This window comes from Ranitomeya variabilis, chromosome 5 (assembly GCF_051348905.1).
Source record: "Ranitomeya variabilis isolate aRanVar5 chromosome 5, aRanVar5.hap1, whole genome shotgun sequence".
In the NCBI taxonomy this organism is placed as follows: Eukaryota; Metazoa; Chordata; class Amphibia; order Anura; family Dendrobatidae; genus Ranitomeya; species Ranitomeya variabilis.
In genome coordinates, this window is record NC_135236.1 from 662,269,259 (window position 1) to 662,413,437 (window position 144,179).

General features: G+C 45.2%; 3 protein-coding genes across 4 annotated transcripts; 1 reads left to right on the forward strand and 2 right to left on the reverse strand.

Moving 5' to 3' along the window:
- Positions 1-21,436: 21,436 nt before the first annotated feature.
- Positions 21,437-33,419, reverse strand: LOC143776800 (patatin-like phospholipase domain-containing protein 2). Its single transcript, XM_077266553.1, has 9 exons — positions 33,123-33,419; positions 27,714-27,946; positions 27,264-27,329; positions 26,479-26,688; positions 25,405-25,465; positions 24,177-24,377; positions 23,954-24,086; positions 23,749-23,862; positions 21,437-23,001 (listed from the first exon to the last, which is right to left on the reverse strand). Exons 1-9 carry the CDS (start codon positions 33,403-33,405, stop codon positions 22,731-22,733), a joined length of 1,572 nt encoding a protein of 523 aa, XP_077122668.1. The 5' UTR covers positions 33,406-33,419; the 3' UTR covers positions 21,437-22,730.
- Positions 33,420-47,007: 13,588 nt separating this feature from the next.
- On the forward strand, positions 47,008-99,356 carry SULT4A1 (sulfotransferase family 4A member 1). Of its 2 annotated transcripts, none has more exons than XM_077266559.1 (7): positions 47,008-47,302; positions 91,424-91,554; positions 92,674-92,754; positions 93,299-93,425; positions 95,688-95,782; positions 95,865-96,003; positions 96,846-98,067. In XM_077266559.1, the coding sequence occupies exons 1-7, from the start codon at positions 47,134-47,136 to the stop codon at positions 96,866-96,868; spliced, it is 765 nt and encodes a 254-aa protein (XP_077122674.1). In that variant the 5' UTR covers positions 47,008-47,133; the 3' UTR covers positions 96,869-98,067. The 2 variants fall into 2 exon arrangements, with proteins under 2 accessions (XP_077122674.1, XP_077122673.1); XM_077266558.1 differs by lacking the exon at positions 96,846-98,067 and adding an exon at positions 98,288-99,356 and having other exon boundaries at positions 47,009-47,302.
- LOC143776802 (E3 ubiquitin/ISG15 ligase TRIM25-like) lies at positions 53,143-55,875 on the reverse strand. The gene has a single exon (XM_077266554.1). The coding sequence runs from the start codon at positions 55,620-55,622 to the stop codon at positions 54,024-54,026; it is 1,599 nt and encodes a 532-aa protein (XP_077122669.1). The 5' UTR covers positions 55,623-55,875; the 3' UTR covers positions 53,143-54,023.
- Positions 99,357-144,179: the final 44,823 nt, after the last annotated feature.

Below are 144,179 nucleotides of genomic sequence, written 5' to 3' on the forward strand. Positions count from 1 at the left end.
TTGCTGTCCGTTTCTCAGCTACTCCTCTATACAAAGCCTCCCCACCGCACAGGGGTCCTCTGTTCTTGTGATTGGTGGGGGCTTCAGCCAAAATATCTAATATTTGTGTTCATGCCCCAGATTTTGCTCCGAATAGAAAAGTTTGGGGTGCTTTTTTCTGTTTTTTTGTGAGTTTCTCACATATTTAGTACTAGATCAGGGGTCCAAACTTTTACAAAATACAGATTTATGACCACAGCGCATTGTGAAACTTAACCTTTTAGTCAACATTTCGTATAACTATGTACTGTGGTAAGAAAAAGGATATGAGCGGAGACCCCACAAGCCCAGTTGTAGAAAGAGCAAAGAGAACTGGTCTTGCTGTCTTTACTACAGTGACACGACAACGTCACCGGGGAGCGAGAAGAAGACAATGAAGACCTCTGCAGCCGGCTGTCTCTACTTCTTCCATCTTGTGGGTGAGTAACTAAACCTCGGGATTTGTGTCCATCAGTCGATTAATCTACGCTCCTCAGCACATTACTACCTTAATATTTTTACCTTATATGAAAAATTATGTTGTATGGGCATGGATACAGGAGGTCGGAGTTGCTCACTTTTTCCGTGTTTTCCATCTGGCCCTGACCTGCATGGCGACTTCTCCCAATCACGACTTCTACCTGCTTAGTTTGCAACGGAGACACATTTGACTCCTCAAATTTTTAGCACTATCTGCACCAATTACCAACCTATAGAAACTTCCCATGCTGCTGCTAATAACTGTAGAATATGCTAATATATTTTAGAACATAATAATGACTTGTGTGCATCCTAAAAAATAAGTGCCCACTGTTGCCTCGTAGACTGTAATAATGTTCCCTGTATGTAACTTACAAAGTAATAAGGCGTCTTGAGCGCTTTTAAAAAGTAATAATGCACCAGAGTGCCGAGTGTTTCCCCTTAACAGATACTAATGCCCAGGGTGTCTACAGTTCCCCTTGATGATTGATAATGCCCAGGGTGTCTACAGTTCCCCTCAATGAGTATTAGTATCCAGGGTGTCTACAGTTCCCCTTGATGATTGATAATGCCCAGGGTGTCTACAGTTCCCCCTAATGAGTATTAGTATCCAGGGTGTCTACAGTTCCCCTTCATGATTGATAATGCCCAGGGTGTCTACAGTTCCCCTTCATGAGTATTACCATGTGCACACGTTCAGGATTGTTAGCGTTTTTTTCGCGTTTTTTTCGCTATAAAAACGTGATAAAAACGCGAAAAAAACGCTAACATATGCCTCCTATTATTTACAAGGTATTCCGCATTTTTTGTGCAAATGTTGCGATTTTTTCCGCGAAAAAATCGCATAGCGGAAAAAAAAGCAACATGTTCATTAAAAATGCGGAATTGCGGGGATTCCGCACACCTAGGGGTCCATTGATCTGCTTACTTCCCGCACGGGGCTGTGCCCACGATGCGGGAAGTAAGCAGATTATGTGCGGTTGGTACCCAGGGTGGAGGAGAGGAAACTCTCCTCCACGCACTGGGCACCATATAATTGGTAAAAAAATAAGAAATAAAATAAAAAACAGTCCTATACTCACCCTCGATGTCCGGCGCTGTGTTCCCGCCTCTGTGCTGCACGCTGGCTGGTTCCTGTAGCTGGTGTGCGCTGAAGGACCTCGCCGAATGACGTCACTGTCCTGTGATTGGTCGTGAGCGGTCATGTGACCGCTCACGTGACCGGACCGTGACGTCACGGAAGGTCCTGTGCGCACACGCCAGCTAGAGAAAGAGGAACGGACGCCGCTGAGGAGATGTCTGGGTGAGTATAAGCATTTTTTTATTTTTTTTATTATTTTTAACATTCTATCTTTTACTATAGATGCTGCATAAGCTGCATCTATAGTAAAAAGTTGGTCACACTTGTCAAACGCTATGTTTGACAAGTGTGACCAACCTGTCAGTCAGTTTTCCAAGCGATGCTACAGATCGCTTGGAAAACTTTAGCATTCTGCAAGCTAATTACGCTTGCAGAATGCTAAAAAAACGCGAAAAAAACGGAAAAAAAACGCAAAAAAAAAAATGCGGATTTCTTGCAGAAAATTTCAGGTTTTCTTCAGGAATTTTCTGCAAGAAATCCGCAACGTGTGCACATACCCTTAACGTCCAGGGGGTCTACAGTTCCCCTTAATGAGTGCTAATGCCTTTGTCTCGAAAGGCAAAGAATGTTGGTGGAGCAGGGAGCACCAACCAGCTAGCTAAACACACACACACACAAAAGACTCCTCTATCAATACCAGTAGGTGGCTAAATTGCTCATTCATGAAGAAGCTGCAGCACCTGAACCCCTTAAAAACAAAAAAGAAGAAGCAGCGGAGGTTATTTGGCACCAGTATTATAAATGGAAAATGGATGGATATTTCCTTGGTGTCCGTGTTCCTCATGTTACAACACTGAGGGGGGACACAAAGACCTAAAGGATTACAATCTATACCCAAATCCATACTCTGAATCAGATTTTTGGGGCCATAGTCTCTGGCTACAGAAGTCTGATGTCCACAGGCGAACAGGTGGATCCCGCAAGTGGGCTGCTGTTCAGGAATTGACCCTTCACCATCCCATAAGAGCAGTAATGTCACCACTCTTTTTGTCAGGTCACCTGGGGCCATTGGCTCCTTCCCTGTCCCTGATGCTAGGAGCAACTCTAGCTATCTCTGCTCCCCGGATTACTTCTGATGGTGAAGACACCGAGGCAACGAACCTTGCTGAACTCCTGGTCCCATCCTATATCCGTCCGCCCCCCCACCCAGGGAAGTGGGGAGTTATGGTGTATATATATATATATATATATATATATATATATATATATATACACAAACCAGAAAAACAAGGGAAGATGTGCAGGGATAAACGAAAATACCAGACAAATATGCACTCACAGACTACAGAGAGGAACATCGGGGAGAAAAAGTTGGTAAGCAAAATAGGAGAGGACGAGGGATTGCACACAGCAAAAACTCTAAGCAACAGTCGCAACTTCTCCAGATGCCTCTACCAACAACTGACTCCTCCACTCCACACCAGGCAGTATAAGACTAACACTGGCAATCCAGATTGCCAGAGACGAATATATATAGGAGAGGGGAGAGGCCATCACTGAACAGTTGAGATCATCCATGCAGGAAGCTTCAGAGACTCTGATCTGAACAGTTTAACCCCTGCACTGCTAACAAAAACCTGCACCATCTAATATGAAGGAGAAATGCTTCTAATCAGTGCAGGAACAGTTGAAAACAGACGCTGCGGTCTTCTGGCTCCTTTCTGTAGTGGTAAACCTGTGACAAGTACTTTGCACAATACCCTTCATTCACTATGTACAGACAGAAGCAGCATCTGCTCTTTCATTTAACAAGCTTCACAATGTATCATTACATACATTTGTGAATTAGGGTAATTAAATATTTGCATGTAGATGTAGTTGAACAATGGGCCCCCAAAGTTGATGCTACAGATGGGCCATTGGCTTTCAAGCCTGACACTCTTTTTATGGATGTTTCACTGTTTTGGCGACCAGAATTAAATGATCCCAAATAAAGTGGTACTTAATATAAAAAATAATTTTTATTAATAAAATAGTTTAAAAAAACATACAATATGAAAAGTGCTAGATCCAATTAGAGAGGGACCTATGTGATATGGGATATTCCAAAACAGTAGCCATACATAGAGCAAACAAGTATGAAAAAGTGCAATAATAATTGGTTTCAAAACATATATTTACAAAAATTGTACTAATAAACAATGTAAAGGAAACATTCCTAAGTATACCCCATTTGTTTTTACAGAATATCAGCTGCATTAGCATACTTATCCATGTTGGGGAAATAGTCTATAAGGAATCATCCCTATCCCAAATCCTATGCCGACACCATATACCTATGTAGGTCTATATAGGTTTTGTGATGCTGCAAAAACCATTGGATATGTAAATGGCAATTTACCTAGTGTTGGCCACGTGGAGATCCCTGGCGTCACTGCCTCGATGCGCGTTTTGCAAAGCTTCTTCGGGAGGCGCCTTTACGAAACACACGTTGAGGGAGAGGGTTGCTACTGTTTTGGAGTATTTCATGGCACATAGGTCCCTCTCTAATTAGATCTAGCACCTTTTTCATATTGTATGCTTTTTAACCCCTTAATCCCATTTGACGTACGTCATAGTCAATCGGCCATGCTCACGGGGGGAGCACGGCCGATCGCCGCCGGGTGTCAGCTGATTATTACAGCTGAAATCCTGCATTATGTGCCAGGAGCAGTCACGGACCGCTCCCCGCACATTAACCCCCAGAACACTGCGATCAAACATGATCGCAGCGTTCCAGCGGCATAGGGAATCATCACGCAGGGAGGGGGCTCCCTGCGTGCTTCCCTGAGACCCTCGGAACAACGTAATCACGTACAGAGGGTCTCCTACCTCCTCCTCCCTGCAGGCCCCGAATCCAAAATGGCTGCGGGGCTCCTGCCGGGTCCTGCAGGGAGGTGGCTTGCAAGCGCCTGCTCAGAGCAGGCGCCAGCAAGTCTCCTGCAGTGCCTGTCAGATCGCTGATCTGACACAGTGCACTGCAAAGTGTCAGATCAGCGATCTGATAATATATAGTGATGTCCCACCCTGGGACAATGTACAAAAGTAAAAAAAAATATATATATATTTACATGTGTAAAAAAAAAAATCCTAAACAAAGAAAAAAAATATTGTTCCAATAAATACATTTCTTTATCTAAATTTTAAAAAAACAAAACAATAAAAGTACACATATTTAGTATCGCCGCTTCCGTAACGACCGTGTCCGCCAAACAAAAAGTGGAATAACGCGCGATCAAAAAGACGGATATAAATAAACATGGTACCACTGAAAACCTCATCTTGTCCTGCAAAAAACGAGCCGCCATACAGCATCATCAGCGAAAAAATAAAAAAAGTTATAGTCCTCAGAATAAAGCGGTGCAAAAATAATTATTTTTTATATAAAAGTTTATCGTATAAAAGCGCCAAAACATAAAAAAAATATAAATGAGGTATCGCTGTAATTGTACTGACCCGAAGAATAAAACTTCTTTATCAATTTTACCAAACGTGGAGCGGTATAAACGCCCCCCCCCCAAGAAAGAAACTCATGAATAGCTGGTTTTTGGTCATTCTGCCTCACAAAAATCAGAATAGAAAGTGGTTAAAAAATGTCACGTGCCCAAAAATGGTACCAATAAAAACGTCAACTCGTCCCGCAAAAATCAAGACCTCACATAACTCTGTGGACCAAAATATGGAATAATTATAGCTCTCAAAATGTGGAGATGCAAAAACAATTTTTTGCAATAAAAAGTGTCTTTTAGTGTGTGACGGCTGTCAATCATAAAAATCTGCTAAAAACCCCACTATAAAAGTAAATCATGTATTTATTCCAATTTTCCCATTAGAGTTAAGGTTAGGGTTGGGGCTAAAGTTAGGGTTAGGGCTACAGTTAGGGTTGGGGCTACAGCTTTTGTTGGGGTTACAGTTAGGGTTAGGGTTGGGGCTAAAGTTAGGGTTGGGGCTAAAGTTAGGGTTGGGGCTAGAGATAGGGTTGGGGCTACAGTTAGGGTTAGGGCTACAGTTAGGGTTAGGGCTACAGTTAGGGTTGGGGCTACAGCTAGGGTTGGGGTTACAGTTAGGGTTGGGGCTAAAGTTAGGGTTGGGGCTAAAGTTAGGGTTAGGGTTGGGGCTACAGTTAGGGTTGGAGATACAGTTAGGGTTAGGGTTGGGGCTAAAGTTAGGGTTGGGGCTAAAGTTAGGTTTAGGGTTGGGGCTAAAGTTAGGGTTTGGATTACATTTACGGTTTGGATTGGGGTTGGGATTAGGGTTGTGTCAGGGTTAGGTGTGTGGTTAGGGTTATGGTTGGGATTAGGGTTAGGGGTGTGTTGGAGTTAGAGGTGTGTTGGGGTTAGGGGTGTGTTGGGGTTAGGGGTGTGGTTGGGATTAGGGTTAGGGGCATGTTCAGGCTAGGGGTGTGGTTAGAGTTATGGTTAGGGTTGGGATTAGGGTTAGGGGTGTGTTTGGGTTAGGGTTTCAGTTAGAATTGGGGGTTTCCACTGTTTAGGCACATCAGGGGCTCTCCAAACGCGACATGGCGTCCCATCTCAATTCCAGCCAATTCTGCGTTGAAAAAGTAAAACAGTGCTCCATGAGCCCAAATGGTGGTTCCCCCCCACATATGGGGTATCAGCGTACTCAGGACAAATTGTACAACAACTTTTGGGGTCCAATTTCTCCTGTTGCCCTTGGAAAAATACAAACCTGGGGGCTAAAAAATAATTTTTGTGGAAAAAAAGAATTTTTAGTTTCACGGCTCTGCGTTATAAACTGTAGTAAAACACTTGGAGGTTCAAAGTTCTCGCAACACATCTAGATAAGTTCCTTAGGGGTCTTCTTTCCAAAATGGTGTCACTTGTGGAGGGTTTCAATGTTTAGGCACATCAGGGGCTCTCCAAACGCGACATGATGTCCTATCTCAATTCCAGTCAATTTTGCATTGAAAAGTCAAACGGCACTCCTTCCCTTCCGAGCTCTGCCATGCGCCCAAACAGTGGTTTACCCCCACATATGGAATATCAGCGTACTCAGGGCAAATTGCACAGCAACTTTTGGGGTCCAATTTCTCCTGTTACCCTTGGGAAAATACAAAACTGGGGGCTAAAAAATAATTTTTATGGGAAAAAAATAATTTTTATTTTCACGGCTCTGCGTTATAAACTGTAGTGAAACACTTGAGGGTTTAAAGCTCTCACAACACATCTAGATAAGTTCCTTAGGGGGTCTACTTTCCAAAATGGTGTCACTCGTGGGGGGTTTCAATGTTTAGGCACATCAGTGGCTCTCCAAACGCAACATGGCATCCCATCTCAATTCCTGTCAATTTTGCATTGAAAAGTCAAACAGCGCTCCTTCTCTTCCGAGCTCTGCCATGCGCCCAAACACTGGTTTACTACCACATATGGGGTATCAGCGTACTTGGGACAAATTGCACAACAACTTTTGGGGTCCAATTTCTTCTGTTACTCTTGGAAAAATAAAAAATTGGGGGCGAAATATCATTTTTGTGAAAAAATATGATTTTTTATTTTTACGGCTCTGCATTATAAACTCCTGTGAAGCACTCGGTCGGTCAAAGTGCTCACCACACATCTAGATAAGTTCCTTAGGGGGTCTACTTTCCAAAAAGTTGTCACTTGTGGGGGGTTTCAATGTTTAGGCACATCAGGGGCTCTCCAAACGCGACATGGCGTCCCATCTCAATTCCAGTCAATTTTGCATTGAAAAGTCAAATGGTGCTCCTTTCCTTCCGAGCTCTGCCATGTGCCCAAACAGTGGTTTACCCCCACATATTGGGTATCAGCGTACTCAGGAAAAATTGTACAACAACTTCTGGGGTCCAATTTCTCCTGTTACCCTTGGTAAAATAAAACAAATTGGAGCTGAAGTAAATTTTTTGTGAAAAAAAGTTAAATGTTCATTTTATTTTTAACATTCCAAAAATTCCTGTGAAACACCTGAAGGGTTAATAATCTTCTTGAATGTGGTTTTGAGCACCTTGAGGGGTGCAGTTTTCAGAATGGTGTCACACTTGGGTATTTTCTATCATATAGACCCCTCAAAATGACTTCAAATGAGATGTGGTCCCTATAAAAAATGGTGTTGTAAAAATGAGAAATTGCTGGTCAAATTTTAACCCTTATAACTCCCTAGCAAAAAAAAATTTGGTTTCAAAATTGTGCTGATGTAAAGTAGACATGTGGGAAATGTTACTTATCAAGTATTTTGTGTGACATATCTCTGTGATTTAAGGGCATGAAAATTCAAAGTTGGAAAATTGCAAAATTTTCAAAATTTTCGCCAAATTTCTGTTTTTTTTCACAAATAAACGCAGGTAATATAAAAGAAATTTTACCAGTATCATGAATACAATATGTCTCGAGAAAACATTGTCAGAATCGTCAGGATCCATTGAAGTGTTCCAGAGTTATAACCTCATAAAGGGACAATGGTCAGAATTGTAAAAATTGGCCCGGTCATTAATGTGCAAATCACCCTTGGGGGTTAAGGGGTTAAACTAAATTGTTAATAAAAAAATTTTTTTTAGAATAAGTACCACTTTATTTGGGATCTTTTAATTCTGGTCGCCAAAGCAGTGAAACATATATCTATTTAGTGGTACACTACCTGATCGATGTAGGGGTATTGATACTTGGGGGCAACTTTTTGTGAATTAATTGGTTTTATGGATGCAGAAATTGGCTCAGAGAAAATGACTTATCAACGGCCATTATTTTGCTTTAACAAACAAAATGTTCTGTGTTGCGTAGTTTTAAAATAAAACTTTTTCCCCGCAGTTGTGGCCGTATCGGGAGAAGTTGTCACAGGATCCGTGAATGATATACTAACCTTACCCTGTACTTACATGGTTTATATATTTCAACACCCCGTGTGCTGGGGACGAGGTGAATGTCCAGTTTCCAGTTGTGATGATGAGATCATCAGGACTGATGGTCTAATAGTGACCAGGATGAAATCTGACCGATATCAGTTACTGGGGAACATTAGTCGGGGGGACGTGTCCCTGACCATCAGCGGGGTCACTAAAGAAGATGAAGGAACCTACTGCTGCCGTGTGTAGATCTCTGGACTATTCAATGACAAGAAGACAGATGTAGAAGTGACGATACGAGAAGGTGAGAACTAGGAAAAATGCCAAATTAGACTGTGTCAAAGAAATAAGAACCTTTGGGTGAGGGCACAGTCCCAAGTAAGGCTACTTTCACACATCCGTCTTTCGCCTTCAGGCATAATCCGGTGGCACGACGGATCAGTTTTTCTGCCGGATCCAACTAGCTGCTCTGGCCAGTCAGACGAGCTAAGTTTCGTGTGAGAGAAAGCAGAATGGAAAATAGAAATTCTGGGCACGTGCAGTTTAAAAACTGGAATCTGTCGCCGGAATCCGTCACTGACGGATTCCGGCGCCATAGGCTTCCATTACAGGGAAAGCCAGATTGCGCCAGATCAGGCGCTGTCCGGTTTTTTGCCAGATACAAAAAACGTTCCTCTGTCCGTTTTGTCCGGCCGCAGGACTGGCAATTTTTGCCAGATCTGGCGAAAAACTGATGAAACGTAAGGCAATCCGGTGCTAATACAAGTCTCTGGGGAAAAAAACAGAACCGGCGGCGTCATTCGCTGGAACCGTTTTTTTTCAAAATTTGCGGGATTGCGCCTGATGGCGAAAAACGGATGAGTGAAAGTAGCCTAAGAGGTCAATGAATGATAAAAGATGAATAGTCACTCAGAATCTATGTATCGGCAGCCTATGGAGCATATCTGTACACATGGTATTTAACAACCAATCAAGAACGACTCTCATAGCCAGTATAAAAGCAGAAGCAATGAATGCAGGAGTCATTTTGGGGTGAATCCACTAAGACCACATCTGAGCTCACCCATAGAAATAGGGAGAGAGAGACATAAAACACTGAAGAAACTCTACAGATAGTGTGCAGTAAAGAAGGGTTGAACGATTACTCGATTAATAATTTATGTGATACAATTGATGTAAAGTTTCATCAAGGTCGGATATTGTGTGGTACCTCACCTCTATCATCGCGGGTTGTTGCTGTACCCCTTACAGTCACACACGCTGAACAACCCAAAGGCCAGTTATGCTGATAACTAAAAACTGGAAATATGTACAGTATAGTAGTGATTATAGGGGTACTTGATGCCCTATCCTTAGGAGTCTTGCGGAGTTGGCCTTCTTCCATGGGTAAATGTCCCATAATCTGTGTGACTGTAGTTTACACAGCCTCCTAGTCAAACACAGTAAGCAAATGACAGAAGAGGGAGAGGAGGGGGATGCTGCTGCATTACTTATTACTTTTTGGATGGCACAGCAGGACGAGGCCGCCCACCCCACATGCAGCAACTCAAATGCTTCATTTGTCTCCAGCAGAGTCTACATACATTATAAATTATTTTCTCTTTTCAGTGGACAGCGCAGCAACGATTGGAGTTAAAAATCCCGAACCAGGATCCATAACCACAAGGACGGCCATGTATAACACGTGTAAATATAGCGGACGCGTCTGTTTCGTTAGATCTCGGCCAAGTAAAATATAGCGTGTAATGGAAGGGGGCACAACATTTTTTTAATTTTTTTGTAGATTTCACATCTTCTATTTTTCCTTGACAGATAATTTATCTACCAATCTTGTATCTTTCACGACTCGGGGAACTTCTGATGCCTCAAAGGTGAGAGGTTTCTACTCTCAATACTTTATAGACCTAATGCACAAAACTATGGAAAATTCTGAGAAAATGACTACCACTAAAAAAGTAGAAACCTGACAATGAAGGCATAAAGGGGTATTCCCAGCTCCAAGATCTTATCCCAATATGTAGTAATAATAATATTAGCAAATAGCTTCAATTAGAAATGTAGTATAGTTCTTCTGATTAGCCATGTCCCTTACCCCATGTGCAGGGCATTGCAGTAGCAGACATCCATGGTTACAAACACTAAAAACTAGCTAACTAACTGTATATGAGTGGTCACAACCATGGATAACTAAGCTATGCAATGCCCTGAACATGGGGTAAGAAGAACTATACTACATTTATAATTGGAGGTATTTGCTAATATTATTACTACAGCCAACCCTTAAATTAATCAGAAGCAGCTTCCATAAAGGAAATTTGTATAGGAGTCTGGGAAGATCTATAGGTGCTTTTATCTTTACTTTTCATTGGTTTCTAGGTGACCGCATCAACGGAAAAACCATCATCCATCACTACTGCTGTGATCACGGGCATTTGTGGAGCAATTTTCCTGGTCGCTTTGATGGGAGTCATGATATACATATGTAAGTACAGATAATACGGGGCGCCATATAGAAATGCCTGGCTGGAAAATGTGACTCATTAAGCTGAGAATTTTCATATAGTAATTAAAAGTGAACGGAGCTGCAATACCAGGAGCAGCCAGTGGATGGCAGTGTATCCATCATGAATCAAATTGAGAGCTGCGGGGATGGTAGACACAACTGCAGACCCCCTGCTATAGATTTGTTTTACGCAATACCCTATTATCAGCTTTCTATCACTAAAGTATTTGGAACCCCATTTTTGTTTCTCCAGGTAAATATCGAAATGGGAAAACCACAGAAAAAGAAAGGTAAATTTCAGTTTTGCTGGGTGTGTATACTTTAGAAAGCATTTTTTATTACTTTAATGAATCAAATAAAAAAAATTCTTAAAAACTTCCTTTAGTTTTGTTTCTACCTTGCATCTGTGCTCTCCATTTCTTGCACTTATCTTTTAGACCATAATTACATTATCAGGCTCCGGCAAATTACAACGGCGCCAATCCCCATCATAAATTAGTATCTGCTTTGGATTTCTGCTGCAGATTAAAAAAAAAAAAAAAAAAAAAAAATCAGTTTCAGAATTGTGTTCCTAACTTAAAATTCTTGCTGCCTGTAGTGACCACTAGGGGGAGCTTAGTATGCACTGAGTATACATTGCACTCCATGAGCTCCCTCTAGTGGCGATTGAAGGCAGCAGGATTTTTACCCTATAACTCTAGCCTTGTGTAGTGGATATGGAGCTCGTTTCAGAAAAATTTAACTCTTTACTGGCATTTTTTCTGCATCAACCCTTCCATAGGTAGCAGCGCGTTACATGTATCCTGTGCTGCTGCCGTGATGTCCAGTGTTGCTATTAGTCACCTACTTGTGGTTAGGCTGCGTCTAAACCACAGCTCGTCACCAAACTTCTGCACTGCAAAAGTTGGTCACATGTACAAATTGTCAGAGTTCTCCTAGATGCTAGTTAGGCAAGTCTGTCAAATGCCATTAATCTGCAATTATGGGGTTAATCTACAAATTTCTGAAGCCGTGTGGCCACCGTACTGCGACCCCGCAGCCTTGGGCTTTCAGTCAGATGTTGCTTCAATCACTGCTCAGTACATAGTGAGCGGCGGGTATAATCACGCCCTCGGCACTGACTAACAGCTGTCCGTCAGTACAGACCCAGATGTCAGTCAGTGCTGGGGACGTGGTTACAGCCACTGCTCACTGTGCACTTAATGGCGACTAAAGCCACCCCTCTACGACTGAAAGCCGGCGGCTGCTGGGAGAAATAAAGTTCATTTTCTCCCTGCAATGAGACAACCAGTGCAGGTTTAAGAATGCCAATAACATGCAGATTAACCCCATATCTACATACAAATAGCGTTTTTTGACATACCAGGTTCCCTTTAAGGTTGCCAGAGTGTGTAATACTGTGCTTTTGAGTATTATAGCATGTTGGACTATTAAGCCCAATGTCGGAAAGGGGTTAACAGTATGCCCATGTCGGACTACCCCTGTTCGGTGCGGGCTCCAGCGGTGAGCCCGCACCTTTCCGGGAACATGGCAGCTGATCTATACAGCTGACATGTGCCCACAACAGCCGTGGGTGGAATCGCGATCCACCCGCGGCTGTTAACTAGTTAAATGTTGCTGTCAATCTCTGACAGCGGCATTTAACTCGCGATTACCAGAAGCGCGTCACTAATTCTGCCCATCAGTGACCCTGTCACATGATAGTGAGTAATCAATGGGTCGGCCTGCCAACCAGAGGTCTGTAGCAGACCTCTATGGTTGTCATTACCAGATTGCTATGAACGCTGTCCTATGGGTAGGTAGGGAGAAGCACGGACAGTCCGTGCACTGAGATCCGATGATCACGGACATCTGAAACAGCCCCAAAGAGTATGGGGATGTTTGGCAAAAGTGATGAAGTAAAAGGCGTTGCCAACAAATCCTGTACAGACAATTTGTGGCTTAGAGAAGTGGTCATAAAGGCAGGGCGAGAAGGAAAAGAAAGAGAAAAAAAAAAAAAAAAAAAAAGAAGATTCCACCTGTCTGTTACAGGAATTAACCAGAATTCATCACTGGGAATGTACAGGGAATAAAAGAGCCTGTAAAAGGCAAATGGCGCAGAAAATAGAATTATTCTTACCGTTAATTCGGTTTCTTGGAGCCTTCCACGACAGCCACCAGGAGGTTGTCTCCACACCCTAATGGGGGACAGGAAGCACGAGAGGTTAAAAACCCCTCCCACCTCCCATTAACCAGTGACTTACAACTGAACCCATAGCACCGGTTACCTTTTAGGTTCTCAGAAAAAAATTATCCAAGAACATCGGGAGGGAATTAATGCTGTCGTGGAAGGCTCCTAGAAACCGAATTAACGGTAAGAATAATTCTATTTTCTCTAGTAGCCTTCCACGACAGCCACCAGGAGCCAACCAATTCTGTATCTAGGGAGGGACCACAGCCTGAAGAACCTTTCGGCCAAAGGCAAGATCCCATTTGGACCAGAAGTCCAATCTATAATGCTTAGTAAAAGTGTGCAAGGAAGACCATGTTGCTGCCCTGCAAATCTGCTCTGTTGAAGCACCAGCCCTTTCAGCCCAAGAGACAGAAGTAGATCTGGTGGAATGGGCTTTTAGGCCCGCAGGAACAGCTATATTCTGAGTTAGGTATGCTTCAGCAATGGCCTTCTTTATCCAGTTGGCAATGGTACTCTTCGCTACCTTCTTGCCCTTGTTTCTGCCAGAAAGATGAACGAAGATATTTTTGTCTATTCTGAACGATTTAGTATGTTCTAAATAGTACAATACTATACGACGTACATCCAAAGTATGAAATCTGTGTTCTTCCGGATTTGAAGGATTGTGACAGAACGATGGGAGGACTATATCCTGTGATCGATGAAATTCCGACACTACCTTTGGAAGAAAACATGGATCTTGTCGGAACACGATGGAGTCATCTCTTATGGTAAGATAAGGCTCTCTAGTTGAAAGGGCCTGTATTTCCCCCACTCGTCTTGCAGTAGAAATTGCAACCAAGAAAGCCGTTTTGCAGGACAGAAGTTGCGAGGAACAGGATGATAAAGGCTCAAACGGAGGAGCCGTAAGGCCCTTTAGAACTATGTTTAAGTCCCATGATGGTACAAAAATTTGTTTTCTTGGACAATGCTTAGATGCTGCGACCATAAATCTCTTTATCCAACGATGACCTGCAAGGTCCTGAACGAAGACAGAGCTCAAGGCTGACACCTGAACTTTCAAGGTACTTGGTTTCAGCTCCAACTCCAACCCTTTTTGTAAGAAATCTAAAATCTGTGAGATATTAGGATGGAAAGGGTCAGGATTATGAGGATGACACCACAAGGAAAATCTATTCCAAATTTTGCCATATATGGCACTGGTGATAGGTTTTCTAGACTTCTGCAGGGTAGAGATTACTGACTCTGAAAGACCTTTAGCTCTTAGTACCTGGGCTTCAATAGCCAGGCTGCCAGATTGAACCTTTGTGGTTCCGGATGATAAAAGGGGCCTTGGCAGAGAAGATCTTCTGATGCTTGAAGAAAAACTGGACCATCCACCTTCAGTTCTTTTATGAGGTGGTACCAGCTTCTTTTCGGCCATGCCGGAGCTACTAGGATAGTCTGGAATTGATCGTCCCGGATCTTCCGGAGGGTCTTCGCAAGTAACGGTATTGGAGGGAACACGTATGCTAGATGAAACCTCCATGCATGAGCGAAGGCGTCTACTCCTCGAGACCTGTCTCTGGGGTTTAGGGAGAAGAAGTTCTCGACCTGTGCATTCTGGCCTGACGCTAGAAGGTCTATATCGGGAAGTCCCCATCTGTCCGTCAACATTCTGAAAATGTCTGCCTTCAGGCTCCATTCTCCTGGATGCAAGTCGTGACGACTTAGGAGATCCGCATGAATGTTCACTGATCCCCTGAGGTGTATTGCTGAAAGTGAGAGATGTTTCTCTGCCCAGCAAACTATTCTGTTTGATATTGCTCTCAACTGGTTGAACTTCGGACTTCCCTGGTGTTTTAGATGCGCAACAGTCGTCATATTGTCCGAGTAAATTCTGACATGTTGACCAATAATGAGACTGCTGGCCGCCAGAAGGGCCCTCTCCACTGCCATCAATTCTCTGGAGTTGGAGGAACTGGAGCTTTCTCTCTGATTCCAGTGACCCTGGAATGGGATCTGCGAGACCACTGCTCCCCAACCTGTTTGACTGGCATCCGTTGTCACGGTGATCAGTGGATCTTGTACCCAGTCTACTCCTTTTAGCAGGTTTGATTGGATCGTCCACCAGGTTAACGAGACCTTTACCTTCCCAGGAGTGTACACTCTCCTGTTCAGGGAATTTGGATTCCCATTCCAGTTCCCTAAGATGTGTGCCTGCAGTACTCTTGAGTGGCTCTGAGCCCACTGGACTGATTGTATACAGGCCGTCATCGACCCCAGGAGAGACATTGCGGCCCGTAGAGTCGGAGAACGTTGTTTTTTGAAGTCTGAGACCTTGGAAATTAGATTTATTCGGCGTTCCTCTGGTAGGAAAGATTTCTGATTTTCTGAATCCAAGAGGACCCCGAGGAATTTCCTCACCTTTGATGGTGATAGCTGAGACTTTTTTAGATTTGGTATCCAACCCAAAAGTTGTAAGATGTTCAGAGTTTTGGAAATTCTCTGATTGAGAATTTCGGCGGAAGGACCAATTATTAGAAGGTCGTCCAAGTACGGCACTATAGCGATGTCTTGGCTCCTGATATGGGCTACCGTTTCCGGCATGACTCTGGAACACACCCTTGGGGCTGAGGAGATCCCGAAGGGGAGAACATTGTATTGGAAATGCAAGATTTTTTGATTGATTTGGACCGCAAATCTTAGGTATTTCCTGTGACGAGGATGCATTGGAATATGGAAATAGGCATCCTTGAGGTCTATTGTTGCCATATATGAATGAGGAGTGATTAGAGGGATGGCTGTTTTTACTGACTCTATCTTGAACTTGCGGTAAGTTATATATTTGTTGAGAGCTTTCAGATTTATTATAATCAGAGATTGCCCGGAAGGCTTTTTTATCATGAAGATACGGGAATAGTGCCCTTTCCCTTGCTCGTTCACCGGGACCATGGAGATGGCTCTCGAGTCTAGCAAGTCCTGAATTCCAGCCATCATCAACTTTTGAGTCTCCCGAGATGACGGGGAGGTGACTCTTACGATCCTGGGGGGAGGTGCATCGAACTCTATCAGAAGCCCCTGTTGTATAACACTGACCACCCAGGGGCTGTTGGAGATATTCTGCCAACTGTGAACGAAGTTCGAAAGCCTCCCCCCCACTGGATCGGAGTCATTGTTTTTCTTGTTGAGTTTGCTGGGGAATAAGGATGTTTTTAGGCTTCCCCTTAGCATAACTCCACCTCCCGGTTTTTCCTTTCTCCTTACCCTGGGAGGGCTGGGACTGGGAGGCTCGAAAAAAACGCTTCCTGGGAGGTCTCTGTTCAAGAAGAGTTTTCTTTATGTCTGTGGCTTTCTCTAAGATGTCATCTAATGAGGGCCCAAACACATAGTCACCCTTAAAGGGAATGGAACATAGTTTTATTTTGGAGGTGACATCTCCGCTCCACATTTTTAACCAGAGAGCTTTCCTGGCTGAATTTGTCTGGACCAAGGATCTGGCTGCCACCCGGATAGATTCCAGTGAGGGGTCTGCGAGGAACCCAGTTGCTCTATGCAGAATAGGCAGGGAGTCCAGAACTTCCTCTCTCGGAGTACCCTGAGAGATGTGGTTTTCTAGCTCTTCTATCCAGCGGAAGAGAGAGCGGGCCACGCAGGTGGATGCAATATTGAATCTTAGGGCTGAGGTAGACGTTTCCCAGGATTTTTTGAGAAGGCTCTCAATCGTCCTATCTAAGGGGTCTTTCAACTGGGAGGAATCCTCGAACGGCAGAGCTGTTTTTTTAGCCACCTGAACATCAATTTTTGGGATGTTCCATTTTATTGAGTCCTCATCAAGAGGAAACCGATGTTTAAAGTCTGGAGGAGTTGTTAGACGCTTCTCAGGCAATTCCCATTCATTATTAATCATATCTATTATGCTTTTATGGACGGGAAAACCAGGCTGTTTTTCAGTATGTATACCGAATAATTCGTCTTGTATAGACTGAGGAACCGATTCCTCTTTTAGCCCCATGGTGCTCCTCACTGCAGACACCAATTCCTCAATGTATTCAGAGGAAAAAAGATATTTCCTAATTTCCGCAGATTTATGGGGTAACACATCCTCCCCTTTGACTGAAGAAGACGTATAAGATCCCTCAGACTCAGAATACTCCTGGATTTTCCTCTTTTTGGGGAGAGATGGACCAGGTGAGGATGGTGGTGGAGGCGGGGCGAGCGTGGCCAGAGAGGTTTGAACCTCCTGCCTAACCAAAGAGCGGATTTCCTCAATCAATGAAGGGTGTTCCGCCCGGACAATTTTATCGGTACAAGGTTGGCACAACTTTTTCTCCTAATCTAGTGGCATTTTCACATTACAGGTAGCACATTTACGTTTGGTAATGTTTTTAGGGCCAGACTTGACTCCCTGCAAAGAGAGAGGAAGCGGAGTAAGAAGGTATACATAAAACTACCTTTAAATGGGACCCATCTCTGCCACACTTACTAGGGTTTGAGGAGCGCTGGGCTCTGCAGCTGCAGGGCAAGACGAATCCATGCTTACAGCAGGCTTACCTGAGACGTCTTCGCAGCTTATATAGAAAATAAGCCTGCACCAGCGCGAGGCAATTCGCCACCCGTCCCAGGCAGGCGTGCGAGGATGCAGCGTGCCTCACACGCCGTTCGGTGATCCATAGCGCTGGACTGCTGTCGCTCCTGTACAGGAGCGCCGACCCGGAAGTGGAGTATCACCTGACTTCCGGGTCGCCGAACAGCGTGCGCAGGAGGGGGAGACGCCGGAGAGCTCAGGGAGGCCTCCGGGATGGGCTCACCGGCCAGCTTTGTCCCCAAAGGAGGACCGGGAACGCGGTCCCAGAATCCGGAGGAGACAGGAGGCACAGCGCAGGAGGAAGCCCCGAGGGACCCGACCATTAGTGCCCGGCGGAAGAAAATAGAAACACCAGGTACACTGCTAGAGCCGCCGCTGCAGCGCACCAGTAACCTCTCCATGCCCCATGGGGGACAGGAAAGACACTGGTTAATGGGAGGTGGGAGGGGTTTTTAACCTCTTGTGCTTCCTGTCCCCCATTAGGGTGTGGAGACAACCTCCTGGTGGCTGTCGTGGAAGGCTACTAGAGAAATTTTAAACAAAACCCAATTGCAAAAATGATTTTTAATCCTAAATACATGCATTTAAGAAATAATAAAAATAATGTATTTTATATATTTTTACGTAGCACTTCGCCTGTCAAACATAGAGGCTCTGGAAGTGACAAGGAATGAAGCCACAGAAAATATCTATACGTCATAGAACTACACGCATGCTAAGAGGAGGAGAAAAAAAAAAAGGCAGCGCACCCTTCCTGAGATCACCTGAATTCTGCTCCGGAGACTGAGGACATCGTGTATCAATCATATACTATATAATACACGGCCTATATTACGTGTGCTCTGTGCTGGGGAAGGGGAGGGGGGGGATTCAACAATGTTCTTCATGTTTAGTGGCAGATCTGGTGGTGGCACCATACATACAAAGCTGGTGTTAAGGGGTCGCAACATGGGCAAGGCTACATTTCCTAAGAAGCCCCTAAAGATGGGGGGGAAACACTCGGGAAGGAAGGGAAAAAAGGGAAGGAAGGAAGGAAAGAAAGAGGAAAAAGGAAGGAAAAAAGGAAAGAAGAGAAAAAAGGAAGGAAGGAACTTCCAATCCATTAAACATCAGTGTGCACCTATATGATAACAGCACTAACGAGTTTCAAGCCCATAGTCTGATAGCCATAGCCCTTGATGTTTTTGGGCATCTGACTGAAGATATTTCAGGACAACATGAGGGATGAGAAGATTTTTATTTTTTTGGCTTCACAAAATATACTTTAGCCCCCACTCACCCTCACCACAAGGAGTAATTATGTATGCCTGAAATTTTTGCAACATTTTACACTTTAGCACAAAAGAAAAAAAAAAATTAAAAAATAAAGTGTTAGACTAAAGACAAAAATTCCTGAATTGAGATTTTGACAAATTATAGATTTTTGAGGGTATTTACATTTTTGTAGGTAGTCAGATAATCGCCCTTTAATTGTAAGTCTCCACCATTGTGCAGTCGATGGCCCACCATGGGCTGGCGGAGACCAAAGCAACATGCAGCCATGCCCCTCTCTTCTATACACGTCATGTCCTCCAAGATGGGAGAAACCTCACACATTCATTTGCACTGTGGTATTTATTTTATTTTTAATCATAACGGTCATTTAATTAAAAAAATACATACATATCTACCATTTGTCAATTAATACAAAACACAACATTGAAACTAAAAACACAATAACAGAAGGAGACAAACCATAGGAGATGGCACAAGCCACGACGCCAGCAACATGGTTTAAACAAGTCATATTAATCAGGAGGTATAAATAAAATGGACTTAAGGGATATTCCCATCTCGAGGATCATATCCCAATATAAAAGTAGGTGCAATACTAATATTAGCAAATACTTCCAATTAGAAATGTGGTATAGTTCTTCTGATACACTGTTACGTCTTACCCCATGTGCAGGGCTTTGCAATACCCAGGAATCCATGGTTACAAGTGACAGTTAGCTTTAAGTTGTCATAACCATGGATACTGCAATGCCCTGCACATGGGGTAATCAGAAGAACTATACATTTCTAATTGAAGGGATTTTCTAATATTACACCTACTACATATTTGGATATGATCTTTCAGATGGGAATACTCTTTTAAGTGTTACGTTACACAGAAGTCCAGTAATCAAGAATGGTAAAGTATGTAGAGCGGGAGATGTACCGGAAGCTTCCCCTGCACCATGGAGGCCGACAATGGCCGAGTGAGGTACTTTGTGCATATGCGAGGTACATTGTAAACTGGAAGACTGCCCGCAAAACGCTGGCAACTTGTGTGCTTAAAGTAAGCGTTCAGCACCTGTCGGGTCAGATGTAAAGCAGCAGTAATAAAAAAACAAAAAAAACAAACACATCTTAAAGGGTTTTTTTAGCAAAAAAAAGGGCTGACTTTCTAGAATTGACACCAGCGGGCCATGTGTGGTACTGAAACTCAGCCTCAAAGTGAAGCTTCGCTACAATACCGACGCATCCCATGGGAGGAGAGTGGAGCCATTACTGCATAAAGGCAGCCATATTTGTGTGTGGTCATACAATGCCTTCAACCAGGCCCAATACACAATGTGACTTGTGAGGCAGCCAACGCCTTCATTCAAAAGTCAAAATGGAGGCACACAGTGACCAAAAGAAAGGCTGGACTAGCGAGAATATCACCACCGAACAATATGGCGGCCGCCGCTGTGTGTGACTGGCAGGCGGCCATTTCAGATTTACAAGCTCTTCCCAAATTTGTCCCTTTTTTTTTTTTTAACCAATTTGAGACATGTTCGTCCAAAAGGGTTCGTTTTTGGTCCACTCCACCATGTCCCCCCACTTTATTTTTCTTACATTTACAACCTATTATGGGACAGATTTATCAAAACTGTAGACAGCCTTGTTGCCCATAGCAACGGTCATTTCTAAAGAAGCTTTGAAAAAAAAATTAAAGCTGTGCCATGATTGGTTGCTATTGGCAACAAAGGCAGTCTTACAGTTAGCTCATGGAGATGCCAACAGTAAGTCTGTCCTTGATGCCTATAGTAACCAATCACATGAAAGCTTTCATCTTTTCAAACCAGTTTTACAAACGAAAGCTGCACTGTGATTGGTTGCTACGGGCAACAAGGACAGTCTTACCATGGGCGAGCTGTAGGCCTCTGGTTCATCATGTATTAGGCCGGTGTCACATGGACTATGCTCATATGGGAATATCCAGCCTGACGGCCGCCGGGTTTCCTCACGGCAGCGGTGGTCAGGCTGGGTATTCCCATACAAGCATGGTCCATTTGAAACCAACCTAATGGATTAGACTAAACACGGTGGCTTTCTACCCGAAATAGCGCCACACCAGTCCATAGGTGGCGCCTGGTATTGCAGCTCCGTACACTTACAATAGGGTCGAGTTATACTACCACCTACAACCTTTTAAAAAGGGGTTAATCTAAGGGCGTCCTGTAAAATGTATCCCCAACAGGACACTTTCATCCTCACTAGAATGAAGAAACAGGTCAGACCCCCGACCACCGCTCCATTCATTCTCTATGGGGCGGCCAGAAATAGACGGGAGCATCTCTTAGCAATGAATGGATCAGTGGTCAATCAGGCGCACTGCCACTCCCTTCTAATGAGGATGCTGATCAACGAGGGCCCCCACCAATTAAGTTTTCACCAGACAACCCCTTTAAACCCATGGGCTACCCGTGTCAAAGCTCATTTCAGGTTTTAGTACATCATGAGGGTCAGAGTTTTGTTTTTTTTTAAAGGGGTTTTCCCAGAGGAAAGGGGGGAGGGTGAGGGAGGCATTCTGAATAAATGTTATACCTTTAAATGGAAAATCTCCTAATCACATAGTAACAAAAACCAGCCCTAGGATAGGAATAGGATGGGCTCTTATGAGCATGTGTGGTAGGAAGCGCCGCAGCAAAAAAACGCTCGCAGCTACTCATCCAATTAATATTCTGGGACAGGTATAACAAGATGGAAGCCATTGTAATTTACTATGGTCGTTACCTTGCTAGCCTAAACGAGCGTGATATGCTAATTAAAGATATTTAATATATTCATGATGACTTTCACTAGTCCCAGATAACCCCTTTAAAAACAGATGCTACAGGTTCTCCATTGACTTTTCCCCCATAATTAATACCCTTCACAGGACGCACATTGCAGGAACGCTGGAGGCATATACAAAAAAAAAAGGGCTAAAAATATAAAGTACAAAAAAGGGATTTTTTTTGTCTTTGATCATTAAAATACAAAAATTCAGCTTTTTTTTAACACCAATTTTACCATTATTACAGAGGCAGCTTGTGAAAGTGTATGGAACCTATCAATATGTTCCCCAAAACGACTCCTATGTAAACGTCTACCCTTGTTATTGTACAAAAATATTCAAGACATTGCCCTAAGAGTAGAAAAATATATTTTTCTATAAGAAATAGCGCCACCCTGGTCCTTAGGTTGTGTGTGGTATTGCAGTCCAGTTCTATTCACAGCAGTGGGGCTGCAAATCCTGACAACCTATGCATATGTGCTGCAGTTTTTAATCCCAGACAGGACGTCTTTACACTGCACATCCATATAGCCAAGGAGGACAACTGTAGATAGTGTGCGTTCTTCAGGGTCCAGCAAAGATCAAAAATAGTCACAACTTATTAACGGTAGGAAGAATCACATCAGGCTGTGCGACCAAGAAAAGGGCACAGTTTCGAAAACTGACTGCTTTTTACCAAAATAGCGCCGCCCCTGTCCACAGGTTGTGTTTGGTATTGCAACTCCCGTCACCCACGCATCAATACCGCACAAAACCTGGCACTGTTTTTTGGAAGTTTTATAATAGTAATTAGCCCTTTAATGTGAAAACGTAAGGTGAAGTCACCAAGTGTCGTTCAAAACAGAGGACGGGGTCTTGCACCATAGTAGATGGATCACAGGTCAGTGGCCGGAGAGCGTCCTCCTCCCTAGACATGGGTAGAGAAGGGTTTTTTCCCCTCTGGAGATCCCAGCACCATGCGAGATAAATCTTATTTCCAGTAAAACCTAGAAACTGAGTTCTGAAGAATTATCTACATCTTCAACGGAGAGAACAGAGAGGCTCATCTCCACTCCCGAGTCATCAGCAATGAAGGAAGGAAAGCCACATTTTGCCGTGTGGACAACGGAGTCCTCCGAATTCATAGGGCAGGAGAAATCAAACACCCAGCTCTCGAGGTCCATGGAAGAGTAGTTATTGGGGAACAGATTAGACGACGTCTGGTGGAATGGAGCCGGTAGGCTCAGACACTTCCTCAAGGTGCTCCGAACTGGTGGTCTGTAGGACAGAAGAAAAATGAATGCTTTTTAGTGGTACCATGATGGGGGTCTATATACAATGTGTTAATATCTTTTTATTTAGTTTTTTGATGAGTTGCTGTGATCGAAAAGCTATTTTTCTCAAATGCTGAACACCTCCTTTATGAGCATGTCTACAATCAGTGGGGCATACATGGAGGAGTCACACACAGAACCTTGCACACTGTTCTACTGGTTTGCTATAGGGGGTTCATCTTGGAAGACCACCATCTAAAAGACTCAAAAAATGTACTCACAGGACATCTGTAAAGACAACATTTTTTGATGCCATAGGGGACTACCCTCTGTGGACCCAAGATGTCATCATTGGAGATATGTCTGGCTAGAGGAGTTCCTTATCAGAAAGCCTACAGGGACATCTTAGAAAGCCAAGGAAAGGCCTTCACCCAATATGGATTCAAGATGTCCTTCTAGATCTTCTGGTAAAGCGGGTCATCTAACCAGACATGACGTATGAGGACATCTTGAATCCATAATAGGTGGTCCCCTGTTCAAGGCCTCCTTCAACCCTTTAAAAGAGCAAAACGCTTTTAAGGATCTGGACTATCAATGGTTTCAATGGACTACCTCTCCCCATATCAGCAGACTATAGTGGTCCAAGAAATGAAACCCAATTCCAAAACTGGACAGTTGTTGGAGATTAAAGGTTTTCACCAATCTGGACATCCCCTCTAAGCTCATGGAACATCAGGCCACGTCCACCTACCTTGCTGGTAGCAGCCTCTTCCTCGCTTGGCGGTAGACCGTTCCAGCAACAGAACGCACAGTCTTCTGCATCCAACGAACATCATCTGGGATATCAGGGAACCAGTCCACTAACCTACACACAGGTGCGGTGTATAGACGCAAAATTAGTGTGATCACCACGACTGGGTCTTTACACCCACAGTATGGCGCTCCCTAGTGCTCACCTTAGAGCCATCGAATAGGCAGATTCCAGAGGCAGAGTACAAGGCAGAGCCATATAGGAGGCCACCCGCATGGGCAAGAGGCTGGTGATCTGATTGTAGAGGCCTTCATTCTCCTTGCAGGCTTCTTGTAAAGCTAAATAAAATTAAAAATAAGTAGCGATTTTATAATCTGGTGGATAAAGAATGTAATTAATGATGGGGGGTGTGGGGGGGGCGCCATTACCGCTGTATAGAGTAGGAGGCAGTTTTTCCATTATTCTCCTATCTAGCGGCCAGCGCGCTTTTTTCACCGCCGTTTTGTCACTTTCCTTCTTCGCCTCCTTAGGGCGGGGGGCTACGGTACACTCTGGGCTGTTGCAGACAGACCCCAAACCTTCCTGCTTTAGCTGAACATCCAAATGGGGAGATGGGGCTTTTAAAAGATCTATAAAAAAAAATATTTAATAAATAATAAAAAAAAATTAAATAAAAAAAGGAAAAAAAAATCAATTTTTGCTCCTTCCTACTTCTGGGTTTATTAGGAAGAATATATGGCAGAGGACTCTACTTGGCATCTTCCCAGGTGTTCAGAAACTACAACTCCTAGCATATTGAGTAGTAGTTTTGTATCAGCCGCTGTACCGAAGGTTATTCAGTATTTTATTCATGCCGTTTCGCACGGGATTCAGACATGAGCCCTAACGGAGCCACTGAACAAGTGCCTGAACACAATGTGAAAGCCCCACCAACAGTGGATGGACTTCATAGGATCACCAAGATGGTGACTATGGTCGGCCCTTCAACAGGCCTCCTGCTGCCATAGCAACCCATCAGCTACCGGTGACCATGTTATGGTAGGCCTTACTGTGATCGTGCCATTGACAGCAGTATTAGGAGTTAATCAGCAGTGATCGGAGCGCGTGCTAGTCGCTGCTGATCGAGGCAGATCACATACTAGAATATAAATGACACAGATGGCACCTACTTAGTATGTAGCGGTGATTGGTTGCTATGGGCAACAATATTTATCTTTGATTGTTTTTAATAAATCTGTCCCCCAGTGACTTATCAGGAGCTATATATAGTGATCCTATATAGATTCACCATTCACTGTGGCACAATAAGAAAATGCTTAATACCGCCACAGTGCACAGAAATAATACCAACATACAGTGACTAAACAGCAGCATTACAATGAGTAACCAATACAGCTATAGATTGATTATTGATAAACTGTCACACCGACCTCAGTGGCGCCCCCTTGAGTAGCAAGGAGGGTGCAGCTCAAAGAAGCATATACAGGGCCAGCTGTAGTCAATGCATCGCAATATGAAAACGTATATTACGGTTTTCTATCCAAGAGCATTACATCAATAAAAGCCACAAAGCAAATACGGGATCCTGCGGTATGGGTGGAGTCAGGATAATTATAAAAAAAAAAAAAAAAAAAAAAAAAAAGTAATAACACGTACTGTTGTCTTTTAGGAATCTGAGTGCGTCATTGTAGCCCTGTTGACACATCTCTAACAGAACCTGTGAAAACAAATTAGGACCATGAAATATGGTGAACAAATATGTGCCGACAACTCAAATTCAATTAAAAAAAAAAAAAAAATTAAAAAAATTTGTCAAGTCATGGCTAAGAGGTGGTAGATCATGAAACTTTACATCCTACTAAATGAGACACTGCCCCCGCAGGAGAAGTGCAGTATTACAAGGCACAGCTTCAAAACAAATGGGTGACCAACCTACAACCTGACCAAGAGCAAAGTCATTTGATTGTATTTTTCATTTACTTGGGTAGTCAACTTTAGAAAACCCATTTCCCTATTAGATTACAAGGAGGAGGTGGTCAGATTTTCCTTCCCTGTTCACCATGTAACATTTTACTCAGTAAAAATATCACTTAAAAAGGTTTCACCAATTGTAGGGGAAGGGGGTGGGTGAGTGTCTCGTTAGGAAGTCCACAAGATCCTGAAAAATAGGTTGTGCTCATAAAAGAGGTTATTAGCAGTCACATTGGCATGTCTATGATTGGAGGTAGTCACTGGTCATATTACTCAACACAACAGGCCTGAAGCATAATTTTCATACTGGCCATTGGGACTATTTTAGACTGATACCTTCTGAAACTTTTCTGGAAATCTCATAATCAGAGGCAGGTTTAGATAACTGATCGCACAGGATCCAAAAGTCACAACTCCCCTATTCTTCATCCTTTCATAATCACCTTTGCACACGCTCATTAGATGCTTAACACAAACGATAGGGGGAGGAGTCTGCTCATTGCAGCTAATGTTCATGTGCATTTCCTGTACTAACAAGAAGTAGGAGTCTAAAATTGTCTCAATTGCAATTTTTTTTTTTTAAATGAATAAAAATGGATTTAATGTAACCTGATTTAAACAAGTAATTTGCTCATGAAACATTCCTAATAAAAAGATGTCACAGATTCTAGCGAAACGCCATTAATGTTATGATGGTAAGCGTCCGAAGCCTTTGCAATAAAAAGAAATTGTGTAAGACAAGACGATTTTGTTCCTTACTTTAGGTTCAGGTGGAAAGAGGGCGCGGGTCAATCGGTAAAGATTCTCCAGGCTGAACTGGATGCTGGTGTTGGTCACTCGAAGCTCGTGGAAATTGGTCGAGTTGTCTCTCGGGCAAATATCAGATTCCCCAGAGAACGGAGAGACCGTGATTGTGTTCTTCAACTCGTATTCAGGCAAATTATTGCTAATTCCACCGTCGACATAACGCTGCAGAGGAAAAGCGAAATTAAGGAAAAAATAAAAAAAGTTATAATATAATTAAAAATAGTATTTTACCAATTTATATACTATATCAATAATTATTATTAATTTTAATTAGGTTTAGTATTTTATTTATAAAAAAAAAATACACAAATTAATGAAAATAAAAATAAAATAATAATAATAGTAATAAAATAAAATAATAATAAAATATAATAAAATAAATAAAAATAAAATAATAATATTTTATTATTATTTTAATAAGAATAGTAAATATGTATTTATTTCTTTTTAGTTATTTTTTTTAGTTTGTGGCACTTATCACTAAAGTCCCATCTGAATGCTCCCTGATGATCATTTAACTCACAAACATCTGACGGGCCATTCATGTAATCTGCCATAGGAGGACGAGTCTTTATTTTGAGATTGGCCGGGATCATAGTTCTTGAAGGCAATTTTCAGGATTGTTTAACCAGGGCTTTAAATCTATAGATCTGCTTTCTGCACAATATTTGGCTTCATTCCGTTAAGGGTTTATTACGCCTAATTTAGCCGAGTCCTTCTCAGATAAGAACACTTACCACTCCTCTGAATGTCGGCGGGATGATCCCACAGTAAATGGGGACAAAAGCGCTGCATACTAAGGCCTATGGGAAAAGGGTAAAGGAGTCAGGAGGATATATTTGATTTTCTTTATCAGTTTAACACTCACGGTCACGTACACAAACACCACAGATTACATAAAAGATCAATAGGGTTTCCAATCTCTGAAAAGATGCTAAGCAATTGGACTATCAGGTAGATGTAGGAATTAAGCTCTTACTCCTCCTCACCTTTAATCTAAAATCTTTTAATAGACAAAATGATGAATATATAGAAAATTGTACCATTTCTCCATTCAGAGATCACCAACTGTCTGCAGCAGGAGCCTCTCCCCACAGGAAATAAAAAATAGAACACTAAGCCCCACCCCCTCTCAGCCATCAGGAAGAGTCCAGTAAGAATTCAGCTCCCCATGTCGTCAGCCATACCTGGATTAGCTCCTCTTTAGAGCCGAAATCAGACACCAGCACGTTCTCCCCGTCCGAGACCCGGGTGAGCGATATGCAGAGTTTCCCCGACGCCAACTCGTGGGCATTTTCAGGGAGGTTTCTGTACAGCCCGTTCTTTAGGATCTTGACCAAGTTAAAAGAAGGATGTAGCGGCCCCAGATTCCTCTTCCTGGCTTCCTTCGCCACTTCCATCACATCTGAACAACAGTCGGCTACAAAGACAAAAAAATAACGGTCGAGTTTTAAAAATCTGAAAATCTAAAATAAATTAAAAAATACAAATTTAGGATTTTATTATAATAATAAAATTATATAAATATATATATATATATATATATATATATATATATATATATATATATATATATATATATATATATATATATATATATATATATATATATATATATTTTAGTATGATCTTTTATTATTTTTAAGATATAAATCGGCAGAATATAAAAATCATGAATATAATATAACAATCATAATAAAAATAACTCCCAATATAAAATATATTTTATAATATTTTTTATTATTTTATTAGTATATTATATTTTTAGGATTTTGCTTTATAAAAATCATTTAAAAAAATCGTAATAAAAAATCCTAATAAAAAATCCTAATAATAAAAAAATAAAAAAAATCATTCCACGTTTAATTGTTTATTTTTCTTGGGCAACACCCATGTTGCCCAGTTTGTTTTTTCCTCTTCATAGACTCATTGTGTCAAGACGCACATCACTCAAAAACAGACCAAAAAAAACAAGATAAAATAAATAAAAACAGACATTCTATTCTTGAAAAACACAGATAGAACTCGTCCCCGAGTCACGAATGTCTGAATAAGCGGCTCAGAGATTATCCACTGTTCTCACGCATGTTTGTGACCTGCAGTGACCTCCGGTAGTGAACTTGAGGTCGGCTCATAGATAACAGGGTCCCACAGTCAGAGGTCACCGATATTTATATCTGCACTTTGTGGGGTCAAACATTCAAGATTTTTGGATGGTCAGAGAATGAGAGCGAGAGCAGTTTCCTCAATTTCATAAAATTGCCAAATAAATATTAACCATTGTGCATATCAGGACGGGGGTCCCTGCTCATCTCGTCCGATACTATAACTGTGCCCATCTGCTCACTTTGGACCCCTTTTATTACAATAGTCCCCTAAGGTTTTAGGGACTCCAAGCAATCAGCTACCATCTACTTTTCCTGCAGCGCCACCACAGGTGAAATGAAGTATTACACTGGTGTGAGCCTATAAATACCTAATTTTTTCTCTATGTAATCTGAGAGCAGCAACACATAGGGGCAGAGACCCTGATTCCAGTGATGTGCCAATTGTTGGGCTGCTTGCTGTCATCCTGAAACAATCAGTTTCTTTCTGCTGCAGATTTAGCAGCTGTATATAATCCCCCCCCCCCCCCCCCCAAACACACACACACCTCCAATTGGCAGCTTTCACAGAAAGAAGCCACTCAGTGCTCGGGGTGTGGTTGGACTAGGAGGCAGCAGACATCTAGTCTTGTAGTTATAATCTCCTGCTGATAAAACACTGATTTTATGGAAACAGCAGCATACAGCCTAGTAGGTGATACATCACTGTCTGCCCCTACACTATGCTACTCTCAGATTACCCATTAAAAAACTGCTGACGGATTATTTAGAGCACAGACATGTCGGGTCCCGCAGAGCACGACTTCTGGTGACTATACACTTTAATACAGTGATGTGTCCCAGAGGACGGGGTTGTTTGTCCTCGCATCAGGCCACTATCCTTATTTCACCGGCGTTCTCTCTCAGCGACAGCAAAATGTTGGATGATCTCTGAAACCAAGTTCAGATTTGGAAATCTGTGCAAAACGCCAAGTAAACAGGCGCAGCGTTATCATAAAGCCGCTATCATAAAGCCGACCAGCCGGCATGATCTGGGGGCAAAGATAAGAAAGTGCTCAAACAGCAGGAGGCCAAATTCCAGACTCAATCACCAGAGGAGTTAGAGGAGATTTTCTTACTTCCCTATTATAACATAAGATAAAGTCACTGTCAAGTCTCTGGCAGGCCATTTTTTTTTTTTTTTTTTTTAAAGTGGGGGAGGGAATTAAAAAAAATAATAATTGTATTTTATTTGCAAACACAGCGCCACTCTTGTCCATGATTTGCATCTGTTACTGAAGCTTTTCCACATTTAAGAAACTGAATTGCAGTACCAGGTACAACCAGCAGATTAGAGTGGCGCTGTTGCAAGAGAAAACACACCTTTCCTTCCAATTCAGAACAACCCCTTTTTGTTTTTGACACAAGGCATTGGAATATATATATATATATATATATATATATATATATATATATATATATATATATATATATATATATATATATATATATATATATATATATATATATATATATATATATATACTGGGATAGATGTTGATCGTGAGAATATATATAATCTATCTAATATCCATCCATCTACCCATCATCCATCTACCCATCATCCATCTACCCATCATCCATCTACCCATCATCCATCTACCCTTCATCCATCTACCCTTCATCCATCTACCCTTCATCCATCTACCCTTCATCCATCTACCCTTCATCCATCTACCCTTCATCCATCTACCCTTCATCCATCTACCCTTCATCCATCTACCCTTCATCCACAGTGAACCTTGTATTGTTCATTGCTTACATAAAAAAAAAGGCTCGTTGGAGGGTTCTATACAATTTTGGCATAATTTTTTATTTTATGTACTTGTGCATAAAATATCTTGTGTACTTTTTACATATTTTAGAACATTAAAAAAAAGGAAAAGCATATAGAAAATATAAAAAAAAACAAAAAAAAAAAAACAGTACATCATGAACAATAAAGTGTAAGACGTAAATATTTGTCACAAAGTCCATATAATGTAGCTGTGACCTCTGCACCCAGGTCACCTGTGCAGGTAACTATCATTCAAGTCTATATGTATACAGCATATATCTGCATGAACTGGAGTTACCCCGGACCTTTGCTCTAACGAATGCCTTATTGCCTATAGATTCAGGATGGTGCTGGGAGCTGACCAGCAGTAACCCCTCTCACAGCTGGGGCAGGGGCGAGGGTCCACCCACTAGTCAGCTCACCTCCACCAGCCAATCACAGTCCGGTCCCAACACACTACACATTCCTGGAGGTCAGACTGAGTAGATCAGCAGTTCCTGGAGAAGTGACTCCGACTCTGAAGAAATCAATGGTCACCCAATGCATGTATGGTTAGAAAAAAATAAATAAAAATTTAATATATTATATAATATTTTATCACTACAATTCTATACATTACTTTTGTTTATTAAAAATAATCACAATTTTAAGAACAAAAAATTAGATCTTAAAAAATAAAATATTGAATTAAATTCTGTAATAGATAAATTGTATAAATATACATATAATAAATGTTTTAAATAAAAATATATATCTCGCAGGACATTACACTTAAACCTCGCCCTCCCACATCCAAGTAATATATATAAGAAAAAACAAAAAATAAAAATCTATAATATAATAGAATATATAATATATAGATACATATACACATACTGTAACTGTAGATATGTGTAATGCTACATGGAGAAAATTACTGATTATGGTTATCAATTTCTATACCAGGCTCTGCTCACATCGGCTTCATGGACTCTGCTCTTATCTCTGTTCCACTGGATGTGTGGTAGTGGTGGGACCCAGATCTGTGTTCAGATTAGGGTCCCGTGAAGGGCTATCAGCTACCACTATCAGCCACCTTTCCACGGCAGGTCCCACGTCTATCAGACCCGTCATAATAGTCTGTAACAAAGAGGTTTTAGCCCTTTACCAAGAAGATGATAATGTGTGCAAACTGTAAAGCGCTGCAGAATATGTTAGCGCTATAGAAAAAAAAAAAAAAAAAAAAAGCATTATTATTTCTTTAAGTGTAGAATGTAAGCCCGCGAGGGCAGGGTCCTCGCCCCTCTGTATCAGTCATTGTTAGTTTGTTTACTGTAAGTGATATCTGTAACTTGTATGTAACCCCTTCTCATGTACAGCACCATGGAATCAATGGTGCTATAGAAATAATAATAATAATAATAATAATAATAATAATAATAAATAATAATAATGTGTTCCAGTGAGTAATAAGGTAAGAAGCCAAACGAAGCCATGGACGAGGGGGCGCTGTACCTGTGTTATGAGGGGTCTACTGTATAGATGTCTCATATGTAAAGCATTTCCTATGTATGTGCTCTATGTGGTATGAGGGTCTCAGTTTTAGGTGTAAGGAGAGTCTATACAGGCTAAGGGGGTCCTCCTATTCATATAGAAAGGTGGAAAAAGGATGTCCGCCACCGTCAATGGAGGGCTGGAAGAAGGGAGTTCACCGCCATTGATAGAAAGGGAAGAAGGGGGTCCTCCACCATCAATAGAAGGTGGAGACGTAGTAGGGGGGACCCTCACCATCAATAGAGGAGTGGAAGCAGGGGGGTCCTCCACCTTTAATAGAAGCGTGTAAGAGGAAGAAGGGGATCCTCCTCCATCAATAGAGGGGCAAAAGAAGAGGTCCTCCGCTCTGGGTGCTTGGTGATATGTATATGTGGGGGCTCCTCTGCTGTATATATGGGGGGGTCTATGACCAGTTACAGATATGGGGGTCCTCCGCTCTGGGTGATATGTATATGTGGGGGCTCCTCTGCAGTATATATGGGGGGCCCTGTATTACACATGACTGCTCTGAGTGTTGGGGGTCTCCATTAGACATATGGGTGGGGGGGTCTATGACGAGTTACAGATATGGGGGTCCTCCGCTCTGGGTGATATGTGTATGTGGGGGCTCCTCTGCTGTATATATGGGGGGCCCTGTATTACACATGACTGCTCTGAGTGTCGGGGGTCTCCATTAGACATATGGGTGGGGGTGTCTATGACCAGTTACAGATATGGGGGTCCTCCGCTCTGGGTGACATGTATATGTGGGGGCTCCTCTGCTGTGTATATGGGGGGGGGGTCTATGACCAGTTACAGATATGGGGGTCTTCCGCTCTGGGTGATATGTATATGTGGGGGCTCCTCTGCAGTATATATGGGGGCCCGGTATTACACATGACTGCTCTGAGTGTTGGGGGTCTCCATTAGACATATGGGTGGGGGGGTCTATGACGAGTTACAGATATGGGGGTCCTCCGCTCTGGGTGATATGTGTATGTGGGGGCTCCTCTGCTGTATATATGGGGGGCCCTGTATTACACATGACTGCTCTGAGTGTTGGGGGGGGGGGGGGGTCTCCATTAGACATATGGGTGGGATGTATGACCAGCTACAGGTATGGGGGTCCTCTGTATCGGGGAGGGGTGATGAGCAGCACTCACCCAGGCAGCAGCCACACACCAGCGCCGCCGCGTTCAGGGCTCCGGCAGACGCTCCGTAGATCCTGGCGGCCTCAGTGATCAGATGCGGCGCTCTCTCCTGCAGACAGCTGGACACCCCGACATGATAGACGCCGAGGAAGCCGCAGCCGGCGAAGGACACGTTCCAGCCGCGCTCCCGGTCAAACATAGCAGCAGTGTGTGAGGACGGAGCCGGAGAAGCCGCCGGAGGAGCCGAGCTCAGCACAGCAATGACTGGAGAGCCGCGGCGCCGCTGTGCTATCATTAAAGGATACGATAACCCCGCCCCCTCCTGGCTGCGAAAGCCAATCAGAGCGTGAGTAGCGAGACCTGCCTTTGCCCTGCGCACATGGGATTCCCTGCTAGTGACGTCACGGGGACTAGCCTGACTGCTGTCAGTCACATGACCAGTGTTGCACCACGTGGTGTGTGGTCATTCTGCTCCCACTGGTATTTGTGGTTGCTCCATAGAATAACTCTGTCCATCAGTTGCAGACCGGTGACCTGTGTGTCCATCCTGGGATTTCCAGAATTTATCAATATTGCTGATGACATTTCAATGTTGAGGAATGTAAATATATTATTTTTGTATTATTATTGATTTGGGGAGGGTGTTAATTGCACCATAACATATAATATGTTGCAGAATAGACATGTGAATGGTGGAGCCGCTGTGTCCTGGGCTCACCCAGGAGGAGCGTGGCTAAGGGGCTACATGGTGCGCACTAAAGCTCCTAATGGTGGAGTCAGGCTTGTCATGCAGGAAGCGGCCAGGTGCCCCTCCTGGGCAGTCCCTGTTACTGCAGCTGCCGACCCCAGGGGTCAGGATTAGGGTTGAGCGACTTTAGCTTTTTTAGGGTCGAGTTGGGTTTTGTGAAACCCGACCTTCTCGAAAGTCGGATCGCGTGAAATCGGCCAATTCTGCTGTAAAGTCGGGTTCCGGACCGGAACACGAGACCCAATGCAAGTCAATGTGGATTATTTATTCTCTCTTCTCTTCTCTCTCTCTCTCTCCCCTCCGTGCACAGCATATGTTGTGTTTGACTGCGGAAATCACTGCAGCCCAAACGGTAATATGGCTCTATGACATCGCAGAAACCAGGCCGGAACCTATGTCATCACGCTGCCCACACTCATTAATTGGCTGAAAAAATGGCGGGGAAGGCGTCATACGAAACGCGACTTTGGCGCCAAGATCGCCGACCACGTGGCCGATCCCACGCTGGAGTCGGGTCGGGTTTCACGAAACCCGACTTTGCCAAAAGTCGGCGACTTTTGAAAATGAACGATATGTTTCACTCAACCCTAGTCAGGATCACAGACACAGGCTCTGGGTCACTACCGGACAAGACTCGGATACTGGAATACAAGCCAGGAAGACAGAACCAGCTTCAGATACTGCCGAAGCGGCCTCAGGTTCAGGTACCACCAGAGTGTCTTCAGGCTCAGGAACCGTCGGTGCGGCTTCAGGCTCAGGTACCGCCGGTGCAGCTTCAGGTTCAGGTACCACCGATGCGGCTTCAGGCTCAGGTACCGTCGGTGCGGCTTCAGGCTCAGGTACCGCCGGTGCAGCTTCAAGTTCAGGTGCCACCAGAGTGTCTTCAGGCTCAGGAGTGACTTCAGGTTCAGGTACTGCCAGAGCAGCTCAGGTTCCAGCATCGCTGGAGCAGCTTCAGGTTCAGGTTCCAGCATCGCTGGAGCAGCTTCAGGATATCACCAGCTCGGCATTAGGCTCACATACCGTCGGAGTGGCCTCATGTTCAGGTACTGCCAGAGCAGCTTCAGGCTCAGGTGCCGCTGGTGCAGCTTCAGAGTTCAAGCGCCACCTCCGAAGCAGCTTCAGGTGCCACCAGAATGTCTTTAGGCAGCATCAAGCTCAGTTACCACCAGAGCAATTTCAGATTCAGGATTAAACTTCAGGGGTTATGGAAACCAGTACTAATTCAGACAATACAGGGGACCTGACACCTGACTAATTGCACAACACTAACCAAAGCGGGAGCGTTGCTCAGGCGCCCCCTTACAGGGCAGCGTGCTTTATACACCCGATGCCACCCAGCTATTGGCTGGGGTAATTTCCAAAGTGCACATTCTGACAGCTTAAGAATCATGTACTAGACCTGCATGATGTGCACAGGCTCAGTAGACCAGGAAGCTTTAGCAGGGAACGGAGACACCGCTGCGCGCCCGGAGCAGTATGTCGGCATCCCTGCCGGGAGGATGGAGAGGGGCCATGCAGGGATGCCGACATTGGCGTTACACAATGACTCTTGAGTAATAATGCACTGCAATACTTCTGTATTGCAGTTTTTATTTTACTCACTTATATAGCGCCATTAATTCCACAGCACTTTCCAGACATTATCATCACTGTCCCCATTGGGACTCACAATCTAATTTCTTATCAGTATATTTTTGGAGTGTGGAAGGAAACCGGAGAACTGGGAGGAAACTCACACAAACACGGGGAGAACGTACAAATTCCTTGAAGATGTTGTCCTTGTTGGGATTTGAACCCAGGACTCCAGCGCTGCAAGGCTGCAGTGCTAACCACTGAGCCACCAATAGCTAAATTAGTTTTTCTTCCATTTGACACGGATCCGTTTTTTTTTTAGCTTATGTTTCAAATGGAAGATTACTGGACATATGAACTTAGCCTTAGGAATCGAGGAGATCCAGCTACAGGGGTATGTTAAAATAACAAATCTTTATTTGTAATCCATTAAGAAAAGGTGAAGCTATACATACTTTTCGAGAAGTCCATACACCAGGACTAAGAACGTTATAGCGTTCGAAACATGTTGGTTTTATGGAAGGTCTTCAGCCCAACTTTTTGCAAAGTACGTATACCTTCTTTTTTTTAATAGATTACAAACACAGATTTGATATTTTAGTAAACTTTGATTGCTGAATTGCCTCCTATTCCCTAAATAAGAATATTATTATTAATAAATAATAATAATCTGAACGCCTTGCAGTGGTGTGCTCTCTGGGCTTCCCCACTGATTGCATTGACTTTGCGAAAGTTGAGCTTCGACTGTTGCTAATGTAATAGTATGCAGGTACTGAGTATGTCACCACAGAACAGACAGACCAACAGTTGAGGGGTTTAATAACAGGAACCAGGTTCTCCTCGCAGGGAGGAAGCAATGGAAAATAACTAGCAATAAAACAGTGCAAAAATATGGGAGTCAAACAGTGTAACATAAGTAAGCTAGATTTCTTGAGAAAAGAACACTTATCAGTCTGATGAGGAATTGCTCGAAGGGTCGTCTTCTCCAACGTAGGCACAGAGAAACAGCGGCACTTGTCGTCTCTCTGTTATCCGTGGGCTGAGTAGTCTCTAGGAGCCTGCTGCCTGGGGTTTCGGGAGTTAATGTGATATGCACAGGCTCTGAGTCTTTAGCTTTTACAGCACAGCCTATCCCAGGAAAACGATGGTCAGTCTATTATTAAGTCTCTCACCAGGAATCAGGGGCCCTGCACTGATACCGTGGGTACCAGGGGTCACAGTCTCTGTATTGATACCGTGGGTACCAGGGGGTCACAGTCTCTGCACGAGCTAATGTCACTGCATGGGTCTCAAAGCGCCCCTCTCCAGTCACAGCAGAGTCCGCTTTCATGTACTCACAAGATGCAGTCTTTCTGGGCAATCTCCCTGTATTTGTCCTCTGACCGAGAGCTCTCTCTCCCAGAGCGCAGCTGCACCCTGCTCTGACCACTGCTCACGCTGCTCTGTACCTTGCACGCATGCCTTTCCCGCTCTCTGCCCGGCATCCTTCCTGTCCCAGTCTCTAAGTCTGCACCCTGCGGAACCTGTAGCACAGCTCAATGGTTCCAGGCACAGAGCTGAGAAGGTAACCGCCCTCAGACTCTTCTTTTGCTTCACCTCCTTACGCTTATTTGAAACTTGGCCTTATCCTGATATAGCTGTTGTCACTTGTAGCTAAACAATGGTTCGGCTGGCAGCTATGTTTTCCAACTTACCCATACACAAGAGTGTGTACTGTGCTGAATTCTCTCACGTGCTCTAAAAGAGAGCCCCTGCCAGACATCTCTTGTGGCAGCTTGTCTCTTAGACATCGAAAAGATCGGCAGCTCGAAATCGGACATGCCAAATCCTTATTTCACCCAACGATCTTCTGTCAGCGCCCAGAGGCTATCGGCTGAACCCCTCAATACCATGTGTGTATGGAGGTCTTTCCTGCCGGGAGAGAGTTCAGAGATGAGATGCAGAATGATCTCTCGGATCGGGGAGTGGACTAGGACAGTAGAGGTCTTCAGAGCCAGTGGTTGAAGTTCAGTGAAGGATTAGTGATATAAAGTCCTGCAAAAAAAAGTGAGTACAGCTAAAGTGTGAAGCTGGGATATAAAGAAAGACCCCAAGTGAAGCATTAGAAGGAGCATTGGTGGAGCTGGAGTCCTGAGAATGTTGTAGGCCACAGTGTTGACCTGTAACAGTGGTTGACTGTTGGTTGCCAGTCTAGCTTGGAAGTTAGAAAAATAATTCAAAATTTTGCCTCATGGGAAGATCTGGGAAATTAACTGTGGGTGTCCAGTGGAGTAACTAGAGTCCGGTGGGTCCTAGTGCAAAATTTGGATCTGGTCCTGCACCTGCATGTTGGTCAGATGTATGGGCCCTTGTAGCATGCATTCTAGATCCTATAAAGACATTGGAGACACTAGAGATAAGCGAACATCGTCGGCTCCCTCCTTCTTCGGCAAGATATAGTGCTTACCGAAGAAGCTGCAACGGGAACCCGGATACCTGGATCATTCCCGATAATCAGGTGTCCGGCGCCGCAGCTGCATGTGTCGTGGCTGTGTGACAGTTACAACACTCAGGCTCTCCATACATATATTTTGACCGTCACACAGGCATGACACATGTAGCTGTGGTGCTAGACACCTGATTATCGGGAATGATCCAGGTATCCGGGTTCCCGCTGCAGTTTCTTCGGTAAGAGCTATAACTTTTCGAATAAGGAGGGAGCCGACGATGTTCACTCATCTCTCATGTTTGCCCCTATGTAATAATGTCTCTCATCCTGGCTCCTTCCTGTAATAATCTCCCCACATCTTGGGCCCATTCCAGGAATAATGTCCCCCATCCTGGGCCGCTTCCTAATATAATGATGCCCAACATGTTATAATGTCCCTTGTCCTGGGCCTTTTATTTAAGTCACGCATCCCGGGCCCCTTCCTATAATAATATTCTCCATCCTGGACAACTTCCAGTAATCTTGTCCGATCCTGGCCCCTTCCAGTAATAATATTACTAACTACAATGACCTCTCCCGCTTTATTGTTTGTATCCTTCATGACAACACTCTTCAGTTGGCTGCCATCGGCCCGCAAGGAAGCCATAGAGGGTGAGGTTAGGTAGGAGCTGACAACTTGACACGTTTATCACTGGTGTTGAGGTTCAAGACATCAATCAAGAGAATGAGATCTTACAGACTTTGAAATTTTAATCATTTATGAATCTGAGAAAACCCTTTTAATCCAGACTTTGTTCTCAAGAGTCGTGCTCTTCCTTTACTAGACCCAAATCTCAAGAGCACTGTTCCACTTTACCCAGGCTCTTCTTTTCTAGAGCTCCTAACAATCCCTTTCTGGAGGAAACTTCATTCAGCCTGTCTCACTTCACCACTGAACTACCCACCCCACTCCTCAGGTCTCCAGGTAATCAGGCGTCCTATGCAACCTTTTTTCTAATCCCCAACTGAACTGGCTGCTAAGAAGAATGATCAATTTCTCTTATAGTATTAAAAAGTGAACAAAAGCCAGAAGAAATAGAGATAGGATTAATACTAGAATACTAGCTGTAATATAAATATATAATAATAGTCATAGTTTAAAACAGGTTTTAATGATGCAATTAAGCGAAAACAGTTGTCTTATCACTGAGATATGAGTTATCGCTCTTACTGTAACACAGTAGTGCAAAGTGCAGTGATAACCAGATATATATGTATTTATGATGTGGAGGAGAAAATAATAACAGACATGACACAGCTAAGATAGAGTGCAAAGAACTTACCTCATCACGAGCAAAGTCTACTCCATAGGTCAGCCAAGGACAACACTCTTTTAACAAATGATCACCGCACCATAATTTCATCCTATCAGGTTACTGATGATTTAAAGGTGGCTCTGACACTAAGCTAATATCATTGACAGGACTTTGCTACTAGCTAGATTTCATTCTGACTTTCAGACCTTTTGATTGTTAATTTCTAAGCCAGCATCTTGATAATCTTTCATATAGTCTGTCAGTGTTTCTTAAAACGTAACGCATGTCACTAACACAGGGATTTTAAAATTGGGTTCCAGGGTACCGCCATGGGGTCTCAAGAGTTCCCTAAACATTAAAATGAACACAATGGTTGTATTTTAACCTGTCTAAATGATTGTGTTACATAGGAAGACTAATCTCTTTAGGCAACCAAAGGTCTCCATAGACATTAGATTATAGTTATGCCAGGAAGGGGTGGTCATCTATTGTTTACAGGGGCCTGTCTTCTCTGACAGATGATGTCAGAGGATATAAGGATCTGGTGGTTTGAATTTAAACTTCACAAATTTTTTGGTTTTCCACTTAGGTAAGCTGCCATTAGAATAGTCTGACAGTGGCTTGCTCCACTCGCCTAATAGAGAACACATGAACACTGAGTCAAGAGGAGTAATCATGGTACCAGAAATTAGACAAATACTTGTTACTAGCTACTTTTTACTCTTTGTTTCATATCTAGCTTGCTGTTTGGTTACCTTTTCACTTTGTCTCTTTGCGATTCACAGAAATGCAATTCTGTGATACAGTGTTTCTTACATTGGGATCACAGGTACCACCATTGGGTCTCAAAGGTTACCCAAACATTAACATAGGAACAAGAGTGGAATTTCATCATCATAATGGGTACTATGCTTCATACTGAAGAGTGATTACTGCAAGCAGCCAATATCCTACAAAATAATTTACTACTTATGAAAAATTACATGCTAAAGGTCTCAAGAAAACCACCTGGAATCTATGGCATTACCATAAACCCAAAATATGTGCACAGTAAAGTACTGATGATGTGTCGTTAATTCAGGATATTGTACTAGCTGTGCCAACTTAGATTTGGAATCTTCCACAAAAAGGGATTCGCTGAACTTTTGAACCAGTAGTTCAGTTTCCTGCAATACCATGTCCACAACGGAGAGACGTAAAGAGGTGGCACTTGAGGTCCAACCTCTGGCACCCACACCGATCATGAGAACAGAGGTCCCATTCCCTATTTTCCTCGTTTGTATGGAATGGTGGTCACACATTCTTATTTTTGGCTCTCCTTGTCTGTCTTGAAGGCAATGAATGTAGAGTAGTGAACGTGTGACCATCGCGCTTGAGATGATACCCGAGTTATCGTGATTGGTGGGGATCCCAGCAATGGGCATTTCAGTGTTGATCTGTAGACCCCCTCAAATGACAAAGCCTAGCTTTTGTAAGAATGGCTCTAATTCTAACTTAGATGTTTCAGGGATTCGGTTTACAGCCAGTAAGAACAAAGAAAGACACACAACCATGTGATTTCCAGTGCTCTCCAAAGACTTCTGGAGTACTCGTTTATTTATATCCTTTATGAATAAAGGCATACCATGCATAAAAATAGGTGTTTTTTTACATGACTGTCCCCTTATATACAGGGGGGCATTCATGTAACATAGCCTCTATACAGTATGAGTCCTCACATAGCCTGCCTATATTTAGTATGATCCCCACAGAGCAACCATCCATATATAGTATAAGTCCCCACATAGCCCTCTATATGTAGTATGAGCCCTCACATAGCCCCCTATATAGAGTATGAACCCTCACATAGCATCCTATATACAGTATGAGCTCTCAAATAGCCCCTTATATTTAGTATGAGCCCCCACACAGCCCCAATATACAGTATGAGCCCTAATATAGCTCCCTATATGCAGAATGAGCCCTCACTTTGCCCCCTGTATACAGCATGAGTCCACACATAGCCCCCTATATACAGTATGAGCCCCCACATCACCCCTGATACATAGTCACTCATTGTGTCCACCCAGATTAATCACACGCCTCAACATGTCTTTGTTTCAGTGTGTTGTCCTGAGAATTGGCACACATTATAATATTTGGCAGGCCTGACCTTCCTTACTAAACACTTTAGCGATTATCTTAATGAAACTTTATCGGGAACTATTGCCAAAGATTTTATACTGGATAATACAAAATATCTAGAGAGAGCAGAGCTGAGCCATGGATAAGTTTGGCACCGTTAATGTAAGAAAGCCGCCATGTTTTTCTAACCTTATGCAATCACTTTAAAAGGAAAAATACAATAAATGTAGAATGTTCATGGTAGGAGACAGAGAGAAAATATTGGAGCTCTTTTCCCAGGGTTGTTTCTCATTATGAGTGGGTGGGGGGGGATCATTCATGGCCTTCATCTGTAACTAAGAGCTGCTGTAAAGAACGTCTCTCACGCTGGAGGACCCAGTATCCATTATGTGGTCAGTTGATTTCAATGAGAACCATGTAATTACAAATTTCCCCTAAGGTTGGTGCTGCAGAAAAATTCTTCAGTAGGACATTAATTTATAATTGATGGACCCTTTTAACACCTAGGAATGATTCAAAGCGACCACTTGTGTAAGGAAGTATTCCCACTTTGTAAAGTACAGACATATCGCTAGGACATGCCATCACTTTATGATCAGTGATGGTCCAACTTCTGGGAGCCAAACTGGCCCTTCCCCACTCCTGGTAGAAAACCATGGCTGGCCTTCTTCACCTAAAGGGGAATTGTCATTTGGCATAAATATTAGTTTTTTTACTTGCTTTAAATGCTGTTGTTCTCCTGAATCCGCTGATGTTTTTCTTTTTTTCCTGCGCCTCTCCATTCCTGAGATACGGCCCTCTATTCCCTGTATGTAAATCTAGCCTTTTTAGCCAGCTGCATGTAGTCATAAAAACACCCACAGAGAACAGTTGAGGTACATGCCCAGTTGGCTAACAAAGCTATATTTATATACAGAGGGTCATATCTCAGGAACGGAGAGGCGTAGGAAGAAAAGAAAAACATCGCCGGATTCAGGAGAACAGCGGCGTTTACACCAGGTAAAAATAATCTATATATTTAAGTGACTGGTCCTCTTTAAAGGGATTGTCCACTTCTAAAGACAATTCTTTCTTTTGGGGGTAAAAATAATTTTTTCTTTATAGTTTCATGGTTTGACAATACAAGATCTTTGTTTGCCACTACATTCACATTTGATTTGGTCTGTGGTCACGTATATCAAATGAGAGGAGCTTAGAAAAAGAAGGATAAGAGAGTCAGAACGAGTTCACTGACAGATTCTCAGTTAACTCATTCTGCAGCCAGCTAACAATAGACAGTAAAGCACAGAGACTGTAGAAGGCAAACAGAGCACTTTTTTTAATGAACCCAATTACAAAAATTACACACATTCAGGTAAGAATAAAGAAAAATCCCCCCAAAGGTGGACAACCCTTTTAAATGGGGCTGCAATATAGATGAGTGGGTGAGTGCGCTGCTCTGAAAAAATAAATGGAGCTGTGTCCTCTTATATATCAGAATCGGTGTGTGGGTGGTGGTCCCGGGGGAAGGGGGGGAAGTCCTTGAGGTCGGACATCATTGGGGGGTCCCTGAGGTCGGACCTGGGTGCCAATGATGAATCCTTATAGATATTTTGTGACCGCCTGGCTCCTCACCTATATCCCTCCCTGCGTGAAGCTTTCACTTTCTGACCCGTATTGTTGTTGAAACTCCAACCTAGAATAATTTATTACAGGTTTATCAGTTATATAATTGTATAATTACCGCCCCGAGGTGCAAAGTCCCCGATAATCTGATTATATAATAGTCTGATTATGTAGAATCTGAATGGAGTCACAGTATGGAAATATTTCTTAAAGGGCCGGAACATACAAACACCGATGAATCTCACATACAGTGCCTGTGAACGTTTCCACATTTTTTTCACGTTACACACACAAACTTTTATTTTAAAAATATAACTGAAAATTGTGACGTCAATTTGTAATTCTGACCACTGTCACTTTATATGGTTGTAACTCTGGAACGCTTCAACGGATTCCGCTGATTCTGATATTGTTTTTTCGTGACATATTGTACTTCATGATACTGGTAAAAATTGTTCATTATCACTTGCGATTATTTGTGAAAAAATCGTAAATTTGGCAAAAATTTAGAAAATTTAGCAATTTTCAAACTTTTATTTTTTATGCCCTTAAAGGGCCACTGTCACCCCCTCCAGCCGTTATAAACTAAAAGAGCCACCTTGTGCAGCAGTAATGCTGCATTCTAACAAGGTGGCTCTTTTAGTTTTAGGTTCAAGCATACCCCAAATAAAACGTTTTTATACTTAGCCACAATTCCTGTCTCTAGCCACGTAGGCAGGTCCTCACTCCCCAGCTTGGCCAGCTCCTCTGCCGTCATTCACATCTTCCTGCGCTTTCGGCGCCGCCCCCTCAGCGCTGTTATCGTCTCAAATCCGGCGCCTGCGCTGTGTACTGGTGTCCTGCGCAGACGCAGTAAGCTCTGGCCGTCTGATGTAATGGCTGATACCAGAGAACAAAAGACATCCACAGAACACCAGGATGGATCTGCTGCACAGCAAATAGCTGTAGGACCTGCGATGACGTCACTGCCATGTGATTAGGGCAATCACATGGCAGTGACGTCATCGCAGGTGAAATATCACAAAATAACATTTCCCACATGTCTATTTTACATCAGCACAATTTTGGAAACATAATTTTTTTGGTTAGGGAGTTATAAGGGTTAAACGCTGTCTAGCGATTTCTCATTTTTCCAACAGATGGATCCATTCACTATAATGAGGCAGCAGAGTTACTGGCCTCTGTTCAGCGCTGTCCTTTTTTTCAGAGGTATACAAACCTGTGGCCTATGGCGCTTTTATGCTCGCCTAAAAAGACAGACACTGACGGATCATAGGACAGACGGCGTCCATAGCGTCTCCACCTCATCATCAGGAATCCTCTGCCAAGGGTTCTGTCTGTATCATGTATTTCAGAGATTTACTCGGTGTAAGTGCTCAGCGTAGCGCGCAGGATAAATGGGCGCCGAGCCTTACTGTGATCTTTGGGAGGAAGAATGAACAAATCAACAGCAGGTGAAGAATTGGTATTATTTATTTTTTACACCGTTCGTTGTGCGGTATAAGCGATTAAACGACTTTATTCTTCGGATCGGTGCGATTACAGCAATACCAGATTTATATCAGGTTTTTTTGTAAGGCTGCTGTCACACATTAAAAGATGCTTTTTATTGCGCTACGCCATATTTAGACAGCTATAATTTTTCCATATCTCGTCTGACAAGGTCATGTGATGGCTTGTTTTTTTGCGGGACGAGTTTTATAGGTTGGGTCGTTCCGGAAGTGGCGATACCAAATATGTGTACTTTTTTGTTACATAAATAAGTGCATTTATTGGATTAATATTTTTTGTGATTTTTAAAAAATTTGTATTAACTTTTTTTCACTTTTATTTACATTGTAAAGTAACCATATTTAAGGGGAATCTGTCAGCAGGTAACCTATAGACAGTGTCAGGTCGGTGCCATTATACTGATTAAAATGATACCAGGGTTGATAAAATCTGTCTTGTGGTTGTTAATTTTTATTTGTAGTTTTGAGATAATGAGATTCTTGTGCTCCGGGGTGGGACTGTGGGCGGGGTTGTGGGCGGAGCTAAGGGTGGGGCTTTATGTGGTGCTCTGCTTAGGTATTCATACTGATGGCTTATGACAGGTCACTGATCCCTCAGTGACCTGCCCCCTATTTTACATACTCAGCCCCGCCCACATGCCAGCCCCGGAGCACGAGCATATCATTAACTGAAAATAAAGATTAAACAACAACCACAAGACGGATTTCATCAACCAAGGTGTCATTTTAATCAGTATAACGGTGCCGGCCTGATGACACTTTCTGTAGTTTACTGAGCACAATCCTGCTGGTAGGTTCCCTTTAGTTTCCCAGAGAAGTATGCATGGCCTACAAATCTCCTCACTCTGACATGCCGGGCCTCTACACAAGGAGAAACTTTACCCCTTTCTCCAGAAAAACTTACCAAAGAGTAGGGAATGTTAAAGAATAAGGAAATATCAACCCTCGGAACTCCAGGGCCGGCGCTACAGTGGTCTCCATCAATCCATGTAGTCCATCCTTCCATCCTTCATGTGACCCCTGCAACTAATCAATGGTCTCAAACCGTTCATTAAAATGTCGCAGCTGAAGAAGTGATTGGCTGCAGCGGTCATGTGAATGATGGAGATCTAAGATCGGAGTTGAAGCAGCGGATGAGAGAAGAATTCTTTGGGTAAGTAACGGATATTTCTATAAGTGACACACATTTATGATTTTGGCTCAGACTTCACCCAGTGTTGATGCCTCAGGAGAGAACGATTCATGCCCCCTGGATTATGTGATCGGAAATGCACATTTTTATATTTTGTGACGTCACATCTGTGATTATAACCAAAAGCAGAAATAAAAAGCCAACAACAAAGGACGGTGTAATCCCGGCCTAATCCCAGAAAATCCCATAATCCGCCATATCCTGGCACAGTCGTCCATAGTCAGGTCAGGAGAGCGAGAGTCTGCGAGATTATACAAGAGGAAGTCAGAGAAGATCGTGAGGACGGATAATCCAGAGTGATGTCAGGCCTATATCTATCATCTATCATTCCATTTCAGAAGAGGTTCTTCAGCAGCTTCAGTGTATGTTATACAGTCTGCACTTCAGCTGCTGCAGAACCTCATAATACAGCTCAGCTGCTGCAGAACCTCATAATACACCTCAGCTGCTGCAGAACCTCATAATACACCTCAGCTGCTGCAGAACCTCATAATTCACCTGAGCTGCTGCAGAACCTCATAATACACCTCAGCTGCTGCAGAACCTGATAATACACCTCAGCTGTTGCAGAACCTCATAATACACATCAGCTGCTGAAGAACCTGATAATACACCTCAGCTGCTGCAGAACTTCATAGTACATCTCAGCTGCTGCAAAACCTCATAATACACACCACAGCTGCTGCAGAACCTCACAATACACCCCATCTGCTGAAGGACCTCATAACACACCTCAGCTGCTGTAGAACCTCATAATACATCTCAGCTGCTGCAGAACCTCATAATACAGCTCAGCTGCTGAAGGACATCATAATACATCTCAGCTGCTGAAGAACATCATAATACATCTCAGCTGCTGCAGAACCTCATAATACACCTCAACTGCTGCAGAACCTCATAATACACCTCAGCTGCTGCAGAACCTCATAATACATCTCAGCTGCTGTAGAACCTCATAATGTACCTGAGCTGCTGCAGGACCTCATCAAAGATCTCAGCTGCTGCAGAACCTGATAATACACCTCAGCTGCTGCAGAACTTCATAATACACACCTCAGCTGCTGCAGAACCTCACAATACACCTCAGCTGCTGCAGAACATCATTGGTAAATGTGGTGGCTGCAGCCAGTGACATTGCATCCAGACATTGAGCATTTTCCATCCCTACTTCCTTTTTAGAGATGGATAAATCTTGCAGGACCCCCTCTTATCAGGAATGAAGCCCCCCCAGTAATACACTCCACCTTGCCTCCTGTTATGGTCAGGTATATGTTGCTCACAGACTGCTGCTATTACAGAATTATGGATCTTGTGTTTCCTCCATTCACCTCCAGCCTCCGACAATTCTCTAAAGACCCCTATAATTGAGCAGGGAGTGCTGCGCATGCGCCTGAGCCGAGTTTTCTTTGCACTGGCGCCCAGTGGCCAGCAGATGGAGCCGGAGAGGTGGATTGCTGCAGCCTCAGCATTACATCATCGCTCCTCCGAGCATCCTGCATCCCCCGCATCCACACTGGCCCCCCATCACCTGCTGCACCCCTGAGCATGGCCGAGAGTGAGGCAGAGACCCCCAGCACTCCGGTGGAGTTTGAGAGCAAGTACTTTGAATACAATGGGATCAGGTTACCCCCATTCTGCAGAGGGAAGATGGAGGAGATTGCAGACTTCCCTGTAAGAGAGAATGACATCTGGATTGTTACCTATCCTAAATCAGGTAAGTGCCAGCACAGAAGAAGCCTCTGAGGGGTTAATATTCCTGTGCACCCTGCGTGGCCTGCATTGGGTGGGCATGGGAGGGGGTGAGCCTGGCATGAGTCAGCTGGTGAGGAGGGCGTCTGCGGGAGGAGACGGGAAACTTTCATTGTATGTGATGCGATAACACCTGGGGTCGGCATCCATAGGGGGCGCCGCAAGAATGTGCCCCCAGGACGGGCATCTTGGACTGCCCACTGTTAATTCTCTCCTTCCTGTTTACTCCCCGGCTTCTTAGGGTCAATATTTGGTCCCTGAGCGAATATTCCCTAATTTGGACCTTAAGCGAATCCTCCCTAATTTGGGCCCTGAGCGAATCCTCCCATATTTGGGCCCTGGGTGAATCCTTCCAAATTTGGGTCCCTGAGCGAATCTTCCCAAATTTGGGCCCTGAGCGAACCCTCCCTAATTTGGCCCCTGAGCGAATCCTCCCAAATTTGGGCCCTGAGCGAATCTTCCCAAATTTGGGCCCTGAGCGAACCCTCCCAAATTTGGGCCCTGAGCGAACCCTCCCAAATTTGGGCCCTGAGCGAACCCTCCCAAATTTGGGCCCTGAGCGAATCTTCCCATATGTGGGCCCTGGGTGAATCCTCCCAAATTTGATCCCTGAGCGAATCTTCTCAAATTTGGGTCCTGAGCAAACCCTCCCATATTTGGGCCCTGAGCGAATCTTCCCACACTTGGACCCTAATTATTATTTTAACCTCTTTCTGGGCATCAAAAGATTTCAAATGGAATCCCCCCAAAATGTCAGATTTGCTAAAATCCCCAAATTTGAGAGAAATGTGTAACCTCTTATTAATTGCCCTTTCTGTGCTGCCATATTTGCTGCCATTTTTGGGGGGGATTCCATTCGCACAAATCCAGCAGAAAATATTTGAATGGAATCTTTTGTTTGATGGCCAGGAAGAGGTTAAAATAACAATAAAAAAAAACCTACATTCCCCTCACCAGTCTCCTTACCCTTCCTTCACGCAAATCTTCAATGAACTAATGTCAATGACGTTGCATCGCCCCCTTCTCTCAGTGTTCGGACCCCCACCGATAAGGTCCTGTGGATCGGTGATAACATTCAATGTTGTGATCTCAGGAAACCCCTTTAAAGAAGACTTGTCATCAGGTCAAATGTGCCAAATTCTTGCTCTTATTTTATTCCTGCTGTTCCCCTGAGTGTTATGTTTTTTGGTTTTTTTCGAATCCGCCATATGGTTCCAGAGATATCGGCTATTTTTCATGGTCTTTACTAAGTGGGCGTGGCTCACTGGGTAATTATGCAGAGCAGCCTAAAGACACGCCCCTGAGGATCCTGTCAGTCACACACACTTTTGAAAAAATGTTTAAAAGATTCAGGACCCAAATATTGACCTAAGAAGCTGGGAGTAAATGGGGAAAAGAGGATTCCAGCCAGGAGAGCATGGGTTAACAGTGGGCAACCATAGATGACAGTGTGGAGGGAAACATTCCTGCGGTGCCTTCCATGCCCCTCAGCATTAGGACAGGGATAGGAATGAAAGTTGCAACTTTAAGAATACGATTAGAAAAACTTTTCTAAAAACAGCGCCACGCCTGCCGACAGGTCATGTGTGGTAATGCATCCCCAAAAGAGCTGAACTGTGTTACTAGGCACAACCCAGAAGTGCTGGTTTTGTAACATGGCAGCCATGTTTTTTTGCATCCTGGACTACCCCTTTAATTTGTGTAATTGGCATGCACCCGGTGACTCTTATGTAAGTGGATATGAATAAATGATGAGAGATGAAGCGTTGCCGAACGCCAAGGAGGGAGCGCGCTTCTTATATAGTGGCTGTTGTGGCTCGAGAGAAGTATTTTCAGCAGAAACTAAAGGGATTTTCCAAGACTTTGCTTAGTATAAATCATCATTAAAAGGTTGGTGGTGGGCCGACACCCAGTAACCCCACTAATCAGCTGTTTACAGGTCCACAGCTCAGTACACGGTGTAGTGGCCACTCCCCGGTACTGCAGCCCAGATCACTACAATAAGAAGTTAGCTGCAGTACCCGAGAACGGCCACTACATAGTGTGTGGAGCTGTGCCGTTTCGGGTCTGTACATTTGGCTGTAGCGGGGGTGTTAACAGCTGATTAGTGGGGGTGTCGGGTGTCAGTCTCCAATGATCTGAAATGTATCTGGATAAGATATCCAGAATATTGAGAATATTGGTCATTAAAATCAAAGTCCTGACAGACCCCCTTAAAGAGGACCCAACACAAATGTCCAGTTTTTGCTCTTATTTTGTTCCCACTGTTCCACTGATTATTCCTGTTTTTTTTCTATAAAATCCGCCATAAGGTACCTGACAATGGGCCTTTCTATTTACTCCTACTTTTTATGGTCTTTACAAAGTGGGCGTGCCTCACAGGCTAGATGTGCAGAGCAGACTATAGACACGCCCCCGAGGATCCTGTGAGCAAAACTCTCTTAGGCCGGTTTCACACGTCAGTGGCTCCGGTACGTGAGGTGACAGTTTCCTCCCGTACCGGAGACACTGACACACGTAGACCCATAAAAATCAATGCATCTGTTCAGATGTCATTGATTTTGTGCGGACCGTGTGCGGACCGTGTCTCCGTGTGCCAAACACGGAGACATGTCAGTGTTCGTGGGAGCGCACGGATTACACGGACCCAATAGAGTCAATGGGTCCGTGTAAAACACGCACCTCACACGGACATTCTCCGTCTGGGGTCCGTGTGGCGTGCCGGAGACAGCGCTACAGTAAGCGCTGTCCCCCCCACATGGTGCTGAAGCCGCCATTCATATGTTCCCTGTAGCACCGTTTGCTATAGAGAAAATATGAATGATAGTGTTTAAACTAAAGATCCATGTGTCCGCCGCCCCCCCACCCCCTGTGCGCCCCCCCCGCTGGTCAGAAAATACTTATCCGGGTCCCCCGTCGGCTGTCGCTCCTTCCTGGTCTGGCCGTGCCTCCTACTGTATGCGGCCGATTACACTCATGAATATGTGGCTCCACCTCCAATAGGGGCGGAGCCGCCTATTCATGAGTGTAAATGAGCGGCCCCACGTGACCGCATACAGTAAGCCGCGGCCAGACCAGGAAGGAGCGACTGCCGACGGGGGATCCGGGTGAGTATTTTCTGACCAGCGGGGGGGGCGCACAGGGGGTGGGGGGGCGGCGGACACATGGATCTTTATTTTAAACACTATTCTTCATATTTTCCCTGCAGCAAACGTTGCTGCAGGGATGATATGAATCGCAGCTTCAGCACCATGCAGAGTGGGTACCACACGCTCCGTGTGGTACCCACTCGCCATACGGGCGGCACACGTGTGCCGCAGGTATGGCCTCCGTGAGTTCCCAGGCACACGGACACGGATAACTCCGGTACCGATTTATTCCGGTACCGGAATTATCTGGACGTGTGGGACAGCCCTTAGTAAAGACCATGAATAATTAGTACTAAATAAAAAAAATAGTTTTGAATGTCACTGTTCACTTTACCAAATAATGTGCTGAAAATAGAAAAAAAGTGCAGTAAAATGGGGGGAAAAAAGACAATTCCACAGTTGTTTTTTGGGTTGTGTTTTTACAGTACATATAGGGCACCAAACATGTATATTTTTTTTCGTTTGCTTTACAGTATTTTTTTTGTTAAGTGCTGAAACTAAATTCTGATGCCATTTTCTGAGACCAGTACCTTATGGGAGTCGAGTGAGAAACAATGTTATTATAGGCACCGTTTGATATTTAATTGATCGCCTTTTCATGCATTTTTTTTTTTTTTTTTCTCATCCGAGTGTCATCTTAGTGTGATCTGATTCTCTTGGATGAAAGAATCGGAGCACATTGAGAAGCCAGAGACCTTAACTTCTCCATTGAGGCCGTGGATGACAGACTGCACTCAGATGACAGCTGAGTGCAGTCCGATGTTTCACATGCAACCATAGACTTAAGTGGGTGCGTGTCATCCGAATTTCATAGTCACTCAAGTCACAACATACTGCAGACTATTTTTCTACAGACCAGTTCGGTCTGTGGAAAAAAATCACGACCTGTTCCTGGCCTCCTGAATAAAGAAAACCTTTAGGAATTGCCAGTTTCTGGGAAGATTCAGGCAAGATCGGAGGCGGTTGGGATTTGCTGACTCTTCCATGAGTCCGGATCGTCTCTTCTTCTTCTTCTGGCCCTGGTGTGATGGCTGCCCGTGAGCCCCCTACAGCTGCGCCTCCAGCCCCCACTATATCACAAGGAGACACGTGACAGTAGTAATATTACAGGAGGAGAGGACAGTTTATTATACCGAGCGGTTACATTAGATATAATACAGTGCGAGGATTACAAGGAAAAACACAATCTCCAAAATGATAGAAAACCAGAAATATCACAGAAGTGACCAACACGGGACATAACGACAACCCTTGTCCTGCGAGATAGAAAGGTGGAATAAGGTTGTCACACAGATTATTGTATGAGGAGCAGTTATACATTCTCCTATCTACTAGATGGAGGCCCGATGTTATCGCATCGGGAGGGCGGTAATGTCACGATGGGGGCAGGCATGCGGCGCTGTTGTTGTCGTCTAATGGCATCCTGTGATAATCTAATGACTTTTGCATCAGGGGACTCATGTGCTTGATGCCTACGCTTATATGCATTGTTTTTGTCCCAGCGATGCTGTTGCTCTTCAAGAGTCTCATTTGCCCTTTGATGTCTTCGATGTTGTGCCTTTGCTGCTTTATTTTCATTGTCATTGGCGTACTTTTTAGGCAGAGCCATATTGGCAATGATATTTGCTTTTTAAAGGGTTTTTCCCACAAACAAAAGTTCATTTTAAAAATTGCCTGTGTCTGACCATGTACCGAACATACCACAGCTCCTGGGCAGGGGAGGAAGCAAAAGACAATACTGACATTACAGCAGAAGATCACAGAGGATACATTTTGTGAGGTAAAATATTTTTTAAAACCAGTCAGTGAAATATTTTACCTCACAAAATGAATCCACTGTGATCCCCTGCTGTAATGTCAGTATTGTCTTTTGCTTCCTCCCCTGCCCAGGAGATGTGGCATGCTCTGTACACGGTCAGACACAGTCAATTTTTAAAATGAACTTTCGTTCGTGGGAAAACCCCATTAATGTGACCGGCTTCCTCTGCCTGTAGACACGTCGTGCATCTGCCGGGATCAGCCGAATGATTCACTGCACCTGCGCGTAGTTCGCTCAGGCGCAGTAAATCAGACCGCCGCCATCTTTGTGCACACAGATATCGGCGGTCACATCAAAATTGTGCATGCGCTCCTCCTGTATAAAGATGGCGGCAGTCAGTGAATCATTCGGCTGATCCCGGCGGCGGCGTGTTTGCGACGGTGTTCCTCGCAAGAGGCTGAGTGAGTGTGAGCGTGAATGTGTGTGTGAGAGCTTGAGTGTGAGGGTATGTTTCCACGGTCAGGAAACGCTGCTTTTTTGACGCTGCGCAGAGCTGCAGCGTCAAAAAAGCAGCGTCCAGATGTTCCAGCATAGTGGAGGGGATTTTATGAAATCCCGTCTCCACTATGCGTGGAAACCCGCACGCGGCGGCCCTGCGACTCCGGACATGCTGCGCGTCTTTTCAGATCGCAGCATGTCCGTACACCTTGCGGGGACGCAGCGTCCCCGCAAGGCATATCACAGGGCGCTATGGGAGAGAGCGATGATCCCGGATGTGAAGAGTTAACACATCCGGCATGATCGCGTCCCAGAAAGGGGGCGGGGCTTAGCGCCGAGCGGCTTCGCCGCTGCGGCGATACCGCCGGCCATCCTGAACATGGAGTCATACCCTGAGAGTGTGTGTGGTGCATACCGGGTATACAGTGTGTGTGTGTGTGTGTGGTGTGATGGTATTCCGCTGGTGGTACCGCGCAATAGGTTGGTACCAGCAGCAGTTTCCATATTGAGACATCCATCACTTGGGTGTCCCAATATGGCGGTCGGTGAACTTCCTCCGCTTGGAATTCTGGGATACGGTGACATCTGGGCAGAAGAGGAAATAAAAACATTACAAGGCAATTATATAAATGGATTCCTCACTATGTATAATATGTATAGGCCGCGTCTCTGCCCCCTCCGTCCTATTGTAAGGCCCAGATTGTGACTGAGCTTCATAGGAAACTGCCAGTGACTGTATACAGCGATCCTGAGATTATACAGTATATAGTACAAGCGAGCAAACGACTGCAACACTGAAAAAGAAGGATAAACTAAATAAAAGCTGTAAAAAATAGGAACAAAAAAACAATTAAAATATTGTACCTTCCCGACAATGACAATTTAAAACATAAAATATTTCGTATTGCCGCGTCCACAAATATCCAACCTGCTGAAAATATAAAATTATTTCACCGTATGGTCAACATCATGAAGGAAAAAAGGAAAGAAATCAAAACTCCAGAACTGTAAATGGTTAATAGCTGCTGTAAAAAAACTAATGGTACACGGAGGACAAGTGAGTATACGGTCGTCCCACTTTTCTGGATTAAACTCTGAATGATTTTTATTCGGTTTTGTGAACCTCCCCTAAAACTAATAACAGTAATGATCCTGGGGGGTCGTCCATAATGGGGTCCACAGATCACATGACCTGTTATATTAAATGTTCTGCCGATCAGATTCCCCTCCCTGTGATGTCACCGGTCTCTGGGCAAATTTCTTACAACAATTATTATTGTTCAGCTGCAAATTCTAATCCAGTCATCACCACAACAAAATAATGGGGGAATTACACATAATACAGCATGAAGGGGCTTGGAGAAGGTGGCAGTGAAGGTGTGTAAGTGTCTGATGGGGTCACACAGCTCATAAAAGGACAACTGCCCGACCTCATAATCCAGACATATCCTGACTCTATCACTGCAGATCTTGTCAGGTAACCGGATCACTTCCCTGTCATGTCTCACTGAATACTGATTATTAGATCTCTCCAAACTCCAGGACTTGTTATTATATCCAATCAGTGACTGATCTCCCCTCCTGTCTATACTGGGATAACACATCCCCACCCTCCAATCCCCTGATTTCCTGCTCTCCACATCCCAGTAATGTCGTCCTGAGGTAAATCCCCTCCTGCTCATCACCTGATTATAACCCTGGAATCTCTCTGCTGTTTCTGGACGTTTCTGTTCCTCTCCTGTCTCGGTTGCAGTTTTCAGGTCGTCTGATATAAGGAGATAATTATCAGCTGTGGTTACATCCAGTAATATGTCTGCAGGACCCTCCACATAGATCCCGCTCCTTATACCTGATATTACGTCACATAATGTGTGTAATGTGTGTGAGATCACAGCCACATCCAGGTCATCTCCATCATGGGGCTGTTTATCATGTCCCCCTGTGTCCTCATCACCTCCCTCCTCCTCAGGATCACACAAGTCACCGGTGTCTGGTTCCTGTAAGACAGTCAGTGGATCCGTCATGTTACACAGCTCCTCAATGTGTCTCATCTTCCTGGACAGCTCGTCCTTCTTTATTTCCAGCTGATGGATCAGAGCAGACAGTGGCAGTGACTCTTCCTTTTCCTGCCTGGAGATCTCACTCAGGACCTTCTTCTCCAGGTCGTCCACCCGTCTCCTGATGTCTGTACACAGGGCAGTGACTCTCTCGGCTTCTCCAGCTGCTTTTTCTTGAGCTTTTCTCCTGCGCTCCTCCAGACTCCGGACTTTTTCCTCAGTCTCCTTTCTCTTTGTGGTCAGTTTCTGGAGAACATTTCTCAGTTTGTTCTTCTTCTTTGAGGCCTCATCCAGCAGCTCCACCTGATGTCCCCGATGTTCTCCGGCCAAACTGCAGGACACACAGGTACAAGCAGCGTCCTCAGTGCAGTAATATTCCAGGATCTTCTTATGGACAGAACATTTCCTTTTCTCCAGAGAAGTGCTGGGATCAGATAAGACGTGTTCTGGTGATTTGCTGTGAGATCTCAGGTGTTTATCACACATAGAAGCCTCACAGAGTAGACAGGATCTAACAGCAGGTACCGGAGAGTCCACACAGTAAGTGCAGCAGATCCCGGTGATCTCCTCTTGTTCTGGCTGAGTAATCAGGAAACGTTCTGCGACATTATGGAGATATAAGTTCCTCATCAGTGCCGGCCGCTGCTGAAACTCTTCTCTGCAGACAGGACAGGAATAAACTCCAGACCCGTCCTGTGTATCCAGCACACGACCAATACAGACCCGGCAGAAGTTGTGTCCACATCTCAGCATTACAGGGTCCTTAAATGTAGATAAACAGATGGAGCAGAGCAGCTCATCTCTCAGATCAGCAGACGCCATGGCTGACGGAAGAAGGAGGAAACGAAACTGAAAGTGTCTAATGCTGAACAAAGGGCAAAGTTGTAGTTACACCCAGTCACTTCCCCCTTCATTACTTCTTTCTTAAAGCGATAACTTTTTAATTCTTCAATCAGTACAGCCATATGAAGGTTTGGTTTAGTAAGAAGAATATATGCGATAAATACACAATTTTGCTGCACGTATATTGTATTGACTGATTATTCTTTGTTGGGGGTGGTGCGTCATTAAATGAAAGAGCAGCAATTCTATCTTTTTTTTTCTATTTCCAAGAATTGTTTTAGAATATTCATCTCCGGGGCCCGCATCAGCATCCCGCGCACCCAGGCAAGTGTCGGGACCCTGAGCAGGAGAGGGGTTCACTTGCCTTCGGGGACACCGGCGCACTATGGGGGCTCGAAGCCTGTGCCAGTATCGGCACCCATGAGTGTCCCCCCGCTTGCTCAGGGCCCCATCACTTGTGATACTCACCTCTCCCTGTTCCACCACTGTGATGTCTTCCGCATCTTCTGACTGACAGTGCAGCACCCCAGAGTCCTGGTTGTGCAGTATTGTCGCTCTGCCACTAAGGGGAGTAATGGTACGTCCGATTGTACTAAAAGAGTTCACCTGACCAGGTATCACAGTCACACATTACACTTCACACTCCGGCCACCAGGGGGAGCAAAAGGCTCTATCTATTAGGCCACTCTTCACACACGGGTAAAACTGGGGGTTGGATAGGAAGTTAGTCAGAAAGCAGCCTGGGAGAGTTCCAGGGAGGACCTGTCAGGTGTGGGATCCTGACAGCGGCCTAGCATAGAAAGATTGTTACGGAGCTGCGCCTGCACTGCATAGCGGCAGTCTCTTAAGAAAGGATAAGAAGCGGAGTATATTGTGGAGAAGTGAGAAACGAGATCACAGCACTAAGGAGATAATACCGGGAGGAGTCGTGTACTAAGATCGTGGCAGCATCCTTCTGAGGCGCGTAGCCGGTGGCCGGAACACCGAGGGAGTACTGACTACACGCATTGCTCCAGATAGCGGCAGGGGCAGCTAATTCTAAGTTGGCTGTCCACCCTTTACACCTACGAAGACAACGGAGGCAAGTTGTGGGAGAGGGGCATCTCTAGGGTCCCTATAAAATAGCTCCAGGCCTACCCCATCTGTTGTGAATTCCGTTCTTGGGCTCCCTCTGGTGGTTGTAAATGCACTTTTGTGAATTCTGCCCTTGGGCTCCCTCTGGTGGTTTCAAGTGGAACTGCTGCTCCTTGGGTTTAACATTAGCAGCTGTTTCCACTTATCTTCTCCTGGCTTTGCTATTTAACCTGGCTCTGGTCTTCAGTCCGTGCCAGCTGTCAATGTTTCTGGGTTGGATTCAGATCTCTCCTTGGATTTCTCTTATGGCCTGTCCATTTCAGCAAAAGATAAGTTCTTGCTAGTTCTTTGTTGTCCATTTGCTGTGGACTTAATCGCTCAGCTCATGTTATGTCTCTTTTTGTCCAGCTTGTCAGTATGATTTATTCAGTCTAGCTGGAAGCTCTGGGGAAGCAGATTTGCCCTCCACACCGTGAGTCGGTGTGGAGATTATTTTTGTAAACTCTGCGTGGACTTTTAGTTTTTAATACTGACCGCACAGTATCCTTTTCTATTCTGTCTATCTAGATTAGTAGTGGCCTCCTTTGCTAAAATCTGTTTTCATTTCTGTGTATGTCATTTCCCTCTCCACTCACAGTCAATATTTGTGGGGGGCTATCTTTCCTTTTGGGGGTTTTCTCTGAGGCAAGATAGCTTTCTGTTTCCATCTTTAGGGGTAGTTAGTTCTCAGGCTGTGACGAGGTGTCTAGGGAGTGACAGGAACATCCCACGGCTACTGCTAGTGTTGGTGTTAGGATTAGGAACTGCGGTCAGTACAGATACCACCTCCTCAGAGCTCGTCCCATGTTGCTCCTTAACCACCAGGTCATAACTGTACAGCTGGCCGGCAATGTGTTGAATGCATCTCAAAAGAGGGGAAAAAAAAGTTCTGAGTCATTTTTTTCTTTCTTTGCAGTTTGGTCTTTTTTTTCCCCCTTAATCTCTGGGTGGTTCAGGATTCTGGTGCTGACATGGATGTTCAGGGTTTGTTCTCTCGTGTGGATCAACTCGCTGCAAGGGTACAGAGTATCCAAGATTATGTTGCTCAGACTCCGGTTTTAGAGCCTAGAATTCCTACTCCTGATTTATTTTTTGGGGATAGATCCAAATTTTTGAATTTTAAAAATAACTGCAGATTGTTTTTTGCTTTGAGACCCCGTTCCTCTGGTGACCCCATTCAGCAGGTGAAGATTGTTATTTCTCTGCTGCGTGGAGACCCGCAGGACTGGGCATTCTCCCTTGAGTCAGGGAATCCTGCATTGCTCAATGTAGATGCATTTTTTCAAGCGCTTGGATTGCTCTATGACGAACCTAATTCTGTGGACCAGGCGGAAAGAACCTTGCTGGCTCTGTGTCAGGGTCGGGAAGCGGCAGAGGTATACTGCCAGAAATTTAGAAAGTGGTCTGTGCTCACAAAATGGAATGAGTATGCCCTTGCAGCAATTTTCAGAAAGGGTCTTTCTGAAGCCCTTAAAGATGTTATGGTGGGGTTCCCCACTCCTGCTGGTTTGAACGAATCAATGTCTTTGGCCATTCAGATTGATCGGCGCCTGCGCGAGCACAAGGTGGTGCACCATATGACGTTGTCCTCTGAGCAGAGTCCTGAGCCTATGCAATGTGATAGGATTTTGACTAGAGCAGAACGGCAGGAATTCAGACGTCAGAATAGGCTGTGTTTTTACTGTGGTGATTCTGCTCATGCTATTTCTGATTGCCCTAAGCGTACTAAGAGGGTCGCTAGGTCTGTTACCATTAGTACTGTACAGCCTAAATTTCTCTTGTCTGTTACCCTGATTTGCTCATTGTCGTCCTTTTCTGTTATGGCATTTGTGGATTCAGGCGCTGCCCCGAACTTAATGGACTTAGAGTTCGCCAGACGCTGTGGTTTTTCCTTGCACCCTTTGCAGAGCCCTATTCCCTTAAGGGGGATTGATGCTACCCCATTGGCCGAGAATAAACCTCAGTACTGGACACAGTTGACCATGTACATGGCTCCAGCACATCAGGAAGATTGTCGTTTTTTGGTGTTGCATAATTTGCATGATGTTGTTGTGCTGGGTTTTCCATGGTTACAGGTACATAATCCAGTGCTGGATTGGAAATCTATGTCTGTGACTAGTTGGGGTTGTCAAGGGATACATAGTGATGTTCCTTTGATGTCAATTTCCTCTTCCCCCTCTTCTGAGGTTCCTGAGTTTTTGTCGGATTTCCAGGATATATTTGAGGAGCCCAAGTCCAGCTCCCTCATAGGGACTGCGATTGTGCTATTAACTTGATTCCTGGCTGTAAGTTCCCTAAGGGCCGACTTTTCAATCTGTCTGTGCCAGAGCATGCCGCCATGCGGACTTATGTTAAGGAGCCTTTGGAGAAGGGGCATATTCGCCCGTCTTCGTCACTGTTGGGAGCGATTCTTTTTTGTTGCCAAGAAGGATGGCTCCTTGAGACCCTGTATAGATTATCGCCTTCTCAATAAGATCACGGTCAAATTCCAATACCCTTTACTTTTGCTTTCTGATTTGTTTGCTCGGATTAAGGGGGCTAGTTGGTTTACTAAGATTGACCTTTGAGGGGCGTATAATCTAGTTCGTATTAAACAGGGTGACGAATGGAAAACAGCATTTAATACGCCCGAAGGCCATTTTGAATACCTTGTGATGCCATTCGGGCTCTCTAATGCTCCATCTGTGTTTCAGTCCTTTATGCATGATATCTTCCGGAATTATCTTGATAAATTCATGATTGTATATTTGGATGATATTTTGTTTTTTTCCGATGATTGGGAGTCTCATGTGAAACAGGTCAGGATGGTATTTCAGATCCTTCGTGCTAATGCGTTATTTGTGAAAGGGTCTAAGTGCCTTTTTGGAGTTCAGAAGGTTTCTTTTTTGGGTTTCATTTTTTCTCCCTCGGCTATTGAAATGGATCCTGTTAAGGTCCAGGCCATTCATGATTGGATTCAACCCACATCTGTGAAGAGCCGTCAGAAATTTTTGGGCTTTGCTAATTTTTATCGCCGTTTCATTGCTAACTTTTCCAGTGTGGTTAAGCCCCTGACCGATTTGAAGAAGAAGGGCGCTGATGTGATGAATTGGTCCTCTGCGGCTGCTGAGGCCTTTCAGGAGCTTAAAAGTCGTTTTACTTCTGCCCCTGTGTTGCGTCAGCCGGATGTTTCTCTCCCTTTTCAGGTTGAGGTTGACGCTTCTGAGATTGGAGCAGGGGCCGTTTTGTCTCAGAGAAGTTCTGATGGCTCTTTGATGAAACCGTGTGCCTTCTCCAGAAAGTTTTCGCCTGCTGAGCGTAATTATGATGTCGGTAATCGGGAGTTGTTGGCTATGAAGTGGGCTTTCGAGGAGTGGCGACATTGGCTTGAGGGAGCCAAGCATCGCGTTGTGGTCTTGACCAATCATAAGAATCTGATTTACCTTGAGTCTGCCAAGCGGTTGAATCCTAGACAAGCTTGATGGTCCCTGTTTTTCTCCCGTTTTGATTTTGTGGTCTCGTATCTTCCGGGATCTAAGAATGTGAAGGCTGATGCCCTTTCTAGGAGTTTTTTGCTTGATTCTCCGGGAGTCCTTGAGCCTTTTGGTATTCTCAAAGAGGGGGTGATTCTTTCTGCCATCTCCCCTGATTTACGGCGGGTGCTTCGGGAGTTTCAGGCTGATAAGCCTGACCGCTGTCCAGTGGGGAAACTTTGTTCCTGATAGATGGACTAGTAAGGTAATTTCTGAGGTTCATTGTTCAGTGTTGGCTGGTCATCCTGGGATTTTTGGTACCAGAGATTTGGTTGCTAGGTCCTTTTGGTGGCCGTCCTTGTCGCGGGATGTGTGTTCTTTTGTGCAGTCCTGTGGGACTTGTGCCCGGGCCAAGCCTTGCTGTTCCCGTGCTAGTGGGTTGCTTTTGCCTTTGCCGGTCCCTGAGAGGCCCTGGACGCATATTTCCATGGATTTTATTTCGGATCTTCCTGTTTCCCAGAAGATGTCTGTCATCTGGGTGGTTTGTGACCGATTTTCTAAGATGGTCCATTTGGTACCTTTGCCTAAGTTGCCTTCCTCCTCTGATTTGGTTCCATTATTTTTTCAGCATGTGGTTCGTTTGCATGGCATTCCGGAGAATATTGTGTCTGACAGAGGTTCCCAGTTTGTTTCTAGGTTTTGGCGGTCCTTTTGTGCTAGAATGGGCATTGATTTGTCTTTTTCTTCAGCATTTCATCCTCAGACAAATGGCCAAACGGAGCGAACTAATCAGACCATGGAAACCTATTTAAGATGCTTTGTGTCTGCTGATCAGGATGATTGGGTGACCTTCTTGCCGTTGGCCGAGTTTGCCCTTAATAATCGGGCTAGTTCGGCTACCTTGGTTTCGCCTTTTTTTTGTAATTTTGGTTTTCATCCTCGTTTTTCTTCAGGGCAGGTTGAGCCTTCTGACTGTCCTGGTGTGGATTCTGTGGTGGACAGGTTACAGCAGATTTGGACTCATGTGGTGGACAATTTGACGTTGTCTCAGGAAAAGGCTCAACGTTTTGCTAACCGTCGTCGGTGTGTTGGTCCCCGGCTTCGTGTTGGGGATTTAGTCTGGTTATCTTCTCGTCATGTTCCTATGAAGGTTTCTTCCCCTAAGTTCAAGCCTCGCTTTATTGGTCCTTATAAGATTTCTGAAATTATCAATCTGGTGTCTTTTCGTTTGGCCCTTCCAGCTTCTTTTTCCATCCATAATGTTTTCCACAGATCTTTGTTGCGGAGATATGTGGTGCCCGTGGTTCCCTCTGTTGATCCTCCTGCTCTGGTGTTGGTTGAGGGGGAGTTGGAATATGTGGTGGAGAAGATTTTGGATTCTCGTTTTTCGAGGCGGAAGCTTCAGTATCTGGTCAAGTGGAAGGGTTATGGCCAGGAGGATAATTCTTGGGTTGTTGCCTCCGATGTCCATGCTGCCGATTTGGTTCGTGCTTTTCACTTGGCTCGTCCTGATCGGCCTGGGGGCTCTGGTGAGGGTTCGGTGACCCCTCCTCAAGGGGGGGTACTGTTGTGAATTCCGTTCTTGGGCTCCCTCTGGTGGTTGTAAATGCACTTTTGTGAATTCTGCCCTTGGGCTCCCTCTGGTGGTTTCAAGTGGAACTGCTGCTCCTTGGGTTTAACATTAGCAGCTGTTTCCACTTATCTTCTCTCCTGGCTTTGCTATTTAACCTGGCTCTGGTCTTCAGTCCATGCCAGCTGTCAATGTTTCTGGGTTGGATTCAGATCTCTCCTTGGATTTCTCTTATGGCCTGTCCATTTCAGCAAAAGATAAGTTCTTGCTAGTTCTTTGTTGTCCATTTGCTGTGGACTTAATCGCTCAGCTCATGTTATGTCTCTTTTTGTCCAGCTTGTCAGTATGATTTATTCAGTTTAGCTGGAAGCTCTGGGGAAGCAGATTTGCCCTCCACACCGTGAGTCGGTGTGGAGATTATTTTTGTAAACTCTGCGTGGACTTTTAGTTTTTAATACTGACCGCACAGTATCCTTTTCTATTCTGTCTATCTAGATTAGTAGTGGCCTCCTTTGCTAAAATCTGTTTTCATTTCTGTGTATGTCATTTCCCTCTCCACTCACAGTCAATATTTGTGGGGGGCTATCTTTCCTTTTGGGGTTTTTCTCTGAGGCAAGATAGCTTTCTGTTTCTATCTTTAGGGGTAGTTAGTTCTCAGGCTGTGACGAGGTGTCTAGGGAGTGACAGGAACATCCCACGGCTACTGCTAGTGTTGGTGTTAGGATTAGGAACTGCGGTCAGTACAGATACCACCTCCTCAGAGCTCGTCCCATGTTGCTCTTTAACCACCAGGTCATAACACCCATCATACGGGTGCGTCCTTTCCATATCATCTGGGGGACGGAGAGAGAACATCAGAAACAGATACAAGAGTTGTGAGGACTATCCCGTGGTGCTCAGCAGGGAGGGACTACAACACACAGGCGCTGGTAGGAAGGCTACTGATTTCCACCTGCAAAGGGAACTCTGGTTGTGCCTTCGGACCGGCCGGTCTCAGCCGGCCCTATTAGCAGTGCTCTGGATTGTGGATGCCGAAGTCTACAGTAAAAGGTAAAGAGACTGCAACCCTGTGTCCTCGTTATTTACTGCGACTTACCCCATCTCCATCTACACTCCAAGGGAAGCCCTGGGGACATACTTCACCTGTGGGAAGATACACCATCTAGCTGCCATTCCATCACCCCAGCGAACCACTAGCAGCGTCGGTCACCCTGACCGGACACCACGGGTGGCATCACGAACACTTGACAAACTTTCACCTACACCTTTAATTGGACGTCCCTTAGCAGGGCCACGGACTGGGTCGGGCCACCGTGACATCCCCAGAACCGAGACAGAGAGACCCCGCGGCCCTGCGTCTGGGGGCGCTCCAAACTTGGCATCACGAACAGGATCTACTTAAGCCTGATAATCAGGTCATGTGTGCCTTTGAACTGTGTCTGAATTGTGCTTGAACTGTGTATTGCCATTTGCCGCCAAAATCCGCCATTGCCGCGCCGTGTGGAGCGCGAGGGGAGGAGCCATAGCTTCGTGGGCGGAGCCGGCCGAAAAGAGCGCGAAGCGGGAGGACAGGTGCCATGCTGCTGCCTGGAAAGCCGGAAGTGGAGACACGGTGAAGTGCTGACCTCAAGGGGACCCCCAACTTCCACCAGGTTAGCAGAAGGGAGGAGCGACCATGTCCGACCCGGGAGGGGAGGTAGCGGTGGTCGCAGCCGCAGATGCAGAAGCCCCTCTGGGTCCCACAGTAGGCGCAGCCGCGGGCCTGGTACAGCCATCGGGTCCTGCAGAGCTTGCTGCTCCCATCAGCCAGCCGGACACTGCCGCAGCTACGGCGGCCATAATGCCCTTCTCCATGCCATACATACCTGGAGCAGCTTGGCTCCCGCGATACTCGGGAGAATAGCATACATTAACTGACTTTAAAGAAGGGATCTGCAGCCTGCTTGAGTTTTATCCCCTGACAGAGCCTCAGAAAATTCACATGATAACGGGCCAACTATTCGGAGCGGCCCTGAGGGAAGTGAAGTCCTGGCCAGCTGCGGATAAGAGAACTACGCAGCAGGTCTTTGCAAAGCTTAAAGCCACCTTTGACACCCGCACCGCCACAGAAATTAAATTGACGTTCTATAGGTGCAAGCAGAGGCCGCAGGATAGCTTACCGGACTATGCCCTTAATCTCCAGGACGCATTGCGGGCCATCAAGCAGAATGACCCAAACAGCATGCAAGATGACGAGCGGTTCATCGAAGGGCTCCTGTGCAGTCACCAAAGGGCCCAATTGCACCTCATGGCCATGCAGAATCCTGACCTGACCTTCGTGCAGTTTAAAGACAATGCCATCCAGATGCTCCAGGAGCGACAGCCCAGCCGTGCAGTACTTCCCAGGCGCCAAGCTCTCACGTACCACCAGGAGGTGGCACCAGATGCTCCAGTTTCTGCCGAGGTCGATGCCCAGATCCTCAAAGACGATTCCCCCTGCAGGACTATGCCTCCAGATGCAGGAGCTGACAAAGAGCGTTGCTGCCTTAGCCCGGACCGTCCAGTCCCTACAGGAGTCCCCCAAGGAGAAGATCCAGCTGGCTTCTGCACCGGAGGATGTTCCCTGGTGACAACCGAGGAGGATTCCGCCGACCAGAGGCGATCGCTTTCATCAGGACGGACGACCCTTCTGCCGCTGCAACCAGGTGGGCCATGTTGCAGGGTACTGTCATTTAAACGAGCAACCCCTGGGGCAGAGGGCCAACCCCCAGGAGTAGGATGACCAGACCCGCAAAATTGGAGAGCCAAATACATTGGAGGACGACCAGTTCTCCCCATTGTGATCGACGGTATTCCCATGAACGCTTTGTTGGACGCCGGTTCTCAGGTGACAACTATGCTTTACATCCTTTATAAACGTAATTGGGAGGACACCGACATCACTCGTGGCCCCAATGATGATTTCACCATAATAGCCAGTAATGGTCAGCCATTGCCACAAGTGGGGTACAAAGAGGTCACCATTAAAGTGGGGCGGGTAGAATTGAAGGCCCAAGGGATTGTGATTGTTGATATTGACCGGCGTGAATGTAACCCCATGATGACCATTGGTACTAATGTCATAGAAAATTGTCTTGCAGAAGTTATTGTCTTGTTACAGCAGGTGGCAGAAACAGCTGGTTACAGTGAGCAACGTGCACTGCAGAAGGAAATCCGGGCTCTGATGCAGAAACAACAGGTAGAGCTGACTGGTGGTGAAATTGGTCGAGTCGCCGTGAGTGATTCAATCCCCATTGCAATACCCCCCAGTAGTGAAATGCTAATATGGTGCCGAGCAGCGATAGGTCTCAAGGGTAAAGACTACCATGCCCTGGTATAACCTGTATATTCAGATAGTAGGCCTACCCTCCTGACCGCCAGGGGAATGGTTGAAGTCCGCAAGGGAGGGTGCCAGTACGTGTCCTTAACTGTGGAGAGGAAGAGGTCCATCTAACCAAATATGCCGCACTTGCCAAACTGTTTACTGTTGGTAATAATGCGGTACAGGTACCAGAACCCTTGGTCCCGTCCAACCAGGCTGAGGACAATGGCTCTGCGGGGCAAACGGTAAATTGGTGTCGGGAATTGCACATGGGCACTGACGCTGCCCCATCACACCAGAAACGGGGCCTACAGGGTGGTTCATGAGTACGAGCGGGTATTCAGCAAGCACCCCCTAGATTTTGGGCAGGTGAAAGGGATCCAACATCATATCCCCACAGGAGATCATCCACCCGTAAAAGAGAGATACCGTCCTGTACCCCCAGCTCATTATCAGTGCGCCAAAGACATGTTGCGAGAGATGAAGGAGGCTGGGGTAATGAGAGACAGTTGTAGCCCCTGGGCAGCTCCATTAGTCCTCGTCAGGAAGAAGGATGGCACAATGAGGATGTGTGTTGATTATAGGCAGCTAAATCGCATTACACATAAGGATGCATACCCATTGCCCAGGATAGAGGAGTCCTTGGCCGCTTTAAAATCTGCTAACTACTTCACTTCTCTACCTTGGATCTCACCAGTGGGTACTGGCAGGTTCCCGTGGCAGAGGCGGACAAGGAAAAGACGGCCTTCACGACGCCGATGGGTCTCTGTGAATTCAACTACATGCGCTTCGGACTGTGCAACGCCCCGGGAACGTTCCAGAGGATGATGGAATGCTGTCTGGGACACAAGAACTTTGAAACCGTGTTGCTATATCTGGACGATGTCATTGTCTTCTCCAAGACCTATGAAGACCATCTGAAGCACCTGGCCGAGGTGTTTGAAGCCCTGTCCAACTTTGGCTTAAAGGTAAAACCGTCTAAATGCCATCTGCTAAAACCCAAAGTGCAGTACCTGGGCTATGTGGTGAGTGCCGAAGGAGTGGCCCCTGTCATGATCTCAATGGCAAGAGATCATAGCATCAGCATTTATAGGAACTAGCTCTTGGAACTGTCATGATCTCAATGGCAAGAGATCATAGCATCAGCATATATAGGAACTAGCTCTTGGAAGATGGAAACTGAGCTGACCATGAACTAAACCTAACGCACAACTAGCAGTGGCCGGGTAGCATGCCTACGTTGATTCTAGATGCCCAGCACCAGCCGGAGGACTAAATAAAGCTAGCAGAGGAAAAAATTAGTCCTAGCTCACCTCTAGAGAAATACCCCGAAAGGAGACAGAGGCCCCCCACATGTATTGGCGGTGAATCAAGATGAAATAACAAACGTAGTATGAAAATAGGTTTAGCAAATTTGAGGTCCACTTACTACATAGCAGAAGACAGAAAGGACACTTTCATGGTCAGCTAAAAACCCTATCAAAACACCATCCAGAAATTACTTTAGAACTCTGGCATTAACTCATAACACCAGAGTGGCAATTCCTGTTCACAAGAGCTTTCCAGACACAGTAACGAAACTACAGCTGTGAACTGGAACAAAAATGCAAAAACAAACATGGACAAGAGTCCAACTTATCTAGTAGTTGTCTAGGAGCAGGAACAAGCACAGAGAGGCTTCTGATAACATTGTTGACCGGCAAGCAACTAACAGAGCAGCAAGGTTATATAGCGACTCCCACATCTTGATGGGAACAGGTGAACAGAGAAGATGAAGACACAGTTCAATTCCACCAGTAGCCACCGGGGGAGCCCAGAATCCAAATTCACAACAGTACCCCCCCCTCAAGGAGGGGGCACCGAACCCTCACCAGAACCACCAGGGCGATCAGGATGGGCCCTATGAAAGGCACGAACCAGATCAGAGGCATGAACATCAGATGCATTCACCCAAGAATTATCCTCCTGGCCGTATCCCTTCCACTTGACCAGATACTGGAGTCTCCGTCTGGAAACACGAGAGTCCAAGATTTTCTCCACAACGTACTCCAACTCACCCTCAACCAACACCGGAGCAGGAGGCTCAACGGAAGGCACAACCGGTACCTCATACCTGCGCAATAATGACCGATGAAAAACGTTATGAATAGAAAAGGATGCAGGGAGGTCCAAACGGAAGGAAACAGGGTTAAGAATCTCCAATATCTTATACGGGCCGATGAACCGAGGCTTAAACTTAGGAGAAGAGACCCTCATAGGGACAAAACGAGAAGACAACCACACCAAGTCCCCAACACGAAGACGAGGACCAACACGACGACGGCGGTTAGCAAAAAGCTGAGTCTTCTCCTGGGACAACCTCAAATTGTCCACCACCTGCCCCCAGATCTGATGCAATCTCTCCACCACAGCATCCACTCCAGGACAATCCGAAGATTCCACCTGACCAGAGGAAAATCGAGGATGAAACCCCGAATTACAGAAAAACGGGGACACCAAAGTGGCAGAGCTGGCCCGATTATTGAGAGCGAACTCCGCCAATGGCAAAAAAGCAACCCAATCATCCTGGTCAGCAGACACAAAACACCTCAGATATGTCTCCAGGGTCTGATTAATCCGCTCAGTCTGGCCATTCGTCTGAGGATGGAAAGCGGACGAAAAAGATAAATCCATGCCCATCCTAGCACAGAATGCCCGCCAAAATCTAGACACGAATTGGGTCCCTCTGTCAGAAACGATATTCTCAGGAATACCATGCAAACGAACAACATTTTGAAAAAACAGAGGAACCAACTCGGAAGAAGAAGGCAACTTGGGCAGAGGAACCAAATGGACCATCTTAGAGAAACGGTCACACACCACCCAGATGACAGACATCTTCTGAGAAACAGGCAGATCTGAAATAAAATCCATCGAGATGTGCGTCCAAGGCCTCTTAGGAATAGGCAAGGGCAACAACAATCCACTAGCCCGAGAACAACAAGGCTTGGCCCGAGCACAAACGTCACAAGACTGCACAAAGCCTCGCACATCTCGTGACAGGGAAGGCCACCAGAAGGACCTTGCCACCAAATCCCTGGTACCAAAAATGCCAGGATGACCTGCCAACGCAGAAGAATGAACCTCAGAGATGACTCTACTGGTCCAATCATCAGGAACAAACAGTTTATCAGGTGGGCAACGATCAGGTCTATCCGCCTGAAACTCCTGCAAGGCCCGCCGCAGGTCTGGAGAAACGGCTGACAATACCACTCCATCCTTAAGGATACCTGTGGGCTCAGAGTTACCAGGCGAGTCAGGCTCAAAACTCCTAGAAAGGGCATCCGCCTTAACATTCTTAGAACCCGGTAGGTATGACACCACAAAATTAAACCGAGAGAAAAATAATGACCAGCGCGCCTGTCTAGGATTCAGGCGCCTGGCGGTCTCAAGATAAACCAAATTTTTGTGGTCAGTCAATACCACCACCTGATGTCTGGCCCCCTCAAGCCAATGGCGCCACTCCTCAAAAGCCCACTTCATGGCCAAAAGCTCCCGATTCCCAACATCATAATTCCGCTCAGCGGGCGAAAATTTACGGGAAAAGAAGGCACAAGGCCTCATCACGGAGCAGTCAGAACTTTTCTGCGACAACACTGCCCCAGCTCCGATCTCAGAAGCGTCGACCTCAACCTGAAAAGGTAGAGCAACATCAGGCTGACGCAACACAGGGGCAGAGGAAAAACGGCGCTTAAGCTCCCGAAAGGCCTCCACAGCATCAGGGGACCAATCAGCAACATCAGCACCCTTCTTAGTCAAATCGGTCAATGGCTTAGCAATATCCGAAAAACCAGCAATAAATCGACGATAAAAGTTAGCAAAGCCCAAAAATTTCTGAAGACTCTTAAGAGAAGAGGGCTGCGTCCAATCACAAATAGCTTGAACCTTGACAGGATCCATTTCAATGGAAGAGGGGGAAAAAATATATCCCAAAAAGGAAATCCTCTGTACCCCAAAAACACACTTAGAACCCTTCACACACAAAGAATTAGACCGCAAAACCTGAAAAACCCTCCTGACTTGCTGGACATGAGAGTCCCAGTCATCCGAAAAAATCAGAATATCATCCAGATACACAATCATAAATTTATCCAAATAATCGCGAAAAATATCATGCATAAAGGACTGGAAAACTGACGGAGCATTTGAAAGACCAAAAGGCATCACTAAATACTCAAAGTGGCCCTCGGGCGTATTAAATGCGGTTTTCCACTCATCCCCCTGCCTGATTCGCACCAAATTATACGCCCCACGAAGGTCAATCTTAGAGAACCACTTGGCCCCCTTTATGCGAGCAAACAAATCAGTCAGCAACGGCAATGGGTATTGATATTTAACAGTGATTTTATTCAAAAGCCGATAATCAATACATGGTCTCAAAGAGCCGTCTTTTTTTGACACAAAGAAAAAACCGGCTCCTAAGGGAGATGACGATGGACGAATATGTCCCTTTTCCAAGGACTCCTTTATATATTCACGCATAGCAGCATGTTCAGGCACAGACAGATTAAATAAACGACCCTTTGGGTATTTACTACCCGGGATTAAATCTATGGCACAATCGCACTCTCGGTGCGGAGGTAACGAACCAAGCTTGGATTCTTCAAAGACGTCACGATAGTCAGACAGGAACTCAGGAATTTCAGAGGGAATAGATGATGAAATGGAAACCACAGGTACATCCCCATGAGCCCCCTTACATCCCCAGCTCAACACAGACATAGCTTTCCAGTCGAGGACTGGGTTGTGAGATTGCAGCCAAGGCAATCCTAGCACCAAATCATCATGTAGATTATACAGCACCAGAAAGCGAATAATCTCCTGGTGATCCGGATTAATACGCATAGTTACTTGTGTCCAGTATTGTGGTTTATTATTAGCCAATGGGGTGGAGTCAATCCCCTTCAGAGGAATGGGAGTCTCCAAAGGCTCTAAATCATACCCACAGCGTTTGGCAAAGGACCAATCCATAAGACTCAAAGCGGCGCCAGAGTCGACATAGGCGTCCGTGGTAATAGATGACAAAGAGCAAATCAGGGTCACAGATAGAATAAACTTAGACGGTAGGGTGCAAATGGAAACAGATTTACCAAGCTTTTTAGTGCGCTTAGAGCATGCTGATATAACATGAGTAGAATCACCACAATAGAAACACAACCCATTTTTCCGTCTAAAATTCTGCCGCTCGCTTCGGGACAGAATTCTATCACACTGCATACTCTCTGGCGATTTCTCAGTGGACACCGCCAGATGGTGCACTGGTTTGCGCTCCCGCAAACGCCTATCGATCTGAATAGCCATTGTCATGGACTCATTCAGACCCGCAGGCACAGGGAACCCCACCATAACGTCCTTAATGGCATCAGAGAGACCCTCTCTGAAAGTCGCCGCCAGGGCGCACTCATTCCACTGAGTAAGCACAGACCATTTACGGAATCTTTGGCAGTAAATTTCCGCTTCATCTTGCCCCTGAGATAGGGACATCAAAGTTTTTTCTGCCTGAAGCTCCAAATGAGGTTCGTCATAAAGCAACCCCAAGGCCAGAAAAAACGCATCCACATTGAGCAACGCAGGATCCCCTGGTGTCAATGAAAAAGCCCAGTCTTGAGGGTCGCCCCGGAGCAAGGAAATCACAATCCTGACCTGCTGTGCAGGATCTCCGGCAGAGCGAGATTTCAGGGACAAAAATAATTTGCAATTATTTCGAAAATTCTGAAACCCAGATCTATTCCCCGAGAAAAATTCCGGCAAAGGAATTCTCGGCTCAGATACAGGTGCATGACAAACAAAATCTTGCAAATTTTGTACCTTCGTGGCGAGATTATTCAAACCTGCAGTTACACTCTGAAGATCCATTGCAAACAGGTGAACACAGAGCCATTCAAAGGAGAGAAAAAAAAAAAAAAAAAAAAAAAAATTTCAGCAGACTACTTATTTCTCTCCTTTCTCAGCCAAGGATTTTAACCCTTTAGTTGGCCGGTCAAACTGTCATGATCTCAATGGCAAGAGATCATAGCATCAGCATTTATAGGAACTAGCTCTTGGAACTGTCATGATCTCAATGGCAAGAGATCATAGCATCAGCATATATAGGAACTAGCTCTTGGAAGATGGAAACTGAGCTGACCATGAACTAAACCTAACGCACAACTAGCAGTGGCCGGGTAGCATGCCTACGTTGATTCTAGATGCCCAGCACCAGCCGGAGGACTAAATAAAGCTAGCAGAGGAAAAAATTAGTCCTAGCTCACCTCTAGAGAAATACCCCGAAAGGAGACAGAGGCCCCCCACATGTATTGGCGGTGAATCAAGATGAAATAACAAACGTAGTATGAAAATAGGTTTAGCAAATTTGAGGTCCACTTACTACATAGCAGAAGACAGAAAGGACACTTTCATGGTCAGCTAAAAACCCTATCAAAACACCATCCAGAAATTACTTTAGAACTCTGGCATTAACTCATAACACCAGAGTGGCAATTCCTGTTCACAAGAGCTTTCCAGACACAGTAACGAAACTACAGCTGTGAACTGGAACAAAAATGCAAAAACAAACATGGACAAGAGTCCAACTTATCTAGTAGTTGTCTAGGAGCAGGAACAAGCACAGAGAGGCTTCTGATAACATTGTTGACCGGCAAGCAACTAACAGAGCAGCAAGGTTATATAGCGACTCCCACATCTTGATGGGAACAGGTGAACAGAGAAGATGAAGACACAGTTCAATTCCACCAGTAGCCACCGGGGGAGCCCAGAATCCAAATTCACAACAGGCCCCAGACCCCGACAAGGTCACTGTGATCAAGGACTGGCCGAAGCCCAGCAACCTCCATGAAGTCCGGCAGTTCCTCGGGTTGGTAGGCTACTACAGGAGATTTATCAAGGACTTTACCAAGAAAGCCGCGCCATTGCAAGACCTGTTGGTGGGCCAGTCCAAGAAAACCAAGTGTAAGAATGCCCCATTTGACTGGAACGATGGATTGGAGGGATCCTTCACTTGTTTAAAGTCGGCGCTAACGGGAGAAGAGGTACTGGCCTACCCCGAATATGACCAACCGTTTGTGCTGTATACGGATGCCAGCAACGTGGCATTGGGAGCCGTGCTGTCCCAGGTCCAGATAGGCAAGGAGAGAGTAATTGCTTATGCCAGCAGGATACTTCGTCCCACTGAAAGGAACCCTGACAACTACAGTTCCCTTAAGCTGGAGTTCCTCACCATCGTCTGGGCAGTGACGGAGAGGTTCAAGCACTAGCTGGCCTCGGCAAAATTCACCGTCTTCACGGACAATAATCCACTAACACACCTGGACACAGCAAAACTTGGCGCCTTGGAACAACGGTGGATGGCCCGGTTGTCCAATTTTGAGTTCACCATCAAGTACCGGGCAGGGCACAAGAACACGAATGCCGATGCATTGTCCAGGATGCCCAACTTGCCGGAAGCGGGAGAAGACCCAGAAGCACTTGAAGAGATAGAGCTGCCCGCTATCCATCGCCCCAAAGCCACCCAGTGTTCCCATCATGTGGAGAATAGGCGCAAGAACAAGCAGGACGCGACGCTGAATTCCCTGCCCCACCACGGATGGGCAGAGACCCAGGACGGTGACCTTGCAGTCCGTCGGGTGAAAGAGCTCCTGACGCAGGCAGGTTCGCATCCTGGCCTGGATGATCCACAAGAGACACAACAACTGTGGAAGGGGAGAGGCAAACTGTTTATTCACGATGGGAAGCTGTGCCGAAGAAGTATCGACCCACGCACTCATGAATTGGTATGGCAGATAGTAGTCCCACGGCAAGATGTGCCAATGGTTCTGGGAGCGTACCACGATGGGGCAGGACACTTCGGATGGAGGAAGTTGAAGAGTCTACTCCGCGGAAGGTTCTATTGGATTGGCATGAAGAAAGCCATCGAGAAGTGGTGTCGAGAGTGTGGCACATGTAGTCTACGCAGGAAGGACCGTGACAGCCAAAGGGCTCCCTTGCAGCCTATCATCACCAAACGGCCACTTGAGCTGGTCACGCTAGGTCACGTGAAGCTAACACCCAGCAGGTCTGGCTATGTCTACGCTCTCACCATCGTGGACCACTACTCTAGATTTCTGGTAGTTGTGCCGGTCAAAGACCTGATGGCCCGGACGGCCGCCAAGGCCTTCCAGCAGTACTTCTGTAGACCGCATGGGTGCCCAGAGAAGGTGCTGACCGATCAGGGGCCAGCATTTGAAGCGGAGGTGTTCCAGGAATTCTGCAGATTATACGGGTGTAAGAAGATCAGAACAACGCCGTATCACCCACAGACTAACGGGATGTGCGAGAAGATGAACCAAGTGGTAATCGACTTATTGAAGACCTTGCCTGTGGAAGAACGGAACTTATGGCCAACCAAGTTGCCTGACTTGGTAGATATGTACAACCACATCGCGGTGAATTCCACCAACTGCACTCCAGCATACCTGATGCGAGGGAGATCTAGCAAATTATGTGTTGACCTAGACATGGGGGTTCTAACCCCCGAAGACACCTCGCCAAATGAAGAGTGGGATACAGAAAGGCAGCAAAGGTACCGCAAAATGCAGGAATGCGTGGAAAGAAGTTTAACCCAAGCCCGACAAAAACAAGAAAGGGACTACAATCAGCATGCTCCTGCAATTCCCTTGTCGCCCGATGAGCAAGTGCTCAAACGGAAGAGGAGATTACACAAGCTTGACGATCAATGGGAAGCGGAACCATATACCATCCTGCCATCCGATTTTGATAATACAAAGGTCTGCCTCATCAGCAAAGATGGGGGAGAGACTTCAACGGCAATATCCAGAGACCACCTGAAGATATGCCCTGATAAGTTGAGAGATAGGGAAACAGACCCTGGGACATCTTCGCCCGTGGAAGAAGAGAAGATGATACACACTGTCCTTGGCGATTTTCCCCAGTCATGGACTCAAATAAATCAGGCCATCGTGGTACCTGTTTTAACGTTTCGTCAGCTGAAGCCGCCAGAACCAAACGTGATGCCAGACCATCCGGAGCCTCGACCACAGCAGAGTCCACCAGAAGATACCATGCCAGCAGTTGAACCGGCTAGTTCCCTCTCTGCTATCAGTGAACCTGCCATGCCCACAACTAGTAGCAGCAGTCGTGAGAGCTCTAGTGTATCAGTGCTACCCAGACTCACTAGAAGTGTAGCTAGAAGACAGTGCACTACACCAGCTATAGCGAGCACAGCGGGCTCTGTTAGGCCACTAGCAACCCCTGCACTGCGGAGGTCTACACGTAGCACCAAGAACCAAACCCCAATTCGCTACAAAACTTGGAGATATTAACGGGTACTGCAGTTTGGTGTTTGTATATATATATATCTTTGTTGTAGGTTTAAAATGGACAATGGAGTAATGGACAGTGAATTGCTCCAAAACTTTCAAAAGGGATCCCTTTGTTTACCCGGGATCCCTGCTGTTTCAAGTTGCAGTTACAGAACTAGGAGTCATGAACTGTGCATGACCAAGCGTTTCGCGACATTCAAGTGTCCTCACGTCCCATAAAGGGAAGCACTGTTATGTTTACTTGTTTAAAGCACTGTTATATTTAATTGTTACAGCATTTCAAAGTTTTGTATGTTTTTTTGTTAACATGTATTGTTCTTCATTTCCCAGTCCGGGAGTACTGGATTTAACGGGGGGGAGTGCAGCACCCCAGAGTCCTGGTCGTGCAGTATTGTCGCTCTGCCACTAAGGGGAGTAATGGTACGTCTGATTGTACTAAAAGAGTTCACCTGACCAGGTATCACAGTCACACATTACACTTCACACTCCGGCCACCAGGGGGAGCAAAATGCTCTATCTATTAGGCCACTCCTCACACATGGGTAAAACTGGGGGTTGGATAGGAAGTTAGTCAGAAAGCAGCCTGGGAGAGTTCCAGGGAGGACCTGTCAGGTGTGGGATCCTGACAGCGGCCTAGCATAGAAAGATCGTTATGGAGCTGCGCTTGCACTGCATAGCGGCAGTCTCTTAAGAAAGGATAAGAAGCGGAGTATATTGTGGAGAAGTGAGAAACGAGATCACAGCACTAAGGAGATAATACCGGGAGGAGTCGTGCCCTAAGATCGTGGCAACATCCTTCTGAGGTGCGTAGCCGGTGGCCGGAACACCGAGGGAGTACTGACTACACACATTGCTCCAGATAGTGGCAGGGGCAGCTAATTCTAAGTTGGCTGTCCACCCTTTACACCTATGAAGACAACGGAGGCAAGTTGTGGGAGAGGGGTGTCTCTAGGGTCCCTATAAAATAGCTCCAGGCCTACCCCATCATACGGGTGCGTCCTATCCATATCCTCTGGGGGACGGAGAGAGAACATCAGAAACAGATACAAGAGTTGTGAGGACTATCCCGTGGTGCTCAGCAGGGAGGGACTACAACACACAGGCGCTGGTAGGAAGGCTACTGATTTCCACCTGCAAAGGGAACTCTGGATGTGCCTTCGGACCGGCCGGTCTCAGCCAGCCCTGTTAGCAGTGCTCTGGATTGTGGATGCCGAAGTCTACAGTAAAAGGTAAAGAGACTGCAACCCTGTGTCCTCTTTATTTACTGCGACCTACCCCATCACCATCTACACTCCAAGGGAAGCCCTGGGGACATACTTCACCTGTGGGAAGATACACCATCTAGCTGCCATTCCATCACCCCAGCGAACCACTAGCAGCGTCCGTCACCCTGACCAGACACCACAGGTGGCGTCACGAACACTTGACAAACTTTCACCTACACCTTTAATTGGACATCCCTTAGCAGGGCCACGGACCGGGTCGGGCCACCGTGACATCCCCAGAACCGAGACAGAGAGACCCGGTACCGAGTACCCCGCGGCCCTGCGTCTGGGGGCGCTCCAACGTCTCAGGTCAGAGGGCGCTATGACATCACATCTGTGCGTCCTCTGCCTGAGCAGTCACAGTGCAGAGAGCCATAAGACACAGATGGAGAGGCGTTCGGAGCAGCGAGGAGAGGTGAGTGTCACTTTTATTTATTTTTTTGATGTTTGAGGCAATATATGGGGATCATCATACATTGGAGCATCATATATGGGACCCATTGTACACAAGCATCATATGGCTCCCATTATATATGGAGCATTATAGGGGGCCCATTATACACTGGAGCATCATATATGGGGCCCTTTATATATGGAGCATTAGATGGGTCCCATTATACACTGGAACATAATATATGGGGCCCATTATATATGGAGCACAATATGGGACCCGTTATACACTGGAGCATAATATATGGGGCCTATTATATATGGAGTATTATATGGGGCCCATTATACACTGGAGGATCATATATGGGGCCTATTATATAGGGAGCACTGTATGGGGCCATTATACACCAGATCATCACATATGGGGCCCATAATACACTGGAGCATCATAGATAAGTGTATTTGTATTAGTTCCGATCAGAATTGAGGCTATATATAAATATCTCCACAACGAGTGGGATAATAATTCATAAAACCACCATCAGGTTACAGTAGGGCTGAGTAACAATACATACTGCTCTCTCTGTGCGCATTCTGCTATATCTGGCAAGTCAGTGCCCTCTCTAATAATTCCTTTGAAGTCAGGGGAGGTTTTTATGCCTAATTGTTGGAATCACTGTCACATTTTGAGAGTCTGATGTCACATAAAGTGACTGCAGAAATTTGTCTAGAACCCAGAATACCCATATAAAACTTATTTAACATACTTATTTAATACTTTATTAGACAATGAAAACTAAATATATGGAGTTAAAAAAACTGTCCCTATATTCTCCCTTCACTTATTTAACATTGGCAGTGTCTTAACTTAGAAAGAAGGAATATAAACCAGCTCACCCGTGATGCATAAACCAATCTTCGGGAGCACAGACCCGCTGTGTCCAGGCGGATAGAATCCAAACAAGAAGAGAATGTCCAGCTTCATTGAATCCGTAAAAAAGAGTTTTCTTTATTCACAAACTTTAAGCATAGAGGATACAGACTTCAGCACGAACCATATGGGTAAAGGTACCGTCACATTAAGCGACGCTGCAGCGATAGCGACAACGATGCCGATCGCTGCAGCGTCGCTGTTTGATCGCTGGAGAGCTGTCACACAGACCGCTCTCCAGCGACCAACGATGCCGAGGTCCCCGGGTAACCAGGGTAAACATCGGGTTGCTAAGCGCAGGGCTGCGCTTAGTAACCCGATGTTTACCCTGGTTACCAGCGTAAAAGTAAAAAAAACAAACAGTACATACTCACCCAGCGTCATACCTCCCCCAGCTTCTGCTTCCTGACACTGACTGAGCTCCGGCCCTAACAGCACAGCGGCTTTCACTTTCACTTTAGGGCCGGCGCTCAGTCAGTGTCAGGAAGCAGACGCTGGGGGAGGTATGACGCTGGGTGAGTATGTACTGTTTGTTTTTTTTACTTTTACGCTGGTAACCAGGGTAAACATCGGGTTACTAAGCGCGGCCCTGCGCTTGGTAACCCGATGTTTATCCTGGTTACCAGTGTAAAACATCGCTGGTATCGTTGCTTTTGGTGTCAAACACAACGATACACGGCGATCGGACGACCAAATAAAGTTCTGGACTTTATTTAGCGACCAGCGACATCACAGCAGGATCCTGATCGCTGCTGCGTGTCAAATTAAACGATATCGCTAGCGAGGACGCTGCAACGTCACGGATCGCTAGCGATATCGTTTAGTGTGACGGTACCTTAAGAATCTCAACGCGTTTCTGGAGACTAAGCTCCCTTAATCATGACCATGGCTTAAAGTTTGTGAATAAAGAAAACTCTTTTTTACGGATTCTGTGAAGCTGGACATTCTCTTCTTTTTCAGTGTCTTAACTACAGCATTTAAGGAGGGGAACATCCAGGATCAGAGTTTACTCCCATCCCGGCTGTGGCAGTAGGACATCAGCTGTAGGTTCCAGATCACACTGCGGAATACAAGGAAAGCTCGGGAGCACATGCAAATCCTTTACTTGACTCTTGAGCAAGTGTGTACTTTTCTCTGGACAAAATGTTAGATTGCAAAAAAACACAAAATAAAAAAACCCTAAAACAGTAATACTTTATTAGTTCAAAATTAAAATTCTGCAATACAGGTTTTACACTCCCAATTCTAAAGTAGGTGTCGTGTCGCACTCTGCTAGGTGTCATAGTGGGGAATCCAAGACAATGCAAACTAAATATATGGAGTTAAGGAAACTGTCCCTATATTCTCCCTTCAAAAAATTCCCTACCTTGCCATGGAGGTTGGCGCCCTAATATATCCGAAGTGGTGCCCCCGCTCACTGTCGGCTGGCCCTCGTGTGCCCTATTATACACCCTACCACCAAGAAATTACAAGTTAAACACATGCAAAAAAAAACAAGAGTATAAAATCAATGATAGAATGATGATACCACAAGTATATTGAACTTCCTGAGGCCGATGGACCAAGTCCAATAGATACAGCATCAGCCCCTTGCTCAAATGATAATACAACCGTATAGCATATAAGGGGAGCAGATCCCAATCACATATTTCCAGGTTTATATGTAACATACATGCTCAATAATTATATATATTATTAATGATGGTACTTATCCCATCACGAAACACTGTCCAGACCCGTTTCTCCCACTGGTTGTTGAGGTTCATCAGGGAACTTCAGGTGATCCAGAATCCAAAGTTCTTAGGGCAGGTACCATCAAGGTGGAATTCCCTATTGCTGCTGATCCAATGTAGCTGAAATCAATATGGCCACTCCTGCTTTCTTCTCGTTTTGGGAGGCTAAGTATACTATGGGACAGAGGCGCTTAGCAAAATTACAGTTTCCATTAAGGTGTAATTGGGTTTCTTGCAGAAAAACTGCGTCTGCTTGTTGGGTACATAACTCGTTTATAACCAGACGTCTTTTAGTGTTGGAACTTACACCCTTAACATTTAGTGATGAGAGATTAACCATTATCTAAATCTTGATGATGAAGGGCGAATGAAGTTTTACCTAAAATGCAGTGATACTGTTCTCCAATCTGAGAGTTGATCGCATTCTGGTGAGGGATCGCTCTTATAGAAGTTCTCATCTTACCTATTAAGATACAGAAGAGATTGGGGACGACTAAGACATAACATACACTATAACATAACAAACAACAATAATGTCACCATTAGGGAAGGAAATAAAAAGGAGGGAAAAAATTACGTGCCGTATTAAGGGGGAGATGGGGTGTCATGAAGTAGAGCAGAAATTGGAGAGAAGGGAATCACAATGTCCATCGCTCACGGCCCAACAATAGTGAGATTAAAATAGTGTATGAGAGAAGATAATGCAGCGCCCCAGAGTCCTGGTCGTTGCAGTAATGTCATTCTTCCACCAGGGGGAGTGATATTACGTCTGATGGCACTAAAGGAGTTCATCTTACCAGGTATCACAAGACACACACTACACTTCACACTCCAGTCCACCAGGGGGAGCCTTGCTCCTATCTATTAGGACACTCCTCACATTAGGGTAAAACTGGTGGGCTGGATAGGAAGTTAGTCAGAAGCTGACTGGGCTCGGTCCAGGTAACACCTGTCAGGCAGACGGGGGGGAAAGGAGGAACATCTGAGCTGCACAGAGGGTCCCTGTCAGGGGTGGGATCCTGGCAGAGGCCTAGCACGAGACAGAAAGACACGGAGCTGCGCCTGCCCCATGTGCGGCAGCATCCTAAGAAAGGACAAGAAAGGAATTGTATTGTGGAGAGTGAGAAACGAAGTCACAGCACAAGGAGACAACACCAGGAAGAGTTCTGCCCTGAGAGAGGCTGCCTCCTTCTGAGGCGCGTAGCCGGTGACCGGAACACCGAGGGAGTAATTGACTCTACGCTTTACTTCAGAGACCGGCAGGACAGTCAATTCCAAGTTGGCTGCCCGACCTAAACACCTAAGAAGACACAGTGGCAAATTGTGGGGGTCGGGGCGTCTCTAGGGTCCCTATAAACAAGCCTCAGGCCATCAGTCTTACGGGTTTGTCCTATCCATACCATCTGGGGGATAGAGAGGAAGAAATAACATCTAGAACATCTACAAAGGTTGTGAGGATTATCCCGAGTTGCTCAGCAGGGAGGTACTACAACACCCAGGCGCTAGTAGGAAGGCTACTGATTTACACCTGGATAAGGGAACTCTGGATTTGCCTTCGGACCGGCTGGACTCTGCCTACCCTGTGATCTATACTCTGGACTGTGGATGCTGAAGTCTTCAGTAAAGGTAAAGAGACTGCAACCTTGTGTCCTCGTTATTCACTTCGCCTTACATCGTTCACCATCACCATCTACACTCCTGGGAAGCCCTGGGGATACACTTCACCTGTGGGAAGGTATACCATCTAGCTGCCATCACATCACCCCAGCGGACTCCTGAAGCAGCGTCGGTCACCCTGACCGAATACCACAGGTGGCGTCACGAACACTAACAATCCATACGAACTCTGCCTTTTATTGGACGCCCCTCATAGGGCCACGGGCCGGGTCGGGCCACCGTGACATCCCAATCGGGAACTGAAGGACCCGGTACCGAGTATCCCATTGCCCTTACGTGGGGGTGCTCCAATAAATGTACGCTAATTTAAAGCATTTCTATGCAAAAGATCACAGTCAGAAATCCAACACCAGTAAAGAAGAGAAACAAATATATAGGTGAAGGATAGTGTCACCAATATACTGAGATTAAGTAAAAGCACAATTCCTCAGCTCGGGTCAGGCTGTGTTGCTTCTCGTGGTGAGGAACAGTTTTTCCTGGATACTGCTTGTTTGCCAGATCCGTGAAGGTGCAGTGAAAGGAAGTTACAACTCCCAATCTGGTAGACAAGGAGCTGGAATGTCCAATTCAGTACAAAAAGTTACCAGATCTCGGGGTGAGCGTAGTCACTGGTCGCCCATTTTTCATATCTGTAAAGGGCAAATGAGAAGTTCCACTTATATTGGAATTTTTTGTTTCTCACAGCAAGAACGAGGGTTCTTAGGAGTCTTTGTAAGGAGGTGGAACACAAGAAGAGTCCGGGGGTGGTTACCTTCTCGGCTCCGTGCCTGGAACCATTGAGCTGTGCTACAGGTTCCCCATGGGGCAGACTTAGAGACTGGGACAGGAAGAAATCTGGGCAGAGAGCGAGAAAGGCGCGCAAGTGTCAGAGCACCGTGTGCAGCGGTCAGGGCAGGACGCAGCTGCGCTTTGGGAGAGAGAGCTCCCGGTCAGAGGACAAATACAGGGAGATTGCCCAGAAAGACTTCATCTTGTGAGTACATGAAAGCGGACTCTGCTGTGACTGGAGAGGGGCGCTTTCAGACCCGTGCAGAGACATTGGCCCGTGCAGAGACTGTGACCCCCTGGTACCCACGGTATCAATACAGAGACTGTGACCCCTGGTACCCACGGTATCAGTGCAGAGCCCCTGATTCCTGGTGAGAGACTTAATAATAGACTGACCATCATTTTCCCGGGATAGGCAGTGCTGTAACAGCTAAAGACTCAGAGCATGTGGATATCATATTAACTTCCGAAACCCCAGGCAGCGGGCTCCTAGAGACTACTCAGCCCACGGACAACAGAGGGACGACAAGTGCCACTGTTTCTCGTCGCCTACGTTGGAGAAGACAACCCTTCAAGCAAGTCCTCATCAGACTGATAAGTGTTCTTTTTCTCAAGAAATCCTGATTAATTCTGTTACACTGTTTGACTCCCATATTTTGCACCATTATCTTTTTCAGTTTATATTCTACTGTTCTCTCCCTGCGAGGAGAATATTGTCCCTGTTAATAAATCCCCCTCAACAGTTGGTCTGTCTGTTCCGTGGTGACATACTCAACCCTGCACCCTATTACACTTGGTGTAGTCGGCAGGATGTCACACGGTAGCGCAGAAAGGGCAGACCAAGCAGTTGGGGGAGGCCCCAGGTCTAGCATCTCCCTGGGAGCCATGTTAACCTGCCAAAATTTTCGGGGAGCAGTGTCATGTTGTGGAGTTGGACAGAGCGCATCCGAGGGATGATGTGGGTGCATCCTATGATGCCGGCTCTGCAGGCGTAAATAGCTGTGATGGCCCTAGACGGGGAAGCACGGGACTCGGGGCTCAGACCCCCCAGGCAAGAGATACCCTGGACAAAGTATTACGTATACTTGAAGAGACACATGGGGACCCCACTGACGTAGGAGAGCTGAGCATTCGACTGTTCCGCCGGGTACAAAGAGAGGGGGAGACCGTGACGCAATATATGAATGCCCTACTGGAGCTTCATACTGCCTTCATACGGAAGGACGGCGTAGGTGTGGGGTCAATTGACATTGTGCTGCGAGACCAATTGGTGACAGGCTTGTGAGATGTGTTGATGAAACAGGATCTGCGAGAGCGCATGCGCGTAAAGCCAGATATGACTTTCTCTGAGGTCGGGAGTGAGGTACGCACGCGCGAGCAAGAGGAAGGGGTGATAGTGCCGGTGGGGAAGGTCTGGAGCGGGGAAGTAACTGCCCTCAATGGGTAGAAGACTTGAAGAAGGAGGTTAAGCAAGTCCGTGAGGAAGTGGCTGAATATAACAAGACCCCTGCTGCAGAGTACAGCCCTCCGTTGCGAGAAAGAGAGACCGGCCCCCAAAGTGAGACTAGTGCCGCTCGGCGAAGAAGACTGCCTACATTCTACAATTGCGGAGCACCCAGTCAAAATCAAGAGGAGGCGATGTGGACCCGAGATTCCCAGCTGAAGATAAGAAGAATCTGGGAGGAGATTGAGAGTCTGGGGAAACCCCTTACTGCCTTTTTGGGGACCAGCGGCATACCCCGAGGTAACATCGGAAGCCACCAGAAAGAGATATAGGAGAGGTGCGCCGCATGAAGAAGGCTTCAGTGGTGGCCCCAGAGTGTAACTCCGTATTCTGGGGTGAAGAGCAACCGCAGATCAGAGGTGTCTCCCACCGAGGTCGACGATCCAGACTGAAGCGCCCTCCAGGCAGATGCAGACGTGAGTGCTGGTTGTGCAGAAGGGTGGGACACATATCCAGAAATTGCCCTACCCGAGAAGAGCAGTGGCAGAGATCCGCTCATCCCTCTGAGGGTCCTGCTAACTGGAGGGAACGTTACCCCTGGAGGGAATGGTACGGCAGGAAGAGAAGAGTTCCACCTAAGGCAAGACAGTACCACAATGTCGGACGCCAAGGAGAGGTGAAGAAGGTGTCAAGCATCTCTGGTGGAATGACTGTGCTGTCCCGATGCGTGAAGGCGAGCCTGGTGGAACTCCAGCCAGGGTCTGAAGGTTTTGTCTGTGAGACTCAGCCCGGAGGAAAGAAAGGGACGTCCACTCGAGAAGACCACTGAAGTGCTTTACTACCTTGCCCAGCACGAGTTCCCGAAGAAGGAGAGAAAGTGCCAAGTGTTCCTGCGACGCTTGTTTTCGAGGTCCTCGTCGATGAGAAGGAGGAACCACTAATATCATCCCCTGAGGTGAAGAGTGTGCTGGCTGTCAGCTCACAAGATCCTGATCGGACGGAGGACGTGGAACAACTGTGTGAAACGAGGCGTGTGGCTGAGAAGCCCTGGGAAGTGATGCCCGCAGAGCCCGGCATAGATGACGAAGAATCCGGCTTGCATGGTCTTAATTCATCTGATTCTACTTTGGACAAGAATGCTGCTGTCAAAGAGAGGGGGAGCTATGGAGAAGAATTAATTGTACTAAGCCCCCAAACTGAGGAGCCCGAGCAAGAAGCCCCTAGAGTTTCCGATGGCGATAAGGAAAAGGATGAATCATCTATGCAGACATCTGCTAGCGGCAAAGCTAAGAAAAAGAAGAGGCCAGCAGTTGTCAATGAAGTAGAGGAGGCATATCTCAACCTGACTGATAAACAACTCCTTGACCATTTAGTTTGGCAGTATGTGCAAGGAGAAAGGCAGAAGGAAATGCGAGAATTGCAGGAACCTGTCTCCCCTCAAAAAAGCAAAGAGAAGCACGAAGAGTCCTCGCTTGTGGAATGGCGAGCTTTAAGAGAGGGGGAATGTAAGGAGGTGGAACACAAGAAGAGTCCGCGGGCGGTTACCTTCTTATCTCCATGCCTGGAACCATTGAGCTGTGCTACAGGTTCCCCAGGGGGCAGACTTAGAGACTGGGACAGGAAGGAAGCCGGGCAGAGAGCGGGAAAGGCGCGCGCAAGTGGCAGAGCAGCATGAGCAGCGGTCAGGGCAGGACGCAGCTGCGCTTCGGGAGAGAGAGAGAGCTCCCGGTCAGAGGACAAATACAGGGAGACTGCCCAGAAAGACTGCATTTTGTGAGTACATGAAAGCGGACTCTGCTGTGATTGGAGAGGGGCGCTTTAAGACCTGTGCAGAGACATTGGTCCGTGCAGAGACTGTGATCCCCTGGTACCCATGGTATCAGTACAGAGACTGTGACCCCGGGTACCCACGGTATCAGTGCAGTGACTGTATACGGGGAATGTCTGTATCTCGATGTGGATCAAGGATCAGAAGAGATTCCTCCTTGTTGCATCCCAGCAAAAGACAGGACACCTTTGGCACAACTCACGGTTCTGTTACTATAAGGTGGTGACATTTTTTTGTTGGGAAGTTTAGGGACACGTTTTCCCTTTACAAAGAACCGGTCTAGGGATGTTAGATGGGTTGTTGAATTTCATACTCTTGGGAGTAATTCAGTTCTCTCCTGCTTTTTCCAAGCCAGTTTGTTTTAAATGCTTATGTGATTTCTTCTCTCTATGGACGGTGAGGTGGGGAATGGTGTTTCTACATATCCATCATGCTCTGTTACAAGGCGTATCTCTCTGGTCTGTGAGATTTGATTTTCATGCAAATATATCAGTAGCCAACTTGTGGACCGGTATGGTTAAAGTCTAGTCAATTTGATGCAGTAACCTGAAAATGATAATGCAGTTATATGTAGTGCCACTAGGTGGAAGTAGAGTGCTACAGATGATTAATTATATTGCAGACTATGAAACAAATGGATCTAAGTCCGATACACCCCTTCAGTGCCAGTAAACAGCGGATCTCAGAGGAGTCTTCAGGGGAGGAAGGTTTCACCTGCTTTAATCCTTTACCACTTCAGAAGGGCTTCCACAGGATGACAGACAGGGTCAGAAGTTTGGGGGGAGGCCACCTCAACTACCACAGTGGAGAGTGCAGGCGGCGTGGGGCCACAGAGGTAATTCAGGGAGAGTTTCCCAGGTTATTATTACCGTAGGTGGAGAGGTACTCTGGGATGGTGCTGCACCGCTTAGTGATGAATATCACAAGATGGCGGCGGCCGATTGATAATGGCGGGCTGGGCTGCCACTAGGAATTTCGGGGCCCCATACTGGCAAAATGTTAACATGTTAACAGTATCCTCAAAAAAATAAATAAATACATCACTGCAGTAATAATATCCCTTAATTAGCCCCTATGGTAATAATATCCCCAATCCTGGCCCAGGTGTGTCTCATTCCTGGCTCCAGCCATATGTTCTCCCATCCTGCCCTCATGAGTGTCCATTTTCCCCATGTGATCGTCCCATCCTGCCCCATCTGTCTCCATCTTGCCCCATGATCCTGCCCCATCTGTCTCCACCGTATACATCCTGCCTCATGTCTCTATCCTGCCTCATGTCTCCATTCTGCCCTGTCTCTATTCTGCCCCATGTCTCCATTCTTCCCCATGTCTCCATTCTGCCCCATGTCTCCATTCTGCCCCATATCTCCATTCTGCCCCATGTCTCTATTCTGCCCCATGTCTCCATCCTGCCCCGTGTCTCCATCCTGCCTCATGTCTCCATTCTGTCCCATGTCTCCATCCTGCCCCATGTCTCCATCCTGCCCCATGTCTCCATCCTGCCTCGTGTCTCCATCCTGCCTCGTGTCTCCATCCTTCCTCGTGTCTCCATCCTGCCTTGTGTCTCCATCTTGCCCCGTGTCTCCATCCTGCCCTATGTCTTTATTCTGCCCCATGTCTCCATCCTGCCCCATGTCTCCATCCTGCCCCATGTCTCCATTCTGTCCCATGTCTCCATCCTGCCCCGTGTCTCCATTCTGCCTCATGTCTCCATCCTGCCCCGTGTCTCCATCCTGCCTCATGTCTCCATCCTGCCTCATGTCTCCATTCTGTCCCATGTCTCTATCCTGCCCCATGTCTCCATCCTGCCCCGTGTCTCCATCCTGCCCCGTGTCTCCATCCTGCCTTGTGTCTCCATCTTGCCCCGTGTCTCCATTCTGCCCCATGTCTCCATCCTGCCCCATGTCTCCATTCTGTCCCATGTCTCCATCCTGCCCCGTGTCTCCATTCTGCCTCGTGTCTCCATCCTGCCCCGTGTCTCCATTCTGCCCCGTGTCTCCATCCTACCCCGTGTCTCCATCCTGCCTCGTGTCTCCATCCTGCCTCGTGTCTCTATCCTGCCCCGTGTCTCCATCCTGCCCCGTGTCTCCATCCTGCCTCATGTCTCCATTCTGTCCCATGTCTCCATCCTGCCCCGTGTCTCCATCCTGCCCCGTGTCTCCATTCTGCCCCGTGTCTCCATCCTGCCTCGTGTCTCCATCCTGCCTCGTGTCTCTATCCTGCCCCGTGTCTCCATTCTGCCCCGTGTCTCCATCCTACCCCGTGTCTCCATCCTGCCCCGTGTCTCCATTCTGCCCCGTGTCTCCATCCTACCCCGTGTCTCCATCCTGCCCCGTGTCTCCATCCTGCCTCATGTCTCCATTCTGTCCCATGTCTCCATCCTGCCCCGTGTCTCCATCCTGCCCCGTGTCTCCATTCTGCCCCGTGTCTCTATTCTGCCCCATGTCTTTATTCTGCTCCATGTCTCTAGTCTGCTCCATGTCTCCATTCTGCCTCATGTCTCCATCCTGCCTCATGTCTCCATTCTGCCTCGTGTCCCCATTCTGCCCTCATGCCTCCATTCTGCCCCATGTCTCCATTCTGCCCCATGCCTCCATCCTGCCCTCGTGTCTCCATTCTGCCCCGTATCTCCATCCTGCCCCGTGTCTCCATCCTGCCCCATGTCTCCATTCTGCCGCATGTCTCGATTCTGCCCTCATGCCTCCATTCTGCCCCATGTCCCCATTCTGCCCTCATGCCTCCATTTTGCCTTGTGTCTCCATTCTGCCCCGTGTCTCCATTCTGCTCCATGTCTCCATCCTGCCTCATGTCTCCATTCTGCCCCATGTCTCCATTCTTTACCGGGCCATAGTCCATGTGTTCCATCCTGCTGTCGAAACATATGTAGTGATGTTCCCTCCAGGCATTTAAAGCGCGGACCCGCCGGTGAATGACAATGATATCATACGCCGGCGACGTGCGCGCTGACGTCAGCTGCCAGCCTCCGATTGGCTGGTGGCTTTTAACTTTTCTCAGACAAAGGTTCAGTTACTGCACTGGCAGAGTCCTGCCGCTGGCCCCGGTGAGCAGAAGGGACAGGGCCTGATGCGGGCCCCCTCTGCTCATCGGGCCCCATATGCCAGTCCAGGCAGTAATGCCCTGATTGTGATAGTAGACAAGGATCAGAAGACAGCAGTGATAATAGATGTGGCAGTAACATCAGAAAGAAGGAATATGAGAAGCTGGAGAAATATCAGGGCCTGAAAGGAGAACTGGAGAAGATGTGGAAGGTGAAAGCAACAGTGATTCCAGTGGTGATAGGAGCACTTGCAGCAGTGACCCCGAAGTTGGAAGAATGGCTACAACAGATCCCAGGAGGAACATCTGAGCTCTCTGTCCAGAAAAGCGCAATGCTGGGAACAGCTAAGATCCTGCGCAGAACCCTCAAACTCCCAGGCCTCTGGTAGAGGACCCGAGAATGAGAAAGGACAACAAAGACCACCCCCAGTGGGGGAGAGAAGGATGTTTTTTATATATATAATTTATAATTATTAATTTTTATTTTTTTTCAACTTGTAATATTATCTGAATGCCAGTGTTGAAAAAAAACCCAAAACAGAACAGCGATTGAAGAAGGTATCGCCTTATCTAAATATCAATAAAAATGCCTGCAGGTTAAATCAATGCAACAATTATAGCACAAAGAGGTTAAGGGAATCCGTCACAGCATTTTTCTACCTCTTCTGAGAGCAGCATAATGTAGGGACAGAGAACCTGATTCCATCAATGTATCACTTAGTTTCCTGGGTGCAGCTGTTGTGCTAGAATCTCATTTTTTTCTGCTGCAGATCTGGCAGAGCTCGGAATGTTGAGACCTTAGAATGTTAAGTTCGGAATGCTGAGCGGTGTGTAACCCCGCCCACATCACTGATTGGCTGCTTTCTGTGCGCACTGTATATTGACAGCAGCCAATCAGTGGTGAGGGCGTGGTTGGACTAAGAGGCTCGAGATACCTAGTCCTGTAGTGATAATCTCCTGCTGATAAAACACTGATGGTATTGAAACAGCAAATAACAGCCTAGTAAGAGACACATCACTGGGATCAGGGTCTCAGCCCCCATGCTACTCTCAGATTGCATAGCAGAAACCTGGTGGCCGATTCCCTTTATCACGGCGATCATCAAGTATTCAATTTTTTTTTTAATTATTAAAAGTAAATTATTAACATTTCTATTTTTAAAATAATTTTTACTTTGCAACATTTTTCAACACCTGCCTAAAGTGTTTGCAGAGTTCTGTATATACAGTGGGGCAAAAAAGTATTTAGTCAGTCAGCAATAGTGCAAGTTCCACCACTTAAAAAGATGAGAGGGGTCTGTAATTTACATCATAGGTAGACCTCAACTATGGGAGACAAACTGAGAAAAAAAAATCCAGAAAATCACATTGTCTGTTTTTTTATCATTTTATTTGCATATTATGGTGGAAAATAAGTATTTGGTCAGAAACAAACAATCAAGATTTCTGGCTCTCACAGACCTGTAACTTCTTCTTTAAGAGTCTCCTCTTTCCTCCACTCATTACCTGTAGTAATGGCACCTGTTTAAACTTGTTATCAGTATAAAAAGACACCTGTGCACACCCTCAAACAGTCTGACTCCAAACTCCACTATGGTGAAGACCAAAGAGCTGTCAAAGGACACCAGAAACAAAATTGTAGCCCTGCACCAGGCTGGGAAGACTGAATCTGCAATAGCCAACCAGCTTGGAGTGAAGAAATCAACAGTGGGAGCAATAATTAGAAAATGGAAGACATTCAAGACCACTGATAATCTCCCTCGATCTGGGGCTCCACGCAAAATCCCACCCCGTGGGGTCAGAATGATCACAAGAACGGTGAGCAAAAATCCCAGAACCACGCGGGGGGACCTAGTGAATGAACTGCAGAGAGCTGGGACCAATGTAACAAGGCCTACCATAAGTAACACACTACGCCACCATGGACTCAGATCCTGCAGTGCCAGACGTGTCCCACTGCTTAAGCCAGTACATGTCCGGGCCCGTCTGAAGTTTGCTAGAGAGCATTTGGATGATCCAGAGGAGTTTTGGGAGAATGTCCTATGGTCTGATGAAACCAAACTGGAACTGTTTGGTAGAAACACAACTTGTCGTGTTTGGAGGAAAAAGAATACTGAGTTGCATCCATCAAACACCATACCTACTGTAAAGCATGGTGGTGGAAACATCATGCTTTGGGGCTGTTTCTCTGCAAAGGGGCCAGGACGACTGATCCGGGTACATGAAAGAATGAATGGGGCCATGTATCGTGAGATTTTGAGTGCAAACCTCCTTCCATCAGCAAGGGCATTGAAGATGAAACGTGGCTGGGTCTTTCAACATGACAGTGATCCAAAGCACACCACCAGGGCAACGAAGGAGTGGCTTCGTAAGAAGCATTTCAAGGTCCTGGAGTGGCCGAGCCAGTCTCCAGATCTCAACCCTATAGAAAACCTTTGGAGGGAGTTGAAAGTCCGTGTTGCCAAGCGAAAAGCCAAAAACATCACTGCTCTAGAGGAGATCTGCATGGAGGAATGGGCCAACATACCAACAACAGTGTATGGCAACCTTGTGAAGACTTACAGAAAACGTTTGACCTCTGTCATTGCCAACAAAGGATATAGAACAAAGTATTGAGATGAAATTTTGTTTCTGACCAAATACTTATTTTCCACCATAATATGCAAATAAAATGATAAAAAAAACAGACAATGTGATTTTCTGGATTTTTTTTTCTCAGTTTGTCTCCCATAGTTGAGGTCTACCTATGATGTAAACTACAGACGCCTCTCATCTTTTTAAGTGGTGGAACTTGCACTATTGCTGACTGACTAAATTCTTTTTTGCCCCACTGTATATAGTTTTATATTCTTTATCTTTGAACTGGGAAAGGGTCAGTGATTAAACTTTTATATTAATTTTATTTATATTTTTTTAATAACATGACAGTATTGTATTATCAAGTGAAAATGATGGTCTTCAGAGGAGGACCAAGATGGTAGTCATGGGTTTGAGGGGCATTCAGCAGACCCCCAACATTCATGGTAAGCTATTGGCCCCAAATTGCAAAGGGGAGTCAATGGGCCTCCTAAAGAGCTCGCTGACTGCTCCAGTGCTTTAAATGCCTCTGTTGGAGATAGCGTCATTTAAGGGGTTAAACAGCAGTGATCAGAGCTGGCATCTGCCACTTAAAAAAAAAGCGCTCAACTCTCCTGACATTTCTATTTGAGCAAATGCACGCTTTTTCAAAGAAATCACAATTCTTGTTCTGATCTGTTCCTCTGTTATTGCTCTTGGAAATCTCTTTACAAAATTGGCAACTGGGTGTTACCATTTTATTCCGTTCTCTGAGGGGTGTGTCCTTACAATATCTACACTGATTGGACACGTGTGTTGAGTGTGTACGGACACGCCCCCGAGGAGTAACACCTATCTTGTTGTTTGTTTCTACATTTCCAGATGGTGTAATAGAGGGAGTAAACAATGCAAATCTCCAAGAATAATTATATTATGCGGAATACAACAAAATACTAAAACAGACGTGTTAGGGGAAGCGACAGGTCCTCTTTAAAGTGGCATCTATTTTAAGGCCCTAAAAAAAATTAAAGGGATTGTGCCATCAGGACACCCCTGCTCTTAGGACCCAATATAGAAGATGTCCTCCAGGCAATGAGCCCCACAGATCCACCAACATTCATTTTAGTGAAATGTAATACTGCGTTTCACCTGCGGGGGCAGTGCATTATTAGCAGAATCACCTGATTGTAGGAGATTTCAGCAGTACTCAGAGGTCAGGATACGACCTCAACATGTACAGACCCCAAAAAAATGTGGTAAGTGGTCAATCACTTTTCTAAGTGTCTGTGTCCTCCTGTAGGGACCAGTTTGCTGCAGGAAATCGTCTACTTAGTGAGTCAGGGAGCGGACCCCGATGAGATAGGACTGATGAACATCGATGAGCAGCTGCCCGTCCTCGAGTATCCGCAGCCCGGACTGGATATAATCAAGGTAAGTTCTTCTTAGGAGGCCTCAGAGAATAATTGGTGGGACAGTACGTCTCCTGACCATTCACACTGATGCAGTACAAGAAAGGGAACGTATAATCACAAAATTACCGTTTAGATTTTTTATATATATATTAATTTTTAGTATTTTTTTAATGTTCCAAATCATGATCATAAATCTTCTGTACAGAATACTTTTCAGCAGTATCATTATCATCATAGACAGTATTGTAATGACAGGTTTTTACTAGACTGATCACACCTCTATATACAGTAGATAACACAGGATCCACCATTCACAATAGGTGATGTCACAGCTCACCTCCTCCTCCTCCAGTTCAATGACTGATAACACCTCTATATACAGCTGATAACACAGGATCCACCATTCACAATAGGTGATGTCACAGCTCACCTCCTCCTCCTGTACAATGACTGATAACACCTCTATATACAGAAGATAACACAGGATCCACCATTCACAATAGGTGATGTCACAGCTCACCTCCTCCTCCTCCAGTTCAATGACTGATAACACCTCTATATACAGCTGATAACACAGGATCCACCATTCACAATAGGTGATGTCACAGCTCACCTCCTCCTCCTGTACAATGACTGATAACACCTCTATATACAGTAGATAACACAGGATCCACCATTCACAATAGGTGATTTCACAGCTCACCTCCTCCCCTCCTGTACAATGACTGATATACCTCTATATCCAGTAGATAACACAGGATCCACCATTCACACTAGGTGATGTCACAGCTCACCTCCTCCTCCTGTACAATGACTGATAACACCTCTATATACAGTAGATAACACAGGATCCACCATTCACAATAGGCGATATCACAGCTCACCTCCTCCTCCTGTACAATGACTGATAACACCTCTATATACAGCAGATAACACAGGATCCACCATTCACAATAGGCTTTGTAAAATAATGCAGCTTATCCCTCAATCATGTGAATGTTGCAATTCCAAAATCAGCCTGTGTCTGAGAGCGGCGCTGTTTCTAAAAGATGTTTTCTAATCCCATATTTATCCTTTAAATCTTTGTTATGTTGTTCTCTTTGTTCATAATATTTTATGTACATTTGCTTTGGTCCAGGAATTGACATCTCCTAGACTTATAAAAAGTCACCTCCCGTACCGATTCCTGCCTACAGATCTGCACAATGGAGAGTCCAAGGTGAGGAACCACCACTGATGGCTTTAGTGTGGTCACCTAATAGTGAGCGGTCTCTGGAGGACCCCTCCTGTCCTGCATTACACAGAAAACATAATAATTTGAATGAACACTGTGTAATACTTCATTCCTCCTGCGGGGGAGCTGCAGAGAAATTGAACACTTACTGCTAGGTTTCCTCCTGCGATCACAGCTGATCACTGAGTATCAGAGGGACTTCGGCATCAGCTTATTCTGGAGTAACCCTTCTAAAATGTAGGAATTCCCTACTTGAAGCTGGAACCACTTTTTTAGATTCCCAGGAGGGGGCTAAATGATATCTAAGACCTCAGTGGGCTGTAGTCACACACATACAAGCCAATATTTTAACATAACTTCAGGACATTTAAGCCCCACCCAGAAATACCTGAAAAATTGACAGGAACGCCCACTTACGGGGCCTGGTTTGGCAAAGCCCTGCCCCTTTTTGAGATTCTGTGTTGGCAAAATCAAGGCTGTGGGCCAATATGGTCTTATGATATTTATAACCTATGTCATTTTATTACAGGTTATCTATATGGCTCGTAATCCCAAAGACCTCGTAGTGTCTTATTACCAATTCCACCGGTCCCTGAGGACAATGAGTTACAGAGGGACTTTTCAGGAATTTTGCCGAAGATTCATGAATGACAAACGTGAGAAAAAGGGATTTTTTTACATTAATGTACTTTTTTTTAATGTTTACAGGACATAAATCAATATTACAAGCAAATATAACCTTGTAACACATTTTATTGGAGAAATCTACTACTTTCTCCACTTATGAGCCCCTTCTCCATTACTCATGAGTCATTTCTTCATTCATTTTGAAAAACTGCTAAAATCGATTTTGCTGAAGAAAAGACAGGCTCTGAGTTAAGAGAGAGACACGCCTCGACCGTGCTGTTGCTTTGTAGTAAGGGTTTTATCTCACCTTAGTGCTGGATTTACAGCTACACTGCTCAGTATGGCTGTGTAATGTCCTCCATGCTGCTGCTACTTAAGAGCATATACTGCATAGCGACAGGAATCCCTCATGTCTGTGTGTGTTGTGTCTGGGAGATCTCTATAGCAGCTAGTTTCCATGCACTAGCTTAGAGATAACTGAAAATTTAAGACAGACCCTGCAGGGGAGAAAACTGGTGAAAATGGAGAGGAAACTGGTGAAAAATGCAGAGAAAACATGTGAGAAATGCAGAGAAAACTGGTAAAAAATGCAGTGAAAATGCGAAAAATGCAGAGAAAATGTGAAAAATTTAGGAAAAACTGGTGAAAATACAGAGAAAACTGGTGATAAGTGCAGAGAAAAAGGTGAAAAACTGTAAGAAAAATGCAGAGAAAACTGGTGAAAAATGCAGGGAAAACTCATGAAAAATGCAGGGAAAACTGATGAAAAATGCAGGGAAAACTGATGAAAAATGCAGGGAAGACTGGTGAAAAACGCAGTGAAAACTGATGAAAAATGCAGAGAAAACTGGTGAAAAATGCAGAGAAAACTGGTGAAAAATGCAGAGAAAACTGGTGAAAAATGCAGAGAAAATCGGTGGAAAATTGGTGAAAAATGCAGAGAAGACTGGTAAAAAAAAATGTAAGAAAAATGCAGAGAAAACTGGTGAAAAATGCAGAGAAAACTGATGAAAAATGCAGGGAAAACTGATAAAAATGCAGGGAAAACTGGTGAAAAATGCAGGGAAAACTGGTGAAAAATGCAGAGAAAACTGGTGAAAAATGCAGAGAAAATCGGTGGAAAATTGGTGAAAAATGCAGAGAAGACTGGTAAAAAAATGCAGAGAAAATGTGAAAAATGCATGGGAAAATGCAGGGAAAATCAGTGGAAAATGCAGAGAAAATTGAAAAATTTAGGAAAAACTGGTGAAAATACAGAGAAAACTGGTGATAAATGCAGAGAAAAAGGTGAAAAACTAAGAAAAATGCAGAGAAAACTGGTGAAAAATGCAGAGAAAACTGATGAAAAATGCAGGGAAAACTAATTAAAAATGCAGGGAAAACTGATGAAAAATGCAGGGAAGACTGGTGAAAAATGCAGAGAAAACTGGTGAAAAATGCAGAGAAAACTGGTGAAAAATGCAGAAAAAACTGGTGAAAAATGCAGAGAAAATTGGTGGAAAATTGGTGAAAAATGCAGAGAAGACTGGTAAAAAAATGTAAGAAAAATGCAGAGAAAACTGGTGAAAAATGCAGAGAAAATTGGTGAAAATGCAGAGAAAACTGATGAAAAATGCAGGGAAAACTGATGAAAAATGCAGGGAAAACTGGTGAAAAATGCAGAGAAAACTGGTGAAAAATGCAGAGAAAACTGGTGAAAAATCCAGACAAAATCGGTGGAAAATTGGTGAAAAATGCAGAGAAGACTGGTAAAAAAAATGTAAGAAAAATGCACAGAAAACTGGTGAAAAATGCAGAGAAATTTGGTGAAAAATGCAGGGAAAATTAGTGAAAATATAACGAAAACTGAAGAAAAATGCAAAGAAAATGTGAAAAATGCAGGGAAAACCTCATATACATACACATGACACCTGAAAAGACAGGAATAGTGCAGAAAAGTTGTGAAATCAGAGAAATGGAGCTCACTCATCAGTTTATGTTTTCCTGGTAACACCCTGGTGTTTATTTTCTGCAGTCACCACTAGGGGGCAATCTCTGTGTGACTTTTATGCTGGCTAATAGGAGCTGTATACAGATGAATACAGATCTGCCCCCTAGTGGTGGCAAATGGAAGCCAATATTTTTACAACTTTTATATATGATGAGCTTTTCGTGCCTCATTTGATATCTGTGTGTAGAAGGTCGGCCTGTGTTTTTTTTTGTGTGACTGATCCCATTAATAGGCACTTGTCAGACTCTCTTGACATAGTGGTTACAACATACTGACTGTTCTGGTCTCTTTTCTTCTCCAGTGGGCTATGGTTCATGGTTTGACCATGTCCAAGAATTCTGGGATCATCATTTGGACTCGAACGTACTTTTTCTCCAGTATGAGGATCTGCACAAGGTGAGGGCGGCCGGTCCCACCATTTATGCTGACGTAATATAGCGGTATATAAGTATATACTGTACATTGTGCCTCTCTCCAGGACCTGGGCACCATGGTGGAGCAGCTGGTGAGATTCCTGGGGGTCCCGTATGATAAGGCTCAGTTGGAGTCCACGGTAGAGCATTGCCACCAGCTAATCGACCAGTGCTGTAACGCCGAGGCGCTTCCGATCGGCCGAGGTGAGTACACAGCCGCTATAGTCCTTATTTCTGAGCTCCAATGTGAACATAATGTTGTAACTCACGGGGGTTGTCCACCTTTAGGGTCTTTTTTTGTTACTTAAATGCTTGTATTTAGGGCTAAAAATAATTTTTGCAATTTGGTTTTATTAAAAATGTTGCCCCGTTTGCCTTCTATATCCGCTGTGTGCAGAATGAGTTAACTGAGAATCCGTCAGTGAGCTCCTTCAGACTGAATAATGGAATAATTTATAACTCTGTCTTTTTCTGAGCTCCTCTCAGCTGATTTATGGCCACAAATCAAAGAAAGAAATCAAGACCTTGTAATATGGTGCAACATTTATTTTTATGAAACCCAATAGTAAAAATGACTTTTAGCATTTAAGAAAAAAATAAATAAATAACGATAACCTATCCTTGGGGCTGGACAATAATATCAGATCAGTGGGGATCAAATTCCAAAATGATCAGATGATCGGCAGGGTCTGTGGCTCACTCTAAATGGCACAGCGCCATAGAGGGTGTAGTGGCCATGAGTGGTACTGCAGGTTCTCTATTGTACAAATGAATGGGTGAAAAATAGAGAGCCGATCATTTCCCAAGGCCTTTGATTAGGTTTTTGTTCATTTTTTTGTTCATTTAGTTCATGATTATTTTATTTTTTTAAGGCAAAAAAAAATATTAATTTATATTTACGATTTTAATTTTAACTTACTTTTATGATAATTTTATGTCTGTATTTTCCATGCATTATTTATTTCTAGAATCATTTATGTTTTTCCATCTTTCCTTTCCGTCATGGATCTTGTCTTATTTTTCGGTTCTGTTTTGCTTTCTTTTAGCTCATTGGTTGTTTTCATTCTGAAGATTCAGTTCTTCTTTAGCTTGTATTGCATGCGCCCCAGTGACAGGAAGGCAGCGGCGTCAGGTGGGTCACGTCTCATGAATAATGCCGCAGGTCAGCTGCCTGTACGCTCACATCTAAAGGAACATTTCACCAGTGGTTAAAAATGTCAAAATACATTTAAGATAAAAACCTGAGTTAATAAACAGTAGGTCGGAATATGAGGATACTCTCTCTTTAAGGAGGATGATCATTAGTTTTCAGATATTCCTTTATTGTACCCACTAACTCCCAGTGAGCTATAGTCACACTTGCTGTTTTAGCGGGCACATCTTATAGTCCCAGGGCGAGTCAAGAGCTCAGATATGATGTGTAAGTCACTACACACAGGGGGTGATCACTTGTGTTTCATTCCCTCTAATTTTGTTCAGCAGTTTTCTGTAAATTCAACACAATTAGTGTTTTATCAGCAGGAGATTATCACTGCAGGACTAGGTGTTGTGTGCCAGGCAGTCCAGCTAATCTGTGTAACCCCGCCCCCAAACACTGATTGGTAAGTTCCCTGACAGTGTATAGAGGAAGCTGCCAATCAGTGGTGTGGGCGGAGTTATATACAGCTCAGCATTCAGAGCTCTGCCACATCTACAGCAGAGAAAACAGGGATTCTATCAAGACTGCACCAAGCAGTCCAGTGAGTGACACATCACTGGTATCAGGGTATCTGCCCCTACATCATGCTGCTTTCAGATTACATAGCAAAAACCTGGTGAACGATTAACTTTAAAGGACACCATGTAATACCCTTTTCCTCCTGTGGGGGAGCTGTAGAGAAATGTAACACTTGTTGTCAGCTTTACCTATAGATTCCATATGTCTCCTGGAGGTCCCATCACATTGTGATCAGTTTATTATAGTTTTTTTTTCATTAAATAAAGGGGTTGTCCAAAGTGGGAAATCCCTTTAATTGAACTGAAACTATGGCTTGGTATTCATTTACTGGAGTCTCTCCAAATGAAGCAAAAATCAATTAATCCTCTAAAAAAAATAAATTTTTTAGACTTTCCCTTTTTATAATGAAATGTCTATTTTTTTTAATTCTGACTATCACTCCCATCATGTGTCCGATGATCATACATCATTAGGAAGGGGCTAGACAATTTCTCCAAGTTGTCCCGCTAAAAGTGAAATACAAAACCAAACAGCGCCCCCCAAACCACAGGTTGTGTGCGGTATTACTACCGAGACCCTATTTAATTCAGGGCAGCTGAGCTGTAGTACCGGACACAACCTGTGCATAAGGGGTGGCACTGTTTGTCTAAAAATATTCTTACTACCCCTTGTTCGAAGCAGTGCAATGCTGCCCCCTATGGACAAGGATCTGAAAAGTAGGGAAAATTGTCAAATTTAACTGCAGTTTTTAACTTTTTTTTTTCTTTTCAGGCAGGGTCGGCCTGTGGAAAGATATATTCACTGTTTCGATGAATGACAAATTCGACCTGGTGTATAAGCAGCGGATGGGGAAGTCGGATCTGATGTTTGACTTCAGTCTATAGGAAACGCATGCATTAACCCTGCGTACTCGCCTGACGAGAGTACGGCCTCTGCACAATATTCTGTAATTACCCCATGTAACTCTTTCACCAGAACTGTTCCCAGGCCGCGGCCCGTCTCCCAGTATTTCATTGCTTGTATCTTCTTCTATCCACGGAGCAGTGACTGCTGACACATCCGGTGCCGGGTACTGATGGCGGTGCCTGGTACTGATGGCGGTGCCTGGTACTGATGGCGGTGCCGGGTACTGATGCTGGTGCCAGGTACTGACGGTGGTGTCGGGTACTGACGGCGGTGCCATGTACTGACGGTGGTGCCCGGTACTGACGGTGGTGCCTGGTACTGATGGTGGTGCCCGGTACTGACAGCGGTGCCAGGTACTGACAGCGGTGCCAGGTACTGACGGTGGTGCCTGGTACTGACGGTGGTGCCTGGTACTGACGGTGGTGCCTGGTACTGATGGTGGTGCTGGGTACTGATGGCGGTGCTGGGTACTGATGGCGGTGCCCGGTACTGATGGCGGTGCCAGGTACTGACGGTGGTGCCGGGTTCTGATGGCGGTGCCGGGTACTGATGGCGGTGCCGGGTACTGACGGCAGTGCCGGGTACTGATGGCGGTGCCGGGTACTGATGGCGGTGCCAGGTACTGATGGCGGTGTCGGGTACCGTCCGGGAGCCGCCGCTCAGCCGCATCCAATCCTGGTGAACCTCGAAGATGGATACTGTCCTGTCTCTTCTCTCTTTATCTTTGTGGAGCTAATAGTTTCTCATATTTTCTAGCGCTTTTAAATGGAAAATCTTTGATAAATCAGATCCCGGTGGAGGAGCGGATGGACGGCCGGACGGTCGCTGGCCGGGGCTGCCGATGCTGTGTGTGAATCTCAGGGCTTTGTGGTCTCATTGGTCGTCTGGTTTGTGTCATCATTCAATAGAAATAAAATCTTGATCTTATATATCAGCTTGGAGTTTATGGGGTTTTTCCTTGAGGTTATTGGGCCGTTGCCCCCCTGATGCCAGAGACAAACGCGGCCGTGATCATCTGTCCGACTCCATATAGGAATGGAACATATACTCTGACACCGCTCAGTTAGTAGAGGTGACTGGTGGGGACAGGAGGACACGACTTATCTGCTTCGTCCCAATATGCCGGTTGTACCAGGCTGGCAGCGGCCTCTACACACCAGGTAAAATATGGCGACTGAAGAGTGCCACGAAAAAAGCTGCCATCGTGTGTGTTTCAGAGGAATTTGTCTGTTTTCTGTGGGGCACTATCATTTTGTGTGGGGGAGGGCACATAATGTGGCACTGATTTATAGGGTATTATGTGTGGCACTGTTATATACAGGAGGTATAATGTGTGGTGCTGTTATATATATAGGGGGTATAATGTGTGGTGCTGTTATATACAGGGGATATAATGTGTGGTGCTGTTATATACAGGGGATATAATGTGTGGTGCTGTTATATACAGGGGATATAATGTGTACTGCTGTTATATACAGGGAATATAATGTGTGGTGCTGTTATATGCAGTGGATATAATGTGTGGTGCTGTTATGCATAGGGGGTATAATGTGTGGTGCTGTTATATACAGGGTATATAATGTGTGGTGCTGTTATATACAGGGGATATAATGTGTGGTGCTGTTATATACAAGGGATATAATGTGTACTGCTGTTATATACAGGGAATATAATGTGTGGTGCTGTTATATACAGGGAATATAATGTGTGGTGCTGTTATGCATAGGGGGTATAATGTGTGGTGCTGTTATATACAGGGGGCGTGATGTGTAGTGCTGTTATATACAATGGATATAATGTGTGGTGCTATTATATACAGGTGGCATAATATTTAGTGTTGCTATATACAGGGGGCATAATGTGTGGTGCTGTTATATATAGGGGCATAATGTTTAATGCTGTTATATAAATGGGTATGTGTGGTGCTGTAATATATAGGGGGCTTAATGTGTGGTGCTGTTATATATAGGGGGTATAATGTGTGGTGCTGTTATATATAGGGGGTATAATTTGTGGTGTTGTTATATATAGGGGTATAATGTGTGGTGCTGTGATCTATAGGGGGTATAATGTGTGGTGCTGCTATATATAGGGGTATAATGTTTAATGCTGTTATATATAGGGGTATAATGTGTGGTCCTGAAATATATAGGGGGTATAATGTGTGGTGCTGTTATATATAGGGGGTATAATGTGTGGTTCTGTTATATATAGGCGGTATAATGTGTGGTGTTGTTATATATAGGGGGTATAATGTGTGGTGTTGTTGTATATAGGGGGTATAATGTGTGGTGCTGTTATATATAGGGGGTATAATGTGTGGTGCTGTTATATACAGGGGGTATAATGTGTGGTGCTGTTATATACAGGGGATATAACGTGTGGTGCTGTTATATATAGGGGCATAATGTGTGGTGCTGTTATATACAGGGGATATAACGTGTGATGCTGTTATATATAGGGGCATAATGTGTGGTGCAGTTATATATAGGGGGTATAATGTGTAGTACTGTTATATATAGGGGGAATAATATTTAGTGCTGCTATATACAGGGGGTGTAATGTGTGGTGCTATTATATATAGGGGCATAATGTGTGATGCTGTGATCTATAGGGGACATAATGTGCAGTGTTGTGATCTATAGGGGACATAATGTGTCCCGCTATATATAGGGGTATAATGTGTGGTGTTGTTATATACAGGGGGTGTAATGTGTGGTGTTGTTATATACAGGGGGTGTAATGTGTGGTGCTGTTATATATAGGGCTATAATGTGTGGTGCTGTTATATACAGGGGGTATAATATTTAGTGCTGCTATATACAGGGGGTATAATGTGTGGTGCTGTTATATATAGGGGCATAATGTGTGGTGCTGTTATATACAGGAGACATAAAATTCCCATTTTATTTAGGTGTATCCATATCAATGGCCCACCCTGTACTGTGTTTTCTCTTTTTAAATCATTATGACAACCCAAAACATCCAAATGAGAAAACACAGTAGTGTGACAATAAATGGCGTCACCCAACTACTAACCATGAGTGGAGGAAACGTTTTGGTGTTATCATTCATATTCTCTGAAATAAGGCCAAGAAAGGAAAAACTTTGCCGGGGTGTATAAACTTTTGAGCACAACTGTATATACAGCTCTGGCAAAAATTAAGAGACCACTGTAAAATGTTCAGTTTCTCTGATTTTTCTCTTTGTAGATATATTTTTGAGTAAAATATAAATTGTTTAACTATTCTATAAACTTCTGACAACATGTCTCCGAATTTCCTAGCAATAAATTTTGGATTTTTTTTCTGAAAATGAGAAATGGTCAAAGTTAGAAAAAAAATGCAGAGAATAATGCAAAGAAAACAAGTTCATAATCATTTAGAAACAACAATACTAATGTTTTAACTCAGGAAGAGTTCAGAGATCAATATTTTGTGGAATAACCATGATTTTTAATCACAGCTTTCAGGCGTCTTGGCATGCTTTCCACCAGTCTTTCACACGGCTCCTGGTGCAAAAATGTAAGCAGTTCTTCTTTGCTTGTTGGCTTGTGACTATCCATCTTCCTCCTGATTACATTCCAGAGGTTTTCAATGGGGTTCAGGTCTGGAGATTGGGCTGCCCATGACAGGGTTTTGATGTGGTGGTCTCTTAATGTTGGCCACAGCTGTATATATACTCCTTGTTTCATCTGTGATGGTGGCTTGGATGCTTCACAGGAGGTTTCTGGCCCCCTTGAACTCACCTTAGGACCCCTGCATTCCAGTTTGACAGGTGTACTGCCCCAGTCAAACTCCCCACCTGCCAGAAAGAAGGATGGGCGAGGCTTGATAAGCATCCAAGCCACCATCACGGATGAAACAAGGAGTATCCAGGAATACATCAGAAAAATGGCACCAAAAGATGAGATGCTGAGAGAAAGCCTAAGGCAGCAACAACAAGATCTGGAAGGAAGAAAAGGAACATGAAGCGCCATGGCAAGAGAAGCTGCTGCATGGGATGTACCATGGACAGATAATGGAGGTGGCTGACATGGAGAAATCCTACCAATGGCTGTAGAAAGCTGGAGTCTGAGACAGCACAGAGGCACTGATCATAGCGGCACAAGAGCAAGTACTAAGTACCAGATCCATAGAAGCAGGAATCTACCACACAACACAAGACCCAAGATGCAGACTATGCAAAGAAACCTCAGAAAACACATAGTGGCAGGATGCAAAATGCGAGAACAGCGTATACCAAAAGCCACAACCAAGTAGCGGGGATTGTATACAGGAACATCTGCACAGCATATGGGCTAAGTCCCCCTAAGTCCAAGTGGGAGACTCCAGAAAAAGTGGTGGAGAATGAAAGGGCTAAAATCCTGTGGGACCTCAAGAACCAGACGGATAAGCAGCTGTTGGCTAACCAACCAGACATTGTGATCAGGGCTGCCACTAGGAATTTTGGGTCCCATACTGGCGAAATTTTCGGGGCCCCCTTGAGACTCCGCCCAGGCTCCACCCCAGCCCCTCCTTCACCCCTCGAACTGTCCACAGTCCCACCGCTCTCTCTTGGAAATACTCCACTTCTGCACCACGTCGTCACCAATCACACATTTACAGAAAACACGCGATCAAGCAAACACCCAGAATAGTATGTTTTATAAATATGCAAAAACTTTATTTAAATAATACCAGGAAAAAAGAACTGGGAAAACAAGGTTCATGCCGTTGAACACATGTTGGAAACGCAAGGGTAACAACATGTGTTCAACGGCATGAACCTTGTTTTCCCAGTTCTTTTTTCCTGGTATTATTTAAATAAAGTTTTTGCATATTTATAAAACATACTATTCTGGGTGTTTGCTTGATCGTGTGTTTTCTGTGTTTTTTTCATTTGTTAGTTGCGATTAACCCTATATATTCCATGACATAGCCCATAATATAATGTGATTTTGTGACATATTCTAATTAGATTGCTTTGGGCATGCGTCTTGTGAAGTTGTTATGGTAGTTCTGTTACATGTACGCCGCTAGGTTCCGATAAGTGTGGGACAGGTGTCATGAATTCTTTGGAACTCTGGGGGAACCGTTACTCAGGGCGACCATGTACTGCAGCTTCCTCAGGCACAAGATGGATCCACTTGCTCACACAGATACAATTGATTGAGTCCTCATGAACAGATGAACAGTGTAGTTTATTGTCACAGGCACAACACATTCAGTGCAATTCAAGTCTCTTAAGCACAGGCTTCATAAACAGGACAGCTGCTTCTTAGAGGCACATTGACTAAAGGTACCTTCACACTGAACAACTTGACAATGATAATGATAGCGATCCGTGACGTTGCAGCGTCCTGGATAGCGATATCGTTGTGTTTGACACGCAGCAGCGATCAGGATCCTGCTGTGACATCGTTGGTCGGAGCTAGAAGGCCAGCACCTTATTTCGTCGCTGGATCACCCGCTGACATCGCTGAGTCGGCGTGTGTGACGCCGATTCAGCGATGTCTTCACTGGTAACCAGGGTAAACATTGGGTTACTAAGCGCAGGGCCACGCTTAGTAACCCGATGTTTACCCTGGTTACCAGTGTAAATGTTAAAAAACCCAAACACTACATACTTACATTCCGGTGTCTGTCGCGTCCCCCGGCGTCCACTTCCCTGCACTGTGTCAGCGCCGGCCGGCCGTAAAGCAGAGCACAGCGGTGACGTCACCGCTCTGATTTATGGCCGGCGCTTACACAGTGCAGGGAAGCAGACGCCGGGGGACCCGACAGACACCGGAATGTAAGTATGTAGTGTTTTTGTTTTTTTTACATTTACACTGGTAACCAGGGTAAACATCGGGTTACTAAGCGCGGCCCTGCGCTTAGTAACCCGATGTTTACCCTGGTTACCTGGGGACTTCGGCATCGTTGGTCGCTGGAGAGCTGTCTGTGTGACAGCTCTCCAGCGACCACACAACGACGAAACAGCGACGCTGCAGCGATCGGTATCGTTGTCTATATCGCTGCAGCGTCGCTTAATGTGCATACCTCCCAACTTTTGAAGATGGGAAAGAGGGACAAAGTTTGCGGCGCGCAAATTTTAGGCCACGCCTCTGACCACACCCATTCATAATTAGTCACACCCATATCCACGTCCCAAGCACACCCATTTAGCACTGCTGATCACACTGTTTCATATACAATAGTTATAAACAAAAAAATATGGCCACACAGTGCTCCATACTGTATAATGGCCACACATGAGGCTCCATACTGTATAATGAACACACATGACGCTCCATACTGTATAATGACCGCATGCATACTGTATAATGGCCGCACATGATGCTCCATACTGTATAATGACCGCACATGATGCTCCATACTGTATAATGACCGCACATGATGCTCCATACTGTATAATGGCCGCACATGATGCTCCATACTGTATAATGACCGCACATGATGCTCCATACTGTATAATGACCGCATGCATACTGTATAATGGCCGCACATGATGCTCCATACTGTATAATGAACGCACATGATGCTCCATACTGTATAATGACCGCACATGATGCTCCATATTGTATAATGACCGCACATGATGCTCCATACTGTATACTGGCTGCACATGATGCTCCATACTGTATAATGACCGCACATGATGCTCCATATTGTATAATGACCGCACATGATGCTCCATACTGTATACTGGCTGCACATGATGCTCCATACTGTATAATGAACACACATGATGCTCCATACTGTATAATGGCCACACATGATGCTCCATATTGTATAATGACCGCACATGATGCTCCATACTGTATAATGACCGCACATGATGCTCCATACTGTATAATGACCGCACATGATGCTCCATACTGTATAATGACCGCACATGATGCTCCATACTGTATAATGACCGCACATGATGCTCCATACTGTATAATGGCCACACATGATGCTCCATACTGTATAATGACCGCACATGATGCTCCATACTGTATAATGACCGCACATGATGCTCCATATTGTATAATGACCGCACATGATGCTCCATACTGTATAATGACTGCACATGATGCTCCATATTGTATAATGACCACACATGATGCTCCATACTGTATACTGGCTGCACATGATGCTCCATATTGTATAATGACCGCACATGATGCTCCATACTGTATAATGACTGCACATGATGCTCCATACTGTATAATGACCCCACATGATGCTCCATACTGTATTATGGCCACAGTTCTCCATACTGTATAATGACATACAGGCACGCAGCTCACACACATGCAGCATCACACACACAGTATCACACATACACACGCAGCATCACAAACGCAGCTCACAAACACATGCAGCTTTGACACAAATGCATCACACATGCAGCCATCACACACACACACAGCCATCACACACACACGCAGTCATCACACACACACACGCAGCCATCACACACACACACACAGCCATCACACACACACGCAGTCATCACACACACGCAGTCATCACACACACACGCAGTCATCACACACACGCAGCCATCACACACACACACGCAGCCATCACACACACACACGCAGCCATCACATACACATGCAGCCATCACACACACACACACACACACGCAGCCATCACACACACACACACACGCAGCCATCACACACACACGCAGCCATCACACACACACACACGCAGCCATCACACACACACACACGCAGCCATCACACACATGCAGCCATCACACACACGCAGCCATCACACACACACGCAGCCATCACACACACACACACACGCAGCCATCACACACACACACACACGCAGCCATCACACACATGCAGCCATCACACACACCCAGCCATCACACACACCCAGCCATCACACACACACACACACCCAGCCATCACACACACACACTCAGCCATCACACACACACACCCAGCCATCACACACACACACCCAGCCATCACACACACACACACAGCCATCACACACACCCAGCCATCACACACACCAGATACCTCATACACACATGACACACACACAAATGCAGCATCACACATCTCACACACACACACACATCACACACACACACAATCTCCTCTGTGGTGCAGGGGCGGCTGATCTGTCCATGTGCAGCTCTTCAGTTTCTCCGGCTGCTCACAGCTCTGCACTGTCCCGGCACCTCCCCCGTCTCTCCTTCTCTGCCGGGATAGCAGCTAAGAGCAGGAGACGCCAGAGCTCTGTGCACACACCTCAGGTAGTGAGTCGCTGACCTCTCATCTTGATCGCTGCTGGCTCTCTTCCTCAGCGTGGCAGCGCCGCACACACAGGGGGCGGGGGCGGGGGTGGGGGAGGGATCGGTCGGGAGGAGACCCAGCATGTATAAGAAAAAAAAAACAGCCACAAACCTAATCGGGCTCTCTCTACGTCCCGGAAGTGGGCGGGGCTTCACCGGCGGCCGCAAATTCGGGATTTTAAATGCCCGAAGCGGGACAGCGGGACCCCGGTGCCAAAGCGGGACTGTCACGCTGAAATCGGGACGGTTGGGAGGTATGAATGTGACGGTACCCATACAGTCTCTTTAGATAGCACAGTTCAGCACAGATCAAGACTCTTTACAAAAGCACAGGAGTACAAAGCATTCCTTCCAGCATAGTGTAATGGAGGAGGGGGTTTGCTGAGGGAGATTATCCCGGTACACAACTTCTTTCAGTCCTTATCATTCCGCTACTGTTAAGGTACCTTCACACTGAGCAACTTTACAACGAGAACGACAACGATCCGTGACGTTGCAGCGTCCTGGTTAGCGATCTCGTTGTGTTTGACACGCAGCAGCGATCTGGATCCCGCTGTGATATCGCTGGTCGGAGCTTAAAGTCCAGAACTTTATTTCGTCGTCAGATCGGCGTGTATCGTCGTGTTTGACAGCAAAAGCAACGATGTCAGCAATGTTAAACATGGAGCTAACGACCTGTGAGAACGATAAGTGAGTCACCGCTACGTCACAGGATCGCTCCTGCATCGTTGTGGAGCTGATGTGTTTGACATCTCTACAGCGACCTAAACAGCGACGCTGCAGCGATCGGATCGTTGTCTATATCGCTGCAGCGTCGCTGAGTGTGACGGTACCTTTAGACTTCCTCAACTAGCAGTATAGGGGTAGCCCACCTCCACTCTGTACATGAATCCAGTATCCCTATGGTTCACTTGCCTGAACTTCTGACAAGGTAGCTAGAAGGAATATAGAGCGCACATAGGGTCTTATCTGAGATAAAGGGAATATTCGTGAGAGATAATATAAATTCACTCACCTATTATGGTTGTGTGAGACACAACCACTGCACTTAGCATTGGCAGCTGCTCCAACCCCGATGTGATGATCCTTTGCTAGGTGAAGAGAATGGGGCATCAGACTGCGCTGCTCGGATGTCAGGATAATGTACCAGAGAAGTCCAAGTAGATGTTATAGACAATAGACTTTATTTCTACGCGTTTCGTGGTGATCACACCACTTCCTCAGGACAGTCCTGAGGAAGTGGTGTGATCACCATGAAACGCGTAGAAATAAAGTCTATTCTCTATTACATCTACTTGGACTTCTCTGGTACATTATCCTGACATCCGAGCAGCGCAGTCTGATGCCCCATTCTCTTCACCTAGCAAAGGATTGCCTGAACTTCTGCCAGAGTGATCACAGAAACTCACCACTCATTCCTTTGGCTGCTGCCAGAATGGTAAACAAGTTTCCCACAATCCCCCTGGGGCTCTGCTAACCACTCCATGTCTCCTGTGACTGTGTTAACCCCTCTAGTTGCTGAATGCTTTTGAAGCAACAACAGTTTAGCACTATTTCTGCATGTCACACTCTACCCTCCTTTTTGAATGTCGTCCTCAACATTTGCCTCAATTGATCGATCTGACCAATTCTAAGACAGTGGTGGGAGTCATGTCACTTCATATACATATTGGCATAACATTCATAAACATTAATAAAAACCTATTATTACGAACTTTTGCTTGTAGGATTTCTGTAAGAAATAAACAATTAAAGCAAACAGCATCTCTTCAGCTGGAGCTGTTGTACATCTTCAACCAGCTCTCCCTCTCACTAGGCCTTAACAGTTCCTTAAAAGTCTTTTAAGGAAAATCACAGGGTGAAAACAAGTCTTTCCACCGGGCAACATCTTCCATACTGCCTCTCGGTGGTGAATACCACTTAAGTGGGCTTACCTGGTCCGAAGGCAGGGATACCTGTTTCCAATCGACAGTCCTTGGCACTTGACTAGGATCACCAAGTGTCTCATATGTCAGCATCATGGGCCTCCTCACTTCTCGAGTTGACATCCTCCTGATGGGTTGTTCCTCAGATACCCCAGGTTTTTCAGTTGCAAAAGTGTCTTCCGCCGCACTCATTTCTCGTACCTCCACAGATGCTCTTGGAAATGCCTCTGTAAGTTCCTGTACTTCTTTTGAATCATCTGGTTCTGCACAGTCTGGTAATACCACTCCTCCTGAGTGCTGATTGGTCTCTGCAATGATCGGTGTTCGATCATCAGAACTGAATTGGACTTCATCTGTACTCCATGGTACAAACTCTGGAGCCTCTGGACTTAGTTTACTCTCCTAAGGATAGTGCATCCCTCTCCTTGCCAGTCCAAGAGGTACAACAATGTGCTCTTCTTCATCAGAACTTTCAAGGTCACTATCCACCTCCGGAGTTTCAGTCTGTTGTAGTCCCGTAGTTGATCTCGATCCATGTTGGTCTACTTCTGGGGAGACTTGTTGTTGTGGGAGATAATCACAGGGTAGTAGTAAATTCCGATTGACAATCATGTCCACTTGTCCATTACCCTCTGGGTGATAGGGTGTTGTATTGGTTCTCTGAATTCTACAGTGCTTTCCTAATTTGACCAAGAGCTGGTTCTCAAATTCTCTTCCTTGGTCATGGTGTAACCTCGTAGGGAACCCAAACTTCAAAGCAAAATCATTGAAGATCTTCAGACTGGCAACCGGAGGTCTCCAACTTCAGCTGACTCATTTTTGTGGTTTTAGGAGCCGAGCCCTTCTTTAACTTCTGTTCGCTCTCTGACTCCAAACTAGCTGCCTCATTCTTTTTTTCAATTAGGACTTCGTCCAGAATGTCAGGATCTTCTAGGCACTGTTTCAGATGTAACTTAATATCTTTGCTGATTAAGCCTGTTCCCAACGATCTCAAGAACTTCTTCTGGACTAGCCCAGCATCAAACTTCTCCTCCACCCCTACATCTCTGCATACGAACAACAGTCTATCCTTAAGTTCAATTGCTCTGAACAAGAAACTTTGGGGTGATTCATTATTGTGAGATGTTAATGAGTCGGTGGAACAATTCCGAAGGACTCTCTTCTTAATAGTGTCCTTTTAAAATCATCTTCAACTGTGGTAGGGTCAATTGACTTTTCATCTCTAGCATACTGCGGAGGTTCAGTCCTGGGCTGATCGCTCTCACCACCCCCTCGATCTCATCTGGCTGGTAGCCTTTCAATAATCCTGCATCGATCTGGTGCAACAAGTTCATATAAGACAATTTCTCTTTCTGCTCACACTCTCCAATCTGTCCCAGGATCTTGAACTCTTTCTTTATGGTGATTTGTGGTGTTGGAGAGTACTGTTTTCCTGATTTATCAAACCCAAGCAGGTTAAATGTTTTGTCAGAGTCTGTCACACGTTCAGAGGGTTGGGTAGATTTCTGCAGGGCTGTTGTTAAGGCTTTGTATTGTTTTTTTCAATTCCTGTAGTTCTGTCTGCGGAAGGAGATTCCCGCTCTTGGTAATTGGTGCTGCCCTTCCTTCTTCCAACTTCAACCCGGTTAGAAACTGTGTTATCTCCTGGAGGAATGTCCTCATGACATCTTCAGTTTCTTTCTCCCCAGCTCATCCATGTATTTATGGTGGCTACAAGTTGTCTGTAGGAGAGTGCTTTAGAGATCTGTTCTTCTGACATCTTTATATGTTCTTGCTACTGTTCTCAATTCTTCACATGTTAACTGAAGAAGCAGTCTTGTCCATTTCTATTTCCACATCCATTGATGCTAGTGAGTTTTCTGTAGGGCTGGTCCCCTTTAACTGGTGTAGCAGAGTTGAGGCGCTGTGCTGCTATAGGGCTGGTCCCCTTTAACGGGTGTAGCAGAGTTGAGGTGCTGTGCTGCTTTAGGGCTGGTCACCTTTAATGGGTGTAGCAGAGTTGAGTTGAGCATTCCTTCCAGCACAGTGTAATGGAGGAAGGGGGAGGGTTTGCTGAGGGAAATTATCCCTGTACACAACTTCTTTCAGTCCTTATCTTTCCGCTCCTGTTAGACTTCCTCAACTAGCAGTATAGGGGCAGCCCAACTCCACTCAGTACCTGAATCCAGTATCCCTGTCCTTCACTTGCCTGAACTTCTGCGAAAGAGATCACAGAAACACACCACTCATTCCTTTGGCTGCTGCCAGAGAATGGTAAACAAGTTTCCCACAATCCCCCTGGAGCTCTGCTAACCACTCCCTGTCTCCTGTGACTGTATTAACCCCTCTAGTTGCTGGATGCTTTTGAAGCAACAACAGTTAGCACTATTTCTGCTTGTCACAGTTCCCATCACCAGATCACACATATAGTCAGGAGCTTTTGTTTTGGCCAAGTTCAACTCTTTTGGCAGAGCCTTACTCTGCTCTTACCTTTTAATTATTTTTATAATATCCAATACAATTTAGGTATATTTTTATTCATTTTTCAATGTTTAAAATTACGAATAATATCACAATAATACCACATACAAGGGACAAATACCACTGCACCATGACCAGACAACATATTACCAACACAGTTACCGAAAAATAGCACATACAAGGAACAAATACGGCCACACCATGACCAGATCACATATTACCACTACTGGGATCGAATAATACCACATACAAAGAGTAAATACCAACTGACCATGCCCAGACAACATATTACCACCACATAGTGACCTATAATACCACATACAAGGAAAAAATATCGCCACACCATGGCCGGACCACATATTACCACCACATAGTGACCGAATACTACAATACTAAACATTAATAAAAAAACACAATACTTATATCACCACAAATGCCAGTATACACAGGAGATCTGTACTTAGTATACAGTGTCCGTGTACAGATAATACAGTGATCACCGGTGACATTATAAACAGGAGGTCTGTTTATAGTGTCAGTGTACAGTAAATACAGTGATCACTGGTGACATTATACACAGGAGCTTTGTATATAGTGTATAGTGTACAGGTAATACAGTGATCACCAGTGACATTATACACAGGAGATCTGTATATAGTGTATAGTGTACAGGTAATACAGTGATCACCAGTGACATACACATGAAATCTGTATATAGTGATCACCAGTGACATTATACACAGGAGCTTTGTAAATAGTGTATACTGTACAGGTAATACAGTGATCACCAGTGACATGCACAGGAGGTCTGTGTATAGTGTACAGGTGATACAGTAATCACCAGTGACAGTATACACAGGAGATCTGTATATAGTGTACAGGTGATACAGTGATCACCAGTGACATTGTACACAGAAGCTTTGTATATAATGTCAGTGTACTGGCAATACAGTGATCACCAGTGACATTATACACAGGAACTCTGTATATAGTGTCAGTGTACAGGTAATACAGTGATCACTGGTGACATTGTACACAGGAGCTCTGTATATAGTGTCAGAATACAGGTAATATAGTGCTCACCAGTGACATTATACACAGGAGCTTTGTATACAGTGTCAGTGTACAGGTAATACAGTGATCACTGGTGACATTGTACACAGGAGCTCTGTATATAGTGTAAGGAAATAACACAGTTATCTAGAGCACCGCTTGTAGAGCACATTACTTAATATTTTGCCAACTTCTACATTACACCAGATGAAGAAAAAAATGTGACATAGTGTCGCTCTGCACAGTAACATGACCCTCCTGTTATGATCCTAGTGGCTAAGGATCACAAATGTACCAGCCAAGCAACTAAACACAAGACACGCTCTAGGAAGGTGGTAACTGAACCGACCGCAACTCTAAACCCATCCAAACACACCAGAGGCAGCCGGCGAACGCGCCCGAAATCCCAGACGTCCCGAGCCAGCCCGAGAAACTAGCCACCCCCAGAGAGAAAGAAAGACCACGCTTGCCTCCAGAGAAACAACCCCAAAGACACAGAAGCCCCCAACAAACAACAACGGCGAGGCAAGAGGAAGGCACACACACAGGGGTGAAAACAGACTCAGCAAATGAGGCCCACTAATACTAGATAGCAGAAAATAGTAAAGGGATCTATGCGGTCAGTAAAAAACCCTTACAAAATATCCACGCTAAGATTTCAAGAACCCTCACACCAACTAACGGTGTGAGGGGAGAAATTCAGTTCCCTAGAGCAACCAGCAAGCGAAGGAATCACATTTTAGCAAGCTGGACAAAAAACATAATGAACAAACAAAAACTTAGCTTGTAATGGAGTGACTGGGAGCAAGGTAGTCAGAAGGAATCTGAATAGCTCTGAATACATTGATAGCAGGCAAGGAACTGAGTATCCAGGAGAGCTAAATAGGAAACTAACCCAGGATAACGAGCCAGCTGATACGGCCAACCTGCAGAAAGACAACACTCACACAGTACCGCTTGTGACCACTAGAGGGAGCCCAAAAATAGAGTTCACAACAGTACCCCCCCCTTGAGGAGGGGTCACCGAACCCTCATCAATACCCCCAGGGCGATCAGGATGAGCCGCGTGGAAGGCACGAACCAAATCGGCCGCATGAACATCAGAGGCGACAACCCAGGAATTATCCTCCTGACCATAGCCCTTCCACTTAACTAAATACTGAAGCCTACGTCTAGAGATACGAGAATCCAAAATCTTCTCCACCACGTACTCCAACTCGCCCTCAACCAGCACCGGAGCAGGAGGCTCAACAGAAGGAACCACAGGCACCACATACTTCCGCAACAAAGACCTGTGGAACACATTATGAATGGCAAACGATGCTGGGAGGTCCAAACGGAAAGACACCGGGTTAAGGATCTCCAAGATCTTATAAGGACCGATGAAGCGAGGCTTAAATTTAGGAGAGGAGACCTTCATAGGAACATACCGAGAAGACAGCCACACCAAATCCCCAACACGAAGTCGGGGACCCACACCGCGGCGGCGGTTGGCAAAGCGCTGAGCCTTCTCCTGTGACAACTTCAAATTGTCCACCACATGGTTCCAAATCTGCTGCAACCTATCCACCACAGAATCCACCCCAGGACAGTCGGAAGGCTCATCCTGACCCGAGGAAAAACGAGGAGGGAAACCAGAATTGCAGAAAAAAGGCGAAACCAAAGTAGCAGAACTAGCCCGATTATTAAGGGCAAACTCGGCCAATGGCAAAAAAGTCACCCAATCATCCTGATCAGCAGACACAAAGCATCTCAAGTAGGTTTCCAAGGTTTGATTAGTTCGCTCAGTTTGGCCATTTGTCTGAGGATGGAACGCCGAAGAAAAAGACAAATTAATGCCCATCCTAGCACAAAAGGACCGCCAAAACCTGGAAACAAACTGGGAACCTCTGTCAGACACAATATTCTCTGGAATGCCATGCAAACGAACCACATGCTGAAAAAACAATGGAAGCAAATCAGAGGAGGAAGGCAATTTAGGCAAAGGTACCAAATGGACCAATTTAGAGAACCGGTCCCAAACCACCCAGATAACAGACATCCTCTGAGACACAGGAAGATCCGAAATAAAATCCATGGAAATATGCGTCCAGGGCCTCTCAGGGACAGGCAAAGGCAAAAGCAACCCACTAGTGCGGGAACGGCAAGGCTTAGCCCGGGCACAGGTCCCACAGGACTGCATAAAAGAACGCACATCCCGCGACAAGGAAGGCCACCAAAAGGACCTAGCAACCAAATCCCTGGTACCAAAAATCCCAGGATGACCGGCCAACACAGAACAATGGACCTCAGAAATTACCCCACTTGACACAGACATAGCTTTCCAATCTAAAACTGGATTATGAGCCTGCAGCCATGGCAGACCCAAAACGACAACATCATGCAAATTATGCAGAACCAGAAAGCGAATCACCTCCTGATGTACGGGAGTCATGCACATGGTCACTTGCGTCCAATACTGAGGCTTATTCTCAGCCAATGGCGTAGCATCAATTCCCCTCAGAGGAATAGGAAATTCCAAAGGCTCCAGGACAAAACTACAGCGCCTGGCAAACGACAAATCCATCAGATTCAGGGCAGCACCTGAATCCACAAAAGCCATAACCGAGTAGGATGACAAAGAACAAATTAAAGTAACAGACAAAATGAATTTAGGCTGTATCGTACCAATGGTGACAGGTTTAGCGATTTTTTTTAAGCGCTTAGAGCATGCTGAGATAACATGAGTAGAATCACCACAGTAAAAGCACAACCCATTTTGACGTCTATGACTTTGCCGCTCAATTCTAGTCAGAATTCTGTCACATTGCATAGACTCAGGTCTCTGCTCAGAAAACACCGCCAGAGGATGCGCAGATTTGCGCTCCCGCAAACGCCGATCAATCTGAATGGCCAAAGCCATTGAGTCATTCAGACTTGCAGGCATGGGGAACCCCACCATAACATTCTTAATGGCTTCAGAAAGACCTTCTCTGAAATTTGCAGCCAGGGCACACTCATTCCATTGAGTAAGCACCGACCATTTCCGAAATTTTTGACAATACACCTCAGCTTCATCCTGGCCCTGAGAGAGAGCCAGCAAGGCCTTTTCTACCTGGTTCTCAAGATTAGGTTCCTCATAAAGCAATCCAAGCGCCAGAAAAAATGCATCCACATTGAGCAATGCAGGATCTCCTGGCGCCAGGGAGAAAGCCCAATCTTGAGGGTCGCCGCGTAACAGGGAGATAACAATTCTAACTTGCTGAGCGGAATCACCAGAGGAACGAGGTCTCAAAGAAAAAAACAACTTACAATTGTTCTTAAAATTTAGAAACTTAAATCTATCTCCAGAAAATAACTCAGGAATAGGTATTTTCGGCTCTGACATAGGACTGTGAATAACAAAATCCTGAATACTTTGTACCCTTCTAGCAAGATGATCAACACTAGAAGTCAAACTTTGAATATCCATGTCTGCAGCTGAACTCCAAGCCACACAAAGATTAAGGGGAGGAGAGAAGCTAGACAAGCTAGACACACTGCAGCAGAGGAGGAAAAAAAAAAAAAAAACTCCAGGCTTCTCTTTGTCCGCCTTATGCAATGCATTAAACACTTTGGGCCTGCTATACTGTTATGATCCTAGTGGCTAAGGATCACAAATGTACCAGCCAAGCAACTAAACACAAGACACGCTCTAGGAAGGTGGTAACTGAACCGACCGCAACTCTAAACCCATCCAAACACACCAGAGGCAGCCGGCGAACGCGCCCGAAATCCCAGACGTCCCGAGCCAGCCCGAGAAACTAGCCACCCCCAGAGAGAAAGAAAGACCCCGCTTGCCTCCAGAGAAACAACCCCAAAGACACAGAAGCCCCCAACAAACAACAACGGCGAGGCAAGAGGAAGGCACACACACAGGGGTGAAAACAGACTCAGCAAATGAGGCCCACTAATACTAGATAGCAGAAAATAGTAAAGGGATCTATGCGGTCAGTAAAAAACCCTTACAAAATATCCACGCTGAGATTTCAAGAACCCTCACACCAACTAACGGTGTGAGGGGAGAAATTCAGTTCCCTAGAGCAACCAGCAAGCAAAGGAATCACATTTTAGCAAGCTGGACAAAAAACATAATGAACAAACAAAAACTTAGCTTGTAATGGAGCGACTGGGAGCAAGGTAGTCAGAAGGAATCTGAATAGCTCTGAATACATTGATAGCAGGCAAGGAACTGAGTATCCAGGAGAGCTAAATAGGAAACTAACCCAGGATAACGAGCCAGCTGATGCGGCTAACCTGCAGAAAGACAACACTCACACAGTACCGCTTGTGACCACTAGAGGGAGCCCAAAAATAGAGTTCACAACACCCTCCCATTGAAAACAGTATCCTCAAAAAATAAAATACACGACTGCAATAATAATATCCCCTAATTAGCCCCTATGGTAATAATCTCCCCCATCCTGACCCCCTTGTGTCTAATTCCTGGCTCCATCCATTAGTTCTCCCATCCTACCCTCATTAATATCTATTGTCCCCATGTGATGTCTTATCCTGCCCCATATAATCTCCCCATCCTGCCCCATCTGTCTCCATCCTGCCCCATCTGTCCCATGATCCTGCCCCATCTGTCCCATGGTCCTAACCCATCTGTCTCCATCGTATCCATCTTGCCCATGATCCTGCACCACATTTCTGCATCCTGCACATATCTCCAACCTGCCCCATGATCCTGCACAATGTGTCTCCATCCTGCCCCATGATCCTTCCTGCACCATGTGTCTCCATCCTACCCCATGATCCTGCCTCATCTGTCTCCATCCTGCTCCATGATCCTGCCCCATTTGTCTCCATCCTGACCCATGATCCTGCCCCATCTGTCTCCATCCTGCTCCATTTGACTCCATCCTGCCCCATGTTCTTGCCCCATCTGTCTCCATCCTGTCCCATCTGTCTCCATCCTACTCCGTGATACTGCTCCATCTGTCTCTACCCTAGAGAATTACATGTGTGACCACCTCAGCCCTGACGGTGACAACGCCATAATGTGTAAGATGAGAATACCTCTATAATGCTAGCCCCCCCCCCCCCCATCAAAAAATGAAATAAAGGGGGGGTCTCATGGCATTACAGATCTTGGGAATCTTATTCTAGCATTTATAGCCAAAACATGCCTGTCAGGCTTTAAACTAGGGTTCAATCTAAGGTCATCTTAACTGTCTGTGGTAATCTATTTTTAGAAACACTGGTTTTATCTGGTGCCTTTGGCGCCCTTTTAACGGTTTTTTATTGGTGGTAGTGGTTGTTGGGCAGAATTATATTCCTATATATATGCCAGCTTTTACCTGGGAACCTCATTCCGCTGGAGCGGTGAAGAAAAGAAGATCCCTTTCCATGATGGAAGAATTGCTGCAGCAGCTGATCTCCAGAGCCGGCGCAGAGGGTGGGGTTGACTGGCTAAGGAGCTGCCTTTCTATAGAACCTTATGCGGTAGCTTCCGAAGCCGTCTCCCCCCCTCCTTTACCGGCATCCCAGGCTGAGTCCTCGCGTCAAGACGTCGCAGAGCCACCGCCTGCCAGCGGAGCTCCAGGCCCTCCTGCACCGCCGACACCGCATGAAGCACCGCGCCCGGCACAGAGACCCAGACGCCGCTCTCAAGCCCCCTCCAGGAAGCCCCGCGGTGCTGCATCCAGGAGATCTCGCAGCCCAGCGCGAGATCTCCCACAGCGTCCTCAGCCGTCGTCAGCCGCGTCATCAGGGAGCGCTGGCAGCTCAGGGGTAAGATGCAGCCGTACAAGCGCTGCAGGAACCCCTCTGTCAGGCGCCCTGTCGGCGATGGCTGCGGCCTCCTCCAGCATCCCGGCTCCCGCACCGGACCGTGTGCTTCCGCAGCGTGAGGACTCCCTCGGGTCAGCTTCAGCTGGTTTGCACCGGCGCTCGCCCAACATGGAGGGCAGGAGTGCTGGCAGCTCTTCAGGACACAGCAGCGACGCCATCAGTAGGGGTGAGAACATTCATGTGCCCCTGTCTGTCTCGCACTCTGACTTTAAAAACATGATCAAGGATGTAGTTTCAGAGACACTGGGAGAAGTTTTTAAATCTCCTCCCACAGTTGTCAGTTTTGACAACAGTCCTGGAATTTCCACATCCTCCACTTCAATGCCCCAGAATCATTTTAAAGAAGCTCTTACTTGTAAGCTTTCTCCCGTTGGTTTTCATCTAAGCTCCACAACAAAAGAGTTGATTTGGAGCAACCAATATATTGATTTATTTTCTCTGCTCCCTCGCAGGGATCAGCCGGGTAGGTTGGAGAGGCGGGATGATAGATCTGATTCAGATGACGCTAAGCGTGGTCACATCAGATCTTTCAACAATTGGATACAGGCCTTTTCAATTTATTCGGCGGTCCTGGGCGAGAAATCACCCAATTTATGTAGGAAATTGTTTCAACACATTGACATAATTTTGGAGGCATACCGCAACTTCGGCGGTTTTGCCTGGCTTAATTATGATGAATCCTTTAGGCAAAAGTTAGCGGTTCATCCTGACCTTTCCTGGGGTACGAAGGATGTGGGGCTGTGGATTAATTTAATGCTGCCTCAGAGGCAATCTTCAGTCAAACAGGCGTCATCTGCCCTCCCTAAGAGGGGCGTCTTTTTTGCTTTTAATGATTCTGTCTGTAAGTGGAATACTAACTGCAGATTTCGACACGTGTGTTCATTTTGCGGAAATGCACACTCTATGTCAAGATGCTTTAAAAAGCAGTCCGCTCAGCAAACACTTTCCAGGGACAGTAATGCAAAAGGCCCCGACTCCAGTGAGGTTGGAAAGACTGGTGTACTGGTTAAACAAGTACCCAGATCTTCCGAGCAGTAAATTAATCTTTGACTGGTTTGCTAAAGGTTTTTTTGTGCCATCATTTAAAGGGATCGGTTGTAAGTTGATAAGGAACCTCCCCTCTCTGGCTTATAATCCTGAAATAGCTAGAGACATTTTTTTTAGCAAACTAGAACTTGGAAGGGTCGCAGGTCCATTTACCTCCCCTCCTTTTCCGAATTTTACGGGATCTTTCCGCCTGATTCACCACTTATCATACCCCACCGGTTCATCTTTGAATGATGAGGTAGATAAAGATGTCTGTTCTGTTAGCTACTCATCATTCGACTTGGCCATAGGCATGCTTAGGACTATGGGTAAGAACGCTCTTATGTCCAAATCAGACATTAAGTCGGCGTTTCGGCTATTACCTATAGATCCTAACGGTTTTAATTAATTAGGCTTTTATTTTGAAAACCAATTTTTCTTTGATAAATGCCTTCCTATGGGCTTTTCCCTTTCTTGTTTTTACTTCGAGAGCTTCTCTTCATTTTTACATTGGATACTGGAATCCAATTCGCCCAATGTTAATATTTTGCATTATCTGGACGATTTTTTGTTTGTAGGTCCCCCTGAATCCTCAATTTGTTTAGATACACTTATTAGTTTTATTAAAATGTGCGAGTATTTTGGCGTTCCCATTGCCCATGAGAAAACAGTTTTTCCCTGTAATTCTATCGAATTTTTAGGCGTTACGTTAGTCTCGGTTAAAATGGAATCCAGACTCCCGATGGAAAAAATTTTAAAATTATCCAGTGCACTAAATAATTGTCTGAGCAAAAAGAAGGTGACGCTAAAGGATCTTCAATCTTTACTGGGCCTTCTAAATTTTGCTCTGCGTGTTATTCCAATCGGTCGAGTTTTTTCTAGACGGCTATATGATGCTACTAAAGGATTAACGTCTCCTACTTCTCATATCAGAATTTCTTCTGAGCTGAGGGAGGATGTAAAAATTTGGTTAGAATTTCTTTCAGATTTTAACGGAAAGTCTTGCTGGCAAACTGCTTTTATTTCTGCTGACTCAATCCCCTTCTCTGTTTCAGTGAATTCCACTTCTGGCTGTGGCGTTTTCTTGTCACATCATTGGTGTTCTGTTCAGTGGCCATCTCATTGGTTTGATTCTCATATCACAAGTAATGAGATGGTACTGGAACTCTTTGCAATTTTTTGGGGGCTCTATTTATGGGGCTCTTTGATTCAGAACTCCAGGATTATCATTTTTTCATTGAATCAAGGAGTACTTCTCTCCATAAACACCCTGTCCTCAAAAAATAAATGGGCCTCTCTGATTATAAGACAATTGGTTTTAACATGCCTGAAAGTTAATATTTTGATCAAAGCTAAACAAGGTGTAAGTGCATGGGCTTCTGTGGCTGGTTCACTCTGCAGACATGAGCGGTCAATATTTTGCTTACAGGTACCCAACGCAGATTTGGAACCAACTCCTTGCCTGCAGTCAATCTGGGAGCTGATCTCGATTTGATTCCTCAGTGTATTAGGAATTCCCTCTCTGTTAGATCATGGGCCGACTATTCGGCCGCATGGCATAGATGGGTGAATTTCTGCGTCCTTCATAATTTAAATTGTAATGTATCTAATGCTTTATCGGGCCTGCAGTTTGCAGTATCTCTATCTGAATCAGGCCTCTCCCACTCAGCTATAGCCAAATCCATCGCAGGGGTATCGTTTTTTCTAAAATTAAGGGGTAACCCCCCGTTAACTAGTTTTTTCCCATTAAAGCAATTTTTGAAAGGCTTGAAGAGATCTAATGTTAAATCTGATTCAAGACGCCCGATCTCTTTTCAGCTTTTGAAAGAATTGTGCCTAGCGCTCCCTGATGTTTGCAGTTCTAGTGAGGAGAGCCTTTTATTTTATTCAATATTCACACTTACATTTTTCGGTGCCTTGCGTGTTAGCGAGGTAGTCTCGGCTAAAAAATCTGAACCTTCTGGTCTGTTAATTTCTGACGCCAGCGTCCATCATTCTCATGTAGTTTTATTTATTAGAAAATCAAAAACAGACCAGTTGGGGAGAGGATCTAGGTTAATTATTAACTCTTTTCCTGAGCCTTTAATCTGCCCAGTATCTAGCTTAATGCGTTGGCTTCTTATTAGGCCAGATATTACGGGCCCTTTATTTATTCATTTAGATGGTTTACCTGTGACTATATTTCAATTCAATGCAATTCTAAAAAAATGTTTATGTTTTTTGAGTTACCAACACCTTAGGATTACTTCCCATTCTTTCCGTATAGGAGCTGCTACCGAAGCATCCAGATCAGGCTTAGAGGATGCTTCGATACAGAAATTGGGTAGATGGGAATCTAATAGATTCAAATTGTACATTCGCCACGAACTTTACGATTACTAATTATCTATTTATTTTTCAGGTCCATTCATAGTGTGGATTATTGGACACTCGTATATGTTTTGGGCAGAGAAGAGGGCCAGGCAGAGAGTTTATACTGAGAATTTATCATTTAATTCATCTCAAGTTCAGATCTTCTGGCACAGTGTTCGGGGCATGAAGTGGTCGAATTTTTGTTTTGAATTTAGAAAATGTGCTAAAATTTTTCCTTTTCCAGATTTAGTGATTTTTCATCTGTCCGGTAACGATCTGGGCAAAATGAGAACTTTAGATTTATTAGCTTTTATGAGATCTGATATTTGCAGCCTTAGACAGGCCTTTCCGTCTGTGGGTCTTGTTTTTTCTGAAATAGTCCCTAGATTTTTATGGTCAGATACTAAGTTTTTATTTTGGATAAGATCCGTAAAAGAATTAATAGGAGTATGAGTAAATTTTTGCCATTAATTGGCGGTTTTTCTTTTCGTCATGAGGAGTTAGAAGGGTTTTTGCCGGGGCTATTTCGGAATGATTTGGTCCATTTATCAGATATCGGATTGGATATTTTTAACTTACATTTACAAACGATGGTCGAAAAGTGGCTGTGTGGTTTTGGGGGGGCCTCGCCTCTTTGAGGCTTGGCTTTTGGGAAAATCGCCCATTGGTATGGGCGGATTGGATTTGGTGTTTTTCTGGAAATATGGAAGTTATATGATTACATTAATTTATTCTGTGTATTAACTGGTTTAACCCTAAATAAACATCACGGCCATTTTTCTTCCACTCAATAAATTCTGTGTTGCGTTTTTCTTTAATATTAAGGAATAGATCTTGTTATGCCATGCTAGCCCCCCCCCCCCCCCCCCCCCCCGTCAAAAAATGAAATAAAGGGGGGGTCTCATGGCATTACAGATCTTGGGAATCTTATTCTAGCATTTATAGCCAAAACATGCCTGTCAGGCTTTAAACTAGGGTTCAATCTAAGGTCATCTTAACTGTCTGTGGTAATCTATTTTTAGAGACACTGGTTTTATCTGGTGCCTTTGGCGCCCTTTTAACGGTTTTTTATTGGTGGTAGTGGTTGTTGGGCAGAATTATATTCCTATATATATGCCAGCTTTTACCTGGGAACCTCATTCCGCTGGAGCGGTGAAGAAAAGAAGATCCCACCCCCCCCTCCCCTTTTGTTTTTAAGACCCCGTCGTGATGTTCTTGTTTGTGGGAAAATCGCCCATTGGTATGGGCGGATTGGATTTGGTGTTTTTCTGGAAATATGGAAGTTATATGATTACATTAATTTATTCTGTGTATTAACTGGTTTAACCCTAAATAAACATCACGGCCATTTTTCTTCCACTCAATAAATTCTGTGTTGCGTTTTTCTTTAATATTAAGGAATAGATCTTGTTATGCCATGGCCACTGAACAGTTTTCTGATAAATAATCCATTGCGGTTCTGTATTTAGTAACATCTACTATATAATTGTCTAAGGGTCACTTCCGTCTGTCTGTCCTTCTGTCTGTCTTTCTTTTTGTCACGGATATTCATTGGTCGCGGCCTCTGTCTGTCATGGAATCCAAGTCGCTGATTGGTCGTGGCAAAACGCCCATGACCATTGCCACGACCAATCAGCGACGCGCACAGTCCAGAAGAAAATGGCCGCTCCTTACTCCCCGCACTCACTGCCCGGCGCCCGCATACTCCCCTCCGGTCACCGCTCACACAGGGTTAATGCTGGCGGTAACGGACCGCGTTATGCTGCGGGTAACGCACTCCGTTACCGCTGCTATTAATCTGTGTGTCCCCAATTTTTTACTATTGATGCAGCTTATGCGGCATCAATAGTAAAAAAATGTAATGTTAAAAATAATAAAAAAGCAAAAATCTTGCTGTACTCCCACTCCGTAGTCCGCCGAGCAGCTCGCGCCGGCCGAGATCTTCCGTTCCCGGCGATGCATTGCGAAATTAACCAGAAGACTTAGCGGTCTCGCGAGACCGCTAAGCCATCTGGGTAATTTTGCAATGCATCCTGGGAACGGAAGATGGCGGCCAGCACGAGCGGCTCGGCGAAGCTTCGGTGGATCCCAAGCGTCGGTAACCACTTCCTGGATCCAGGCGCCAACGGAAGGTGAGTATGTAACTATTTTTTATTTTAATTCTTTTTTTTAACAGGGATATCATGCCCACATTGCTATATACGTGGGCTGCGCAATGTACAATGTGGCCTGCGCAATATACAGCGTGGGCTGCGCAATATACTGCGTGGGCTGCGCGATATACTACGTGGGCTGCGCAATATACAACGTGGGCTGCGCAATATACAACGTGGGCTGTGCAATGTACAATATGGGCTGCATAATATACTACGTGGGCTGCACAATATACTACGTGGGCTGCGCAATATACTACGTGGGCTGCGCAATGTACAACGTGGGCTGCGCAATGTACAATGTGGGCTGCGCAATGTACAACGTGGGCTGTGCAATATACGTGGGCTGCGCAATATACTACGTGGGTTGCGCAATGTACTACGTGGGCTGCGCAATGTACTACGTGGGCTGCGCAATGTACAACGTGGGCTGCGCAATGTACAATGTGGGCTGCGCAATGTACAACGTGGGTTGCGCAATGTACTACGTGGGCTGCGCAATGTACTACGTGGGCTGCGCAATGTACAACGTGGGCTGCGCAATGTACAACGTGGGCTGCGCAATGTACTGCGTGGGCTGCGCAATGTACTGCGGTGGCTGCGCAATGTACTGCGGTGGCTGCGCAATGTACTGCGTTGGCTGCGCAATGTACTGCGTGGGCTGCGCAATGTACTGCGTGGGCTGCGCAATGTACTGCGTGGGCTGCGCAATGTACTGCGTGGCTGTGCAATATACTAAGTGGGCTGTGCCATACACTACGCATACATATTCTAGAATACCCGATGTGTTCGAATCGGGCCAACATCTAGTAGTAACATAGTTAACAAGGCCGAAAAAAAGACATTTGTCCTTTCAGTTCCTTCAGAATAAATCCCCAGATCTATGTCCTTCTAAAGACCCTAATAACTGTAAAATACAATATTGTTACGCTCACGGAAGACATCCAGGCCTCTCTTGAACCCCTCGACTGAATTCACCATCACCACCTCCTCAGGCAAGGAATTTCAGATTCTCACTGCCCTAACAGTAAAGAATCCTCTTATATGTTGGTGGAAAAACCTTCTCTCCTCCAGACGCAGAGAATGCCCCCATGTGACTGTCACCTTCCTTGGTATAAACAGATCCTCGGAGAGATATTTGTATTGTCCCCTTATATACTTATACATGGTTATTAGATCGCCCTACAGTTGTCTTTTTTCTAGACTAAATAATCCTAATTTTGCTAATCTCTCTGTGTAATTTAGTTCCTCCATCCCCTTTATTAATTTTGTTGACCTCCTTTGTACTCGCTCTAGTTCCATTATATCTTTCCAGAGCAACGGTGCCCAAACCTGTACACAGTACTCCATGGGCGGTCTAACCAGGGATTTGTACAGAGGCAGTATAATGCTCTCATTAAACCTCTTTTAATGCACCCCATGATCCTGTTGTCATGTCGGACGCCGTTCAGACCAGGTCGTCCGACAGACAGCGGTAGTTCCGCTTTTGACCACTATTTGCTCATTGGCGTCGGCTAGATTTTGTCTAGCTGTTTCGGGGTTAATTTACCTGATCCTCGGATTGGAAGCTGGGCCATGCCCATTGCCTTTAAATAGCTTTCCTGATCATTGGGCGTCGCCGATTATAGCTTCTGTCTTGCATTGTTATCTCGGTCTGGAGTGGAGAGCTGGTTATTGGAGAATCGTTGCTGGTGGTGTATTTTCCTTTGTCTTATTTACTCCTTCCTATATTTGTGTTTATTTTGCCCTGCACATTTATAGTGTATTCCTGAGTGACTGCGGCGTGGTGTATATTTTCCTTTATGCTTGTCTGTGCTAACTGTGGGTATTGGTGTATTGCATTCACCGGGTGGAGGATGAAGGTTTTCAGACTAGGGTTGTAACAGGAGGCAGGGTGAGGTTCGAGGCCTGGACATGCACACCATCAGTGTAAACTTCAGGTAGAGGGTCAGTCAGCATTTCCCTAGTCTGAGGGAAATTGCAGGGGTCCGGGTTATTAGCTCTCGCCCACCTAGTCTCCCCATGACATTATAATCGGACAAACAAAAAAAAACAAAAAAAAAAGGGTTTCTTTTTTTTTGTGTTTTGTCATGGATCCCATGACTTCCATAACCCGCCAGTTGGAGGCACTGTCCCTACTGGTCACAAAGTTGAGGGGGGCAGTACAGCAACAGGGACTAGCAGTATCTAATGTGCAAGCTAGAGCGACAGAAAGAGTTGCTGAGCCTAAATTTCCTTTGCCTGAAAAATTTGCTGGGGAACGCAGTAAATTTGTTTCTTTTCGTGAAGCTTGCAAACTATATTTCCGTATGCGCCCGATCTCCTCGCGTAATGAGGCTCAGCGTGTGGGCCTGGTGTTGTCATTGTTAAGTGGGGATCCCCAAGCATGGGCGTTTTCTTTGCCATCTGATTCTGCTGCATTTGACTCTGTGGAGAGTTTTTTTTCTTCTCTTGGGAAAATCTACGATGAACCTGACAGAATGGCTCTGGCAGAATCTAAGATACGCTCTATTCGCCAGGGGGAGTGTTATGAGCTGGTGGTTTAGGAGCAACATGGGACGTGCTCTGGAGGAGGTGGTACCGGTACTGACCGCAGTTCCTGAGCTTAACACAACACTAGAAGTAGCCGTGGGATGTTCCTGTCACTCCCTAGACACCTCGTCACAGCCGGAGGACTAACTACCCCTAAAGATAGAAACAGGAAAGCTATCTTGCCTCAGAGAAAATTCCCAAAGGATAGGACAGCCCCCCACAAATATTGACTGTGAGTGGAGAGGGAAATGACATACGCAGAATGAAACCAGGATGTAGCAAAGGAGGCCAGTCTAGCTAGATAGATAGAACAGGACAGAATACTGTGTGGTCAGTATTAAAAACTAGAAAAATCCACCACAGAGTTTACAAAAATCTCCACACCTGACTAAAAATGTGGAGGGTAAATCTGCTTCCCAGAGCTTCCAGCTTAGCTGAATAAATCCATACTGACAAGCTGGACTAGAAAAAACATAGAAAGTGCAGAAAGATTAAGTCCACAACAAGTGGACTGCAAAAGAACAAAGCAAGGACTTATCTTTGCTGAACTGGTCAGAATATCAGGGAAATCCAAGCAGAGATGTGAATCCAACCAGGAACCATTGACAACTGGCACAGGCTGAAGGATAGAACCAGGCTAAATAGCCGAGCCAGAAAGACAATCAGTGGAAGCAGCTGCTGACTACTAAATCCAAGGAGCAGCAGTACCACTTAAAACCACCGGAGGGAGCCCAAGAGCAGAACTCACAAAAGTGCCACTTACAACCACCGGAGGGAGCCCAAGAGCGGAATTCACAACAGTACCCCCCCCCCCTTGAGGAGGGGTCACTGAACCCTCACCAGAGCCCCCAGGCCGATCAGGACGAGCCAAGTGAAAAGCACGAACCAAATCGGCGGCATGGACATCGGAGGCAACAACCCAAGAATTATCCTCCTGGCCATAACCCTTCCAATTGACAAGATACTGAATCCTCCTCCTCGAAAAATGAGAATCCAAAATTTTCTCCACCACATATTCCAACTCCCCATCAACCAACACCGGGGCAGGAGGATCAACAGAGGGAACAAAGGGCACCACATATCTCCGCAACAAAGATCTATGGAAAACATTATGGATGGCAAAAGAGGCTGGAAGGGCCAAACGAAAAGATACCGGATTGATAATCTCAGAAATCTTATAAGGACCAATAAACCGAGGCTTGAACTTAGGGGAAGAAACCTTCATAGGAACATGACGAGAAGATAACCAGACTAAATCCCCCACCCGAAGCCGGGGACCAACACACCGACGGCGGTTAGCAAAACGTTGAGCCTTTTCCTCAGACAACGTCAAATTGTCTACCACATGAGTCCAAATCTGCTGTAACCTGTCCATTACAGAATCCACACCAGGACAATCAGAAGGCTCAACATGCTCCAAAGAAAAACGAGGATGAAAACCAAAATTACAACAGAAAGGCGAAACCAAAGTAGCCGAACTAGCCCGATTATTAAGGGCAAACTCGGCAAACGGCAAGAAAGCCACCCAATCATCCTGGTCAGCAGACACAAAGCATCTCAAATAGGTTTCCAAGGTCTGATTAGATCGCTCAGTTTGGCCATTTGTCTGAGGATGAAACGCCGAAGAAAAAGACAAATCAATGCCGATCCTAGCACAAAAGGCCCGCCAAAACCTAGAAACAAACTGGGAACCTCTGTCAGACACAATATTCTCCGGAATGCCATGCAAACGAACCACATGCTGAAAAAACAATGGAACCAAATCAGAGGAAGAAGGCAATTTAGGGAAAGGTACCAAATGGACCATTTTAGAGAACCGGTCACAAACCACCCAGATAACAGATATCTTCTGGGAAACAGGAAGATCCGAAATAAAATCCATGGAAATATGCGTCCAGGGCCTCTCAGGGACCGGCAAAGGCAAAAGCAACCCACTAGCGCGGGAACAGCAAGGCTTGGCCCAGGCACAAGTCCCACAGGACTGCACAAAAGAACGCACATCCCGCGACAAGGAAGGCCACCAAAAGGACCTAGCAACCAAATCTCTGGTACCAAAAATCCCAGGATGACCAGCCAACACCGAACAATGAACCTCAGAAATTACCTTACTTGTCCATCTATCAGGGACAAACAGCTTCCCCACAGGACAGCGGTCAGGTTTATCAGCCTGAAATTCCTGAAGCACCCGCCGTAAATCAGGGGAGATGGCAGAAAGAATCACCCCTTCCTTAAGAATGCCAACCGGCTCAAGGACTCCAGGAGAATCAGGAAAAAAACTCCTAGAGAGGGCATTAGCCTTAACATTCTTAGATCCCGGAAGATACGAGACCACAAAATCAAAACGGGAGAAAAACAGGGACCATCGAGCCTGTCTAGGGTTCAGCCGCTTGGCCGACTCGAGGTAAATCAGATTCTTATGATCGATCAAGACCACAACATGGTGCTTGGCTCCCTCAAGCCAATGTCGCCACTCCTCAAATGCCCACTTCATGGCCAACAACTCCCGAATGCCGACATCATAATTGCGCTCCACAGGCGAAAACTTTCTGGAAAAAAAAGGCACACGGTTTCATCAAAGAACCATCAGAACTCCTCTGAGACAAAACGGCCCCTGCCCCAATCTCAGAAGCGTCAACCTCAACCTGAAAAGGAAGAGAAACATCCGGCTAACGCAACACAGGGGCAGAAGAAAATCAGTGTTTAAGCTCCTGAAAGGCCTCAACAGCAGCAAAGGACCAATTCGTCACATCAGCGCCTTTCTTCGTCATATCGGTCAGGGGCTTAACCACACTGGAAAAGTTGGCAATGAAACGGCAATAAAAATTAGCAAAGCCCAAAAATTTCTGAAGACTCTTCACAGATGTGGGTTGAATCCAGTCATGAATGGCTTGGACCTTAACAGGATCCATTTCTATAGACGAGGGAAAAAAAATAAAACCCAAAAAAGAGACCTTCTGAACTCCAAATAGGCACTTAGACCCCTTCACAAATAAAGCATTATCACGAAGGATCTGGAATACCATCCTGACCTGCTTCACATGAGACTCCCAATCATCGGAAAAAAATCAAAATATCATCCAAATACACAATCATGAATTTATCAAGATAATTGCGGAAAATATCATGCATGAAGGACTGAAATACAGAAGGAGCATTAGAGAGCCCGAAAGGCATCACAAGGTATTCAAAATGGCCTTCGGGCGTATTAAATGCAGTTTTCCATTCGTCACCCTGTTTAATACGAACAAGATTATATGCCCCTCGAAGGTCAATCTTAGTAACCAACTAGCCCCCTTGATCCGAGCAAACAAATCAGAAAGCAAAGGTAAAGGGTATTGGAATTTGACCGTGATCTTATTAAGAAGGCGTAATCAATACAGGGTCTCAAGGAGCCATCCTTCTTGGCAACAAAAAAGAATCTCGCTCCCAATGGTGAGGAAGATGGCCGAATATGCCCCTTCTCCAAAGACTCCTTAACATAACTCCGCATAGCGGCATGCTCTGGCACAGACAGATTGAAAAGTCGGCCCTTAGGGAACTTACAGCCAGGAATCAAGTTAATAGCACAATCACAGTCCCTATGTGGAGGAAGGGAACTGGACTTGGGCTCATCAAATACATCCTGGAAATCCGACAAAAACTCAGGAACTTCAGAAGAGGGGGAAGAGGAAATTGACATCAAAGGAACATCACTATGTACCCCTTGACAACCCCAACTAGTCACAGACATAGATTTCCAATCCAGCACCAGATTATGTCCCTGTAACCATGGAAAACCCAGTACAACAACATCATGCAAATTATGCAACACCAGAAAACGGCAATCTTCCTGATGTGCTGGAGCCATGCACATGGTCAGCTGAGTCCAATACTGAAGTTTATCCTTGGCCAACGGTGTAGCATCAATGCCCCTCAAAGGAATAGGGCTCTGCAAAGGCTGCAAGGAAAAACCACAGCCAAAAAAATTCCCAAATTGGTCTGGGTAGAATACATAAAATTTAACTATCCAAAAATACCAATAAGGGAAAAAAGGCAGGGTATAAATACAAATATATAATTTTTATTGCATTAAATATAAACAGACAAACAGGTGATACAATGCAGAAAACAGCTGAAGAAAGTCGGCAGTGTGGACATGAATAATGCCGAACAGAGACAATTGAAAAACTGCGTGGCTACCGATACCGCAGCATCAGGTGCTAAAGAGTAATAATAGCACCTGGGGCACTGCACTAATTAAAGTCTCGCAGCTCGAATCATTTTTATGTCATCTTAATAACAACATATTTAATATTAAACTCACTTGGAAGTATAGCCAGACCACAGTGGAATTTTTGGATCTCCAGATTTCGAAGCTAAAGGATGGGTCTGTAAGTACAGACATATTTAGAAAAGCTACTGCCACAAATTCACTTTTGCACTGTACTTCATCCCACCCACCTAAATTAAAAAGTTCTATCCCCATAGGACAGTTTTTGCGAGCACGTCGCATTTGCTCTGATGACACGGCATTTCACACGCAGGCCAAGGATCTGCACCATAGATTTAAAAATAGGGGTTATTCCGATCGAGATATCAATAAAGGCTACTTACGTGCCCTTAATACTAATAGATCTACTCTCCTATCTAAACCTAGTCGTAAAAAGATGAAGACAAAAATAGACGGAACACCCAGATTCATAACTAAATTTAATGCAAATTGGATGGAAATCAATCAGATATTCAGAAGACACTGGCCCATCTTATTATCTGACAGTGATTTACAACGACAACTTACTTCTTTTCCTTCTATTACGTGGCGCAGATCTCAGACTCTTGGTGATCTACTGTGCCAGAGCCATTATGTTGTACCCAAAAGCAATCCATTTACAACCAATAACAAGGGCCCCCCTTGGGGTTGCTTCTCTTGTGGTAAATGCTCTGCATGCCGTTATATTCTAAGAACTAAAGAATTTCATAATGCGAAAGGAGACAAAACCTACAAAATAGTACACCACATTACGTGCGACACGGAGGCGGTTGTCTACCATGCCAGCTGCCCCTGTGGTCGCATTTATGTGGGCATGACAACTAGGTCTCTTAAAATTCGGGTTCAAGAGCATGTCAGAGACATTAAAAATGCGAGTACTTGTTTAGAACCACAACTTTTAAAAACTATTCCTAGGCATTTTTTTGAAACTCACAACTGTAACCCCAAAGGATTTTCCGTTAGGGGTATCGACCATGTGTACATGGGGATACGCGGCGGGAATTTGAAACAAAAACTGTTACAAAAAGAAACGCGTTGGATAGTTACGCTGGACACTCTGACACCAAATGGCCTCAATGAGGCCATTAGTTTCAAGCCTTTTCTTTAATTTTTCGTGCGCTATTTTAATGGGGTCATGGATTTTTATGTTGGTGTTTTTAATCATTTTATATGTTGTTTTTCATATCACTTATTTATCTTTTCCTACTTCCATAGATATATGGCTAATCATCTAGGAACCCTCTAGTACATCTTGTCAGCATAATCTGGTGGTGTATCTGCAGTACATATCTCATCGGATGGGAATGAAATCTTCTAGCAAGATATGATTGATCTAATTGTATTGACGGCCCTTATTTATTATTACTTAAATTTCTTCTTTTGTGTAAATAATTTAATTATATATATTATTGTGCGGTTTGTTTATTTATAATGCAAACTATAGCGTTTCATCGTATTTTCATGTAATCATACTTCTTTGAGATTATGATGATAGAGTGCCAATATATGCTGACAGCTTGTTTGTATATACGGGCGTTAGTCTATTTAGAATATTGTTCATTTTATTTGCCATTGTATTCCCCCGATATTATAATTGAAGGGGTGTAGCATGTACTTATTATTTTGCTTTATATTTTGGCTGTATATACACATGTACAATTGCATTCCCCTGATATTATTATGGATGGGGATTACGATATATTTAATAATGCATTAGTACTGCCCGTCGTTTATTCAGATTTTCTTCTTTTTTATGCTTATTTAGTTTTATTAGTTTATGGTGCGATCTATTCATCATGTAGATTGCACCCATATTTTTCGTAGTAAATTTAAGCCATATTTGGTCTAACTTTATATTATTTTACTACGGATCTTCTGATGTAATACTTACGTATTAGTTTCCTTCCATCTGCACCTTGACATGCGCAGAAGCGCCCTCTGTGTGCGCTGTACTCTTCCGGTGGTGTGTCCGGCTGGACGCGTCGCCATGGCGATGGTGAGTGATGACGCATGTCCTCCTCTCCATCGTCGGCGCGGCGCGCCGGCCGGATGTCACCGCTGGGCGGGACATCATACACTGCGGCGCTTCGATTCGCTGATTGAGGGTTCACAGCCATACATATAGACCGTCTTCCCCGCTCTTAAGCCACGCCTCCTGACGAAGCCGAGGACGGTGAAACGCGCGTCGAGGCTTCTGCGTGGTTCACCGACGCCCCAGCATACAGCCTGCACTATGTCTGAAGGTAAACGGGCCATTATTTTATGGAGGGTTCAGTCCACCGTGCGTTCATTATAGCCTGTCACAAAGCACTTTAATTTAGGGTTACGTTTCCTATTATGCCTGGTGGATAATGTGTAACCAGTAGTAGTGACTGTTCATACTTATACTATATGGTTACCTCCACCTATGTGGACTTTGCTTTCCTATTTACATTTAACCTCTGACGGCAGACTTTAATTAGTGCAGTGCCCCAGGTGCTATTATTACTCTTTAGCACCTGATGCTGCGGTATCGGTAGCCACGCAGTTTTTCAATTGTCTCTGTTCGGCATTATTCATGTCCACACTGCCGACTTTCTTCAGCTGTTTTCTGCATTGTATCACCTGTTTGTCTGTTTATATTTAATGCAATAAAAATTATATATTTGTATTTATACCCTGCCTTTTTTCCCTTATTGGTATTTTTGGATAGTTAAATTTTATGTATTCTACCCAGACCAATTTGGGAATTTTTTCGGTTTTTGTATGTAGCTTTAGGGGTATGGTCCCAAGTAGCTATGGTGACCACTTTGTAGGTTTTCATGCTTAATGAATATTGTGTCTACAGACTCCCTCACAGGTTTCATGGACTTCAAGAAACGTGACAAAACCTGGGTAACGCAACTCGGGGTGGTATTCGGTGAGAGACAGTTGAATGATAGAGATAATTCTGATATAAAGGACTTGAAACTTAAAATTAGAGAACTTTTGAAAAAGAGGATTAAAACTTGGTGGAATAAGGCAGCATTGGAGAACTATTTACATAAAGACATCATACCAAGAGGGTTGCGCATTCAGCTCTTTCCGACACTTGATATAGAGGACTCTACTTTTACGAGTAAATGGGAAGAAACTTTGTCTAAATGTTCTCGTACTCTGTTAGAACTCCTTATTGGGGCTGACAGAAGGACATTAGAGACCATTGAAAAAGAGATCGAGACTTTATGAACTAAGATTCAAGAAACACTCTCCAGTGACGAGTATAAAAAATTTGACTCATCACTGGAAGAGGATCTCTCTAAATGGGAGTTAGAGATCCAAAATAACAAAACGAAAAAATATTTGCGTGATCTGGATGATTACCATCAGAAAAAGGTGTATCGTTGGCGGAATAAACAAACCAGGACTCAACCCAGATCCCACTCTTTCTCTAGTACCTCAACTACATCTGAGGGAATATGTGGAGATCATTTTTTAGGCGAAAAAAGTGGACCAATAACAACTGGAGGTCTCACGGGCAACCATTCATTCAACCCATACACACCTGCCATGAAAAAGAAAAAACACCCCTATTTCACAAGAGACAACAAGAGGGGGAAGAGGCCTTAAAGGTAATTAACCTTTCTAAATACTCATTATCACCTTCACAAAATGCAGTATTGTCAAAAGGCCTCTCATTCTCACCGGTGGAGGGTTTAGATCAATTTACACTTCTTAAGGATCTTGAATTATTCGCCCGAAAACTGATTTTTAAGAAATATTTTTCACCTAGAAGCGATCCAACAATGTCTATAGAGGATCAACAAACTCTTAGGGATCTTGAGGACCTGGCGGCTGAAAATGAAAATACGGCAACTTCACTAGTACCAGTCCACCTTCACCAACGCTCGCGAACTTTTCCCCCCTTGTCGACCTGCCCTCCGGTTGAAATCTTTGTTAAGCTGGTTAAAAATGACATCAGAAAGCTTAATACAGGTGTCACCCATGATAATCTGACTCGTCCACAGAGACAAGCGATTAAAGCATTGAGAGACATCAAGGATGTGGTGATTAAGCGAGCCGACAAGGGGGGTAATGTTGTCATTTGGCCCATTGAAATGTATGAAGCAGAGGCATTCAAACAACTCAATAACGGGACATGCTATCGCCGCCTGGACGCCATTCCTTTGTCTGGGTTTCAGCGCGAACTATCATTATTGATAGACGAGGGTGTTGAAAACTGTATTATCACCAACAAAATGCGTGAAGCCCTATTACCAGAATGTCCCGTCATTCCTACTTTTTACATGCTTCCTAAAGTTCACAAAGACCCCCGCTGCCCACCAGGAAGACCTATTGTCTCCGGCATCGGGGGTCTTTGTGAACCAGCATGTAGGTTCATCGACTTTTATTTGCAACAATGTGTTGAGACACTTCCATCTTTTGTGAGAGACACTACTGATGTTCTCAAGAGAATCGATGGACTTACCCTTGATGATGACATGTGGCTCGTCACCTGCGACGTGGAGTCCCTGTACACCTCTATTGGACATGGCCACGGGATCCGAGCCGCGAAATTCTTTCTTGAGATGACCAATTTTGATTCTATACTTATTCAGTTTATTCTTGATTTATTGAGTTTCATTCTTACTCATAATTTTTTCGTGTTCAAGGACCGCCCCTTCCTACAGCTCCAGGGAACAGCGATGGGGGCGTCTTGTGCGCCCTCTTACGCTAACTTGTTCCTGGGGCTGTGGGAGAGGGACACGGTCCTTGAGACGCCTGGTCACGGCTCGGTTATCTCGTGGCTACGTTATATTGATGATATACTATTCATATGGCAGGGCTCCACGTCGCAGCTCGAATCATTTTTATGTCATCTTAATAACAACGTATTTAATATTAAACTCACTTGGAAGTATAGCCAGACCACAGTGGAATTTTTGGATCTCCAGATTTCGAAGCTAAAGGATGGGTCTGTAAGTACAGACATATTTAGAAAAGCTACTGCCACAAATTCACTTTTGCACTGTACTTCATCCCACCCACCTAAATTAAAAAGTTCTATCCCCATAGGACAGTTTTTGCGAGCACGTCGCATTTGCTCTGATGACACGGCATTTCACACGCAGGCCAAGGATCTGCACCATAGATTTAAAAATAGGGGTTATTCCGATCGAGATATCAATAAAGGCTACTTACGTGCCCTTAATACTAATAGATCTACTCTCCTATCTAAACCTAGTCGTAAAAAGATGAAGACAAAAATAGACGGAACACCCAGATTCATAACTAAATTTAATGCAAATTGGATGGAAATCAATCAGATATTCAGAAGACACTGGCCCATCTTATTATCTGACAGTGATTTACAACGACAACTTACTTCTTTTCCTTCTATTACGTGGCGCAGATCTCAGACTCTTGGTGATCTACTGTGCCAGAGCCATTATGTTGTACCCAAAAGCAATCCATTTACAACCAATAACAAGGGCCCCCCTTGGGGTTGCTTCTCTTGTGGTAAATGCTCTGCATGCCGTTATATTCTAAGAACTAAAGAATTTCACAATGCGAAAGGAGACAAAACCTACAAAATAGTACACCACATTACGTGCGACACGGAGGCGGTTGTCTACCATGCCAGCTGCCCCTGTGGTCGCATTTATGTGGGTATGACAACTAGGTCTCTTAAAATTCGGGTTCAAGAGCATGTCAGAGACATTAAAAATGCGAGTACTTGTTTAGAACCACATCTTTTAAAAACTATTCCTAGGCATTTTTTTGAAACTCACAACTGTAACCCCAAAGGATTTTCCGTTAGGGGTATCGACCATGTGTACATGGGGATACGCGGCGGGAATTTGAAACAAAAACTGTTACAAAAAGAAACGCGTTGGATAGTTACGCTGGACACTCTGACACCAAATGGCCTCAATGAGGCCATTAGTTTCAAGCCTTTTCTTTAATTTTTCGTGCGCTATTTTAATGGGGTCATGGATTTTTATGTTGGTGTTTTTAATCATTTTATATGTTGTTTTTCATATCACTTATTTATCTTTTCCTACTTCCATAGATATATGGCTAATCATCTAGGAACCCTCTAGTACATCTTGTCAGCATAATCTGGTGGTGTATCTGCAGTACATATCTCATCGGATGGGAATGAAATCTTCTAGCAAGATATGATTGATCTAATTGTATTGACGGCCCTTATTTATTATTACTTAAATTTCTTCTTTTGTGTAAATAATTTAATTATATATATTATTGTGCGGTTTGTTTATTTATAATGCAAACTATAGCGTTTCATCGTATTTTCATGTAATCATACTTCTTTGAGATTATGATGATAGAGTGCCAATATATGCTGACAGCTTGTTTGTATATACGGGCGTTAGTCTATTTAGAATATTGTTCATTTTATTTGCCATTGTATTCCCCCGATATTATAATTGAAGGGGTGTAGCATGTACTTATTATTTTGCTTTATATTTTGGCTGTATATACACATGTACAATTGCATTCCCCTGATATTATTATGGATGGGGATTACGATATATTTAATAATGCATTAGTACTGCCCGTCGTTTATTCAGATTTTCTTCTTTTTTATGCTTATTTAGTTTTTTTAGTTTATGGTGCGATCTATTCATCATGTAGATTGCACCCATATTTTTCGTAGTAAATTTAAGCCATATTTGGTCTAACTTTATATTATTTTACTACGGATCTTCTGATGTAATACTTACGTATTAGTTTCCTTCCATCTGCACCTTGACATGCGCAGAAGCGCCCTCTGTGTGCGCTGTACTCTTCCGGTGGTGTGTCCGGCTGGACGCGTCGCCATGGCGATGGTGAGTGATGACGCATGTCCTCCTCTCCATCGTCGGCGCGGCGCGCCGGCCGGATGTCACCGCTGGGCGGGACATCATACACTGCGGCGCTTCGATTCGCTGATTGAGGGTTCACAGCCATACATATAGACCGTCTTCCCCGCTCTTAAGCCACGCCTCCTGACGAAGCCGAGGACGGTGAAACGCGCGTCGAGGCTTCTGCGTGGTTCACCGACGCCCCAGCATACAGCCTGCACTATGTCTGAAGGTAAACGGGCCATTATTTTATGGAGGGTTCAGTCCACCGTGCGTTCATTATAGCCTGTCACAAAGCACTTTAATTTAGGGTTACGTTTCCTATTATGCCTGGTGGATAATGTGTAACCAGTAGTAGTGACTGTTCATACTTATACTATATGGTTACCTCCACCTATGTGGACTTTGCTTTCCTATTTACATTTAACCTCTGACGGCAGACTTTAATTAGTGCAGTGCCCCAGGTGCTATTATTACTCTTTAGCACCTGATGCTGCGGTATCGGTAGCCACGCAGTTTTTCAATTGTCTCTGTTCGGCATTATTCATGTCCACACTGCCGACTTTCTTCAGCTGTTTTCTGCATTGTATCACCTGTTTGTCTGTTTATATTTAATGCAATAAAAATTATATATTTGTATTTATACCCTGCCTTTTTTCCCTTATTGGTATTTTTGGATAGTTAAATTTTATGTATTCTACCCAGACCAATTTGGGAATTTTTTCGGTTTTTGTATGTAGCTTTAGGGGTATGGTCCCAAGTAGCTATGGTGACCACTTTGTAGGTTTTCAAGGAAAAACCACAGCGCCTGGTGAATTCCAAGTCCATCAAGTTCAGGGCAGCGCCTGAATCCACAAATGCCATGACAGAAAAGGACGATAATGAGCAAATCAAGGTCACAGATAAGAGAAATTTAGGCTGTACAGTACTGATGGTAACAGACCTAGCGACCCTCTTAGTACGCTTAGGGCAATCAGAAATAACATGAGCAGAATCACCACAGTAAAAACACAGCCTATTCTGGCGTCTGAATCCCTGCCGTTCTGCTCTAGTCCAAATCCTATCACATTGCATAGGCTCAGGACTCTGCTCAGAGGATACTGCCATATGGTGCATAACTTTGCGCTCGCGCAGGCGCCGATCATTCTGAATGGCTAGAGACATAGATTCGCTCAAACCAGCAGGCGTGGGGAACCCCACCATAACATCTTTAAGGGCTTCAGAAAGACCCTTTCTGAAAATTGCTGCCAGAGCCTCCTCATTCCATTTAGTGAGCACAGACCATTTTCTAAATTTCTGGCAGTATACTTCTGCCGCTTCCTGACCCTGACACAGGGCCAACAAGGTCTTTTCTGCATGATCCACAGAATTAGGTTCGTCATACAATAATCCGAGCGCTTGAAAAAATGCGTCTACATTAAGCAATGCCGGATCCCCTGATTCAAGGGAGAATGCCCAGTCCTGAGGGTCACCACGCAGCAGAGAGATGACAATTTTAACCTGCTGAATGGAATCACCAGAGGAACGGGGTTTCAAGGCAAAAAACAATTTGCAGTTATTTTTAAAGTTCAAAAACTTGGATCTGTCCCCAAAAAACAAATCAGGGGTTGGAATTCTAGGCTCTAAAGCCGGAGTCTGGACAACATAATCTTGGATATTCTGTACTCTTGCAGCAAGTTGATCCACATGAGAAAACAAACCCTGAACATCCATGCCAGCGCCAAAATCCTGAACCACCCAGAGATTAAGAGGAAAAAAAAAGACAAAACAGACTGCAGAAAAAAAAATGGCTCAGAACTTCCTTTTCCTTCTTTTGAGATGCATTTAATTCATTTTAGGCCAGTTGTACTGTTATGAGCTGGTGGTTTAGGAGCAACATGGGACGTGCTCTGGAGGAGGTGGTACCTGTACTGACCGCAGTTCCTGAGCTTAACACAACACTAGAAGTAGCCGTGGGATGTTCCTGTCACACCCTAGACACCTCGTCACAGCCGGAGGACTAACTACCCCTAAAGATAGAAACAGGAAAGCTATCTTGCCTCAGAGAAAATTCCCAAAGGATAGGACAGCCACCCACAAATATTGACTGTGAGTGGAGAGGGAAATGACATACGCAGAATGAAACCAGGATGTAGCAAAGGAGGCCAGTCTAGCTAGATAGATAGAACAGGACAGAATACTGTGCGGTCAGTATTAAAAACTAGAAAAATCCACCACAGAGTTTACAAAAATCTCCACACCTGACTAAAGGTGTGGAGGGTAAATCTGCTTCCCAGAGCTTCCAGCTTAACTGAATAAATCCATACTGACAAGCTTGACTAGAAAAAAACATAGAAAGTGCAGAAAGATTAAGTCCACAACAAGTGGACTGCAAAAGAACAAAGCAAGGACTTATCTTTGCTGAACTGGTCAGAATATCAGGGAAATCCAAGCAGAGATGTGAATCCAACCAGGAACCATTGACAACTGGCACAGGCTGAAGGATAGAACCAGGCTAAATAGCCGAGCCAGAAAGACAATCAGTGGAAGCAGCTGCTGACTACTAAATCCAAGGAGCAGCAGTACCACCTAAAACCAACGGAGGGAGCCCAAGAGCAGAACTCACAAAAGTGCCACTTACAACCACCGGACGGAGCCCAAGAGCGGAATTCACAACAGGGGAGCAAGTAGCAGAGGATTACTGTTCTGAATTCCGCCGCTGGGTGATCGATACCCAATGGAATGATCCAGCATTGCGGAGTCAGATTATTCATGGGGTTTCTGGAAGGGTTAAAAAAGCCCTTCTGATGTACGAGACTCCTGCTTCTCTAGATTCCGCTATGAGTCTGGTTGTCCGCATTGATCGCCGTCTGCGTCAGGGGGCGCATGAGACACCGCCTGTGGGTGAAGGTTTAGGTACACGTGAGGTTGCTGCAGGTGAGCCCATGGAGTCTATGCAAATCGCAGGGGTGTCACATGTAAAGCGTCGAGCCCCAGAGATCAGGAAGCAGGGAGCCTGTTTTTACTGTGGTAAAATTGGTCATTTTATTAACATCTGTCCTCTGCTGACTAAGAAAAACGCAACGGCGGAAAACTTCTGAGCTCAGAGGGTGTGGAGGAGACCAATCTGAGCTTATGTATATCCTCCATGGTTGTTTCTCAATGCATGCTCCCTGCTAAGGTTTTTATCGCTGGCAGTGAGCTGCCAATTACTGTTTTTGTGGGTAGTGGTTCAGCCACAAATCTCATTGATGAGGAGTTTGCGCGCACAGCAGGTTTTAGGATTGAGAAACTGTCTCATCCTATCCGCGTGGTCACCATCAATGCAGCTCCTCTCTCTCAGGGGGAGATTACTGAATTTGTGGCTGAGGTGAAACTCCACATTGGGGTTCTACATTCCGAGCGGGTTACTTGTAAGGTGCTCAGGAATCTTCCTGCTCAGGTGGTTTTGGGTTTTCCTTGGTTGTCTATGCACAACCCGGTAATTGACTGGAAAACTCAGGACATAATTCAGTGCAGCGAGTTCTGCCAGGAGAATTGCCTGGCCACATGTGTGGCTGCGGTGACTTCAAATGTTCCGGAGTCACTTCTGGATTTTGTGGATGTGTTCTCTGAGAAGGGTTGTTCAGAGTTGCCGCCACATCGTCCCTATGACTGTTCTATCAGGTTTAAACCAGGGGCCAAATTGCCTAAGGCAAGGATGTTCAACATCTCCGGTCCGGAGAGACAAGGGTTAAAAGATTATATTGCTGAAAGCTTGAGCAAAGGGCACATCAGGCCGTCATCCTTGCCGGTGGCAGCAGGGTTCTTCTTCGTGAAGAAGAAAGATGGCGGATTATGCCCGTGTTTGGATTTCAGGGAGTTGAACCAGATTACGGTTCGTGATCCATACCCTATGCCACTGATACCAGACTTGTTCAACCAGGTGGCAAGTGCTAAGTGGTTTACCAAGCTTGACCTCAGGGGGGCGTACAACCTCATAAGAGTCCGTCAAGGTGATGAGTGGAAGACGGCTTTTAATACCCCTGAGGGTCATTTTGAAAATTTGGTGATGCCATTTGGGTTGACTAACGCACCTGCAGTGTTCCAACATTTCATCAATGATGTGTTCTCGCATGTTTTGGGGAAATTTGTTATCTCGTACCTAGATGACATCCTCATATATTCTTGCGACCGTGATGCTCATTTAGATCATGTCAGGCAGGTTTTACAGCAACTCAGAGAGAATAAGCTGTATGCTAAACTTGAGAAATGTGTATTTTTTGTTCAAGAGTTGCCGTTCTTGGGTTATATTGTGTCTGCTTCTGGTTTTAAAATGGACGCCGCTAAGGTGCAAGCGGTGCTGCATTGGGAACGTCCTGATAACCTGAAAGCACTTCAGCGGTTCCTTGGGTTTTCTAACTACTATAGGAAATTTATCAAGGATTTTTCCATCATTGCTAAACCGCTAACTGACATGACTAAAAAGGGTACCAATTTCTCTGTTTGGCCTGAGGCTGCTGTGCGCGCATTTGAATTTCTTAAGAACAGTTTTGTTTCAGCCCACATTCTTGTGCAGCCAGACGTATCAAAACCCTTTGTTGTGGAAGTCGATGCATCTGAGGTTGGTGTGTGGGCGGTACTATCTCAAGGCTCATCTTTGAGTGGTTTGCGTCCGTGCGCCTATTTCTCCAAGAAACTGTCGTCCGCCGAATGTAACTACGATATCGGCAACAGGGAGTTGTTGGCTATTAAGTTGGCCTTTGAGGAATGGCGACACTTCTTGGAGGGGTCGGTACATCAGGTTACGGTTATTACCAATCATAAGAATCTGCTGTATCTGGAGTCAGCCAAGCGTCTGTCCCCCAGGCAGGCTCGCTGGGCATTGTTTTTCACGCGGTTCAATTTTGTTGTCACTTACAGACCGGGGTCTAAAAACGCTAAGACTCTGGCTCAGGTATTTGTGCAGGAGGTGGTCAGACTTCATGGGGTTCCATCTGACATCGTGTCTAATAGGGGGTCTCAGTTTGTGGCAAAATTTTGGAAAGCATTTTGCTCACGGCTGGGGATCAAGTTGTCCCATTCTTCGGCGTTTCATCCTCAGTCAAATGGTCAGACTGAACGTATGAACCAAAATTTGGAACAGTACCTACGCTGTTTTGTCTCTGATAACCAGGAGGAGTGGTCTACCTTTCTTCCTTTGGCTGAGTTTGCCATCAATAATCACCGCCAGGAGTCATCTGGGGAGTCTCCGTTTTTTTATGTTTACGGGCTACATCCTCAATTTTGTACTTTTAGTCAGAGGGTCTCTTCCGGCGTTCCGGAGGAGGACCAGTTAGTAGCACAATTGTCGTCAGTTTGGAGGAGAGTTAAACAGCGCCTGTTGAGTGTGGGTGCCAGGTACAAACGTGTGGCTGACAGTAGGCGTGTGCCAGGTCCGGACCTGAGTGTGGATGACTGGGTGTGGTTATCCACAAAAAACATAAGACTCAAGATACCATCCCTTAAATTGGGTCCAAGGATTATTGGTCCATTTAGGGTCACCACCGTCATTAACCCAATAGCGTACCTACTGGAGCTCCCTACGGTGTATAAGATACACAACGTGTTCCACAGGTCTCTTCTGAAGAAGGTGGTGGGTTCTGTGGACGCGGCGCCTATGCCACCTCCAGTTTTGGTGGATGGTAACCTGGAATTTGAAGTCTCTAAGGTGGTTGACTCTCGTGTAGTGCGTCGCACTTTACAGTATTTGGTACACTGGCGTGGTTATGGGCCTGAGGAGAGGTCCTGGGTACCAGCCTCGGACGTTCATGCGGATCGGCTGGTCAGGTTTTTTCATCGTTGCCATCCGGACAAGCCGCGTCCTATAAGCCGTGAGGGCCCTGGGGTCCCTCGTAGAAGGCGGGGTACTGTCATGTCGGACGCCGTTCAGACCAGGTCGTCCGACAGACAGCGGTAGTTCCGCTTTTGACCACTATTTGCTCATTGGCGTCGGCTAGATTTTGTCTAGCTGTTCCGGGGTTAATTTACCTGATCCTCGGATTGGAAGCTGGGCCATGCCCATTGCCTTTAAATAGCTTTCCTGATCATTGGGCGTCACCGATTATAGCTTCTGTCTTGCGTTGTTATCTCAGTCTGGAGTGGAGAGCTGGTTGTTGGAGAATCGTTGCTGGTGGTGTATTTTCCTTTGTCTTATTTACTGCTTCCTATATTTGTGTTTATTTTGCCCTGCACATTTACAGTATAGTGTATTCCTGAGTGACTGCGGCGTGGTGTATATTTTCCTTTATCCTTGTCTGTGCTAACTCTGGGTATTGGTGTATTGCATTCACCGGGTGGAGGTTTTCAGACTAGGGTTGTAACAGGAGGCAGGGTGAGGTTCGAGGCCTGGACATGCACACCATCAGTGTAAACTTCAGGTAGAGGGTCAGTCAGCATTTCCCTAGTCTGAGGGAAATTGCAGGGGCCCAGGTTATTAGCTCTCGCCCACCTAGTCTCCACGTGACACCTGTTTGCCTTAGCAGCTGCTGCCTGGCACTGGCTGTTCCAGGTAAGTTTATCATTAACTAGGATCCCCAAGTCCTTCTCTGTTATGACCCCAATGGCAGGGGGTCTCAAAGACAAATAGCGAAGTCTGCAAACATAAAACCCAGCTCATAGGGCAATGGTAACTGGGCTGACCATATACCTGAACCTAGCACACAAATAACAGCAGCCGGGGAACGTACCTACGTTGATTCTAGACGTCTCGCGCCAGCCGGAGAACTAACTAACCCTAGCAGGGAAAAGAAAGACCTTTCTTGCCTCCAGAGGAAATACCCCAAAAAGTTGGATACAAGCCCCCAACAAATAATAACGGTGAGGTAAGAAGAAAAGACAAACGCAAGAAATGACCTAGGTTTTTAGCAAAGAGAGGCCCACTAACTAATAGCAGAACATAGGAAGATGACTTATATGGTCAGCAAAAACCCTCACAAAAACTCCACGCGGAATATTCAAGAACCCCCGAACCGTCTAACGGCACGGGGGGAGAACATCCGCCCCCTAGAGCTTCCAGCAGTATCAGGAATCACATTTAGTACAAGCTGGACAAAAATAAGAGCACAGTAAATA

What these genes read in the sequence shown, in the direction of transcription:
- LOC143776800 (XM_077266553.1), bottom strand. Translation starts at nt 33,405, where the DNA reads ATGATAGCACAGCGGCGCCGCGGCTCTCCAGTCATTGCTGTGCTGAGC. An exon ending in CAGATTCCTAAAAGACAACA is followed by an intron (nt 24,378 to 25,404) that starts GTACGTGTTATT and finishes TTTTTTTTATAG; the next exon opens with ATCTTTTAAAAGCCCCATCT. An exon ending in GCCTCCTACTCTATACAGCG is followed by an intron (nt 24,087 to 24,176) that starts GTAATGGCGCCC and finishes AATTTTATTTAG; the next exon opens with CTTTACAAGAAGCCTGCAAG.
- SULT4A1 (XM_077266558.1), top strand. Translation starts at nt 47,134, where the DNA reads ATGGCCGAGAGTGAGGCAGAGACCCCCAGCACTCCGGTGGAGTTTGAG. An exon ending in AAGATTCATGAATGACAAAC is followed by an intron (nt 93,426 to 95,687) that starts GTGAGAAAAAGG and finishes TTTCTTCTCCAG; the next exon opens with TGGGCTATGGTTCATGGTTT. An exon ending in GGCGCTTCCGATCGGCCGAG is followed by an intron (nt 96,004 to 98,287) that starts GTGAGTACACAG and finishes TTTTCTTTTCAG; the next exon opens with GCAGGGTCGGCCTGTGGAAA.
- LOC143776802 (XM_077266554.1), bottom strand. Translation starts at nt 55,622, where the DNA reads ATGGCGTCTGCTGATCTGAGAGATGAGCTGCTCTGCTCCATCTGTTTA.